We start from the raw sequence: 142,426 nt of genomic DNA, 5'->3' as shown, positions 1-142,426 counted from the left end.
CAACGATTTTCTTGGAAAACCAAAACAGAACATTAGATATCCAATTCCGAAACGAAACAGAAACCGAACCGGAAAAACTAGGTAGTAGTAATCTGCAATAGTGAGAATACTGTTCCAAGAAACAAGCGCTCCGACTCCAAGAATACAACAAACAACCGTTGCTTGAAACTTCCCCTGTTTTTAATACATAAACAAGAATCTTAGTTCTAAATTCAGAGAAAAAACAATGTAAATTTATTGGATCTGACTTCTGGGTTTTGTAGAATTTAACCTGAAGCTTGTCAGGAGCTTGGTTCTCGTTTCTATCCGCCATTTTCAAGTAGATACAGAGAGCTCAAAAGATCCTAAGCCCTGTTTCAAGATTCAAGAACTGGATCGAACACAAGATGTTGTTTGCTTTTCTTTTTATAAGGGGGGAGCAAAAGCTACGTTACACTTACTTGGAACCTTAGCACATGTGGGTATTGGAGAGTCAACGGGCTTGTTGATTATATTACGACTAAAGCTTTCATGTAGATTCAAAACACGATTCTTAAATTATGGAGATGAGAGAGTACTTTTAAGGTTTGACAGCGAAAGTGAGAGGATAAAATAAAGACTCAGAAGAACAGAAAGAAAACAGGAATCAAAAAGATTAAAGAATCCAAAGTGTGAAAGCGTATTCGTTTACTATATTTGATCGACTGGAAGACGGTGTAGACTTTGTTGTCTGAAAGCAATCCCTGTGAAAATTCATTTATTGATAAATATCCACATATCTATGAAGAAAATTCATTTAATGATTAATATCCAATATCTTTGAGAAAAAATATTTTTGTTTTCGCTTACAAAATTATCAAATAGTAATGTGACCAAATTTTGTCTTTTTGGGGAATATTATTAAAGTATCCCCATGTTTATATTTTCAGAAATATATCACACCAACTTTAAAGCAATTATAAATATTTTGGAAAGTAATATTTTAATTTTGGAAAGTAATATTTTATTTTAGTACTTAGGATATCCCTCGTGCTTTTTTAATTTCTACTAGATTCTGATCCGCGCGCCAGCACGGATATGAATTTTCAGTTTTAATTATTTATTTTATTAAATGATGTATTTGTAAAATTCATTCATATTATATTCATTAAGTAAATATATTTTTTTGCATCTTAAACTATCTATTTTTTTACGAATGTGTGATATCATATAATAAAAATATATAAAAATGAGTATACATAGTTAATTAGATAATTGTGAAAACATAAATTTTTCTTTCGTTTGCGATATCATATAAATAATGATCCGCCCAGTTAACAAAAATCATGATTTTTTTTATGTGTAATTTTTTTTTATTTTGACCATTTCCTTAAAACTATATTAAATTTTACATATTTTAATTAGAATTTTTTTAATATCTTTACCTTTTTATTTGAAATGCAACTCAATATTTTTTTAAAAAATTATAACAAAATATTTAAAAAATATTTTTAGAATTTGTTTGAAAAATATGAAAATTACATTTTAAATTAAAATTATCCTAAAATATGATAAGTTTTGATGTAAACGAAAACTCAAATTATGTCAAAAATAATTGTATTCAATTATAATAACAATTTAAATTGATTATTTTTAAAAAAAAATACATTTACAAAAATATTGTTTGAAAGAAAATTTATTTCTCTTTCAAATATAAAATGAAAATATTATAATTAAATAATAAAAAATATAAATAAAAAACCATAAATTTTGCAAATGACAATTGAGTTATATTATGCTAAAATTTTATTTCTAACAATTTAGCAAATGACAAATGAGTTATAAGCAAATAATACTATATAATTTTTAAAAACATAGTCATTCTTAAATATTTTTTGAATAAATAAATATTTTTTTAATTTAATCAACTAAAAATAATATCCGTACAATTGTGTGAGTCAAATTCTAGTTTTATTGATGCATGCTATATATTAGTATTGTATGTTTTATGTAACATTTTAATGATGCACGTTTTTTTAAATCTCCTTTATTAAAATTATGCACGTAAGGATAACTCATGAGTTTTTTTTGTTGATTAAATGACATTATGTCCAAATTTATATAAGGATATTTCATTAAGGTAATTGAAAAAGACAAATAATAAAATAGGAAGTTTAAATTCATTTAAGCATATTTCATTAATGCAACTGAAAAGACAAGTAATAAATTAGGCAGTTTTATTCATTTTAGGATATTTCATAAATGCAACTGAAAAAGACAAAGAAAAAAATAGGAAGCTTAATTAACGAAGTAAAAACATTTTCAAATGGGTACTTCTCTTTTAATAATATAGATGAATGTTTTAGAATAGTAGTTGCTAGTAAATTATTATACAAGTATCGGTTGACTACAGATTTTAGAAATTGATTTTAGCGAAACCATCACATGTTAAATCATTTTTATAGATTTTAGAAATTGATAGTTAATGAACCGGCCCGATGGGTCTTAAAGTCCTAACTCATAGTGACAATCAAACAAAAACAAAAATAAAATGGATGGAACGAACATTGATGAATTTGCGTTTCTCAAAGAAAAAGAATATATTAATGAATTTGTACAAGTGATACACATTTTCGCCAAAAAAATTTTGAAAAAAGTTTTAATTAATATTTTCTTTTACATAAAAACAAATAAAAAACCCCAAATCGAAATCCCAAGTGGGTTTGATTAAGGACCGAACTCCATCTTCCCACTAAATTGCCATTGCTTAAGTTGTTGATCACTTCACCGGAGATGGACTATGCGGTGTATAAGCCGAGCCGGAGAATAGAAGAAAGAACCTAAGAAACGAAACCCATGCAGATTCGGCCAGAAGACTGTCGCTGTTAATCAGCCGCTACTGGGATCGACTTTCACGCCCCCTCCACCGCTTTCAAACAGAGAGCTTACTAGAGATTCAAGAGGTTTATGCAACCATATGGTGCCTCTGCGGAAAAACTCCCTCCTCTATGAAGCGACCACACCCCAACGCCTCCTAGACCCGAAACAACAAGCTCATACCCGATTTCTGGCGATGACCCGAAGAAACGAGATCCAACTCCGTTCTCATAAAATAGGGAACCGCAAAGAGCCTCTACATTTGATTGGACCTAAAACCACCTAATGCTTGAGTCAGAATCTTCCACCAAGCATCTACTAAATCTGTAACTATCAAAGAAAGAAAAAAATTATGACAAAAACCAAGAAAAAGTAATAGAGAAAAAAGAGAGAAAAGGAGACTAACGTATTGAGAAGAAGAGCCAACTCATCCACGGTAATGCATCCACGGCGACTGTTGAGAAGCCAACCCATCCACGAAAACGCATCCACGGCGCCATTTAGAAACTATATGAATTTGAATTAAAAGAGCTGTTAGGAACTTGTCACATCAGTCTTATTTGTTTAGTTTATTTATATGTGTAGTCTTCCATATATATTCAGTTGTAGATTACAAGAAATAAAACAAAGAAATTATCTCCTTCTTTTTCTTACACTTTGAAATCTCTATCTCTTTTATTCTATCTTTCTCTTTATCTCTTTTATGTTCTTCATGTTCTTCATTCTTCAGAAACTAAACTTCTACTACATCTCATATTCTTTCATGGTATGAGAGCTTTAAGCTTCTGAACCTCACAAAAGCTTCCGCAAATCTGTTTCTTTCTCAGATTATCTTCAAAATCTGTTGGATACATCCTTTTATCCACTGGTCCAAAGATCTTCCAATAGAGAAGAACCTCACCAGCACTCAAGATAGAGGAGTATACCTTATTCTCTGGACCTCAAGAAAGCTTCAGCCATATCCGGGAAAAGCTTCATTAAAGTCCAGTCTATCTCAAAACCAGTAGGAACAGTTTATTGTCCACTGGTCCATATCTCTCCATGAGGGATAACTTAAACATGGTGTTGGTTCCAGAGTACAAGAAGACTAAGGAACAACATAAGAAGTGCAGTATGCGAAGAAGAAGTTATTTGAATCTTGCCAGGAATGTAATCAAGGAGTTTGAGCATCCATCGATTCAAGGAAAAACCATGTATTCATCTGTCCTTGGTGGTTCAAACGAAGGAGGAAAGTGGAGAAGTATTGATAGTGCAGCCAACACTGATGGTCCAACGACCATGAGTGACCTACATGCCTTTATCGAAGCCTTTATCTCATCCAAGAAGGCTGGTACACACTCTCTTGACTCTAAACCTATCATTATAGATTCAGGAGCAAGCCATCACATGATTAGTGATAGGAACTTGATTAGTGATGTCCAGCCTGCCTCAGGTCATGTTCTTATAGCAAATGGTGATAAGGTTAAGATAAAAGGAATAGAGAACCATAGGTTGTTTGATATGGAATCAACCGCCTTGTATATGCCTCAGTTTACATCAAATATGCTATCAGTGAGGAAGGCTACAGTAGATCTTAGTTTTCAGGTTGTCTTCAGACCAGATGGGGTTGAATTTCAAGACTTAAAGACATGCCATGTGATTGGAAAAAGGCACATTCACAACAAACTCTATCATCTTCAGAAGACAGGGGTGTCTGGACCATCTACTTCTCGTTTTTTGGCCATTACCTCCAGCGGGGTTGATAGCACGTTATGGCATGCTAGGCTTGAATATCCTCATACCAAATCCATAAACCTGATGCTTCCAGGTGCGGTCTTCATGAATGATGATTGTGAAACTTGCATATTGGGGAAGCATTGTAGAACAGTCTTCCCACAGTCGAGCACCATCTATGAAAGATGTTTTGACCTAGTTCACTCTGATGTATGGACTGCTCTGTGTGTGTCCAGAAAGAACCACAAATACTTTATCACCTTCGTTGATGAGAAGTCTAATTACACTTGGGTGACACTGATTCAATCTAAAGACAGGGTGTTGGATGCTTTCAAGAATTTCTATACCCATATCTGCAACCATTTCAATGTCAAGCTGAAATTCTAAAGTCAGATAATGGTGGAGAGTATACAAGTCATGCATTCAAGCAATATCTTGCTCAACATGAGATTACTCAACAAACAAGTTGTCCTTACACTCCTCAAAAGAATGGAGTTGCCGAGAGGAAGAACAGACGCTTGATGGAGGTAGCAAGATCAATGATGTTCCACATAAATGTTCCAAAAAGATTTTAGAGTGATGTTGTGATGTCTGCTACTTATCTTATCAATAGGACTCCAACTAAAGTCCCCAATTACATGTCTCCATTTGAGGTCCTAAACAAGACCAAGCCATCTTTGGATCACTTGCGTGTATTTGGGTGCCTTTATTTTCTGTTGATACTAGGGGAGCAGAGGAGAAAGCTTGATGCTAAAAGCTCAAAGGCTATGTTCATTGGTTACTCTCCAATCATAAGAGATATAAGTGTTATGATTCAGAGTCAAGAAGGGTTCGTGTCTCAAGGGATGTGAAGTTTGTGGAATCAAAAGGGTACTATGATGAAAAAAGTTGGGAAAGCCTTCAAGATCTCTCACAAGGGCCTCCAGATAGGGCAAACAACTTGAGAATTATTCTGAAAATCTTAGGCATTAGCCAGCCTCAGACCAGTGGAGTACCAAGAACTTCTCCAACACCTCCAGTTGTTGATGAAGTTGCACCAAGTGTAGAAATAGTCAATCATGATCCTGAAGGGGGCAATGAACCTGAATCACAAGAACAAGAACAACAACAATAAGATGATTCAGCCGTAACACAAGATCAAGATGGAGCTGAATCTGATCAGTCTAGTGAAGATCAGTGTAGTGGAGAACAAGGGCAGGAAGATGCAGTGGTAGAAGAGCAACAAATTTAATCTTTGAGAAGAAGTACTAGAGTGAAGAAACCATCCAAGTGGGTCGACACAAAAGTATACTTCAACAGCAATGCAGTGGCTCATCCTATCCAAACAACCTGTTCTTTGGCGAGTTACCCTCAAGAGCATGTAGTCTTCACCAGCAATCTAGATCAAGAGTACATTCCAAAAACTTATGTAGAGGTAATGGAACTGGATGAGTGGAGAGATTCAGTTAGAGATGAAATCAATGTCATGATGAAAAATGATACTTGGTATGAAACTGAGCTTCCCAAAAGAAAGAAAACAGTAACAAGTCGCCTTCTCTTCACCATTAAGTACTTAGCTAATGGGAAACCAGAAAGGAAGAAGACAAGGCTGGTTCCAAGAGGATATACTCAAGTCTATGGAGAAGACTATCTAGATGCCTTTGCACCAGTAGCTAAACTCCACACTATAAGGATTCTACTTTCCTTGGCAGTCAACTTGGAATGGGATTTGTTGCAGATGGATGTTAAGAATGCTTTTCTCCAAGGAGAATTGGAGGATGAGGTTTACATGAGGCCACCTCCTGGTATGGAAGACTTTGTTAAACCAGGGAATGTCCTTAGATTGAAGAAAACAATCTATGGATTAAAGCAGTCACCAAGAACATGTTATCAAAAATTAAGCAAAACTCTCAATGGAAGAGGGTTTGTGAAATCAAAAGCCGATCATACTCTCTTCACCCTCACAAGCAAACAAGAAATTGTGGTGATTCTGATCTATGTAGATGATATCATCATCACATGAAGTGACAAGGAAGGTATCACCTCAACCAAAGCTTTTCTTAAGTCTACGTTTGATATTACAGATTTGGGTGAGCTAAAATATTTTCTAGGGATATAAATATGCCGCTCCAAAGAGGGCATTTTCTTATCTCTAAGAGAGTACACACTTGATCTGTTAAATGAGGCAGGAGAACTTGGAAAAGGAGTAGCCAAAACACCATTTGAAGAAGGGTACAAAGTCTTACATGAGGGGGAGTTTGAGGATAATCCATTTGGAGGCTTCAAGCTCTATAGAAGAATGGTTGGGAAGCTGATTTATCTAACCATTACAAGACCAAACATCTAGTTTTCCGTAAACCAAGTCAGCCAGCATATGCAATCTCCCAAAATTCACCATTGGAATATAGTGGAAAGAATCTTGAGATACCTAAGAGAAGCTCATGGTCAAGGTGTATGGATGAGATGCAACAAGAGCACATAGATCGTGGGATATTGTGATGCAGATTAGGCTGATGATAGAGTAGACATGAGGTCTACTACAGGCTATTGCACCTTCACTGGAGGCAATCTAGTTACTTGGAAGAGCAAGAAGCAAAAGGTGGTATCATGTTCAAGTGTTTAAGCGGAGTATAGAGCAATGAGGAAGCTTATTAGTGAACTCATTTGGATCAGAAACTTGATGAGAGACTTGGGTATAGAGACTACAACAACAATCACAATGCACTGTGAAAAACAGGCGGCTATACACATAGCATCAAACTCAGTCTTCCATGAGAGAACAAAACACACTGAAGTGGATTGTCACAAAGTAAGGTAGGCTGTGGAGCAGAAGATCATCCTACCTTGCTACACAAGAAGTGAAGATCAACTAGCAGATATCTTCACCAAAGAAGCAAACACTAAAGTCTATGAGTTCATCCATCCAAGGTTAGGACTCATAGACTTGTCTAGATCATGATCCTCTTGGCTATGAAGCATCTACTCTTTTTTCTTAGTGTATTTTTGTCACATTGGGTTTTTCACACTAAAGTTTTAATGAGGGATGTGTTCATGGCTTCCCAAGCTTGACCATACCGTATGCTCAAGCTTGAGGGGGAGTATTGAGAAGAAGAGCCAACCCATCCACGGTAACACATCCACGGCGACGTTGAGGAGCCAACCCATCCTCAGGCACGCATCCATGGTGACCGTTGAGAAGCCAACCCATCCACGGCAACGCATCCACAGCGCCATTTAGAGACTATTTGAATTTGAATTAAAAGAGCCGTTGGGAACTTGTCACATCAGTCTTATTTGTTTAGTTTATTTTTATGTGTAGTCCTCCATATATATTCAATTGTAGACTGCAAGAAATAAAAAATATATATATACATATATTCTCTCCTTCTCTCTCTAACACTTTCAAATCTCTATATCTCTCATTCTATCTTTCTCTTTATCTCTTTCATGTTCTTCATTCTTCAGAAACTAAACTTCTACTACATCTCATATTATTTCATAACGATTGTTGACCTTCAGCTATTGAAATGTGAAGCGTCTGAAAATCCACCTTGAGCTATTGAAATGCTTTTGTGTTAGCATTTTCTCATGTTACCAATAAATTTCATTTAATGGTTAACTAGGTGATTTTATGCACCATGTTGAGAAATAAAAAAATTCAATTTAAATTACATTTAAAATTATTTTTATTTATTTTAGAATTTATTATTTTTTACCAATATTTAATATAAATTTTTATTAACTGAACATAAAATTAAGATAAAATAAACAAAATTGTTTATTTAAAATTATATTTAAGAATATATATGTATATATATTTATAATTAAAATCTTAGATAGATTTGTATATATTTATTTTGGATAAAATATATTAAATCAACTTGTATAAAAGTAATAAAAATTGAAATAAAATTGTATAATTATCAAAAAGTAAAACTAAACAGTATTTCTAAAATGTGTAGATATATAAAATAGACTAATAATATTATGATCAAAAATTATATTTTTTACAAGATTGTAAAAATTTATGAAAATAGTTTTTTAGTAATAAAACTGTATAATTATAAAAAATAGAAACAAATAATATTTAAAATTTTGTAAAATATGGTTATATTTCTATTATTATATTATTTAATATTATATTTGAATAGATTTATTTTAATGATTATGTATAATTTACTACCATTTTCTAAAAATATTTACTTAAAATATAAATAAGCATTAAATGTAATTTTCAATGTCTTTTAATCATAAACCATGTCATCATTTCTAGTATGACATGTTACATTTATTTAGTGAAAGTGATTGTATATAAAATATTCAAAATCACTTTGCAAATGATGTTTAGAGGATATCTACGAATCTTTGATGAAAATTCTTTTAATGATTAGTGCCCACTTATTTTTGAAGAAAAAAAGCACTATTTAAGTTTCATTTTTGATAGTTAAGATTTTTTACACATAGATTAAAAAATTAAAATTTTATACCATTTATCTTGGTTGCATAAAATATATTATTAATTAAAATTAATTTGATCATTAAAAATATATGCTACATTTTGTAATTGGCTACAAATGTCAAAGAACATTACACTTAATTATTATATAGATATATGAAAACTTCAATTATTTTAAAATAAAAAAGTTTTTCCTTAAATTCCAATTCATTATAGAACAGAAGGAGTATATTTTTGCTGGCAAACTGTAATGAAATCCAGTAATAAATAATAACTACGTTAAGAACTACACTTTGCGTTGAATAAATATTATATACTAGTATGCTACGCACAGGTATATTTTGGTTGTGATTGGGAATTTGACTTTGAAGGCTTTGAGGACTTTACAATTATCTAAAGTCTCTAAAGTCAATAATTTTATTGCTCAATTAGAAGATTTTTTGATGAAAATATGACATTTTAGTGTATCTATTTGTATTAATCAAAAAAATTATTTTGTAAAACAATAATAGTAAGAGAAATGTTGCATAATTTAGATATTTTTTTTCTTGGCAGACCATAATATAGGATAATATTCTAGATGTGAACAGATTAAAAAATTATTTATTTTATTTTATTTTCATTTTTACCAGTTTTTTATTTCACATGCTTATTTATGCTAAGACGATGATGATATGCATTACAGAAAATGATGATCAGAATTCGTCATTTAGGTGACGCACAATTTCGATATTTAAGAATTTGTCAAGAGTAAATTGTTTCAACATTAATTGTGGTTAATGAGAAAAATAGAAGAGAATTAATTTGTTGGTCAACGCTTTGAGTCTATTGATCACAGCATGAGTGGGTTGAGAGTCTCTTGGTAAGTTGGAGTCCCGTCTTCTCTTCTATCCTTCATTAACCCATGTGGTCTTTAATCTAGAACAAAACTTGTCAATGTGTTACAAAAAAAGAAGAACAAAACTTGTCTTTTCCTCCACCTAAGAAGAGAATCTGTTTTACCAAAAAAGACGAAGAAAAGATTCTTTGTGAAAGTTGAAATCGATCTCTTCTTCACTTTTCATATATCTTCTTCAGTTTACTTCGATTTTTGTGATAATCATAGATTATTCATAGCTCTTTATTCACTCTTATTCTTTAGTTGAAATTGTGTTCCCAGCTTATTGCCCTTCGATTTTCAAAGGAGCCGCTTAATTCGAGGAAGAGTCATTCCTCTCTAAAAAAAAGGAAAACAAAGAAGTTCTATAAAAGAAGATAAATTAGTTCGGAGAGTTAAAAATTATCGCTTACTCATTTGTTAAGAAACACTATAATAACTCCACCAATTTTTTTTTTTGTCATCAACTTTTACAGATTCATACTGTAAACCAAACCGGGTGATCTGCATCCATGTGAATGACAAAAGACGGTTGCTTCCTAACACTGCGTGCTAGTCTATCCGCCGTTTAATTTTGCATCCTTAGTACATAGATGATCTCTGATCGAGTGAAGCTCTCTTTCAGAGTCTTGACATCGTCCAAATAATTTGCAAAAGCTGGTCATTCTTCTGGTTCTGAAACCATCTTCTTCAATTGAGAATAATCCGTTGCAAACGTAACATGAAACTGACATAAATTCCTCATACATTCCATTGCTCAGAGGAGCGCTTCCATCTCCGCATGAAGAGGAGAGAGACTAGCCCTAACATTCCTCGCCCCCAACAATCCATCAAATCCTTCTAAGGTGCTGAGCCAACCTTGTCCTGAAAAATATCACCCTTTTCATGAGCCATATGTGAAACACCATCTTCCTGGAATTGACGGCAAAATCGTATCCACTATTTGTGGTGTTGTCCTCTGTTCATTCAATATTTGTGTCTCAACCCACAGTGTTGATTCTGTTTCTGCTAATTTAAGCGTATACATGGGATCCATTTCCAAATTACCGAAAACTTTATTATTCCTAGCTTTCCAGATGTACCATAGTATCCATGCAAACTGATGATCTTCCAGCTGCGGAGAACTCTCCAGAATAGATGATCTATGTTTGTGAAGGGAGAACTTGTTGGAAAAATATCCAGATTTGATAGTATCTTCGAAATATCTCAAACCTGGAGTGCTGGAAGACATTCAAAAAACACATAGTTTATCGATTCCTCGTGGGCTCCACTTCTTGCACAACAAATATCCTCTTGAATCCCCCTCGTTTGTAAATTCTTCTTCACTGCTATACATCCTATCAACAAATATAACTCCACCACTAACCAGTGGATACCAGCATATTTTCCAAAGCCATGTGTAACTTTCGCTTAATCATTTTCAAAATCACTCTGTGCACACTATCGATCGTTCTTGCCACTTCAAAAACTTTACAGCCACCATCAAATTGAAGATTTGTCTTTCTTCAGAAAAAACAAATGAGAGCATCTGTTGTTCTACTTTGTGAAATAAAATAAACTGTTTGAATTTTGTAAATAAATTTGTTGTAGAATTCGATGCGTGAACTTGATATAATGTATGAGTAGGAGGTGGAGATCGTGGTTGAAACCGATAAAAGAACTTTTCTTTTTTTGCTATCTTTTCGATTTTTGTCTTCACTTTCTTTCTATTTTAATGGCATGATATTGTTTCAAATTATTTTTTAAAAATTGAAGAGTTAACACATGTCAAAATATGATTGATTGAGTGACTTGTGCTCTAGTATATAAAAGATATAAATTATTTTATGTATTATATATTTTTATATATTCTGAGATAATAAATATATATAGAAATAATTAAAAACTGACTAACTATTACGTTTATAATTAATTGGTGCGAACATAGAAATAAATTTTATTAATCCAAACAATATTTTTTTTCTATCTGATATGGTATATAATTAAATTTAAATGATATTAACATAGATATATAGTATATTTTTATATTAATATCTATTAAATGATGCTTTCTACTCGTATAATTTTTTGATCATTTGTACTTTTTATAGCAAAAAAAATCAATTACAAATAACAAAATGTTCATTGTGGGATTAATAGTTTGAGTAATTTATAAAAAAAATTAAGTAAGTTTCTAAATTAAAATATATATGTATTTTTATATGGCATATAGATAATATATATATATATATATATCTCTTTTAATCTTAATACTTATTAAATGAGACTTTCTACTTATGATTTTGTAATCATTTTGTATCTTGTCATAACAACAAATTTAAATCATGAATCACAAAATTTGAATGTGAGATTTTTAATAGTTGTATTAATTTATAGTCATTTTAAAAAAAAATTCAAAATATAAGATATACAGAAAAAACTAAATTTTTATTATATCGTTAATATTCTTGTTTAATTTATTTCAATAGTTTTAAATTAAACAAATATGAGAGAAGTATCCTAATTTTTATCAAATAATTATTATTCATAATAATTAATTGTCATATATATTTTATTTACATTAGGAAATTCCGTAATTTTTATTTAAGGAAATAATGAAGAACATTAATATTTATTATAGATAGTTTAATAAAAAATTTATTATATATTTAGATGGACCAACCTATTTTTTTAAGGATTTTAAAAATAATTTTAGTGATGACATGTGTCTACAAAAAATATTGTAATGCTTTCAAATTAATATATAAGGGATACTCAGTTTTGTCATTCTGGGAAGATATTGTTAAAGTATCTCTTGTTTATATTTTTTTTACAGAAAAATATTACTTTAACTTTAAAGCCATTAGATAGTTTTGGAAAAACAATATTTTATATTTGTATTTAGGATAGTCCTCGTGCTTTTTAATTTATATGAAAAATTATAGAACAAAAATTGCCTGTAAATTATTATACAAGCATCATGTTGGCTATGTTTTTTAATCAAAATCTTACGTGTTAACAAATTTTTAATGATTTTAGAAAATGGTAATTAGTGAGCTAGCCAGATAGGTTTAAAGAGGTCGTAAGTGACAAAGAAAAAGAAAGGACAGAGTACTGATGAAGATTCAAGTTGGACATAAGAAATTTTTTTTTTTTTGCATATTCGGGAAAGCATTGAAACAAGAATTTACCTTTAGTTATTGTAATTCTTTCGCGTTATTATTCTCCTCTTGATTTTATCGTGACAGTTCGGTTGGATGGAGCCACCAACCCTCTCATTTGCCGACATAACAGGGTTGGGTTCATTGTAATATCACACGAGGGGGATATCAGATCGATCTGTTTTCGAAATAACATGTGTCGGTTTGTTCAAAATTAATTATTAACTTTTAACAATCTGTAGTATAAGGTTCACAAATAAACCACCAGAAAACAAAAGAATAAACTAACAAAATAAACGATATACTAGAAATTTAAACCGTTTAATGTGATGGTTTTCATGCACCCATTCGTGTTCAGTTTGGATTTTTGGAATTAAAGATTTAAGTTTTGTCAATATAGTTATAAATTTGGTATATATTTAGTTCGGATTCAGTTACCTGTTTAAATTATGTAAAATTCAAAAAATACAAATATACTTTACGGTTTTCAAAATAAAAATAAGATACCTATAAATGTGAATAATTTATGACCAAATACATAAAATAAACATAAAAAATGATTTATTTTGGATATTTTCATGGACAACCAGTAGATATTTCGGATATTTCTAGTGTTTTGGCTATTTTAAAATATTAACTATTGAATATTTTAGATAATTTTCAGACATTTCAATGTATTTTAAATAATTTTGAATATTTTTGGGTCATTTTGACCTTCTTTGGTTCTTGCTTTTTAGATATTAAAATTTTGGATATGCTTGAATACGTGACCAGTTACGGTTCGAGCTCGGCACAACCTTTTTAAATCAAATTTGGTTAGGTGGTTCGAATCCAGATATTTAGTACATTCCTAGGTTTAACAATTGAATACCTCCACCAACCAAAATAGATCTTTAATTAAAAGCTGAATATATATTTTCGAATATATTAGGATATAAAAACACTAAATTTTTCATACTATGTTTAAAGCATATCAAGATATTCTAAATATAAAGATATATAAAATCATTTAGAAAGCAAGATGTTATCTTGGGGGCAAACTACTATTCATTATTAAAGTTTGTCTACAAATTGAAGTGGGTGAAGCCAAATACGTTCACATGTGAATATAATTGTCGATAAAAATTCATAAAGCATTTTTCTTACCAACAAGCCATAGCCAACCTAATGAAATTCCTGTAAATGCCCCTCCTAGTATAAAAGTCACCAGCAAATTCCCCAACGCATTCTTCTCCGGACCCTTCAAAAAAATACAAAATCCGAATAAAAATGGAGCTTTAATTTTGAATCTTTATAAGAAATGCAATCACAAAAATACAATCAAACCCGTAGCAAGGCTGGATAAATACCATGTATCCTTTGGGAGCTATAGTGATGATGCAAACAGTGAGATGTCCAGTAGTTAATCCCAAAACAGAAATGAGCATTATCATCCATCCTTTATCACCATATTTCGCGGTGAAGTAGAAAGCCGGAACGAGAAAATAACGGGACAAAACCACAATGGTTAGAGCTTTTCTATTCTCAAGGTTCAGCCATTTCACCAGCGGCAAGTATCTCCCGACCAAGTCCCAAAAATTGTACACTGCGACTAGGATAAGCGCATACCAAGTGCCTAACCCGTGTTGTCCCGTGTTCTCGTATAAGAACCCGGGAAAAATGGATAATGTCAAAACATAGATGAGAAATAGATTCACTGCATGGTCTATGTTTTGAAGCAATAGCTCTTTTTTGCTTAGCCTTTGATTCTTGGAATAATCATTAGTCTACGCAGAAAAATAGAGAAAATAAACAATGCAAAAGAAAAAGATCAAGAAAGATATTGTAAAATAAACGAAGAGGTAGTATTTTTGATGCTACCAAAAGTTACCAAATCTGATTGATTCTGGATACCAGCAGCAGCAAGATCAGCAGCAACAGTTTTGGATCCTTCTGAAGCGGCTTTGCTGCGGTAATACTTAACAATGGGTAGTTTTGGGAATATGTAAGCGTACAGTATCACACAGAGCAACTCTATGAACGTTGAAATCGCTAAGAATATCACTACAAAAGAAGAAAAATGCAATAAATGAAACTTTAAACACGCATACTTACTCCCAAAAGATAATGGATATTTTTTTTTTGGAATTTGAGATCTACCAAAAATGTTAAACTTACTTGCTCCTTTTCTTAGACTGCCGTTTGATTTCTCGAAGACTGCTTTAGTTATAAGCCTAAGCGCTGTGGTTAGACCTCCGGCTAGAGCCGAGCCGGCCATGAGAGACTACAAAGAAGCAAGAAGATTTATATCTAGCTGAAACGTAATATCTAAACAAATTTTCTAAACGAGAGAACTCGAATATGGTAGAACTTTTTGCTTTAAAAAAAAAAAAAAAAAAAAGAATATGGTAGAACTGATTAAATTAACCTGCATGATTTCAGGGCACATCAAAGATAAATCACCGACCAGTCCACCTTTAACAGTAGCGTCCGCGATGCCAAATGAAGCAACGATTGTACATAAACCGATATAAGGACCGATTCCACCGTGTCCTTTTGTGGTCAAATCCAACTGTTTTTTGAGTTTATTAGAGTCTTGAGTCCATAATCAAAGTTCAGTTCTATTAAAAATATTAATGTAATATTACGGCTTTAAATATAAACTTACGACTATGAGCAAGAACGTGGATATTGTGAATAAGGTGTAACCAATTAGGATTCGTTTTCGAGTATTGATCTTTGATTCGTGGTATGCGAGAATGGCGATTGTTGCAACCGCAAATGGTTGGTATATAAGTGGTAGAACTCTTGATGGATGATAGGCCTACAAAATACATGTCTCTGACTAATTGTGAGTCTGTGACTACCAGAAGGATAATTTATAAGGATCCCCTAATATAAGTGATTGCTTAAAATCTATATTTTATTCGATAACCAAAACAAAACAAAAACTAAATTTGAGTATGGGAATTAACCGAACCGGGAAAACTTGGTAGTAGTAATCTGCAATAGTGAGCATACTGTTCCAAGAGACAAGACCTCCGATTCCAAGAATACAGCAAACTACCATTGCTTGATACTTCCCCTGTTTTGTGAAGTCAGGATATAAACAAGAATCTGAGGGAAAAACATTGAAAGGTCTTGGTTTAGGATATATCTGAGATTTGGGTTCTGGAAACTTACCTGAAGCTTCTCAGGAGCTTGGTTCTTGTATCCATCCACCATTTCTAATAGTTCAGGAGCTCAAAAGAACATAATCCTGTTTCAAGACTCAAGAACCGGATCTAACCCAAGATGTTGTATTTTTTTTTATGGTGCTAAAGACACAGATACTTACTTAATACATGTGAGGGATTGCAGAGTCAACGACTTGCTGATTTTAAGCATTCGTGTCTATTCAAAACAAGATTCTTGAAACATGGAGATCAGTGTGTAAATTATAGGGGTTTAAGACTTTAAGGTTTGACAGCAAATTTGAGAGGTTAAAATAAGACTCGGAGCCCCGCCCTTTTTTTACAAAAATAAATAAACAAGACTCAAAAACTGGCATACCCTAAGGTCTATAATGTTTGTTTTGGCAACTTTTCTTCCACTTCCATTAAATGTAATCGCCTTTTACGTCGATTAACACAACTAGAAACTTTTTTAAAAAAAGGAAAAAGTTAAGAGATATAAAATAAATCTCAATAGAAAAGAAAAAATAAAATAATTTAAAGATTAAATAATTTAAAGTTTGAACGCTCTAATAGAGAAGCCAAACACATTATTTTCAATAACAGTATGCCACCCATTAGCAACAGCTTCGTCTCCCACCAATACATATCGACGTCATACTTTTTCTTTTAATAAAGGGCTATTGATGTCATACTTGTCAAGCCAATTTCAGAGTTAAGTATTATTATTTCTGTTATAAGATAATCATCGAAATAATCATCCACTTCTTTAGCAAATTCAAGCACTATGATCATCCACTCCTTTACCAATTCAAGCACTATGATCATCTACTCATCAAACACTATGATCACCCACTCATTTACCAAATTAAACACCATCTTTGTTATTTTATGTATTGTTGTTCACTATAAATACCATTACTCATCTCACTCTTTTGTACACCATAAACAAGAACAAGAGTTTATAATCAAAGAACCATTACATCTTCTTCTTTTTCCTTATAATAAACTCTCTCCCTTATACTAGTGTTATTTGCTTCCTACGGGTATCAAATTCTACTCTTATTTAAATTTTTCGATACTATAAATTATAAGTTATTTCATAACATGTTATCAGCACGATCGTTCTGCAATTCGGTAAAATTTATTGTATCATATATACTCTGCTATAATGGTCGGTATACCGCCTGTACTATTATTTATATTATGTTATAATGGCCGGAATACCGCCTATATTATTTATTAATATTTTAATTAATTTATTGGTCGGCCGAACCGCCTTATATTCTATTTATTGTTAACTGGACGGCCGAGCCACCTTTATTTTCTGTTTGTTGTTAACTGGATAGTCGAGCCGCCTTTATTTTCTGTTTGTTGTTAACTGGTCGGCTGAGCCACCTTATATTTTGTTTATTGCTAATTGGTCGGCCGAGCCGCCGTATAATTTATTTATTATTCTGCATTGACCGGCTGAGCCGTCGCATAATTTATTATCATAACAAAAAATATTTATTCACCATAATTTTTATTTTTATCAAAATTTTATGAAATTTAATAGATTTGATTGATCGTTTAATACGATATTTTCAGACTGATTTTTAGTGCACTCGATTTAACCCCAACGGTCACAAAGAATTTTTTAAAAAAAATTTCTCTTTTTCAAACAGCTATGAACAGTATTTTCATCTATAAATACAACTCATTCTTCACTTCATTCACTCATCCAAAAACATTTCATCTTCTCTCAAAATTTTCAAATCGCCATATTTCGGTTTTTCAATCGCAATGAAAATGAGTCGCTTAGCTTTAATTTTATGTGCGATTTATATTTTTTCGGCTATGTATTTTATTTTTGTTGGAGGAACCACTGATGAATATTTTGGCATTAACATCGCCTTATGTTTGTTTACATTATATTTACTTGTTATTGCTTGTATGATTAATGTAAACGGTTTTTAAATTATGAAGTTCATAATAAATGGTTCATTTTTAAATTGCGAAATTCTAAAAAAAAAAAATATATATATATAATCATTTTAGACGATATATATATATATATATATATATATATCATCGCTTGTCTATATGTAAGAATAATAGTTATTTGATGAATTAAATTTTGCTTATTATACTTTAATATGCTTCATGGTTTAATGGTATTAAGGAAACATACTTTATGATTCATGGTCTAACATCATAAAAGAAATTATTTGTAATCGGTTAGTTTTGTAGTCGATTAGTCTTTGGTCTAATATCATAAAAGAATTTGGATTATATGTTGATATTTACTAATGTAATGGCCATGTTTATATGAGCAAAATTTAAAGTTTTCAGGATTGTGTATTCTCTCGGAAAGATATGTACAAGCTATCAGCCAATTCAGAAACGTGAACAGTTGAAACTTTCATCGCCGATATACTTCTGTTTATAAGATAAGTATTTTTATGCTTTATAGTTAACAAACTTGATTAGATAAATCAATTTGCATGAAGTTGGCAGTGATATAAATTTGTTCATTAAATTGATTGATAGGTTGAACTTTGTTAAAAAGCATGAGAGTAATAATATAGTCTATATAATAATTACTATGAAAGTTTTATTTATTTTCTGATATAATAAGACACCTTTGTTAATACATATTTATATATATTTGAAATATTTTGATTTTATTACCATTTATATTGAGGATTTTAAGTTTAAAGCTTGACTCTAAAAGATCCATAAGTTTTGGAGAATAATATATATAAAAAATGTATTATCACCTGAAGTGATTACCTAAAGCTCATTTTGTATTTTGCATTTAAAGATTACAAGACCTGAAGTCTGTAAATAAAGTCAACTATGTTGGATGTTAAGTTTAAAAGTAAAATTTCTTCAAGAAATTTTTTTATGATGCATATATATTGAAAAATATCTATTGATAAATCACGTCTAGTTGATTATGATTCATTCTCCTGAAGAGAATATGACATTTAAAAAAACTCATAAATAGTGGTTTTAGACGTGAGCATAAATGAGGTCAAGGTCCAAAGAGTTTCTTTATAGAACTCATACTCTCACTTAAAGTTGAGAAAATAAACATGGTAATAAAGAAAAGAAATTATGAATTCATCTGAAGATGAAAGAAAATTTATTGTGTGTACAATACAAGGTAGTAAAAACTTATAGAATGCTTAAAAAGAGGATATATATGATGCTCCAGAAGTATACATAGTATTACTGCACATAAAAATTTAATTTAAAGTTCTTAAGAATGCAATTTAAAGTTCTTAAGGTATTGTATTTTTATAAGTATCAAAAGTTAAAAGGATCTACGAAAAATACATAACCCATGTAGGATATGTTGTTGATTAAGAAAATGAGATACATTCGAGATTGATAAACCTGTAGTATTATAATCTCGAGGGGAAGAGTTAAAGAATCTCACTTTTTATGATAAGTCAAACATCCAGAAGATTATGTTTACACTAAAACTAAGATTGATGAATTTTTCTCAAAGTAAATCCGTAAGATTTTGAGACACTTATGTTGAGACAATAAGCAAACGAAATGATATATACATTTCAATCAGAAATATTTCTCAAAGCAGTATAAGTATTTTAGAGAAAATATCTACAGCCTCTTATATATTGTACTACACAAAAATTAGTATAATGAAGATAAATGTATAGTAAACTAGAAGTTTACATTTGGCATGAATCAGTTAGACCATTTTGGTTCATTAATAATGCGAATATATACTTAAAGGTCATATGCATAGTCATATAAGAACCAGAAGATTCTTCCGAATGATTTGACATATGTTGCTTACCCATAAGATAAAAGGGTAATATGGCTTTCACCAGCCAAAATAAGATATTGGCATAAATAACGAAGATGTTAGTGGACTGATCACCCACTATGCATTTTTATAATATTGGTGAATTCACTTCTTAAAGTCTTTAACGACTATAGCACATTCACTGAGATAAGTGCTAAACATTTTGAGCAACACTGGTTCGCATCAAGCCAATAAATATTCACTAGTTCTCCCCATCATTGGTATAGGATCAGAAACAAATCATTTTCATCTTAGAATGTTGGATGTTGCTCCGCCACAGAGCTTCAAATGAAGATGTGTTTTCAAATGAGGTTGGAAATATATGTTGGATATAAATCTCTATTGACACTTAAGAATCCAGAGCTATCCCGAAAAATATAAGTAAGGCTATACATGAATTCTAAAAGTGAGTTAGTACTTCCAACATAAGGGGGAGAAAATAAACAGCTGGAAAAGAAAATAAGTTGAAATGAATTATCATTGATCCTCGGGCTAAACACAATGTGAAATAGAAGTCCAAAAGATAATTCATTTCAAAACTTACTAAAGCAGTTGCCAGACACGACCCATATAAATATAGTGATCAAGTCACATATACCAGCTGTAAATGCTCCAATAAGAATAAATGTTCTACAAGAACAATATCAAACTGCTAGTCACGCCTGCAGCGTGGTAGACAGATTGGTTCCCAAGATAAATCCTCGTAAATGAAAAGGAGCATATATTGATAATGGTCAAAACGAGGCAATATAGTTTTGTATGATCTCCAGAAGAGAAATTAAACATGACTGATGAAAATTCAGGTACCTGAGACAAATGAAGAGATCTCAATAAGTTATGTCATGTATGAAACAAAATGGAACCGATAAGAAAATTGACGTCGATGATATTATACATGCAAAGTAGCAGTTGATATAATAAATGAGAAAGAGGATCATGAAAGAAAGTCTATTGAAAAGTGTACACAAAGAAATGATTGGCCAAATCAGAAAGATGCAATAGACAAAGATATAAACTTCTTGTGAAATAGAGAAGTATTTGGACCAGTAGTCCATACACTAAAAGGTGTAAAACAAGTGAGATGTAAATGAACCGTTGCACACAAAGAAGGATCAATAAGAAATTAATTGTGAAGAGACATAATTTCATGTGGTAGATGCAACTAGTTTCAAGTTCCTTATAGTCTGGTAATAAAGGAAGAACTTGAATGAAACAATCCACTTGAAAAATGTTAATCCCTGAAAGTATAATCAATGAAGGATTGATGATATCAAAATCATGTTCCCGGAAACTCTGCATATTCGATCAAATTGAAACAAACTATTTTATGGGATATCTTTATATATAAAGTTGGCTTTTTCCCTTCTTATGACATGTGGAAGGGGGGTTTGTTGACATGTGTCCTCATGTTTTTTTTTGTATTTAAATTCTTTTTCTTTTAAATTATTGCAATTTTCTCCATCAATTTCTAATTGTGTATTATCTAATCCTTCTCACACTTATTGGTCTCTAAAATTCAAGAAATAAATAAAATAATATAAATATATTTTAAATATTTAATTTATTCACACCTAAAAATAGCAAGACTTTTCATCATTTTATTATTTTTACTAATTTTTATTATTTCATTTACAAATTATATTTATTTCAATATTAGTATCATAAGATAATCAAATTAAGAATAAGAAACTAGACAACCAACACATAAACTAAAAAAGCGGGTCAAAGGAAGAATAATAATCGAAAGGCCAAAGCCACCAAAAAGCAGGAAAATATATGCCTAAAACACCGGAATCACAACCAGTAGCTAAAAAGAAAGAAACACCTCACAGACTAAAAAAGAACATACAATACGGCATGCACCTGAAAAACCACAAAGCTCTGGATATAAGGGACCAAAGCTCCAAGAGACTAACTCCGCACACCTATACCAAGGAAAACATGGAAAGAAAAGAAACAACTTGAGAGAGGGAGAATGGAAGACAACCACCAAAAAATCAGAGACTAAACTTGAGACCAGAAATAACTTTCCAAGCCCACATAGCATACACGAACGAAAACATTATCCAAATCTCGACTGGCAAACATGGTGAAAGGGAAAGCCACCAGAGATGCGATGAAAGCTGCAAAGAGATGCAAGAATAGAGAGGGAAAGGGAGACGGAGCAAAATCAGAAAACTATGGAGCCGTCCTCGAGCTATATATGAAAGAGAGCCTAGAAGTCAGAACACCAAAAACTGGATCTTGAAAACCAAAAGGAGCAGAGACTATTGACGGTAAGCCAACGACGAGGAATACAAAATCAAAGACGAATAAACTCTGACCCAACCAAGGAGATGCAGTTTCTAACATCAGCTGAAATCTAAGGAAGAAGAGGAGCAATCAATATTGACTGGAACAGCCTATAATGCCGTGGGAAGCAACCGAACAACTGAAAACTCATAAACCCGTTCTGCAACAAATACCATATAATCTCATTGGTGAAGAAGGCAAGAAGAACAAGAGAAAAATGTGAGTCTTTTTCCTGTGATGGTGAGAAGCACCGCACACCAGATTTGTAACGAAATACATAGACGGTGAGGGCTCAAGTTTAAAATATGGGGAGAGGACAAAAAACATCTTAAAAATTATAATTTTCAAAAGTATGAAAAAAATATAATACAATTTTGACGATGAAACCGTTAATCTTAGAATCAACAAATGCGTAGATGCAAAGTTATTGAAATTCAATATTAGTTTACGTTAGAGGCTCATTTGACTACTAACAAGTACTATATACACAACAACACATTATTCAAAAAAAAAAACGCAAAATATATTAACTTATCACCTACTACATAACAAACTAAAAACATCAAATAATGATCTTAACAAATAAAAACGATAACATAATTACATTATCCAAAAAAAAATCATGCTTTTAGCAATAATAAAACAATATTCCGCGCGAAGCGCGGACACCCCCCTAGTATGAAATATTATAAGGTTAACAAATGTATCCATTTGTATTTATCAAGAGATTATAAATCAATAGAATCATGATTTGAATATAATCAAAACTTCTGAAGAGTTATAGAAAAATTATATTTTGGAAGAAAACTCTTGACAATACTATATTGTTTTTATGTATTCTAAACTGGAGATCTAAAACTGAGATGTTATCATAAAGATCCTTAAAGTATTTTATTTAAGACGCTCGTATATGTTTGGTCCTGAAATACCATACGTAAGAGTGTTATTTAAGAAAATTATTAATCTTTTTCATTACTGAAAGATGTAATTTCATATGAAAAGAAAGAAAATCATAATAGTAACTTCTATAGTTACAAATGAATAATTCGTATGTACGAGACGAATTTCTATACGATTATATGTAAGAAATTTGGTTTGAAATCCAAATAGACCAATAAACTATTGTCTAAGTCAAAAGAGAATTATGGACAAGAAGTCTAAAGGCTCTAGATATCATAATAGAAATGAATAGAGTTTATTCTCTTAAGCTTAATTCTCTGAAGAGAGTTGATTGGAATGCATATCCTGAATATATTATTTCCAGAGAAAGAAATATGATAGTAAGTGTGGTTGTACTCTTTTTCCTTATCATGGTTTTTTTTTTTATCCCATTGGGTTTTTCCATAACAAGGTTTTAACGAGGCAACAAAGAACATACAAAAGATAGACACCCAAAGAGAATGTTACAATGTGAGAGATGAAAATCTATCATTGTTCTAAAGGTTCTATGACTACTCATTCGAGGGGGAGCTTACGTAGTTGTACTCTTTTTACTTTTACTACGGTTTTTCCCATTGGGTTTTCCATGACTAGGTTTTTAACGAGGCATCACGTAATACAAGATGGATGATCAAGGGGGAGTGTTATAAGATAAGCATTGAAATGATCATCCACTTCTTTACCAAACTCAAGCACTATGATCATCCACTCCTTTACCAACTCAAGCACTATGATCATCTACTCATCAAACACTATGATCACCCACTCATTTACCAAATTAAGCATCATCTTTGTTATTTTATGTATTGTTGTTCACTATAAATACCATCACTCATCTCACTCTTTTGTACACCATAAACAAGAACAAGAGTTTATAATCAAAGAACCATTACATCTTTTTCTTCTTCCTTATAATAAACTCTCTCCCTTATACTAGTGTTATTTGCTTCCTACGGGTATCAAATTCTACTCTTATTTAAATTTCTCGATACTATAAATTATAAGTTATTTCTTAACAATTTCTATATTTTAATTTATTAAATTAATCTGAGAAAGTATAAACCTTTATGGGTAATTCTTTGCGTGGCCATCCAATTATTGCTTAAGATTTACAAACAATATTGTGACACCCGTCACCTCCTATATGGAGGACAGCGTGTCACCCCCGATGCGTCATCATACAACAATGTGACACCCGTCTCCCTGACACTAAGGACGACGGGTCACCAACAATATCCCGTAATATAAAAGCCCATAAACCCGAAAACTCTCACCCATGCCCAAATAAAATCCGAAAGAAAAGTCCAGTAGCACCAAGTCCGTCCAAATATCACATACTTGTTTGTCTCACCTGAAAAGGGAAAGAGTGAGGGGTGAGCGACAGGGGAATCGCTCAGTGAGGTATGGGATGCCACCCCGAAGTCCATGGACCCGGACATAGCACTCCGAATAAATATAATTTAATTATAATGCATGTCAAACACAGTACCTAAAGTACCCAAACAACAAACAATGGTCCTAGCGAGGTGCACACTCGCCGTCTACTAATAGGCCAAAAACACTACCGAAAAGGTGCTCGGTTCATACACACACCGAAAAAGTGCTCGGTAACACACGCCCGTAGACGATTTATTGACACTTCCAGGATACAGCTCAACCGGTCGACTAAAGTTGGCCGTAACCTCCATACAATCCGGCATACAAAAGTCCGTCTCTGTATCCGTCTCCAAACAAAAACAATCCTAGCTAAGAATTTACATTAAGTGAAACAATCAGTGTTGAATCCTCTAACCCCCTAGTTCCGGTTTATGCAAAGAACCTAAAACTAAACAAGCAATGACAGACTCGATTTCACACAGACGGAACACATTAGAAATAAATTATATTTATTCGAGGTCCTAAGCCGTGTACAAGAAGTTCGGGAATAGACCCTCACCTTAGCAATAGAAAAGTGTTGTCTATGAACTCTAGCTGCTCAAATAGACTCCATATCTGAAATCAGATCTAAATTCTGAGTCAGAGAACGCCTTTCGAACGGTCGAAAACGGAACTGGTCAAGGTTTGCGGAAAAGTCAACCTGCTGGTCAAAGTCAACCCGGTCAAGCTTTGACCAGAAATCGATTTGACTAAACCGACCGGTTTACCCTAACCGAACCGAAATCAATTTAAACCGGTCAAACCAGTCAATCCACCGGTTTACCGAGTCAACCGAGTTGACTCACCGGGTTGACTCGGCCGAGTTGACCGCGTCGCCGGCGAGTCACCGGTGTCGGTCACCGGCGGCGATGGCGGAGCTTACCGGCGGCGAAGGCGGAGCTTACCGGCGGCGAAGGCGGCGGCGACAATTTCCGGCAGCGGCGCGTGAACGACACGCGCGAAGTCGACGAAACTTGCGGGGGCGCGTACGGCTTTGTCCGGACTCCGATTGAGGCGCGGTCGGCGGTTACGGCTTCGTCTCATCAAGGGGAACACGATGATGGTCTTGGATGCACAAGATTCGCAACGGTTAAAGAGTTATCGGCGAATTACTAAACGGACGAAACTAAGCTTAACAGCATGGCGAAATCCGGCGATTCTCTGCAGCGAACGGTGGTGACGAGCTCAACGTGGTCTCGAGGCGCGGTGGCTCCGGTGGCAACTCAGGTAAGCTTTCTCCCTTCCTCTTCTCTCTCTCTCTCTCTCTCTCTCTCTATCTCTCTCTCTCTCTCTCTCTCTCTCTCTCTCTCTCTCTCTCTCTCTCTCTCTCTCTCTCTCTCTCTCTCTCTCTCTCTCTCTTTCTTTCTTTTTAAAAAAAAAACAAGTTGGTCTTTGGAGATACCTTGGGGTTGGGGTCATTACAATTCTCCCCCACTTACAAGGAATTCGTCCCCGAATTCAAGTCATAAGCTGACATACACAATGTCAGCATAACAAAACCTCGAATACTAATCCTCGCTCGGCCTTTCAGGTCTCCTCCTGAGTCTTATCTCCCTCTCAACGAACTCTGACAAACACGGTCGACATTCCCGGAACTGTTTTCTCTTGATGATCCAAAATCTTCAATAGATGATAAGGTCCATAAAATCTTTATGAACTCACTTGACGTCTACTGCAAAATAATTATAGCGCCTTCTCAACTTTTGCAATGCTGTCATATGAACCAAGTCCTAGAAGGCTGATATACTGCTGATAAAGTAACTGCAAGCAACTAATCCAATCCACTCCAGTGCAGGATACAATTCCATGTGTCTCGGTTTAAGCTCCTTTATCTTCTGAGTCTTAGGCCCCTCTTGAAATGTCCTTAATTTCAGGTATATTAGGTGCCCATATGTAGCTCCAAATCCTTACGGCGCTTAGCTGCATAAATCTTTTGACGTCATGGGCTTCCGAAAGCCAATCCTTGAGCATGTCTTTTGCTCTACTGTCTCTTGAACTATTAATAGTTCTAACTCATATTGCTCCCCCACTTTGGTCCAACAAAGTGGTATACTATAAGGTCTACCATAAATAACTCTCATATAATAATTTTTTAATACTCAAAAGATAGCTGTCGATGTAGGCAAACTCTGGTATGGGTAGATGCTTTCCAAAATTCCATCCCACACAATCTCTGAACATATCCTTTAAGTTCTGAGTAGTCCTCTCTGACTGACAATATGTCAACGGGTGATAAGATGTACCCATATGATCTTTGTCCCAAGTGCCTTCCGAAAGGCTCTCTGAAATGTAGATGTGAACTTCGATTCCCAATCCGATACAATGTTGACATCCATGAAACTTCCCAAACTCAATAATGTAGGTCTGCTCCAATTGATTAGCCCTGATTATCTTCTTAATTACTTAGGAAATGGGCTGACTTGGTAAGTCTATCCATGACTACCCATGTGGCATCCTTTCCACATATGGTGATTTAAAATCCAATAACAATGTCCATAATCACCATGCCTCATTTCCACTCCGGCAAAAACAAGCTCAAAAATAACATAATAGATAACTGATCCTCTGCCATTGCCATATAACATGTCTGGCACCGCGACGTAATGTAGTTACAAACATCTTCATACTACACCAATTATAGTTAACTCTTCATATCTTTGTACCCTTTGGTCTTCCCGATGGGTAGAGAAAAACGAGTGATATGTTTGTTGTATGATTCCTTTTCTTAACAACTTATCGTCCAACACACAAACTCGGTTTCGGTACAAGTATATCCTGCTCAGAACTGTATGATATCCAATACTCTCAATCTCGATCTGTTCAACCAATCCAGAATGCTAACTTGTGCTTGTGTATCCTCCATAGCAAAACTGCCTGCTCCAAAGTCCCAAGGACATCTGTCTCTCCATTGATAGTAATGGCACCCAACCTGAGACTAGCAAATCTCCAACTCATGAACCTTCTTGGTTCCTGAGATACAGCTCATACGCCTACCCAAGGCATTTATCACCTGGTTGTCCTTACCATATAGTATGCGATATCCAAACTATAGTCTGCTACAAACTCAATCCAACTACACTATCCAAGTACAAGTTTTTAATAAATGAAGATAAATTTCACATTCTAATAATCCCAGAGAATCTGAACTTCCTTCCCGTACAATTATGATTTCCAAAACTATAACGCAAATACCACTACAGCCTCTCTGGCGTGATGCATATGAATGACTTAATCCTCATACCTTAATTTAAATCCAATCCAGTATCTGACACATCACAGTAAGCCTCAGCCTCAGTAGAACCCAAAACTGGTATCTTCATTAGTTGTGCTTCAATTCAGTGAAACTCCTCGAACAAAAATCTATCCAACCACACTTAACGTCTTTACATGTAGACCGCGTCTTTAACATTACTATACCGGTGAAACCCTTGATGAACTTCCAGTAGACACTATTAACCCAAAAAGAACGGCAGATCTTTGTAGCGCTCTTAGGTTTCGACCTTCCCGAAACGGTATTAATCTTCTTTGAATCCATCAAAATTCTGCTTCCAAAACCATGTTATCCAAAAATACAACATTCCTCTGCCAGAAGCTACACTTCCTCAACTTAGCGAACAACTGATGCTCTCCAGGCTTATCCAACGCAATCCGCGAAATGCTCACAAATCTCCTTTCTACTCCAAAATAAATCAGGATGTCATCGATGAATACAATCGCACACCTATCCAAATGTTCACAAAAACGTCATTCATATCTTCATGAATGCAACAGTGCCTTTGTCGAGCCAAATGGTATCACTGCGTCCCATAATATCCATAATGTATACAAAAATTCACATTCAGTAGATACTCTTCAAATATAGTAATCTGATGGTGTTCTGATGCCATGTCAACCTTCAAGAACTATAAACTTCCTATAAATAATCCAATAATTCATCAACGCGCGGAAGCGATACTTATCTTTAATGGTCACTTTGTTCAGACCTTTGTAGTCGATACAAAATTGAAACTCCCACCTTTCTTCTTTACAACAACAATGATGATATTCCCCACGGTAAAGTACCCGGTCTGATAAAACCCTTGTCTGATGAATCTTCAACATGCTCTTTCAGCTTTGTCATCTCTGTTGGTGCTAATCGGTATAAAACTTGTGAAACTGGTGCTGTTTGCTCCAAACAAATCGCAAGAGTTTCTCACGTGTCATGTGGTGACCGTTCCAAAGGTCACAAATATATCCTCATACTCTGCAATAACCGGAAGATCCTGCAGCTCATGTTGTCCATCAGCCTTAACCATCGAGATGGTAGTCAAAAATCTCTATGTCCTTGTATCCCATAACTCCTCAGTATGTAGCATGCATGCACTAACAACTTCCATCTGCTCCAGCAATCGAAACTCTTGCCCTCAGGTAATCCAACACTACTTGATGCCGTGACAGTCAATCCATCCCAAGGATAACATCGTAAAAACGTAGCTCCATCTCTGATGAATATCCGAACAAATCGGCCCTCCAAGCATAACTGGTACACTGCGATGGATATAAATAGCTCCCAATGTCCTATGTCAGTTGTCCAAACCGACACATCTCTGAAACGATCAACACTGCCAAAATTGGTAAACATACCAAAGTGTAACTCCAATACCCGCACAACGCAAGCTGCTGCACCCCAATTCAAAAGCGATCTCCACAAGTTCACAAAACAAATATATCTCCAAAATAGTCAATATACTCGTACACACAACAACACATGCCAACCAATGGCTCATACCACACACCACATAATCTCCAGTAACAAAACTCGTGGAACAATTGCTTGAAGTGGGCTGGTGGCAGAAACGTCACATATCCACTCCTGGATAGCCTCGTAATCATGACCGAAGAAACTGATAACTCCCGAGAAAACTGACGAACTTGGACTTCACGCAACTGCTGAACATCTGTCGAGAACCTTGTTAGTCGAAGGACGAATGACGATGATTTTACTCATCGTCATAGAAAGAGACATTTGAGTTAGTAATTACTGGACAGAATGGTGCTAAAAGAATTTTTCCAAATATATAAATAAATATATATTTTTTTTTAAAACAAAAAGAACGTTGAAAACCGATGAAAACCGAATCCCCTGACCGCCATCCCGGGACGGAACCGGGATGGAACCCGCTCTGATACCAAATTGTGAAAACCCGTCACCTCCTATATGGAGGACAGCGTGTCACCCCCGACGCGTCATCATACAACAATGTGACACCCGTCTCCCTGACACTAAGGACGACGGGCCACTAACAATATCCCGTAATATAAAAGCCCATAAACCCGACAACTCTCACCCATGCCCAAATAAAATACGAAAGAAAAGTCCAGTAGCACCAAGTACGTCCAAATATCACATACTTGTTTGTCTCACCTGAAAAGGGGAAGAGTGAGTGGTGAGCGACAGGGGAATCGCTCAGTGAGGTATGAGATGCCACCCCGAAGTCCATGGACCCGGACATAGCACTCCGAATAAATATAATTTAATTATAATGCATGTCAAACACAGTACCTAAAGTACCCAAACAACAAACAATGGTCCTAGCGAGGTGCACACTCGCCGCCCACTAATAGGCCAAAAACACTACCGAAAAGGTGCTCGGTTCATACACACACCGAAAAAGTGCTCGGTAACACACGCCCGTAGACGATTTATCGACACTTCCAGGCTACAGCTCAACCGGTCGACTAAAGTTGGCCGTAACCTCCATACAATCCGGCATACAGAAGTCCGTCTCTGTATCCGTCTCCAAACAAAAACAATCCTAGCTAAGAATTTACATTAAGTGAAACAATCAGTGTTGAATCCTCTAACCCCCTAGTTCCGGTTTATGCAAAGAACCTAAAAATAAACAAGCAATGACAGACTCGATTTCACACAGACGGAACACATTAGAAATAAATTATATTTATTCGAGGTCCTAAGCCGTGTACGAGAAGTTCGGGAATAGACCCTCACCTTAGCAATAGAAAAGTGTTGTCTATGAACTCTAGCTGCTCAAATAGACTCCATATCTGAAATCAGATCGAAATTCTGAGTCAGAGAACGCCTTTCGAACGGTCGAAAACGGAACTAGTCAAGGTTTGCGAAAAAGTCAACCTGCTGGTCAAAGTCAACCCGGTCAATCTTTGACCAAAAATCGATTTGACTAAACCGACCGGTTTACCCTAACCGAACCGAAATCAATTTAAACCGGTCAAACCAGTCAATCCACCGGTTTACCGAGTCAACCGAGTTGACTCACCGGGTTGACTCGGCCGAGTTGACCGAGTCGCCGGCGAGCCACCGGTGTTGGTCACCGGCGGCGACGGCGGAGCCTACCGGCGGCGACGATTTCCGGCAGCGGCGCGTGAACGACACGCGCGAAGTCTCTCTCTCTCTCTCTCTCTCTCTCCTCTCCTCTCTCTCTCTCTCTCTCTCTCTCTCTCTCTCTCTCTCTCTCTCTCTCTCTCTCTCTCTCTCTCTCTCTCTCTCTCTCTCTCTCTCTCTCTCTCTCTCTCTCTCTCTCTCTCTCTCTCTCTCTCTCTCTCTCCCTCTCCCAGTGAGTTCGTGTTGTATGCAGGGGCGGACGTACGTGAGCGGCAACAGGATCACGTGCCCCCGACTGTTTTTTAATTTTCCTTAAATTATATATGTTAGTTTGGTTAAATTGTTCCTAATTTAGTGAGTAAACATGAAAAGTGCCCCCAGTTCAATATGATTTTTGTTCTTTTTAGTGGTGTGCCCCCAGTTAAAGTTCTTACTGGATCCTCCACTGTATGTTCCAAAGTGGATTGTATAATTATATTATTTTTGTGTAAGGAATGTTATTTATGTATTTGGAATTGATATACCAAGTTTCTTTTTTTTTCCTGGGTGTAGGTGTAGCAAATATGAAAACAAAACAATCAGCTGTAGTAGAATTAGGGATATCAATTATAAAATAAAAATAATAATTCTAAAATCAACTCTGTTCAACTTTTAGATTGGAATACTTAATAAAATCTTTTTTAAAAAATTTCTAAATGATGGATTGTATTATTAAGACATGTAATCAAAGAGTTGTAAACAAGGTGAACTACAAAAACTAATAGAATTTATAAATAATTGTTTGCAAATGGTTATAAATATATTTATAATTGAATAAATGTATATTTATAATTGAATAAATGTATATTTATAATTGAATAAATGTATATTTATAAAAATTATATCATACTTATATTTAAAAAATAATTATTAAAATGATTTTTGGTTACACGTTCGTAGGTGAAATCTTAAGAAATTGTTACAATTTCAATAGTTGATGATTTTAGAATTTTTTTAGCAAAATAATTTTAGAATTTATTAATTTTTACTAGTGCTAAAATAAAAAATAATTCCACAATCAATTATCTGCAATTTTTAGATTTGAATATTATTATTCATATCTAAAAATAAAATGCAATTATTTATTTTTACCCAAACCTTTTGTTTTCCAAAATCTTTTGAAAGAAACACATAAAACAACTACTTTTTTTTTGTTAAATTTAAAATAAACTAAAAAATCAAACAAATCAAAGAAACATACCTGAAACAAATTAGCAACGTCGATGTCAGAACTATAGAAGCTTCTAACCGTCATCTTGGAGCTTCACAAAAAAAAAAAAACTTTCTTTTTTTTTCTTGAAAGGTACGGTATTTTCGTATTTTCACGTGTTAAAATAAAATAGAAAGTAATTCTAAAATCAATCATCTGAAATAATTATGATATTTTTTTCTATGAAAGAGAAACCTTTTTAATGCTTAGACTTATGTTGTTGAACAATCATAAATCTCACGGCTCTTCTAAAATATATAATGAAATTTTGAGGGTTGACTACGTATTTACCCACGAGAAGTATCATATAGCATCAAATGTCTCCCAAACTATGATTTCATTTTATATATCTCTGAATTAAAAGTTTGAAACCTATTTCTCTACTAAACAAAAGTTAAATATTTATTTGTCCATAAACTTTAAATTCAAAACCTCCAAACCCATACAAATTGATTGTCCTGGTTTACTTTACCTAAACTAAACCGGAAATTTATAAACCCCACTTTAACCCAATAGAAAACCTGATTAAAATCCAATTATATCTATTAAACCATGAATTAATAACACATACCCAAGAAAAATAATTCTCCTCGATTTGAATCCAACGTTCCGTCATTCTCATCGGACTCGCTAGATTTCATAGATATACAATCAGGTGCTCTAGCTCCTCTCTTTTTTCGCCGAACGCGTAAGAGCAATCTTCGTCTTTGTCTCCGTCAACAACGTTGCCGAAATGGAGATCGGAGATGTGGCAACAAATTTACTTGAAGAAGCTTCCATAGAACCAAAGCTGTCAAACTCAAATTCATAAACATAGAGCGGTGGTTTTAAAAGAGCCTACTGATTATATATCTGTCTTTAGGTGTTTCATGTTTGGTGATTTAATTGATATGAATGGAGGTATATGAGTCATATGTTCGAGTCAAAATTCGTTGAAATTTGAGACAGATGTCATTTCTCGGTGCAAAAATTAACATTTCATCTTGTCATCAAGTGCTTGTCAATCTTATCTTTCTCACTGGTTTTCTGATTTCCAGAGATAAATTAACATTTCAGCTTGGGATATAATTCATTATGCTTCACTTTAGTGGGTCTTTAATTATTAGTCTTTATTTCTCAGATTTTTTAATGTTCTGTTGTATTTCAATTTTAGGTATGTGTTATAAAAATGTCCCTTTCACGAAGATGAAATGGGAAAGAAGTATTCAGAAAAAAAAAATGGGTGGGTTATGGTTTGGTTAATTATGTATTGTTGATTTATTTTTGGTCTGGTCTAAGTAATAAACCGCATTTACATCATAAACCGTTTAAATCAAAATTTGTGGGAAAATACATTTTGAACTTTTAATTCGGGGATATATAGAATGAGGTCATATTTTGGGAGACATTTGATGCTATACAATACTTCTCGTGGAGAAATAGCTCGTCGACCCAAATTTTGATTATCAAACTATAGGGGTGTCAAAATGGGTCATGACCCATGGGTTGACCCAACCCAAGTTGAATCATTAACCCAAATGAACTGTTTATTTTTGATCCAACAGGTTAATGGGTTAACAGGTTAAATAAGTCGATTGGGTTGGGTCAACTCTGACCCATTTAGTTTTCAATTAAAAAAAACCATCGGTAAACCCAATTCTCTTCCAAACCCACAATTCAATTTCACTTTCTCTATCGCTGCATTGATCTGATTTCGTTCAATCATTAGCTTTCTAGGGTTTGATAGAATTGGGGAATCATGGGTTTCTCTAGAGTTTAATCCTTTGTTCGGTGATTAGGGAAAAACGTGTTTTCCCGCCAAAACCGCAAAAACGCATTTTTTCGCCAAAACCGTAAAAATGCATTTTCCAACCAAAACCAAAAAGCACATTTTTCCGCCAAAAACCAAAAAGCACATTTTTCCACCAAAAACACATTTTCCCGCCAAAACCGCAAAACACGTTTGCCCGCCAAAACTGTAAAACGCGTTTTTCTGCCAAAACCACAAAATGTGTTTTTTCCGCCAAAACCACAAAATGGGTTTCTCAATTCGATTAACTTGGTCTTAACTTAAAAATGGTTCATTATAAAGATATTGGGTTGATGGGTCAACCATTAACCCATCTAACCCATTTAATTTAGTGGGTCATGGATCAACCCAAAGCATTTAATAAATGGATTGGGTCAATAAATGGGTTGGGTTGACCCATTTGACTCATTTTTACACCCCTATCAAACTATTTGAAGTTAAAATTTTTAATTTTGTAATTATTATTCATAAAATTATAACATTGTAAACATAATATATATTTCTTCGTATAATATTATTATCTCCACAATTGAAGACAAACACCTTGTTAAGATAATTAATTGGAGAGTTCTTTTATTTATTTGATTTTATTTTTAAACTGAAATAAATAAATAATCATTAATCAATCAAATTGATATAATTAATTAGAGAGTTCTCTTATGAATAATACATACGCAAAAAAAATATTAAAGGGATCTTTCTTTTAATATATATTAGGATTAGATCTTTTCTTTCAGGAATTGATGTTCTAAATGATATATCGCTTTTGGGCAACCAATGTGTGATGGGTGTGTCCTCTTCGACCAAAGGACATTGCCTTCTCCATGCAATATATATATATATAATGTTTTAATTAAATCATAAATACCAAATTTTCTGTTTAAATATTTAATATACTATCATGTAAACATAAAGAATCCAATATTGAAAGAGATTATAGAATACAACCGGCCACAAAGTATTAAACAATATTAAAGCATCCATGGATATATGAAAAAAAAAAATTCAAAACTAATGAAAATTTATTAAACAATATGTATTTAAAACAAAAAAATATATACCTATAAAAAGTTTCTCGAAAAACCTTGAAGTTGCCCTAGAGGAATGTAAAGTAAAAGAGAAGTTGATCTACACTTCTGCCAAATTTATTTATGTATTATATATATGAAATAGTTGTAAGTGACGGAAAAAGCACTATGCAAAGGAGAAATAGATAAAGCATTAGTGAAGTCGAACACTTCTGAATTACACAATTTGCTAAATTGGTGAAGCACATAATACTTTTTATTTTTAAAGTGTTTTCTTCAAATAATTGCATGAACTTTTCACCTTAAGTTGATAGGTGTACTAAAATTGTTACGTGTAGGTATTCTCATCCATCTTTATTCATGACTATTGCCCAAAAGGTTTTTTTTTTTAAATATTGCCCAAAACTTCAATGTTTAGTTGTAGTTTTTGTCTCAAGTTCGAAGAACCAAACTTCTCATTTGCCGCCATGTTATTAAGATGACTTTTTTTGCTAAAATGTTGTTATTAAGAAAGTTGCGATGGAATTTTCAGATCGGTCTAGTTTTCAAGGAGTATGTCATTAAGGTTTGTTTCAAAACTATTTAAAATTATGGATTCAGTTTTGCAGTATAAACTGGATTTTTTAAAGTACTATTTCCTCCATTCTACGAATATAATTTTTTGGTATTTTCACATATATTAAAAAAAATATCAAAACTAGATATTTTTACCAGAAAACATAACTATAATAAATGCATCGTTTTATGCAATTTTTTATTTTCAATAAATTTTAATAATAGTAATTCAATAAAGTAAAGTATTTTTTTTTAAGTTCACAAATTATTCATAGAAAACACAAAAAATCTATTTTTATGAAACCTTTTTTTTTCTAAAACATATATCTTAATGGAACGGAAAAAGTATATATTTTTTGGAAAATATATAGTATTTAATAATACCTACATGTATATCACACCGTTCTTATTTGCCAGTCCTACATAAAATTTCTTTCTTAGTTTTTCGAGTAGCAGCCGCTTCCAAGATACTGCATCTTGCTCAGTTACAGAGACGAAACCAGCTCTCCTCCGGTTGGAGAGTGCTAAATCGACGGTGAAACCACTGTCTTGCCATGTGGTGGTGGGCTACGGGCTGTTACGGGTAGCTAGGGTTCGAGTTCACTGTTCTGTATTGGCAGTGTCGTCTTAGGATGTGATGGGGTCTCCTCTTTTCTCCGGTGTCTCTGCGTCCACCGCTCCGTGTCAGCAGGCCTGGTCCTTGTCTAAAGCCCGTAAAACCAGAGTTTTAGGCGCCAAAAATATGTATTTTCTAGGGGCGTTAAACTCTAAAGGTTCTCTTAGGTCCAGTGGCTTGTGCTCTTCTATTTTTTCTCATGCGCCCGGGTTCGAAAGCTATGTTTTTTTTTTTTTTTTTTTCTTTTTGATAATAATTAAATGAATCTGATCGATTTTGATTCTTTTTTACTAATCTTAGTTTCCATTTTTATATATTGTATATTAAATAATTTTGATCTAAAGTAGAACAAATCAACTAATTTTCTTTTCCAAATCGATGTCATTTGATTTACCAAAAATTTTCATCTTTCCTCCTCTTTCATTCTTCATGGTTACAAATAAGTAAAAAAATTTGTCTGTATTTCTAAAACTAAGAACAAACATGAAACATCTTGTTAATACTCATCTCCCACTCTCTCCTACCTACAACTGAAGGATTCAGTAAAATTTACAAACTAAACTAAATTCAAAGGGATCGTTATCTTAGGTTGTATTTACCAGTTTATGCATTTCTCTGTTTTCAGTTACAGTAAAATAAAGTTATTCTAATTACTCATGCATTTTGTAAAAGTGTTGCTGGCAACAAAACAAGAAATCAACTAAGTAGTAGATACAAGAAAAAGTGGCATAATCTGAAATTGGTATTCTCAAGTAACCTCATGTTAAATGCATATAAACGTTTTAGAGTCATCATTTTATCAGTATGGTAGATCAATCTATTAGGGTTCTTGATGAAATTTCAGCATTAACAAAATAGTTTGAGATTGTTGTTCAGTTTAAAAAACTAAATTTTTTAAAAATTGTTTGGGGACATAATCTTTCTATTGTGCTTTAGGCGCCACAGGACTACGGACCAGCACTACGTGTCGGTCAAGTACACAGCTGCTTTAGGACTGGATTTCAACTAAACGTCATCCAAAGTAAAAAGTAAACCTAATTAATAACTTTTTTTTTGTAACTTGGCTACCTAATTAATAACTTAATCAAAACAAAACGTCGTCCAAAGTTGAATTGCCCGTATACCTACAGCGACATAAAATTGAATATTACAGAACAAATGATTATGGCTAATAATATTTGTCGTATGTCGTTTTAACCAACTCAGCTCGATGTCATTTGCTTGTTGAACATTTCAGTCACTCTTTTTTTTTATCAATAGGTACGTGTATGTTTTATTTGTTTGGAGTCAACGACTATATTACGAATGACTAGGAGCATCTTATTTATTGCTGAAAACCATTTGAAGGCTGCGATGCGTCTGTCATATAAAAACAGAATCACGGCCATTAGTTTTCATGCATCGGTTTAGCCATTTTGTGTTTATAATTTGATAGTAAAATAAATTAATGGTAATTTTCTTAAATAGCTAATTTTAAGTTTTTGTCACCAAAATAAACTTAAAAAAAAACCATAGTAGCCTTTTTTTATTTTAAAATTTTAATTTTAATTTTTAATTTTTTAAAATTTGAAATCCTACTCTCAAAACTTCACCCCGTAAATATAAATCTTAAGTGTATATTAGTTAATCTTAGAGTATAAATATATATTTACTTTTTGATAAACTTTTTTGGTCATTTTCCTTCTTAATGACTGTTTTTGTGAAAATAAACTAAAAATGACTATCATAGGAATTTTTTGTAAACTAATTGTATACAATGTTGAAGAAAAGATCTTTGATGAATGTTTTTAATTAAGAATATAATTTTGTTATTGAAAGAGCAGAGGACCACCTAAGTTATTATGAACCTGAACTAATCTCATGAGTCCCATAGTGAAATCATACGACCTTGATGTCGATTTGGTACCTCGTAGTTTAAAGATGACGAGTTTTATGGATGCAGTTTGGTGAACGAAACAGATGATGGGGAAGAAGATATCTTTGGTTCAACTATAAGTAATCGGGTCTTGTCTCACTTGTCCATGCAGAATTTTACAACTTGCTTTGGGCTATGAGATCAATTATTCAGTTAGGATAATACTAGGGTTACTTTGTGTTAGTGGTTATTCTTGATTCAATTCGATGAAATTGTTGGATATTGATCTCGATTTGCTCGTTTGTTTGCAGATTATACTAATACGAAAAAATGTAATCAATACAAGGTTTTGCTCACTAGATCATCATAATCAATACACAAAGTCTTGGTATCTATACTACAATCAATCGAGGATCACACCAAGTAGATCGTATAGAGACTACCTCTGAAATACACCACCGGTAATCAGATATTCCTGTGGCTCAATCACGATCAGCTCTTTGCCGTCCCCGTTGCAATCTTCGCCGAGATAAGACTCTCTCTTGTGATTATCTCTCTATTCTGTTAGCGTAACAGAATGTGATGATCATCCTTTGTTTCACGAGGGAGATGAAGATATAAATATCTCCATTAATCAATACTGCATCGTATCACTCATGGGCTTCGTCTTCTTTTCAGATGCAAAAGACGGCCCAGCTCAAGTGCAGTCTGCTTTTGCTCGAGTCAATAACGCCTTCAGCTAATGGGCTTAACTGAATCAGCCCAGCTCCAGCCCAAACCCAATGAAACACGACAAACACTCACAATCTCCACCTTTGTCGGTTCATTTGTCTGAAACCCTTCTCTTTCTTCCGCATGACGCGAAACCCTAGCTCTCTGAAGAAACCATCTCCGCCGTGAGCTCCACCTAACCCAGTCAGCTCTGACGGTTCTTCAATGATTAAGCTTCAGCTCCATCACTCCGACCTTTAACAGTCAAACCACTCAGCTTCACCACCGAGTTAAGGTAACTATAGATCATGATCCCTATCTACTCTCTCTTTTCTATTTCTCACTTAGATCCGTGAGTGACCATTCGTATTATCCTCTCAGGATGCTGACGAAACTAGAACGACCAAAGATCTTCCCAAATCTTTTACATGCGTCAAATCGATTTACCTGATCCTCCACATAAAGTAAACTTCTACTCTTCCTTCCATCGTATTCAACCACACGATTTAAAACAGTCAGTTTCCTTCTCATGTACTGACCCTTTGCTTCTTCTGTTTTTGCGAGGTAACCAAACCGACAAAGCCACCTCGAGCTCCACCGCACCTTATCAGGCGAGGATCTTGGCCATCTCAAGGCATCTTTGAAATGTCGGACAAGGTAAACACTTTGTTAAGAAATCTGCATCATTTAGAGTAATGTGCACCTTGATTAGGTTTACGAAACCCTCGTTCACTTTATCTCTGATAAAATGGTATTTAAAATCCATATGCTTTGTTCTGCCATGATGAACTGCATTATTAACTAGGCATATTGCACTCTGCGCTTTACAGTACAACTTGTAGCTCTTGAAATTGAAACCAAATTCACCGCAAATCATCATTAACCATTTACCCTCCTTAGCTGCCTCACTGAGAGCCATATACTCAGCTTCTGTTGTTGACAATGCAACTACAGACTGCAGTGTGGCTCGCCAACTGACAGTGAACCCCAACTTGAAAAATATAAGCTTAAACTGATCTTCTGCGATCCAAATCTGAATTGTAATCTGAATCATTGTAACCAACTATTTCAAACTCACTCAAACTCACCCTGCTTCTTGAACGTTAAACAAACATCCAATGCTCTTGTTGGATATTTGAAAACTCATCTGACAGCATCCCAGTGAGCTCTTTTTGGTTGAGACATGTATCTGCTGATCAGACAAATAGAAAATCCTAAATCAGGTCGAGATCCAATCATAGCATACATTAGACTTCCAACTGAACTAGCATAGGGAATTATGTCCATGTAGTTAGCTTCCTCCTTGATCTCTGCTTTAGTTAATCTTCTCAATTTATGCTGAGAGCTAACTAGGGTAACAACTGGTTTAGCTCCTTCCATATTAGAGTTCTTCAATACTTGTCTCAAGTATTTCTCCTGTGAGAGCTTTAAAATTCATGTCTTTTGTCACATATGATATCCATTCCTAAGATGCGAGTAGCCTTTCCCAAGTCTTTCATCTCAAATTCTGACTTCAAGCTTTCTTTCAATTTATGAATCTTTCTCATATCTTTAAAAGCTACTAGCATATCATCCACGTAGAGCAGCAATAAAACTTTTCCTCCAACGTTTTTCCTTTAAAATACACTATGACTATAGCCATGTCCTTTCATGAATTCATCAAACCATTGATTCCACTGCCTTGGAGACTGCTTCAGACCGTACAACAATTTCTTAACTAGACACACTTTAGACTCGTCTCCTTTCTCAATAAATCCTTCAGGCTGATTCATGTAAATTTCCTCATCTAGAATACCATGAAGGAAAGTTGTCTTTACGTTTAACTGTTCAAGTTCCAGGTCGAAGTTAACCACCACAGATAACAAAAGACGAATCAAGACATGTTTAACCACTGGAGAGAAGATTTCGTTGTAGTCAATACCCTCTATCTAAGTGAATCCTTTAGCAACAAGCAATGCTTTAAACCTTGGTGGTTCCACTCCTGAAATGCCTTCTTTGTACTTGAAAATTCACTTACAACCAACAATCTTCTTCCTTCCTGGTTTATCAACAACTAGCCACTTATTGTTCTTAGCCAAAGAATCAATCTCTTCCTTCATAGCTAGCTTCCAGTATTTCCAATACTTGCTTATCATCGCTTCTGCCACAGTCTTTGGTTCTTCTATTTCCACATCTTGAGCACACAGCAACACATAAGCAACAACATAATCACCTCCTTCCTCATACATTGACGGTTTTTTATAACTCTTTTAGCTCTATCTCGAGACAAGACATAGTCACTTAGGCTTTCTGTAGACGGTCCTTCTTAAGCTTCTTCTGTGTCATTCTATTCACCCACTTTAGACTCAGAGCTATATGATTCCTATGATCATGAGTTTGAAGATTCATTCTGTTCATCAGATAACACTCCACCTAATCCTGAATCCTCAAAAGTCTTATCAAAACTGAATGGAACTCTCTTTCTCTTCTTAGTCTTTTTAGATTCCTTAAGATCCTTTTCCACAGTATCTTTAAACATTTTGTCCTCGTGGAACACAACATTTCTGCTGATAGTATATTTTTCATCCTCGGAAATCCAAACTCTGTAACCTTTTACAACCTGAGGATATCCTAAGAAGTAGCCTTTAGCAGCTCTAGGACTCACTTGTTCTTGTACAACATGAACAAGCGCTTCACATCCAAACCTTCGAAGATGATCAAGTGTGACATTTCTTCCAGACCAGACTTCTTCTGTAATCTTGAAACCCAATGACAACGTAGGAGAATGGTTGATCAGATACACTGCAGTTGAAGTTTTCTATGCCCAAAACAGTTTTCTGAACCCTGTCTCAGCTAACATGCTTCGAACCTTGCTCATAATCGTTATATTCATTCTCTCAGCCACTTCGTTCTGCTGAGGAGTGTAAGCACATGTCTTTTGTCTTTTGATCCGAGAACTCTTGCATAAATTATCAAACGCCTTGTTACAGAATTCCAAACCATTATCAGTTCTAAGACACTTCACACGCTTCCCGGTTTGATTCTCAACAAGTTGTTTCCATTCCTTGAAACTCTGAAATGCTTCATCTTTAGACTTTAGGAATTTAATCCATACTTTTCTTGAATAATCATCAATGAACATGATGAAGTATTAACTTCCTGCAAGACTCTCCTCCACACCAGGAGATCTCCATAAATCCGAATGAATGTAGTCTAAAGCCTCTTTGGAAGTGTGTTTTCCTTCTTGAAAACTTTGTTTATGTGCTTTCCCGAGAACACAATCCTCAAAAAATTCAAGTGTGTGAACTTCTTTACCATCAAGATAACCTTCTTTGACTAACTCATTCATGCACTTAAGTCCCATGTGTCCCAATCTTGAATGCCATCTTTTTGTTGTATACTTCTGGTTTAGCAACAGCAACAACTCCTTTCTGAACACTTCCATTTAAGAAATAGAAACCTTCTTTATAAGTTCCTGGGATCACACGCTTTCCTTCTTTAGAGAATGTAACATTGAATCCAGATCCTTCATAACTACACCCACTCTTCTCCAACTGTCCAAAGGAGATTAGATTTCTGCCCATTGATGGCATGTAGCAAACGCCAGCCAAGATCACTTCCGTTCTGTCTCGATTCATAATCCTTAGCTTCCCAATTCCCTTCACTTCATTGTAGGTATTGTTTCCCATTAACACCTTTCCTCCATCAACTCCTTTAAAGTCAAATAGAACTTCTTTATCCGGTGTTATGTGAAAGGTACAACCAGAATCAAGAACTCATTGATCACGTGTATCATGTACGCTTGCTATTAAGATCATAGGTTCCTTGTTCTCAACAACATTGGCCGTTTGCTGTTTGTTTCCTTCCTTTCTCTCGGGACAATCCCTTTTGAAATGACATTTTCTTCCACAGAACAAGCACTCTCTTGGTTTGGCTGGTGTTTGTGATTTAGAGTTCTTCTTGAATCTGTTGTCTCTGCTCTTACTTATGCCTCTTCCCTGGTTACAATTTTGACGCTTATAATTTCTTCCTCTAGAAACAACAAGTCCTTCAGCTCCTGACCTTGATTTCCCTATAAGTCCCTTCTCTTTTAACTCAGCTTCCTTAGAGTAAGCAGACATAGTAACTTCTTTTAGAGTCAAGGTCTTTTTACCGTTTCCACACTTCAACGTCTGTACCAGAGAATCATACTAAGGTGGTAAACTAGATAGCACTTGAATAGCTTGATCTTCATCAGACACCATGATGTTAAGACTCACCAAATCATCAACTAGCTTTAGAAAAACATCCAAGTTCTCTTCAATCGTTTTTTGCTCAGACATTTTGAAACTCGCGAAGCTTTGCTTTAGATAGATTCTGTTTGGCAATGTCTTTGTTTGATAGTCAGCTTCTAAGGCTTTCCAGACTCCCATTGCAGTATGTTCCTTCATTACTTTCTTCAACACGATATTAGTAAGACTTAGGCATATCAGATTCATTGCTCTAGTGTCTTTCTCTTTAGCTTTAGGATCTGGATCTTCCTTAGCTCGCAGCTTCGAATCATCATCATCTTTCAGCGATGATACTTTACCTGATTCATCTTGCAGTACTTTTCGCAGTCCATGCAATTCAAGTTGCATCAGCATTTTGAATTTCCACATCCCAAAGTCTCCTTTACCATCGAACTTCTCCATCTCAAACCTCGTAACCGACTCCATCAAGATCCGAGCTCGATCCAACACACAGATCCACAAAACATATAGGATCTTTAGCGCCTTAGATCATGATCACTCGCAATCAGCTCCTGCACAATAACCTTGTGCTCTGATACCACTTGTTAGTGTTTATTCATGATTTAATTCGATGAGATTGCTTGATATTGATCTTGGCTTCCTCTTGTTTGTTTGCAGATTATACGAAAACGAAAAACGTAATCAACACAAAGTTTTGTTAATCCCGACTTCGTTTCCTACTGTCCGGGAAGAGATCAGTGCTCTCAAATGCTCACTAGATCATCAGAATCAATACACAGATTCTTGGTACCTCTACTACAATCAATCGAGGATCACACCAAGTAGGTCGTATAGAGACTACCTCTGAAATACACCACCAGTAATCAGATTCTCATGTGGCTCAATTACGATCAGCTCTCCGCCCTCTCCGTCGCGATCTTCGCCGAGATAAGACTCTCTCTCTCTTGATTCTCTCTCTATTCTGTTAGCGTAACAAAATGTGATGATCATCCTCTGTTTCGCGAGGGAGATGAAGATATAAATATCTTCATTAATCGATACTGCGCCGTATCGCTCATGGGTCCGTCTTCTTTTCAGATCCCAAAAAGGCCCAGCTCAAGTCCAGCCTGCTTCTGCTCGAGTCAACGACGCCTTCGGCTAATGAGCTTAACAAAATCAGCCTAGTTCCAACCTAGACCCAATGAAACACGACAAACACTAACACTTTTGTAATCTGATTGTCAACGATTGGCTAAGATACTTGAAAAAGAAAAGTAGCGTCGCTTAATGTTCTTTACACATTCATTACAATTTTATTTCTTGTTATCTATCCTATTTTCTAGTTTTTTAAATATTTAATTGTTTTTCATCTTACTAAACTCTTTTAATTAAATAGATATAAGCAAAAGAAAAATTAAAAATCAAAAAAAATTTAGAAGATGTGTATAATCCTTATTACACACTTCACACCAAAACTGTTGTTCTATGCTAATTGTTCATTCACCAAAAAAAATCTATATTTTCAAAGCTTCAATATATACTGCACACTTATAACAAGATTGTTTTTGTCAACCATCAAAATATTAAGAGGGAGATTGGACAAAGATGTGAGCACTGTACGATAAACAGTTTTAATTCTCTCCATATCACTAATTAAAAACAATCAAGCTTTGGTTAATTTTTAAAATTTCACAATCATGTCTATTTTTTCTTTTATTTCTGGCTGTGGAAAGCTAATTTTCTAGAACATATTTTTAACTGCTTTGGAAAATGTTTTTTTTTCTCTGTACGCCTCATTTTCTCTATAGTAATATAAATTCACTAACATAAATATAATAGTATATTTCTTACATATATAATCCACAAAAATGTTACAAATGGGTATATGTTACAAATACTATTAAAAATAGGTATACATATATATGGTATATAAATAAAAAAAATTCACTAACATTAAAAATGTGTATATGTTACAAATACTATTAAAAATAGGTATACATATATATGGTATATAAATAAAAAAGTTTCACATACATATATAGATAAAAATTACATATATTAATTTACATCATAATCATTTTGTAATTTCTACAATAACTAATTAACTTCTAAATTTTATTTTAATTTTCAAATATTACTATTTTAAATATTAATTATAATATTAATAATAGAGTTTAATTTTAGTATAAATATATAATGTTAATTAATCATGCTTTTTTTCGAAAATTTGCAACTAAAATTTTACAGCTACAACATAAAATTATGCCGCTGCAACCAATCAGACCTTAATATACATTTTCCTAATTTGGGATTCTCAAAATCTTAATAATAAGAATATATGATTTTTACCGATCATGGAAATTAGTTTGGATTCTTATAGATGTTTTGAATGACAAGAATATATAATTCTTACCGATCATGGAAATTAGTTTGGATCTCGAACCAGATCCGGTATCTATATAAAAGATGGTAACAGTGATCTTAACCATCCGAAATAGTCGTGCTGTGATTATGCGGTCCATGACGGTCCCGTCTCTCTAACCTACATTATTCCCGACCAATCACCTTTTAATAATTGTACGAATCCAAAATAAAGTCTCAAAACTAACAAAATCCCCGGCGACAAAGAGAAGAAAGAGAGAGCAGAAAAATGGCTTCGGTCCTTCCGCCGGAGATGGACAACGACTCAATGGCGTCATCGCCGAGATCGGAGTACGATAACCAGCCACGTGTACGGTTCATGTGCACTTTTGGAGGAAGGATCTTGCCTCGTCCGCCGGATAACCAGCTCTGTTACGTCGGGGGTGACAATCGTATGGTTGCCGTTCATCGTCACACTACTTTCACCTCTCTTCTCACTAAACTTGCTAAACTCTCCGGTAAGCAAATGATTCGTTCGCGATTAAATCGGAACCGGTTCAGATTGATTTTCGAGACCGGTTAAGGATTTTGAGTTTTTCGGTTTTAAATTTTAGGTAAAGGCAACGTGAGCGTGAAGTACCAGCTACCAAACGAGGATCTTGACGCGTTGATCTCCGTATCAACGGACGAGGATGTAGAGAACATGATGGAAGAATACGACCGCGTCGCACTGAATCAAAACCCACGCTCCTCTCGTCTCCGTCTCTTCCTCTTCGCCAAAACCATCGCCGGAGAAGAAGATGATAACGATAGTCGAGCAAGTAGCATCAGCTCTCTCCTCGATAGCTCCGTCAATCGAGAGCAATGGTTCCTCGACGCTCTCAATCACGGCTCCTCCGCCGCATCTAACGGTGGTTCCGCCAAAGGTTTCGAGCGCGTCAGGTCTGAAGTATCCTCGATCGTCTCCGAAGTTCCTGATTACCTCTTCGGGTTGGATCATTTCGACGAGACTGCTCCGCCGCACGATCGTGATCCGAGAGCTAAAATCCGACGAGAAGTCTCGACGCTTTCGGATCCTGGTTCGCCTCGTCGTGATGTTCCTTCGCCGTATGGTTCTACCTCTTCGGCTCCTGTGATCACGTCATCTACTCCGGAACTTCCACCGGTTAAAATTAACCCGGAAAGTCCAGAACCGGTTTTGACTCCAAAAGCCGATCCTCAACCGGAGCAAGTAATTCAACAGAGTAATCTTCCGGTCAACTCGCAATGGCAATACGCCGCCCCTGGCCCACAGTTTCATTACCAGTCACCGGTTTATATGGTTCAACCGGGCAATCATATGGTTCAGGGTAATCATATGGTTCAACCGGTTCTAATGCAGGGTCAATATCTTCCACAATACCAGCATGTACCGATGGGATACCATCACCAACCTCAGCCTCATCAGATTCCTGGTCCTGGTCTGGGTCAAGCATATGGTGAAACGGGTAGGCCGGTTATGATGGCAACTGATGGAGTTAACCGGACGGCTTATTATGGTATGAAAACACCCGATCCGGTTCAGATGTACTATCAACACCCAGGTATGGTTGTTCCTGGTGTAGAAGAACAATACAGAACCAAAACAGATACGGGTCCGGGTCAAGCTTCTTAGCTGGTTTAAGAGAAATGTGAAAGTCATCTTCGTCGTTGGAGGCGTGTCTCTGCGTGAACTGTGTAATACATTTTTCTACTTTATTTAAATCTTTTTGTCTAATTTTGTCAATTTTGTATCACAAGCTACGATGAACAATGAATCCCACTATCAACAGTATTATTAATAAATAATGAAAGTACGTGGAAAAAAATTTGCCAGGGTACACGAAGCTTACTATAATATGGTTGATGTCTATGTTAATGCATACCACATATACGAAGTAACAATTAATACGGGACAATATCATAAATGGATTAAATTGATTTTAACAAAAGATAATGGGGTCGATTCGTGATTATCAAAAAATCAATTTTAAACCGATTAAATCAAACCTGACCCGACCCGACCCAACCTTTATATACACCCGTGTTCGACTGAAGTAAACGTTCTTCTCTAGGAATCGAAAACTTTAGGGTTCATAAGAGAAAATTTGATTTGTAACAGGGAAATCTAAACCGAGAAAGAGTAATGAAACTGGGTGGAGGAAACAACAATAAGCAATGGGCAAGGCAATTCAAGCCAATGTGCTTTGTTATTATCAAACAAAGGCGTTTTCTCCGAAATGTCTTTATAAGGTAACTTGTACCTCATCTTCCCCGTGATACCTTTATAAACCATCTCCTTCGTTACACATTCAAAGACTCCTATACCGTCAACCTCAAACTGCTCCAAAATACCATCCACAAAATTCAACTCTCCATCATCTTCAAGTTTGAATACTCCCGAATGAAAACAATTAATTTTCACTGATATAGAATCACTGACATAAAAAAAATCATAAGTTCATGACAGCATAATCAGAAACAAACCAAAAAAAAATAAAATAGAAAATAGAAAACCAATCCAATAATTTACCTCATCGTGATTCCTCAAATCTTTGTCGTTCTCTTTCTCTCGATATATCTCTCTCTCACGGTCTCTCACTCCGTCGCTTTCTCTCTCGCTCTCTCGATCTCTCACTCCGTTGCTCTCTCTCTCTCTCTCTCTCTCTCTCTCTCTCTCTCTTTCTCTCTCTCTTTCTCTCTTGTTCTCTCAATCTCTCAATCCATCTCTTCTTCTCTGTTTCTCTTAGAAAAATCCCCAAATTAGATTTCGGGTTATTACATAGGATGGGTCGGGTTATTACATAGGCTGGCTCGGATTTTGGTTTAAATTTGATTTTTTGATTAATCACGAATTGACCCTATTATCTTTTGTTAAAATCAATTTAATCCGTGTACGATGTTGTCACCATATTAATTGTTCTTTCGTATATGTGGCATGCATTAACATAAACATCGTGTAGGTTTTGACACATTCTTGTACTCTAGATGGTTTTCACCATATTATAGTAAACCTTGTGTAGCTGGCAAACTTTTTTCCAAAGTACATATGTGATTTGCTACACAATTTGCTGTTTTTACTCTTTCAACTAGTTATTAGCTTTTTGAGAAACACACGCTTTAGAAAAGCCATATATGTTTTACCTATAATATTCGTCTAGTATTTATAAACCATGTGGTCTTGCCCTAGCAGTAAAAAGGTTCCAGCTGGAGCTTCTGCCATGGTTTTGATTTCTCTTAGTCATCCATAAACTGCTTAAGTAGCAAGAAAACCCGAATTTATGTGGGCCAAAGCTTTTGGGATCACACAAAGGTTATCAAAAAAAAAATTCTAAATTAATATTTTAGAAATTTATCTAATTTACATAACTAAATAAATTAAAATATAAATCCCTATAAAAAAAAGCTAGTTATTAGCTTTTTAATCATATTTTTATAAATAAAAAATGTTATTTAGAAAAGAAATTACAGAATGATTGAATACACCAAATTAATATTGACAAAACAATTCTCAATTTTCAAATTAATCTAAAGAGCCTCAATTCATAAACACTTTCACAAAAATCTCCCATTTGACGAACTCCAAAAAATAGTGAAAGACTCTCATGCTACTTGTCATCTTATTTATAGAATTCTTTCTTTTCCACCGTCAAATTTTAATTACATTATCAAACTCTTTTAAATGCTAATATTTTAATGTTGAAATTTTTACTTTAAGTAATTCACTGATTTTAATTCTCTTAACCCTTAAAATCCTTTAAATTTCTCTCTTCAGAAGAGATGGAAAAAATATTTTCAAGGATTTAACCAAAGTAAAAATGCAGCTCACAATCAATAAGGCGAGACGGGTCAGCTCAGACTCAACAGCATGCCCTGCATTTCATGACCATTCACACAATTGTAGATTTCAATTTTTTCTTCTCTAACTGTATATGTGTTAAGTAATATTTTAATGGAGTTAGATTATGTTAAGTTTGTTAGAGTCGTAACAGGTTTTAGTTTGTTTAGGCATTTTGAGTTCACATCATCCTGGTGCAAATCGTGAATGTAGGAGCTAACTTTCATTTTTGGTATCCGAACAAACTGATCCTAGAAAAGAAAATATGAGTGACACAAAAACTCACAAACATCATTATCATTAAAGTAAACTGATCCAAAATCTTCTGCGAGCCAAATCTTAATGAAGCATGGTGGCTGAAGGCTACACTGAATCCGCAGAAAGAGTTGAAATATATAGCTGCTATCTAATAAAAAACTATCATGATGAGAGATCATTAAGGTGAAACACTACCAATTTCAACTAATTTGATTGTCTTGGATCGCATAACATCTAAGTTACTTGAGTTTAAATAAAGAAAAGTTTTGAAAAGGTGAAGCAATTTCTTCTCAACACTTTCATTAATACCACTCTGTTAGCATAATAAATCAATTAGTCAAAATTTTGATAATTATTCTGTCTTCCATCGCATAAAATTAAAAAAATATTCTCATTCGATCTCTATTCCGCTTTTTTTGGGGACTAATTGTGTTTATTTTGTTTGATCCATTTGTTGAACACGGCAGTACGGCAGAGTCTGATATCATTTTACTATATAAACAAGGTTAAAACCCGCGCAAAAACACGGAGTGAAATTATTAAATTGATGAAAAATACATAATTTTATGTGAAATATATTTTATTTTGTAACCTATATTACATAATAAGTTGAAATTTTTTAAAATCTACATTTCATTAAAAATAAATTATTGGGATTAACTAAATAGACTATACTTAATCTTGACCCACTCTTACGCAGTTTCCAAATAGACTTGGATAATATTTAGTTAAAAGACCTCCTAATTGTAAAATACATTATGTATGAGTCACTTACATTTTATGATATTGAGTTATAATACAATCTAAACTCTGTAAATTATAATCGAAAAATTAATAACACAATAAATTAAGATAATAATTTTTTAAAAATCTATGTAAAATAATAGTTGGTTCATAATACACAAAGTGTATACATATAAATTATTCAAGCTAATATAGGTTTGTGCTAACCCGTAAATGAATGTTTTGGGTTAATGCTGGTATAACAATTTAAAAAATATTGATGAGTAGGTCCAGAATTGAAAAGTTAATATACTGTCTTAGCAATATGTTTGCCGATATTATAAAACCTTCTAGTAAATAATAACACTAATGGCATATTATGTAATTTGTCTAGTAATTAAAAGATGTTTTTAATTAAGGGTTGAGAAGACTTACGGTTGCGGAGCTGACATATAAACAAACTGTCAATGGTATAAATAAAATACCAAAGCAACGTTATTATTTCAAATTGCTTCTCTAATAAAAAAATAAAAGAATTAGGTATCAGCAATAACCATAATTATATATTTGATTTAGATTTATTATTTTGTTGTATTGAAAATAAAAAAAATAACCATAATTATAGTTTTAATATTTTGTTGTATTGAGTCAATTTTATTTGTGTAAAATATTTTTTATCAAAAAGGTAAGCTAAATTCTATTGAATCAGTAGACCGTAAAAATCAATATGTCTATAAGCTTTATTCATGACTATTTAATATTGAATATTTAAAGTTGAATTAATGGAACAAACAGTTTTTAAAGTTCAATTGAAATATTTTCACATGGATTTGAGAGGTTTTTACTCTAAAATCGAATAAAAATCGGCCATCGAAATAAGAGTGCAAGTAAATTATCCCTGTAAGTTTTGCTTGAAAGACTTGTGAAATGAAAAGATGAGATAATAAATAGCCGTATATAGCACACAGAATGATGGGCACGGTTATTAATAGCAAATATTGAATTGACTCAAAAAAAATATTTCAAGGTTGGTAAAAATTGGAAAACATTAACTCGGACACAATATATTCAAAGTGTGTAAGAGATAAGTTTCTTTCTTTAATCCTTGATATGTGCCTTCTCAATCAAGGCTTCATTACTCCTCCAATTAGTCTTACACGCAAATTTATTGTAGAATATAAACTTACCTTATTTCCCTAACAAAAAATCCCGACGTAATGCAAAACATTAATTGGATGCATCTTTCTTATATACATGATAATTACATATATGCATCCCTACAAAAAGTACACTTTCAATATGAATATATGTTGAATACGAATATACTTTAAATACAAATATATAGAAAATTTAGAATAAAAAATAAATTTGACGGTCTATACACGAACAAAACCAAGTTTACAGTATGATAGATTCAAAATGATATGTTAATGTTTGTATTTGACAATTAAATTTTAGTAAACCTAAAAGGAACTTGGAACATATATTGTCATTTTCTCAAAAAAAAAACAAAACATATATTGTCATTAATTTACGATGTTTGTGAGTGATCATCTTATGTCTAACAATCATTTGGAAATGATATTCAACATGTTTCATAGTTGTATATTTGTCTACGTAGTTCGTGAATCAATACCTTAAATAGGGATTGTTTGTGATAATCGTTAACATTGATACTACCAATTGCCCATAGTCTTAAGTTAGGTCAAGAAAATAAATGTTTGTCAAGTTATCATAAGCATAGACTGTGGGTAAAGTTTTTTTTATGGAAAAGGTATATAATCCGTCAACATGTACTTAGGTAAACCGCAGCAGTGAATACTTTTGGTGGAGACCCACCCATTCTCAAATACTGAAGCAGTGAATAAAGATTATACAATACACCACGTTTTATATTACGTTTAAATGAAACATAAAGGTATTCATGTTATGTGGTCGGGATTTTCATTTTCTACCAGTGGCATGGTTTTGTAAATTGTCTAGTAATTAAAGAGTCTTTCTAAAGCATGTCTCAGAGTGAATGTAAGCATGACACCTCAGCAGGTTTGTATGTAATTAACTTACAAAATCAAGGTTACTATTTCAAATTGTTTCTCTATTAATAAGAAAGGGATCTTAACCATGTTAAAGTCATACTTCCATAATAATTATATGGTAATAGTATATATGGGTGTAAATATTATGCAAAAGGTAGAGAAAAATAAGAAGATCAACCCAACTGTATGCATTTCATTAGTCATGAAATATGAAATGGTCTTTTTTACATATTTCTAGTTAACATATGAAAATTAGTAATGGTTGACAAATAAAGAAATAAAAGAAAGACTATCATTCATCAGTCGTGAGAATAACATTTTTATGACTGACTAGGGGTTTTCCCAGGCTATACCTGGATTCGGAAAAATATATTTACATATAATATATAAAATACATAAATTATGGTTAATTTTAAAAAAAATTATATTTTATAACGAATTTAAAATGCTTGAAATTTAAATTTAACGTGGCTATCTTTTGATTATAATATATATATATATATAGGATGATGAAGATGCAGATCAATAAAAGTTAATTAAAACTGTAATCTAAATACTTATTTATCTGACATATTTGTTGGATTCTCATGGAAATATGTTATTAATCACTATTGATCCAAACTTATGCACAACTTGTAGTTTCAATAGAAAAATCAACAAATAATCAATAGTCATATATATATATATATATTTGTAAACTGATGGATAATATTTAAGATATGTGACTCATTTTATCAAATTGTGTCATTAATTTATGCATATCAAGTCGAATGGTCGAAAATACCTTGATAACTGGGAGCAATGACTGGAGTGCAAGAGTGTGGTCTATCTCTAGTCTTCAGAGGCTCATTCGATTCTGTTTTAGCATGCCATGCAGAAAAATACATAAATTATGGTTAATTTATAAAAAAAAATATTTTATAACGAATTTAAAATGCTTGAAATTTAAATTTAAAGTGGTTATCTTTAGATTATAATATATAAATATTAAAGTGGTTATCTTTTATATTCTCGTCCTGTTACATTATCTATTTGGAACTTGGAATAAGCTAATTTATCCTCCCGTAAGTAATTTTACTAATAAAATGGTAATAATTTTTTTGCGAGGAGACTTATGGGAGGAGAAATTAACTTCTGGGATAGATCCTAAAGCCGGAACCGAGAAAAAAAATAGAGAATTATTAATGACTTGGCTCGAACCTGTGTTGATTAGAATCATGTTATCAAATTTAAACTCAATGATCAAGTATTTTGCTGTTATTGAAATTTGACCAAAAGAATATGGGATCAGGATGTTAAAATAGATCATTGGTTCGTTTATAGAATTGTTTATGATTTTAAAGCTTTCAAAATACACATTTTTAGAAGAAAAGAACAGCAGCAACGTACTACCTTTAAGCCTTGATGTTTCTTTTCGAAATCAAAGATTTACAATATTTTCAGAACTGGCTGCTGATATTATCATGGATCTGTGATTATTCCTTTGTGGAGTGTAGAGTAGTCAACATATTGTACTGCCCCAGCATGGCATGCTAAAACAGAATCGAATGAGCCTCTGGAGACTGGAGATAGACCACACTCTTGCACTCCAGTCATTGCTCCCAGTTATCAAGGTATTTTCGACCATTCAAATGCCAGAAAATGAAAACATATTAGAGTTATAGTCACCTATACGAAGAACTACAATTTTCATAAAAGCTGAAATCTTGTTTCTAGGCATATATTGTTATTCCGCCTTGCTTCATTTTTTTAGATGCGGTTAAATCACCCGTTCAAACTTTAATAATTTAGATGACCAAAAAGAAATCCCATCTCATATCTTTCCCTCAAATTTATCATAAAACAAACACTCATCAAACCAAACATATTAACTATCTCAAAATCTTTCTACATATAAGAGAACTGTAACGACCCAGTTTTAACAAACCATACTTAAAATTTGGTTTGATTATTTATTTAAACTAAACCAATCTGAAAAATAATTTCTCCTTAATGGTTTAGTAAACCAGACATGCTTATATATTAATTATAAGTATTTCTTTATTCTTAAAACCTAAAACGTGAACTGTAGCGCAGCCATCTTTTATCACCATCATCTTCTTCATTAGCCACCTCAAGCCATCTTCACGTTTCTCCCTCCATTAGTTGGTCCAACGACCATCATTGACCATCATCTTCTGGGAGTAAGTAGCCAACTCTTTTCTCTACGTGTTACAGAAAGCGGATCTCCAATCGGATTTGTATTCTAGAAGTTATGTGTGTTTTACCAAGGGATATTTCTGCATAACACATCTGAGGCCAGTATTGGGGAAAGTCAGCAACGGATTATCAAATCATAGAATTTTGAAGTCAAATTTTCATGGTAAATTCTAAACTCACAGATCTACTTATAACAGAAAGCAGATCATCATTTGGAATTTCGGTTTAAATGTTATAATGTTATGGTTGTTTATTTGAGACTGATCTCTGTAGAGCGAGTCCACGAACAGTCAACTTCATAAGCGTTTTGCTGTTTATCCCGACTGACTTAGAAAACGAGCGAGATACCTTTGGAAAGGTCTCGTTGTCAGCTTTCCAGATCATTCTTCAGATCGACAAACTGAGGTACGGTTAGGAAGTTATGGCCATTTTAATTTCGGGTATCAACTCTGTTCAAATCCGAAAATCATAAACCTAGTCTTCTAATTTGGAAAACCTAAATCTATTGTTTTAGGAAAGTTTCTTATGGACCTAAGCCATTAAATTCTCGTGTCGCAGTTGACCGTATCCTCCGTTGTCTATTTCATCCAGTGGCTAAGGTGAAGGTTATTCCGTTTAATCCCGTGCTAGTTTAGTACTACCATTATGGAAAGTTTAGTTTCGAAACATATTCCGTCTCTGTGAATCGAGTCTAACTGGAGTCTTGTTTGTTTTTATTTTATTCTTTTTCTAAACCGGAGATCGGAAATTAGATGATTCAACTGTTGATCGATTTGGGTGATGTTTAAAGACGGTTATATATAAATATACATATAGTATGGATTGGTTAGCCGGATACAGGGAAGTACTTCTGTATCGGCCTATTTGTGTGGAGATTACGGGGTGTACAGGGAAGCACTTCTGTACTACGTATGAGCTGCGGGAGTACAGGGAAGAACTTCTGTACTACGTGGCAATTGTTTGTGTGGAGATTGTGGGGCGTACAGGGAAGCACTTCTGTACCACGCATGAGCTGCGGGAGTATGGGGAAGCACTTCTATACTACGTAGCATTGTGTATGAGGAGAATGTGGGAGTACAGGGAAGCACTTCTGTACTACACATACTTTTGGTATACATAAAAATTTATATATCTATATCCGTAAAAGGAGAATGCGGGGTGCAACGAATAGCTATGTACTATAAGCGCATTGGTTGTTATGTGTGGCGCATTAGGTGCCGTGTTTGTTTCATGTTAGAGCTAGGCCTACATAGTCGTAGTGTTATGTACTGAGTCAGTGGTTTGCGGTTTAGCATCACATATCTCACTGAGTGACTCCCCTGTTGCTCACCCCTCTTTTCGAGCATGAGTGATTGCTATCGGATTGGTGCTTTTGGACGTTTACTTCTTTCCATTTCAGACTTGCGGGTTTTATGGTTTTATCGTATTTTTCTGGATTTATTACATTATTTGAATTTATGACTATTTGTCGGATTTATGATATGTGCAGACGATTTATGAGGATTAATAAATAGAGATTTTACGATTATTATTTATTATTTTATTTTGGAGAGTACGGGTATTACAAGAACCTCAAGCTTAACTATGCCTAAAGAAAATGCCTGAAGGGAATTAAATATACGTCAAATATAAACCTGCAATCATGCTGTAGATTGCAAACCAAAACGCTTGTCATGAAGTTTCTTCTACGACCTCAATATCTACTCATTTAGGGCTTGGCTTTGATCCCTCCTCCCATAACTCCTCACCAGAGGGAAGCTTCAATCTCTCTATCAGTCGATCAACAAAAACTGGGTCATAAAGTCTGCCATGAATGTTTGTACTTCAAAAAAATACATTAAGACACAACAAACACAAGAGTTATTAGCATCAGCGTCTAAGAGACCTTCAAAGAAGCATTCAAACTGGTCGGGAATCATAAGATTCTGAAGCCCTGCAATCTGCCAAATCACATCAGTCAGGATCAATATATGAAATTACTTACTGCAAATCATACGACAAATACCACTTTTCGAATTACTTACTACAGAGATCATACGTACGTATATCACTTTTTCAATTCTTTTATTATAAAGACTTAAAAAGTGAGACGGATTGAGATCTTAAATTACATGATTTCAAGCTTTGACAACGACAGAGCTGGATGATTTAATACACAAAACCTCGGCGAAATTGTAATCGTGAATATTGGGCTTACCTGTCAATACGGAGCCGCACAACCCAAACATCTAAGACGAAGATCATCGAACGTGGTGTGATTAACCACAGCTGGGGAAGCGAGAGCATCGCTGGCAAACACTGTTGGATGGAGGGGTAATAACTTGCAGGGAGGAGAAAGTCAGAATGAGGGTGAGGCGGCCAACAACCAAGGCGGAGAAAGTCGAAGGTGGCATGAAGAACGGCTGACTGAGAAGCAACAGCAGTTGAGGAGAGCGGTATGCTATTTAAGATGTTCCATTCCTGGCTTGACATCCACTATATATAGTGATGGGAGTGGTATCGGTTTTGAAACGTTGGGTATCATTAAAGAGGGGAAAATGGAGAGGTAGAGGGAGATTAAGAGTGCCATAGATACTCGTTGGAGAATCATAGCGTGTAACTTAAATTAGATGAAGGGAGGAGAAACCCAGATTCTTTTTCTCGTCGTCTCAGAGCTGATCGGGGTGGCAGACAGTTTGCTGGTGTTTTGGCCCATTATCAGTGATGTAAAAATGGGCTTCCGTTTACCATAACATTAATCATCTTACTTATGGGCAATCTCGTTAGCTATTGGCCCAATGACTACACTAAACATATTCGTGAGCAAAACATATTCGTAGCTTACGTGCCAAAACCTTATAACATGATTCGGCAATTTTTCCATCTGACGTAGACAGTCTATCTGAGGTTCTTAGAGCATCATTAATCCTGAAAACGTTCACGGTTTCTTAGGCAAAATTTTTTTATTTTTTTTTTAATTTGTCTGAAGAAAAAAAAAATTTAAAAGCGAACCAATCGCGGACCGCCATGTACCGGTGAGATCCGCGAACAGTGCAAAAAACCCTTCACAATCGATCCTTATTTTGTTGTTTCTACCACCGGTTTTAAAAATTATGCTGGGATCCACGCACTAATTTGTTTTAAGAAACCCCATTAACTACCGCGATAATCATTGTCTTATTCCCCTTTTATTATTTGTTTGATTACGAAACAAATACTATAAAATACTATCTCCGTTTTTTAATATAAGTCGTTTTAGAGAATTTTTTATGTTCTAAATTATATGACGTTTTCGGTTTTCTATGTAAAATTTATTAACACTTAATGTTATATGACCCAATGATAATAAACCTTCTATTTTATTATTGGTTGATTTGTGATTAGGTAAATAATTAATGATGTTTTTGTGTACAAACTATAAAAATTTAATGATTTTCTAATCTATGTGCACAATTTTAAAACGACTGATATTTAAAAATGGAGAGAGTACTAGAGAAGAAAAGTCTTTTTCTTTCCTTTTTTTGGACAACAGGAAAAGTCTTTTCTTTATATTATGATTTCTCAACGTAAACGTCGTTTATCTTGGAAGAGCCTTTTCCACAAACTTTGTTTATTTTGTTTGATCCATTTATTTAACACCCCACGATCTGCTATTCTTTCACTATACACAATTCTAACCCCTGTTCAAAAACGCAGCCGCCTAGCCGCTTAATCGTCCGCCTAGGCGGTAGTCGCAGACTGAACGTGGCGAAGAGGACCAACTCGGTGACTCTACGCGGGGTTGCAATTTTTTCATTACTCGCCCGCGTAATACTAAAACGCGGCGGAAAATAATAAAATCGGTTGATAAATGTCAGTTCAAACTCAATTAAAATCAAAGCCGAAGAAGGCCAGACACACACTTAACACGTCGTTGCTTTAATTGAGATTGATCTTCGATACCTGAAACCCTAATCGAAAAAGTGGAGACAAAATCAAGCGTTGAACTGAAGCGTGGAGATAAAATCAAACGTGGATTGAGAGTTAGAGACGAACTGATGCTGAATCAACTTCATCAACAGCCAACCTTCCTCTGTTTCACGAACTGGAGGTAATTTCGTTTCTATTCTTCGTAATAACCAATGTCACAATCGTTCAGTCATGTTGTAGGAGTTCTTAAAGATGAAAAAAGACCCATTTAGATTGTTGAGTTTTTATATTTTATGAGTTTTGTAAAACTGTTGTTGAGTTCTGAAAATTTTATGAGTATTACTGATTCTTACATGTGTTATCTCTTGTTTTAGGAGTTCTACAAGATGGAGGAAGAATCAGCTTAGGTTGTTTTACAAGTTTTGTTTGTATGGATAACTCACTTTAGGTTGTTAGTGAAGCTTTTTAACTTAGTTCTTAAACACTAGTTAAGGATCTGAAACTTTTTTAACTAATTTGATGTCTTTCTCTTCCTAGGTCACGGATTTTTAATGTTTTTGAACCTTAGTTTCACGTTTGATTGTATATTCATATGTAAAAAATTGATGTTTTTTTGTTTGTCGTTGCAGGGGTAAGTTACAATATCTAACACATCTTCCCATTCATGGTGATTACTTGATCTTCGACAACAAAGGATGAAAACCTTTTCTGTATGTTCTCAAGATCAAGAGAATCTATTTTTGTTTATTCCATGAATTGGATGTAATGGATTACTATGTTTATCTATGAACGTTATATATATATATATAATATGTCTTAAAACTAGGCCCCGCGTATGCCCCGCTTAATCTCCGATTTTTCGGTAACTCGCTAGGCCCGGGGTTACCGCCCGACTAGCGCCTAGCGTAGTTCCTAACAGGGATTCTAACCATGTTAAAGTCAAACTTTCATGATAATTACGTACATGTTATTATGAACAACTAGGGGTAGCGCCGGATTTGGACGTTTTATTTTTTCATTTAATTCAATTTGTTTATTTGTTCCAATTGTTAGTTGTTAGTCTTGTATTCTAATCTGTAATTATTGTTTGATTTAATTACAAATAGGATAAGCATGTGATAGTTGCATCAAAGTTAATATACTTGAACAATATAAAGTAAAGTAAAGTTGATGTTCCGAAAGTAAAATAATGTAAATGCATGTGTTTGTTTTGTGAGTATCTTCGCTTTGGACGACATGTTAATGCATTTTTGTGTCCTGCTAAATGATAATGGAAGAGATGCAATGTTTTTTTTTACTACTAACTGTTTTACGGTTCGTATTGATGAATATATTACTTTGCCTTTTATGGTTTTATCTTCAACACAAACTTGATAGCAGGAGTCAATACATAAGGGAGTAAGGGCATTTCCAACAATACTCTATTTTTTTTTCTAAAATGAAGTAAAGATAAATATGTAATTAAAAATGTTCCGATCTTACTTTATTTTACACTCCATAATGAAGTTTACTCCATAAATGGAGTAAGTAAGCTATTTTTTATTTGTTCTTTACTCCATTATGGAGTGAGAAATGAAGTTGAGTTAGAGCATTTTTACTCCATAACAATTCTACTCTATTTTGGAAAAAAAAAATAGAGTTTTACATTACTATATAATCACTTTTACCCCATAATTATTTTTTTAAAATTAAAGTAAACAATAAATAAACTTTTAAATTTTTTTCTTGATAGAAGTAATGTAATTTCCTTTTGGTCTTTAAAAAGTAAACTAAACAATAACATAATTTTCTATCTATGAGTAATGTAATCTACAAATTTCTCAACTCTTTAAAAAGTAGTAAAAATTCTTATGAGGGTTTGAGTCTGGCCATGTTGTTTAGATATTTGTGGTTCTATCAGAATCTTTGTGCAATTTAATTTGTAAATGTTGTGAACGAAGGGTTTGAGACTGAATATTTTCGTGTGTCTCTGTATATTATTACTCAATCAAAGTGTTCCCTTATATAGGGGTTACAAGGAATAGGAAAAAGGAAAGTATCCAAAACCTAATACAACATGAAATAGGAAAAGATCTAAAACAGATAAATGGAAACTTCCTAGATCTAAGGTCGGCCAAAGGATAGGCCGACTCTCTCTCCTCAGCCGCCGACTCTCTCTCCTCTTGGACACGGCTGTGGTTGGGCCTGGTCGTGGCTGGGCCTGGTCGTGGCTGGGCTTGGTCGTGGCCTGAGAAGCCATCTCTTCTTGTCTTGGTTAATGGCAATCCACATTGTTCATAACACTCCCCCTTGGATGCCATAACCATACAGGATTTGTAGTACGCTTAATGTTGCCTCATTAAAACCTTATCAGGAAAACCCAGTGGGACAAAACCATGATGAAGGAAAAAGAGTACAACACGCACTACTCCCCCTGATGTGAACCTCGGTGTAGGTTCTACATACTACGCATCTTGATGCGTGATCTATCCTGTCTGTGTAGGAAGGGAGTAATCGGCCAGTTTCATTACTGCACCGTAATTAAGACCACTTAGACCTCTTAGGTCGTTTCTCATGTCCTTTGACATTGAATGTCCCGTTTGAAGCATGTGTGCTAAGCAATGTGAACCACATTGTCCTCGGGAATCACATGTTGGTCTTTGCAAAAACGTGTTTGCATCTGTCCATAGTGTAGACGTGACTGTCTACTTATCAAACTCCTTTACTTAGGTCGGACAGACCAAGTATTTATGGACAGCATACTAAATATGGTTTATCATTCGACCATGTTTCAATCTGGTCGATCTATGTCCAGGTCATAGACCTTGTCTATACAAGTCCACTGCTTGTCTCATGAGTGTCCAATGATTATTGCTGTGAGGTTTTTATAATCTCTTATCATGGCTCTTCGGCCGAACACACTCTCATGTATGTGGACATCAATTTCTTTGCTTTAAGTAATGTCTTATTCCTTGCGTTCATATCTTAATGACGCCTAATGACCTTAGGTCATAGATCTCATAAGCTTTATGGACTACAATACTTCTTTGGTATCCGACAGATTAGATGTCTCCTTTTAATCTTATGACAAAGCTTTATGGAGTTCATACAGCAGCAGACCATTCTGCTATGCTGGATCCTTAAGGGATCTAATGTCGGATTGCAACCTGATGGTTGATCTTTAGTTTCTATTAGACCGTGACCAAGAAGAAGGGTCAGACGCCTTTTAGGTCTAAAGCCGGACGTGTCTAGAAAATCTGGACGCTCTTTGCTGAAGAGCTGGATGCCCTTGGACGGACAGAGTCAGACGTCTCTAATTTGAAGGACCGGACGCTCTCAGCCAATGTGCTGGACGCCTACATATATGTTTTGTATCATTCTTCTAACCTCTTTTAGGTTTAGTATAAGCACAAGGAATTTCTTTATAAATTCTCATATGTATATGGACTGTTATTGGATTGTCTTTTACACAACTCCAAGATCAATGATCATGTGTGATCAATTTCTTTTATATACTTTATGCAGCTGCTTTTGCTTCAGTCCATGAATCAGCTTAGGAACAAAGCTGTTCTCTTATCTTATCTTATCTTATCCAGTGATCTATATGCTGCTTACTACATTTAGTGTATCTATTTTCTTTCTTATGACCAGACTTGGTTTAATATCGAAAATCTGTAGCAGTAATCACCACATAGGAGTTCATCTCCTTATAATCTGTTCCTTTGATCTTTGTGAGTACCTTGTGTAAACAAGCTATGATCTAATGCTGTTAATATGAAGACATAGACACTCTAGGCCACGTGATCATGTGTCCTCTCTCACGGTTTCTTTATCTCACAAGATCCATCTATTTCACTGGTTTATCAGATGGCGTTTCTGTATATGTACATGGCCAATACGCTCATCTCTCTTTAGATACTTTGAACCTCCACGTTTATCTTTCTATTCTTTTATAATCTTTATGATTCTATGATTGTATGATGAGTACTCATTCGTGGGTATATGATCCTCGCTTATGTTCAAGTGCTATTCTCTTATGTATCTTTATACAAATGTGTGTGTCGACACTTTCATGTGATTCCACTATGTTCCAGACATGATCTGATCACTTTGAGATTTCATTATCCAGGACCTTTGTTACCTAGCAGCTTGGCGTCCCAAGACTACTTGGCTTGGTACCTTAGATGTGTAGCTGGCCAGCCTTTATCTCTATGTCTGGTATGGTTTCTCTTATCATGACTTCGGATCTGTCTATGCACCTTTTCTTTCCATCCGAGTTTCTTTATTCTTATGGAACACTTGGTCTATCTTGCATAGACTCTATAGCAACTTGATTATGTCTCTTCTAGGACTTTAAATTTCGTTTGGTGCTAAGCTGGTTAGTCATTCTTTTTCGGGTCAGTGTCTGGCATTTCGATTAGCTTCTCAATTGGCTACCTTATTATTATCTTTCTTTGGACGTCTTATATCATAATGTATAGTCCGAGGATCTTGCCAAGACAATGATGGTTAAAACCATTCTTATCATTCATTTACTCTTTCTTTATCCAGCTTATAATCTTTCTCCTTTAATGTTTGGATAGTCGGATCCATTTGATCATGCAATCCGTGCTTGGCCACTATTTTAATCACCCATGTTTTGGCTCAAGCTTTCTTTGAATTCGTGGGAGAAAGTATTACTCCTATCCAACATATATTCCCAATCCTCTTCTGAGGTTCCATCTTAGACGGCACATATATGTATGTGGTGGTTTTATCTCAGAATCTCCTAAGATGGTTTGTCTGGTTTTAATGACCCGTATTCATTCTTTAGATGGGAATATCTATGCTCACTTATATGGCCTGATGCTTATAATCATTCTGTACATGTATATTCATAATGTCCCCAAGCATATAGGTAATGGCCGAACCTTTTATAGGTAATGATCTTTCCAGCCGGTTATGGCCTTTGCGGCCAGACCGTTGTCTCTCATTGTCTCTTCGGCTTCTATGACCGAGTCATGGACTGTGTGCGGACAAGCCTGCACTATTCAGACAAGTCACGGCCAAGTCATGGCCAAGTCGTGTAATGGACAAGTCACATGCCTCTTTGGTTTGGCCGTTTGTATCATGGCCTCTTTGGCCGGGTAATGGCCCTTTATGGTCTAGTAATGGCCAAGCCATATATCATGGTGTTTAGACCATAGTACACGAACTTGTAGTATTGATCATGGGTTTATCCTCTCTCCCCCTCATGACCATACTATAAGGTCGTGGTGCTTTGGGATAATTAAGCCTAATGAGTTTCCCTATGTGTACATGTTTCACAACGTGAGATCTTTACGGGATAACTCTGTGCCTTTTCAATATTAATCTTTTGCATCAAGTTCTATACTAGGATGGCTAATCCTATCATGCCATATAGTGTAAAATTTCGTGGTGTTTCTCAATATGATCACCACATCTCTTGCCTCTTATCATACTGATCCTTAGCATAGTATAAATCAGTAGAGATCATCGGTATAGTCTCGACCACTTTCTTTCAAAGGTCTTAGGCGTTTTTATTCTTAAAGATCTGAAGGAACTTTGTTACCTTTCTTGCCCATTGTTTCTTAGTTGGAAACCATTCATTATAACTTCAATGGACCATATTTCTTTGGGTGTATATAATGCCTTATAGGCAAATGCCTTAGCCATAGTTTCCTACTAGGCTTTCTATACCATTCATGATTTCTTACTTGGTTTTATGCCCTTTAGGCAACTCTTTAAAACATTCACATGTTTAAGTAAGATCAGGCAAGATTTAATAAACTTAAAACCAATTCCATATAAATCGTGAATGATCCTTAGGTTAAAGTAAACACGAATGCAATCATAAAGCAATAAGACTAGTCGTATCGAAATTTGGTCCTTTTTGAAAATCAGATCAGTATAAGTGGCGAAGCCTTTCATTCTATACTGTTGTTACAGTATGACTTTCGACACATGGAATGTGGAATAAGACTTCTCTAGTAACTTTTGCTTGGTTACTACTTCACCACAAAGTCTCAGCATCGAGACTGTCTTAAACAAGACTGAGTTGTACTCATCCATGACTTTGTAATCCAAGAATCTTAGATTCTTTTAGTCATTTCTAGCCTTTGGAAGCAACACCGTTTTCTGGTGGTAATTTCTATGCTGTAAAGCATCCCCAAAGTCTAGTGGATTTTCCATATTGATGTACTGATCTTTTAGACCTTCAATGAGATGATGGAATACTGTACCAATTCATTCTCATTGTTGTCCTTGGTGATTGTATCACCAAGTCCCTTTTCGATATCTGAGTCACATTGTCATTTAAAATTTAGGTTCACAATGTGGTCATGTAGCCGCATGATATTTAACAAGCTCGGCCACAAACAAGTCTTACGCATCTATGAAAACAATCGATCATGGTGTGATTCAGGTCACACGGCCATGTTAGTGTGATACAACAATCCTAGAGATTGGTTCATAATATGATCCGGTTTCTATATCAATCCGGATATAAGGTCATACGGCTTTTGCCTTAGACTTTCACGATTATTATGTGATACAACGATCTTAAGGATCGGATCATGATGCAGTCCGGGTCATATGACTCTCCGGATGCTAGGCCACTCGGCCTCTTAGATGTACACTAAGCCACACGGCTTTTAATCAATCAAGGGCACAAGGCCGCAAGTGTGTACAATGTATTAGGCCTTACGGTCGTCCAATATGATTCATGACAAAACACAATGCCATACAATACATATCAAGTTTACCAATTTCAAGGTTGGTAATGTTTCAACTAGATTTTAGAATCAATCAATCTAGCAACCTAACTCTCATTCAAAAACCATTTTTAAACTTTCAATCTTTTAAAACTTTTATTAGATTTAAGATTTCAAAACCTTTAGGAAATCAAAACGAGATTTAGGATCTTAAAACTTTCAAGCAACCGATTAAGGGTTTCAAGGCCTTAAGGATTTTGAATTTAGAGATTTAGATCTATCAATCATTCTATCAAACAATCCTAATATCTCAGATCATCAATCAATAAATAAATTTAGAAACCTCAATGATCAATAGATCAGATGAAGTCAAAACCGATTTTAGGGTTTTAGGGTTTCTAGGATTACGATTCCAAATTTAGGGTTTCTTTAATTCAACTCAGAAACAATCAAACAATCAAACATGTTCTAGGGAATCGATTTTAATCTAGTGATTTATGAGATGATCAATTCTAGGTTATATCAATTTAGGGTTTCATCAAGAACAAAAGGAGTCCATAATCATGAATTAGGAATTTAGGGTTTGTTCTTTCTAGGTTCTCAGATCACGGTATACCTCTGTTTGAAGGGTTGAACCGGACCACCAAGAGAGAGATCAGGAACGGATGAACCTCCATGCTGAAGTGGACGGACGTTTGCTGTCTCCACTCGGGTCGCGGAACGGATGCAGGCGCGAGCTGAGGACGATCGCGGGCCGTCTCAGGTGTGAGCTGTTTCAGACACTGCCTCCTATCGGGTCGCGAGTTGCTTCCTTTGCGAGCGCAAGCTGATCTGGATTGCGAGCTGTCTCACTTGAAACGTGGGCTGGCCTTGTTTTGAACGGGGAGCTGAGGACGTCTGGGATCAGGAACACCTTAGGGTTGGATCTGATCAGATGTATGTAAGCCAGAACTCAAGCAGGAACAAGTTAGGGTTCTTCGCACTAACTCCTCTTCAGCTCATGAAACAATTAAACAAAGGGGTATTAGATTACATGAAACACCATCTTCTAAACAAGGTATCATCAAATAACTGAGGTATGATAAACTTATCTTTCAACATGATTTGAAATTGGCTAGAAAACTTGTAGGTTCGGATTAGGGTTCCAAAGAACTAAGTCGGCGCCGTCTGTTGTTTCTGCAAGTGTGGGCGCGTCTGAGATCGGATTGACGAACGGTTTTCGCAGATAGATTCTTCTCGTCCAGAGCTTCAATTTGATATGTGGCTCGTCTTCTGGTTCCTCGGGGTTGGAGAGATAGATCGATTTGAAGTTCCGCCTGATTTAGGGTTTATGTGTGACGGATTTTAGGTTAGGGTTTTGTCTCAGGGTCTAGAGACTATCGTGCTGATAACGTGTTGTGAACGAAGGGTTTGAGACTGAATATTTTCGTGTGTCTCTGTATATTATTACTCAATCAAAGTGTTCCCTTATATAGGGGTTACAAGGAATAGGAAAAAGGAAAATATCCAAAACCTAATACAACATGAAATAGGAAAAGATCTAAAACAGATAAATGGAAACTTCCTAGATCTAAGGTCGGCCAAAGGATAGGCCGACTCTCTCTCCTCAGCCGCCGACTCTCTCTCCTCTTGGACACGGCTGTGGTTGGGCCTGGTCGTGGCTGGGCCTGGTCGTGGCTGGGCTTGGTCGTGGCCTGAGAAGCCATCTCTTCTTGTCTTGGTTAATGGCAATCCACATTGTTCATAACAGTAAATATATTATAGATATATCGGTTTATTTGTAACGTATTTGCACCTATAATGTCGAAAGGAACTAATTTTTCAGATTGAATCTATCAAGAAAGCTTAACTCAATAGTTACTAAAAAAAAATTCATTGTGTCATTACAGTGAACTGGTTACGTCTCCTTTTGTCATTTGCAAGAAACTGAAGCATGCTATATTCTAATACTCTCTTTTCAGCATTAAGCATGTCCAGAAGGTGATTGCATAAGCCATACACAGATGCACCCAAAATCTATAGGAAAATGAATAACCATTACACTAATGGAACAAAGAAGAAAAAGAACCAAACTCTGGGAAATGTATAGCTCACATGTCTGATCCATTTGGTATATTTGAAAATGAAAGCTTATCAATATCACTGTAGCTTATATTAGAGTGTTTTAATCCATCCAATCCCTTGTTTTTCCAATTAACATGCACCATTGTTGTAAAAGCAACGCAAGCTATGGAGAAAAATTCTTGAACCTGCAAGTTAAAACCATGGTGTCAAGTAAAGGGCTTTGGAGAAAAGAGAAGAGCTTTTTGAGGTTTTATTTATATATGTACCCGAGTACATAGATCCTCAAGTAGACAACATAATCGAGATCTGACGAGCTCTGGTTCTGGCATTTGAAGTGCTTCAGGCATCCAGTTGAGGAATCAAACATAGGACATGAAGTCCAAGTTGATGAACTTGCTTCCAAAGCCACCGGTTTGTATGGAGCTAGTTCTTAGGCCCTTGAGATACCATTTAGGGAAGTAGGCTATGTCGTTTACTGGTTGAATCTTGAGTATAGCAAAAGCTATCAAGAAAGCAATTGATGTGACTATATTTATTGCTTCTGCTACTCCAATCTCGTTTATGGAAGCTATGGGAGTGTGAAGATAATATTTTGTCTTTACCTTCCTGGGAAAAAGCGAACTAAGAAAGGACAAATTCAGACAAAACTGGGGAGTTAAATGCTTTGAGAGTTGATGATGTAAAGAAGAAATAAAACAGATTCAGACAAGAATCACAGTCACAGCCACTATGAACACTGAAGAAACATGATTTGCTTAAAAGTTAAGTGAAGAAACCTGCTTTGGTTAAAACAAAACAGATTCTCTCTTTCATTACCTTCCCAAAAGAGGTAAATACAAAGCTTTCTTGTATATATATGCAACCTTGGGTTTCGCCACTAAGATGCTTACAGGGGCCACTAAGATGCCTTTTTCTGGTTGTTCCTGCCTCCGTAGACGATAATCCGTGCAAACTGACATCGGAACCACGTTCAACCCTTTGATAACGATTAACTAATCCCGGCATCGAGCCAAGAGGATAGCTAGTTGCTATTGAAATGGATGCTATTGTCCTCTCAAATCGGCAAGAAACATTTGGAGATTCGCCATTGTATTCTTCTGGTTGTTGTCGAAGCTGTAATCTTCATTTCTGGATGAAGGGGATATTTATACCCCAAGCTCAAGTAAGTTACTCGAGGAATGCAATGAGTTGCATTGAATGCTGAAATCACGAATAAACGGGGAATAAAGAAGACCCAAACGAAACGTTGCAACGTTCCTCAGAGCTTCTCATCGTTTCTCATCGAAAAAAATCTGCGGGAAGTAAAATTCTCACACCTTAGGTGACGGAGAAACCTATGGGGAGCAGCCCACAAAATTAAACTAAACTCACGAAGGCCCAACTAATTAATTAACTAAAACTCTACGGACAAAATGGCTTTAAAACTCAATAGCCCAATACACAATTTAAGTGCCAGGCGTCATTATTCCCCCAAGGAGAGATAAAAAACTTTATTATATAAGATCATCAACGCAGAAACGTGGGCACAGTTTCATAGGAAACAATTTTTTTGATTTTTATTATATAAAAAAAAAACCAATCGCGAACCGCCACGTGTTAGTGGGGTTCGCGAACAGTTTAAAAAACCAGGCAAGATCGATCCTTATTTCACAATTTATGTAACCGATTTTCTCCCTTTTATGGGGCCCACACCGGTAAAAGCCACTAAAAACCCTTTTAAAAAACCCTGATAATCGTGGCCTAAGAGCATGTTTATTGTTGAGACCCTTAATGTTTCTTAAATTGTCCTTAATGAATTTTTAATTATTAAAATCAAGAGAAGGGACATCGTTAAGAGACCTTTAATTTTAGTGGTTTATTGCTTGTCTCTTAATTAGAGGTTCTTTTTAAAAATAAATTATTAAACATAATTTTATTGAAGATAAAACTTAAACATAGCATTTTAAACATAACATTTTAAACATAGAATAAAAAAAACATAAAAACATAAAAAGTACAAAAACAAACGATAATAATTTCAAAGATGCATCGAAGCTCAATTGTTGTTTTAATCAGTTCCAAATTTAGCCCATATATGTTCGACCAAATCCCGTTTTAGTTGTGCATGCACATTTGTATCACGAATTTCAGTTCGAACACCCATCTGATTGGCAATATTTGTAGGCATTCTCCTTGTTCGACGATCGACATGTGAACTTCTGCTGGCTTCTCCTTCTTCGAAATCTGAAAGATTAAATTGAGTACCTTCATCTCGTTCGTTTTCTACTATCATATTATGGAGTATAATACATGCTCTCATAATCTTCCCGATCTTGACTTTATCCCAAGAAAGTGCCGGATTTCTAACAATGGCAAATCGAGCTTGTAAAACTCCGAAAGCACGATCAACATCTTTTCTGACAGCTTTTTGACGTTGCGCAAATAAGACTGCTTTCGGCACTTGTGGAAGTCGAATAGATTGGATGAAAGTTGCCCAATTTGGATAAATTCCATCGGTGAGATAATAACCCATATGGTACTCATTTCCATTTACCGAGAAATTCACTTGTGGGGCTTCACCATTTATTATGTCATCAAAAACAGGTGACCGATCAAGAACATTAATATCATTTAAGGTACCTGGAGCTCCAAAAAATGCATGCCAGATCCAGAGATCGTATGAAGCAACCGCCTCTAAAACGATAGTTGGTTTTCCCGAACCCCGAGCAAATTGCCCTTTCCAAGCGGTGGGACAATTCTTCCACTCCCAATGCATACAATCGATGCTTCCTATCATCCCGGGAAATCCACGATTCTCTGCATCATTAAGTAGACGTTGCAGATCATATGGTGTTGGTCTTCTTAGATATTCATTGCCGAACACATTTATTATTGACTCTACAAAATTTTCCACACATAACTGTGCCGTGGTTGCACCGAGCCTGAGGTATTCGTCGACCGCATCAAGGGCAGAACCATACGCCAACACACGTATAGCTGCTGTACACTTTTGAAGTGTTGAGAGACCAAGCCTTCCGAGACCGTCTTTTTTTTGTTGAAAGAGAGTCTGCTGAGTTGTGAATGAGAGAATACTCGTCAATTTATAAAGAAAATATACACTTGTGTTACAAGAGGCAAATTAATAATACAACTACGCATGCGATCCACTCTCGTGACTTCAAATAATACAACTACAAGACAAGATAACACTACAAGACAAGACTAGATACAACACTTGCGTGACAACTACAAGACAAGCCAGGACTCTCCACTCCACTCTCCACTCCCGTGACAACTACAAGACAAGCCAGGACTCTCCACTCCACTCTCCACTCCCGTGACAACTACAAGACAAGACAGGACTCTCCACTCGTGACTCCACTCCACTCTCCACTCCCGTGACAACTAGCAACATGATTTCCAAACGTGTACTGTCTCACCTGCATTGACAACAACATCATTTTAGCATTTTTATACAATGACGCTTTGAAAATACATAACAAAACAAATAAAAAGAACTTGAAAGAAACAGAGACTAAACATCAACATCAACATCATTTTAGCATTGCAGATCATGAACAGAAACAGAGAGTAACATAAACTTAACAACAAGAACAAGTACATAAACGACATTAAACAAGAACAAGCAACAAACAGAAATAGAAACAGAACTAGAATCAGAACTAGAAACATAACAAGACACAGAACCAGAAACACAACTAACTAGACATAACGTCAGTGATGAGCTTCTTCTTGAGAAGTTTTTCCTCCTCATCTAGACCCTCTGTTCTCCCAATGAGACCTGTGAGAGACAAGGTTTCACTTCTTAGATTTAGGTTAGGTCAAGAGAGATGAACGAGAATCGTGGGCTGAATCCCGTAAATAAACTTGAAGAATGAATATGATTTTATTGATGAGTTGAAAGATGATGAATACAAAGGAATGTATCTTGAGATGACTGCTAAAGAATACGTAATGCTTTTAATCTAGTACAAAAGTTGATATATGGAAAAGAGATCCCCTTTGTCTTTTATCTTCTCCATCTTTATATAGTCTAGGTTTCGTTGGCAACCCTTCAACTATTCTCCTAGATATTTGGCTTCAATTACGGAGCTCGCTTTAGGCTCCTCTTGACCGAGTCTCTTATGGTGTTAGCTCACTTTCTGTCGTGACCTCTGCTATGATGTCTCCCAGGTCCAGTCGTCAGCTCGGCTTTCAGCTCCCTTTGTTATGATGGGCTTATCGCAACCCACATGCTAGCTCACGCTTATCGGTACCTCACCTGAGGGTCATATTCGGGTCCAACAGTTGCCCCCAGCTTCCGAATAAAATCCTTTGTCTCGGAAGCTAGAATCTAGCTATCGATCTTATCTTTTCGTTAAGATAATGATTAGTTCTTATCCTATTTAGATTCAGCTTACTCGATCTAACGGTCTTTATTACGTTTGGCAGAATCTATGGTTCAGATGGAGAGGGTTTGAAATGACTTTTCCGAATCTCGAGAGGTGATGGGATATAAAGCGGTGAACATTAACTGCTAGCCTTCCACTTTCTCCACGCCTCCGTTCGGTTTTCAAGGTAACTTCTCTCTCTTTATTTTACTGCGATTTTTTTATCTTCCTCGTTACTTTTCTCTGCAAATTCTCTCCCAAACCTTGCAATCGATTTTCTCCTTAACCTTCCCATACTATGGATCATCCGAAAGAAGGTTCCGGGGAATCCGGGATGCCTCCCTCTGCTTCTGGAGCTAAACTACTGAAAGTTAAGCAAGAAATCGGAGCCAAGATGAGGAAGGGGAAAAAGACAGCCAGGGAGGCAATCGCGACCAGAGTTTCTAAACGGAAGAAGAAAGACGATTCTAGCGGGAGCAGTCCTCACTCGCCTTCGTTGCTGAAAAATCAAGACGTGGTTAACCTCATGGTTCAAGCTCTCGCCCAAAAGGAGCTTGGCCGTGCCTGTAATTCTGACGAAACCCCCGAGACCGCTCCGGAGGGTTGGTTCTGTTGCCATGAGAAGTACATCTCCAAGTCTCACTTGAGATTTCCTCTTCCGACCCTACTGCTTGATCTACTAGATCATTATCAGTTAGCCCTTTCCCAACTCTGTCCCTCGGTTATCCGGGTGATAAACGGCTTTATCACTAGGTCCAAAGAGGAGGGGGTTAGCGTCGGTCTTACCGAACTTATGAGCCTCTTTTCCCTGAAGGAAAGCGCCTCTAAGGAGGGTGGTACCGGGACCTACTACCTCCCTAGTCGTCCCAATCATGTTATCTTCAGATTCTCTAGTAGTGATGATGACTGGAGGAAGAAGTATTTTTACGTTAAAGTTGATCCTTCGACGGTTCCTGTGGGTCGGAACCTTAGGGTCACTTGGACTAATCCATCTGGTTAGGAATTCTAGGGATATTTTTTTTTGTTTTATTCATTTATGGCCGAGTAACCTTTTGCTCTGATTTACTTGCAGAAATCGAAGATCCCCCGAAGCTCTCTACCAAGCTCACCAGGGCTCTATACCGCAAGTTGCAACAGAGTCCCTGTACCTGGGTGGCCTACACCACTTCTCGAATAAGTGCAGCCAGATTCCCAGATACCTACAACGCCTCTTTCCAAGATCCCATTCCTGCTGAGAACCTTGAGAGTGAGTTCTTGTCAGAACCTTTTCAATGATTTTATCGCTTTGAAGTTTTTAAACTTAAGGATTTCCATTGTTCCAGTTTCGGCAGGCGATTCGGTTGTATCGATCTCAACTGGTGCTAGTGCTTCGGGAACTGAAAAGTCTCAGCCAGGTGACATGACTCTGCGACCGTCATTCCGTTCTAGGGGTAACCCCTCTAAAGCTGCCAGTGCTTCTCGTGGAAGCGACAGGAACCAAGGAGGATCGTTCCTTATCTCAATGAAGGAAGTTTTGGACGACGGAGGATCCAAACCTGTTGTCGAGACTACTCCAACTGAGGTTGTAGCTCAGGATGCTGCTCCTCTCCCTGAGGTCCAGGTGCCGGAGGCTGACTACCAGGCTCCGAAGGGTACCTCTGAGATCGAGCCGTCGAGACACAAGAGGCCCAGGATCGATCAGGGCGGAGCTTCCATCCGTTCTTCTTCCTCGTCCTCTAGAGGAGGGACTGTTGGGTGGAGCTTTACCCATTCGAAGCCTGGGTCGATCCTGGATGACTCTTGGGGCCTAGCTGCGATAATGAGGCACCTGAAGAGCGTGGGATGTCCCCTTCCAGCGCTCAAGGACCTGACTAACCGAGATGAGTATCTCGATATTGCCCACTGTATGGGTCAGGTACGTGATCTCTATCTGTTATTTGTTTACATTCTTTGGAGACGATGATATATATATATATTTTCTTTGGATTTATTGCAGTTGGCTGGGGCTGTTAACAGGGCCCAGCTCAGGTTTGAGAATGCTCTGTGTGCTGCCCCCAATGCTGGTGAACTTGCTGAGGTTACCGAGATGGTTAAGGCAGCCAAAACCGATCTTGACCAAGCCCGGGTTCGAATTTCTGAACTCGAAGCCGAAGTGACGAGGCTAGGCTCGAAGGCCGATGCTCAGCAAGGAGAGATCGAGAGTCAAAAGCTCGATATCCAGGTGAAGAGCAGGAGGATCAATGATTTAGAGGCTGCTCGAAAGATAGCTGAGCATCAAGTACGTGAGCTCATTGCCTCATCCCGGGATAGCCAGAAGAACAAGGAAGCTGAAGTCAAGCTGGCTGTCAGGGAAGGGAAGAAAGAAGTCGCCGAAGCTTACGGCAAGATCCTGGTCTGTGTTAAGGAGAAGTTTGCTAGGAAGAAAGATGAGGTCGACGCTTTGGTGTACGCTCAGGAGCTCCAAGCTAATGCCGACCTCTTGAAGGATATGCTGAACAACAAGATCCAAAGCGTTGAAGAGGAGTACAACCAATTGGTGGCCTTATTACCAGAAGCGACAACTGCGTATGAGAAGGCTCAAGTCTCTGACTTCTCGGTCAGCAAGCTTCCTCTTCCCCAGATCTCGGAGAGTTCAGGTACTTTCGAGATTAACATGTTTAATCCATCCTTTTCTGGGGAGTATGGCTCTAATTTGGGTTTGATGGCTCCTGACTTAGCTCCAGTCGAGGCAGCAATAGGAGGTGACGGCAATGTGGTCGATGAGGGAGTTCCTGCCGGTGCTGGTGATCCGATTCAGGAAGAGAAGGAAGATTGAGAGCTACGGCTCTTTTAACTTTATGTTTTGTGTTTTTAAGACTTCGGCCTAAGGGCTTTGTTTCGTTATGTTTTGTGACTTAGTGCCTGAGGAGGCCTTTAAACCTTAACGCTTGCTGGATTTCAATAGCCTGGGGAGGTTTTTAAACCCTTTCTTATGTTTAAATCGTGGCTATTATTTCTGTTTTAAGTTTTTGAACTTAACCTCGTTTCATTTAATCATAGTGATTGCGAATCTCAGATGAGTTGTGTGCCGTCATCGTTGAGTCGGATTAGGACCTTTAGTCTTTATTTATGATAAGCATTTAGCTTAATGGATATTCGGTCGTGATAACCTTAAAGAGAAGTTCTTGATTTTAGCTCGGGGACCTGAGTCCGATTCGAAAGGTTCTGGGACCTGGTTGTTCAGGTTCGTAGGAACCTGGATTTAGATTCATAGGGACCTGAGTTAATTCGAAGGACTTCGAGGCCTTTGAAGTTTAACGGATGGAATTGAGGAATTTCGGGATTTTCCTGATTCTTTAGGATTTTAAGACCTTTCGATTTTGATAAGGGTTTCAAGACCTTTTGGTTTTGATTAGGATTTTAGGACCTTGCTGATTGTTAAGGATTTTAAGACCTTAGTTTATGTTAAGGATTTTAGGACCTGATTGTTAAGGATTTTAAGACCTTGGTTTATGTTAAGGATTTTAAGACCTTTGGGTGTATTAAGGATTTTAAGACCTTTGGGTGTATTAAGGATTTTAAGACCTTAGGTTCAGGTTTTAGGGACCTGAATGTATTCGAGATTGTTGAGCTTAGGTCCCGATTTAGGGGGACCTAAATTTTCTTGGAGGGTTTTAAGACCTTTGATGTTTATGAAACTGAATCAATCGTTTTATTAATATCAGATATCAGAGAATACATGATTCAGATTATTTACACAGTAACTATTTTTAGGCTAAGTGTTCTTGGTAACACCTGCCCCTTTGGCTTAGGTGAGGAGGTTGGTGAGAAGAGGTTGGGGCTGCACTCATGACGGAGTTGCCTACGTACCCAGTCAAGGGATCAAGCCAAACGTAGTTCAGGGGTTTTAGGTACCTAATGATAGTATCTTTTGAGGTTCGTGGCATTCCACGATCGGATTTCAGGTACCCCGGTTCGTACCTTCTGGAGTTTGTAAACTCCGGGTCGTACTATGTGGATAATTCGGTAGGGTCCTTCCCAGTTGGTTCCTAACTTTCCAGCTCCCGGTTCCTTTGTTCCTTCGAACACTTTCCTAAGCACTAGGTCCCCTACGGCGAACTGTCGGGGCCTTACTTTGGAATTGTAGTGTCGTGCCATTGCTTGCTGATAATTTTGAATGCGAAGCAAGGCTTGGTCTCGTCTTTCCTCGATCAAGTCGAGGCTATCCATCAGGAGCTGGTTATTAGCTGCGGGATTTGAGGTGCAGAGCTCCCGTCTGAGGCTACCTGCGGTGGTTTCTGCTGGGACGACAGCTTCCATCCCGTAAGCTAAGGAGAAGGGAGTTTCCTCTGTAGCTTTTCGTGGGGTGGTTCGGCAGGCCCATAGTACTTCGGGTAGTTTTTCCGACCAAAGCTCCTTTTGGGCTCCTAGGCGTTTCTTGAGGTTTGCTAAAACTGATTTGTTGGCAGCCTCCGCCTGTCCGTTCCCTTGAGGTCGCCGAGGTGATGAGAAGGTGAGGCGGATGTTCCATTTATCGCAGAAACTTTTGAAGTCGTGGGATATGAACTGTCCTCCATTGTCGGTTACGATTTCGTATGGGACGCCATGCCTGCATACGATGTTTTTCCAAACAAATCCTTCGACCTCGAATCTGTTTATTTGTTGGAAAGCTTCAGCTTCAATCCATTTCGTGAAGTAGTCGGTTAGGACCAGGAGGTTTAGTAACTTCTTTCCTTTCCCTGAAGGTACTAATGGACCTATAATGTCCATAGACCACCTCATGAATGGGTAGGGAGCTGATATGTTAGACAGCTTTTCCGCTGGTTGGTGTATGATCGGTGCATGCCTTTGGCATTTGTCGCACGATGAGGAGTAGACCTCACAATCTGCGATAATGGTAGGCCAGAAGTAGCCTTGTCTTTTTATTCGGATGGCTAAGGCTCTGCCTCCGGAATGGTTTCCACAGGAACCGTCGTGCATTTCCTTCATGAGTTTCATAGCTACTAGGCCGTGAACGCATTTTAGGTAAGGTCCGGAGACACTTCGTTTGTGGAGGGCTGACTCGATTATACAGTATCTTGCTGCTAAAGCTTTGAGTTTTCGAGCCTCCCACTTGTTGGGTGGAATTTTTCCCTCTAGGATGTAATCCATGATCGGTATTCTCCAGTCTTCTCTCCCTACAACTTTGTTGTGAAGAGAGGAGGGAGATTCCTGTTCGGGACCTGGTGCCGTGGTGCCCCCGGAGATATTCGTTGGAGTAGGTTCTGGGTTCTGAGGAATATCTCCAATTTCCTCGTTATCCCCTGTGGTTTGTGTAGCGTTCCTAGATGCGTTTTTAAGAGCGGTGCGGCTTCTTGTTTGGACTTTATAGACAAGTGGCTCCGAGGTCTGGATGGTGCCCCCGGAGGTACTCGTAGAGTTAGGCTCTAGGGAGTCTGAACTTCGGTGAGTACCTTCACTTTTGTCGTTGTTTTCCGGGTTCTGGGTTGCTTTCCTGGAGGTGTGCTTTCTAAAGCTGCGTGTTCTAGTTTTCGGGAACCAGAATGTCGTGAAAACTTGGGTAGCTACCGTCGGGAGGCTGTTATCCTCTATTTTTTCCTTTGGTTTGCTATCCATCTCAGCCTTGGTAGCTATGTCGATACTTGGCTTCTCGATTCCTTCCACGGGTATAATTCGTTTTACGAGAGGGTCGGATGTGGAAGCTAATGCGGCGAGCGCGTCTGCTGAGGAGTTCTCCCCTCGTGGGATCCTCGTTAGCTCGAACTTGTCAAACTGCTTTGTGAGGTTTAGGACGACCTCGAGGTATGCCCCCATTCTTTCGTCCCTTGTTTCGTATTCCCCGTGAAACTGGCTAGCTACCAGCTGCGAGTCGCTGTAGGCGTTTAGCTCCCGAATTCCGAGGCTCAGGGCGAGCTTTAATCCAGCGATTAGTGCTTCGTACTCGGCCTCGTTGTTGGAAGCGTTAAATCCAAGTCTATAGGATTGTTCGATGGTTTCTCCGGCTGAGGAGGTTAGTCTTAAACCGACACCGGAGCCTTGCCTTGACGAGGCTCCGTCCACGTATAGGCTCCATTTCGGAACCTCTGTTTCCTGGTCTAGATGTTCGGATGCTAGCTCAATAACGAAATCGGCGAGGACCTGAGCTTTTGCTGCTGCTCGGGGTCTGTACTCGATGTCGTACTCGCTGAGCTCTATAGCCCATTTTGCTAATCGTCCGGATTGGCTAGGGCTATGCAGAATCGTCCGTAATGGTTGTGAGGTCATTACGATGATCGAGTGCGATTGGAAATAAGGTCGCAGCTTCCTGGCAGCTGTCACGACTGCTAGGGCTAGTTTTTCCATGGTGGGATATCTCGTCTCGGCGTCTATTAAGCTTTTGCTAGTATAATAGACAGGTCTCTGTTCGTTTTGTTCCTCTCGTACTAGCACTCCGCTGACTGCAGCTGCCGACACGGCGAGGTACAGGTACAGTGGTTCTCCTACTACAGGTTTGGATAGTATCGGAGGTTCCGAGAGGTAAGCCTTCAGCTGTTTGAAGGCTTCTTCGCACTTTTCATCCCATAAGAACTTCTTATTATTTTTCAGAAGTTTATAGAATGGAAGGCATTTATCGGTGGACCTGGAGATGAATCGATTTAGTGCTGCGATCCGTCCGGTCAATCTTTGTACCTCTCTGGTCGTTTTAGGTGATGGCATTTCCAGGAATGTCGCTATTTGTTTCGGGTTGGCTTCGATGCCTCTTTCGGTTACGAGGTAACCTAGGAATTCGCCGGAAGGTACTCCGAAGGTACACTTAGCTGGGTTTAGCTTCATGTCGTATTTGTTGAGGATTTCGAAACATTCTCTTAGATGGGAGATGTGGTCCTCCCCCTTTGAGGATTTGACTAACATGTCGTCGATGTAGACTTCCATGGTTTTTCCGAGTTGTCCAGCGAACATTTTATTTACTAACCTTTGATAGGTAGCTCCCGCGTTTTTCAAACCAAACGGCATGACCTTGTAACAATAGGTTCCTCGTTCAGTTATGAATGCGGTTTTCTCTTGATCCTCAGGATCCATCATAATCTGGTTATATCCTGAAAAGGCATCCATAAAGGACAAGAGCTGGTGTCCAGCCGTTGCTTCGACCAAACGATCGATATGAGGTAACGGGAAGCTGTCCTTAGGACAGGCTTTGTTTAAATCGGTGAAGTCTACACAGATTCTCCATTTCCCATTCTTCTTTTTTACTACCACTGGGTTAGCTAGCCAATCGGGGTATTGTACCTCTCGGATGGACCCGGCCTTTGTTAGTCGATCGACCTCGTCGTTGACAGCTTGGGCTTTTTCTAGACCTAGCTTACGACGTTTCTGTTTGATCGGTTTAAAAGTAGGGTCTACATTGAGCTTATGAGTGGTGACATTTGCATCTATGCCTTTCATGTCGCTGGTGGTCCATGCAAAGGTTTTGATATTCTGTTTTAGGAATTCGACGAGCTCCTTTTTGGTTTCGAGAGGTAGCTCGGATCCGATGCTCACCTGTTTCTCAGGATTTGAGTCGTCGATGCTAACTTTTTCGGTGAGGTTCTTAGGGGGACCTCGGATATTTCGTTGCATTTCGCGACTCTCCTGGATCTGTAATTGCTATTGGGGGGATTCTTTTATGATCTCGAATCCTCCCAGGTAACAGATCCTTGAAATCTTTTGGCTACCGTGTATGGTAGCTATTCCGTTGGTTGTTGGAAATTTCACGCATTGGTGATAAGTTGAAGCTACTGCTTTCATCTTATGAATCCAAGGCCTTCCGAGGATTGCGTGGAAAGGGGATGGTTTGTCGACAACTATGAAGTTGGTCATTTTCATGACTCCGCCAGCTATAATTGGGAGCTTAATTGTTCCCAATGAGGTGGCTGTTTCACCTGAGAAACCTACGAGGTTGGATTTCTGGTCGACAATTTCGTAGTCGTCTATTTCCATTCCCTTTAGTGCGTTGTAGAAAATAAGATCGACGGAGCTTCCGGTGTCGATCATGAGCTTAGGTACCTCGTACCCTGCTATATTTAATGTTATGACAAGGGCATCGTCGTGAGGTCTATCGAGGTCTAATGTCTCACTCTCCCAGAAAGAGATCTTAGTGTTAGACTCAGGCTTGGTCGGTTTGGACTGAGTGTTTGACACAGCTTTCCGTACGTGACTTTTAATAGAGTTAACGGAGTCTTGACACACATCGGACCCTCCAAGGATGTAATCGATCCTTGAGCCAGGGCTCGATTGGGGAGGTGGTTTACTCAAGAGGGCCTCGATTTGTAGGCTTTTTCCTTGTGGAAACTTTCCAAGGATCATATCGACTCTCTTTTTGGGAGCTGGGGGTGGTGAGTCTGTTTCTTTTTCAGGTGACCTCTCGCGTTTTGGAGAGCTATCTCTGGGACCTCTCTTCTGATAAGGTTGTGGCTTTTTGAGGTCCACATCTTTTATTTCTCCGGCTGCGAATTTAGCAGCCAGTTGTCGTTGGAGGTCCCAACATTCTTCGGTTGAATGTCCCTTTCGATCGTGGTAAGAGCAATGTTTGCTCTCGTCATAACCTTTGGACCAGGGGGCTTTAGCTGTCGCGGCGACAGGTTTTTCTTCCTTGTCTTCCTCGACTACGTAAGAATGTTCTCCCTGGGTCTGATTATTTCGGGAGCTACCTCTTTTGTGAGGTCCCTTTCCATCGGAGGCTTCGCCTTTCGGGTGACTCTGGGGTTTTCTGTGGAGCTTATCTAATGCTGCCATTTTCCCTCCAAGGTAATGTATCTAGAGGCCTTATGGAGGGCGTCATCGATAGTTGGAGGGGGATTTAGCGTTAGCTCCGAGAAGAAACCTGATTTATACCAGAGACCTCTCCTAAGAGCCTCAATGGCTACCTGATCGTTGGGATTCGAGAGTTTAGTTCTTACTGCTCTGAACTTTTCGATGTAGACTCGCAGTGAGTCTCCCAGTCCTTGTCTGATCTTCCAGAGGTCAGCCTCAGACGCTTGTTTCAGGATGTGAGTTGAATATTGCTTCATAAAGGCGTTAGCCAATTGATCGAAACTGTCTATAGAGTTCGGCTCGAGGCTGGAGAACCATTCGAGAGCTGTTCCGATCAGGTTTTCGGCAAATGTTCTGCAATATCCTGCATCACACTCTTCCTTTGTGAAGTGAGCTTTAACGATAGCTAATCGGAAGGCTCTTAAATAGGCCTTTGGGTCTGCGTTCCCATCGTATTCAGGAATCTTAATTTTTCGAGTATCTCTTATGTAAGAGTTGGCAATTCTATCGGTGAACGGAGTTCCACGAGTCTCCTCAATTAAGCTCTCGATTTCGGGAGCTGAGCTCGTTACCTTGTGAACTTGAGCTCCCAATTTCTGGAGAGCTGCGTGGGTTCGCTCCATGTACCTGCGAATTGCGTCAGGTCCCTCGAAGGGAGGACATTTGGGTCATTATCAGATACTCGGCGAGCAGGTTCCTGGTGAGACCGAGCTCGGTCGTCTTCCCAGCTAGCTGGCGAAATAGGTCGCTCATTGGTCCTTAGGCTCCGAGCGAGGTTAGTGCGGAGAGCTGCAGGATCAGCATCCGTCCTTTGGTATTCGTCTGTGCTTGGGGTTGAAACCCTAGCTTGAAACACCGAAGCTGATGTTCTGCCCCCGGACGGTATGTTGGTTCCTGCTCCAGACCCGGAAGGAGGTGGCGGTGGAGGCAAACGGGTGCTCCCACCGGTGTTTCGATCAGGCATGGAGCTAGTTGTAGCTACATTGCTCCCCATGGTGCTGGTGATAGGAGGGGTAAACGCAGGAGCTGTCCTAGCGCGAGGCGTTTGGAAAGCAGGTTCCTGCCCTTCTGCACCTGGGCTATCAGGGGAGAAGTTCAGGCGCTCTCTAGGGAAGGAAGGGTCAGCTAACCGTTCATGGAAAGTGACTCCTCTTCCCTGGTGGACGGACGGTTGGGTCGTTGCGGATTGAGATCTGGTTATCTCTTCGAACTGTTGCTGCCGTTCGGCTAACTGTTGCACCGTTCGCTCGGTCTCTTGAGCTTTGTCCACTAACTGGAGCATCATCCGACGGATCTCAGAAAGCTGATCTTCCGTTTGGTTCGGAGCGGATTGATGCGATGGGTTATTGAGGGCTGAGGACCCAGAGTTGGTCCCTCCGGAGGCTCTCGGGTTATTTGCCCCCGGAGCAGTGCGATTCGGTGAGCTATTGCTCTGGTTCGATTGATCGGGGTTAGATGGATTCGTTCCGTCTAATGGATTCATCCTTTAAGCTTTAGAGAAAGGGATTCGATTATTTGTCCCCACAGACGGCGCCAATTGTGAGAGACAAGGTTTCACTTCTTAGATTTAGGTTAGGTCAAGAGAGATGAATGAGAATCGTGGGCTGAATCCCGTAAATAAACTTGAAGAATGAATATGATTTTATTGATGAGTTGAAAGATGATGAATACAAAGGAATGTATCTTGAGATGACTGCTAAAGAATACGTAATGCTTTTAATCTAGTACAAAAGTTGATATATGGAAAAGAGATCCCCTTTGTCTTTTATCTTCTCCATCTTTATATAGTCTAGGTTTCGTTGGCAACCCTTCAACTATTCTCCTAGATATTTGGCTTCAATTACGGAGCTCGCTTTAGGCTCCTCTTGACCGAGTCTCTTATGGTGTTAGCTCACTTTCTGTCGTGACCTCTGCTATGATGTCTCCCAGGTCCAGTCGTCAGCTCGGCTTTCAGCTCCCTTTGTTATGATGGGCTTATCGCAACCCACATGCTAGCTCACGCTTATCGGTACCTCACCTGAGGGTCATATTCGGGTCCAACAAGACCCTCAAGCAGACTCATCTTAGCCATACGTTCTTTCACTGCCATATCCTTCTCTCTGATTGTCCACATATTCTGAAACTCATTCATAGTATGCTGCTGTACTTCTTTGTTCTTACCAGTCGCCTTTGCGGCCTTAACACCAAGGGGACGCTTGCTATCAGTGGCTTCATGGGTTGATGAATCTGCAGGATCCTCACACTTCCTCTTCTTTGAACTCCCATCGTTTTTAGCAGAAGTAAGGTCACACCACTTCTGGTCGTTTCTTAGCTCCTTCCATGCGTGTTCTAGAGTGAATCTCTTCTGATGATTGTTGTAGAATATTTGATGAGCTAATTTGACAACATCATTCTCATTTTGCCCACTACTTTTCTCTCTAGTAGCAGCATCATACGCTCCAGAGAACTTTGACACAAGGTCATTGATCCTGTGCCAACGCTGCTTGCAGTGGCTTGGCTCTCTCTGTGCATTATGACTTGCCTCAAAGTAGGCAGAAACTCTAGCCCAAAACCTCCCTGCTTTTTGGTCGTTGCCAACCACAGCATCTTTGCTCGTGTTTAACCACGAGCTGATGAGGACAATATCATCTTGTGGTGTCCATTTCTGTCGTTCTTTTGCCGCTGCATGACTTGAGGCTTCGTTTAGTTTACTGCCTAGGAAAGGAACTTGCGATGAAGATAGTTCAACACTATCTTCATTGTTACCAAAGGAAACAGTTTGTTGACTATTAAGTAGATCAACAAACTTTGAGGTTCCAGTAGATGGATTGGAATCCATAGATGAGAAGGGAATGAAAGCAAGAAAGATGAGAAGGAATGAAAACAAGAAAGATGAGAAGGAGAAGAACACGGTTTGCAATGAATTCAAGAAAGAGGAGAAGTTCATATTTTTATAGACTGAAGAGAAGATAAACGCATTGATCACAAGCATTCAACACAGACTTGACATTTATCTAACACCTCCTTCACACAAGACCATTCATTTCTATCTAACTATAATCTATTTAAGACAAGCATTATCTATGCCTAACCACTTTATTAAACATCTATTTATTACCAACAATTGAAATAAAATTCAACAACAATTCGCAACCCAGCAACGAATATAAACTATGGTCTTTCCTATTCAACAGAGCAAAGAGATTGATTTTATACAATTGAAAAGACCAAAGAGAAAGGTTTTACCTTATGAACAATCGTGGGGGTTTGTCAGACAAAGCCCAAGCTTGAGCTTCGATCATGCCTCTTCATCACTCCATATGAAGACACAAACACAGAAAAAAAACAAAAATTAGTGGATCGAACTTATCTAGATTCACGATGAAATAACATAATCTAAGCCCAGTTTTATTAGATTCCCCGACATGCACAAGCTAAGACGTGCACAAACAAACTCATCCTTACCTTTCCAGCCACCGAGAAGAAGAAGAGCCACGACGAAGAAGAGAGATCTCGCCATTATCCTTCGCCGATGAGACCAACCGATAGAGGGGATTCCGTTTTCCTTCGTCAACAAGACCCGCCTAGAGAGCCACCGAGAAGAAGAACAGCCACGGCGAAGAAGATATATTGCCTTCTCGATCGCCTGGAGAGGAGAGAAGGAAGAGAGAAACAGAGAGATAGAGAAATGAAGAATCGAGACGAAACAACGCGTTCCATTTTTCCTCTCCCCAATTAACTTCAGACACGTGTCTATCAAGAGGCGCCCCTTCGCGTCCGTAATTAAGCTGCGTGTCTTCTTGGCTGTGATTTGAATATTTTTAATCTATTTAATACTAAGGGAAGCTATTAAGAGCTTGCAATAAATATGCCCTAAGATCTGCAAAAAGAAGAGAAGAAGCAAAAAGATCACCCAACTATCTCCATTATACCAATGGTGCATTCTAGTGTTTTACTATTATTTGGAGTCGGTTCTATTATGCTTTTAGTTTAATTTTCGTTGGGAAAGCAGGTTTACACCATTTCTCGGTATCACCAAATTAATGTTGCGCCCGATTTGGAGAGTTTAGTCGGGTAAAAAACCCGGATCACCTCCCAGTTATAAAAAAAACTGCTAGTTTAAGTAAAAAAAAAAACTGGTGGGTACTCGAGATATTCATTTTACTAAGAATTTAGTAACCGTTGACAAATGAAGAAATAAAAGAAAGACTAAAGCTAGCAATCATGAGAAAATGATTATGACTGATTCTAAAACAAATATTAAAAATACTAACGTAACATGTTAGACATTCGTTTCTCAAAAAAAAACATGTTAGACATTCGACTTCTACGTCGAGAAATCATAATATAAAGAAAAGACTTTCCATCTAATCTTCCTCATTCCTCTTCGATCTGAAAAAATGGAGAACTCCGGCTATGGCAGAGACGGCATTTACCGATCACTTCGTCCTACCCTTGTCCTTCCCAAAGATCCCAACACATCTTTAGTCTCTTTCCTGTTCGGTAACACCTCTTCTTACCCGACAAAGCCTGCACTCGTTGACTCCGACACCGGCGACTCCTTGTCCTTCTCTCAGCTCAAAGCCGCCGTGTCTAGACTCGCACACGGGCTTCTCCGTCTAGGCATCCGCAAAAACGACGTCGTGATGATCTTCGCACCAAACTCTCACCGGTTCCCTCTCTGTTTCCTCGCCGTAACAGCCATCGGCGGCGTTTTCACCACCGTGAATCCTTCTTACACTGTCAACGAGGTTTCGAAGCAGGTCAAGGACTGTAACCCGAAGATCATCTTCTCCGTTCAAGAACTGCTCGACAAGGTCAAGACTTTTGATCTCCCCATTGTCCTACTCGGTCAGAGTGATCTTGACTCGAGTTCCAAGATCCTCCCTTTGAACAACGTGATGGAGCTGTCCGAGCCAGTTTCGGATCTCCCTTGCGTGGACGTCAAGCAATCGGACACAGCTGCACTGTTGTACTCCTCCGGAACTACGGGAATGAGCAAAGGCGTGGAACTGACTCATGGGAACTTCATAGCAACGGCTTTGATGGTGACGATGGATCAAGATCTTATGGGAGAGTACCACGGTGTGTTCTTGTGTTTTCTTCCCATGTTCCATGTATTTGGGTTGAGTGTGGTTACTTATGCTCAGCTTCAGAGAGGGAACGCTGTGGTCTCCATGGCGAAATTCGATCTCGAGAGGCTTCTTAAGAATATTGAGAAGTATAGAGTCACTCAGCTTTGGGTTGTTCCTCCTGTGTTCCTTGCTCTCGCCAAGCAAAGTATTGTGAAGAAGTATGATCTTTCTTCGCTTAAGTACATTGGATCAGGAGCTGCTCCTCTTGGGAAAGATTCGATGGAGGAGTGTGCAAGAAACATCCCTAATGTTGTGCTTATGCAGGTAAAAAAAACTTACTCTCTCTGTTGAGAAAATCCGCAAATTTCTGTTGAGAAAATCTACAAAATAAATTCGAAGAAAGCAAAAAAAAAAAAGAAGACTAGTAGGTACCAAAAATTGATTGAAAATATCAGTTGTAGGGTTGTTTATTGATTGTGTGAATGAATAAATCTCAACCTGTAAGATTCTTATTTGTACTTGTCGAGACCCGGCAAACTATTTTCATTTAGAAATTCTATATTTTCTACTTGATCCGGTTTTCTTAATCCTATTTTTACTGGTGCATTGAGATTTTCATATCTTGAATCTAATAACACTTTCATATAAGTTCTGAGTTTCAAATAGACTAAGTTAGATGTTTAGCTAACCCAATGATGTTTTTTGCACGTAGAGAACCAAGCCAAAATGTATAACTGAAGATAACATAGTGAATTTCTCTGGGATGATTATTTGAATCATTGACAAAGAGATGTTTTGTGATTACTTTAGGGTTACGCAATGACTGAAACGTGTGGAATAGTCTCTATGGAAGACCCTAGACGCGGTAAAAGGAACTCTGGTTCAGCTGGGATGCTTGCTTCAGGTATTGAAGCTCAGGTGGTCAGTGTAGAATCTGGAAAGCCTCAACCTCCAAATCAACAAGGCGAGATATGGGTTCGAGGCCCTAACATGATGAAAGGTTTGAAAACATTTTATACCTACACATATATATCCGTACACTTGAAAATCATGTAAAGCCAAATTATGTTTCAGGTTATCTCAACAACCCTGAGGCTAATAAAGAAACTATAGATGAGAATGGTTGGGTACATACCGGAGATCTTGGATACATTAACGAGGATGGTAACCTCTTCATTGTTGAACGACTCAAAGAACTTATCAAATGCAACGGCTTCCAGGTTTTACTTTCATTTCCCAACCCTCTCTTCTAAATTTCTTCTCACTTATGAAATTTTTACGAATGGTTTGATATGTATATATATCTAGGTTGCACCAGCTGAGCTAGAAGGTCTTCTTGTATCACATCCTGAATTACTAGACGCTATCGTTATCCCGTGAGTCATTGATTACAGTTCAATACCAAGTTTGTTCAGTTTACTAAACATGTTTATATATGTATATGTTAACGTTGAAGGTTCCCTGATGTGTATGCTGGTGAAGTTCCTATTGCATTTGTTGTACGGTCACCGAATACCACGATAACAGAGGAAGATATTCAAAAGTTCATAGCCGAACAGGTTTAATAACTTAAACTCAAGTCTTTAGAAATCAATTTGTATCCATGTGTTTGTTTCTTTCTTCTCCAAAGCTAAATCAACTCTCTTTGTTTGCTTGCATTAAGGTTGCTCCTTATAAAAGACTACGAAGAGTGAGCTTCGTTAGCAGTGTTCCAAAATCTCTAGCTGGTAAACTCTTGAGAAGAGAACTTCGGGAGCAAGTAAGATCCAAGATGTGAAGAAGAATCTTCTGTACCGAAGAACACATATCAGAATCGCTGCCTTGTCTTCCTCTTTTCTCTACTATTTCAAATTAAACACACAACTCACTATAAAGTGAAATAATAATCCAAGAATCAACGCATGCATTTATCTTTTTCCATATTACTTATTTCCAGTTATTTCATTGTCAACTCTTGTTTTTTAATAAAACCACTTTGATGTTAAATTTCTTAAAGTTAGCCCATGATAAAAGGTCTAATTATAGATTAGGATGTCCATTCGGATTCAGCTCAGGATTTGTTTTAAAAAGAAAAAAATTGATACATCATTCATAAGTTTTAATTTATTATTTTCTAAATCAGATTCGGTTCTTGTTCGATTCTATTCAGATTAATTTCTTCTGATATATGGAATCACCCAAAAAGAAAAAAAAAAACTGTTTACATGGTTGGTTAAGAGATTAGACATGTACTAGTTGCCATTTTAGAAGGATTAACAACAATTTTCTTCATCTACCAGTACCACTAGCAACACCATGCAGTACATCCAAACTTATTTGCCATTAAACTATTCAATTTTTCACAATTTTTTTCAAACTAACCAAATTACATTTTGTTTAGCAAAATTGATTGTCCATCCAAGAAAAAATTTAATTTGACCCTTATTCCTTATATGTGGTCATATATCTCACAACAGCACCTTGTCAGAATTCAACCGATTGATTTTTTGGACTCGATATGTCGTCCTAAAAGGGAACCGCAAGTACTCATCTTAGAAAACTTCCTCAGATCGATTTGTCGTATTGAAAGCGAACCATGACTCACTTTCTATGAACACTAATTTTAGAAAAAGAGAGATGCATCGTTGTGGTTTTAGGAAAAATGTGTTTCATGGTTTACGTGTAAGGAATAAGGATCGGATTTAGGTTATAATTGGGTGGACAATCAGTTTTACTAAATGTGATTATGTTAATTAAAAAAAAAATTAGCTAGGTCTGAGTTATCTTAATCCTATTTTTACAGGTGCATTGAGATTTTCATTTCTTGAATCTAATAACAATTTCATATAAGTTCCTTTTAGCTTGGTCTGAGTTTCAAATAGGATTTTCAAATAGACTAAGGTTAGATGTTTAGCTAACCCAATGATGTTTTGCACGTAGGGACCCAAGCCAAAATGTATTACTGAAGATAGCATAGTGAATTTCTCTGGGATGGTTATTTGAATTATTGACAAAGAGATGTTTTGTGATTACTTTAGGGCTACGCAATGACTGAAACGTGTGGAATAGTCTCTATGGAAGACCCAAGACGCGGGAAAAGAAACTCTGGTTCAGCTGGGACGCTTGCTTCAGGTATCAAAGCTCAGGTGGTCAGTGTCAAATCTGGACAACCTCAACCTCCGAATCAACAAGGCGAGATATGGGTTCGAGGCCCTAACATGATGAACGGTGCGAAAACATTTATTATTTTGAAACTTAAGGTGTGAAAACATTTCATAACTATATATATCCTTGCATTAGAAAATCATGTAAACGAAATTATGTTTCAGGTTATCTCAATAACCCTGAGGCAACTAAAGAAACTATAGATCGAAATGGTTGGGTACATACCGAAGATCTTGGATACATTAACGAGGATGGTAATTAACCTTTTTATCGTTGAACGAATCAAAGAGCTTATAAAATGCAACGGCTTCCAGGTTTCACTTTCATCTCCTAACGCTCTCTTTTTAATTTCTTCTCACTTGTGGAATCATTAACGAATGGTTTGGTATGTATCTAGGTTGCACCAGCTGAGCTAGAAGGTCTTCTTGTATCCCATCCTGAATTACTAGCGCAATTGTTATCCCGTGAATCACTATTCAATACCAAGTTTTTTCACTGTCCCAAACATGTTTATATATGTATATGTTAACGCTGAAGGTTCCCTGATGTGTACGCTGGTGAAGTTCCAATTGCATTTGTTGTCCGGTCACCAAAGAGCTTGATAACAGAGGAAGATATTCAAAAGGTCATAGCCAAACAGGTAGACTCAAGTCTTTAGAATCAATTTGTATCCATGTGTTTGTTTTCTTTCTTCTCCAAAGCTCAAAATCAACTATTTTTGGCTTTCGTTAGGTTGCTCCTTATAAAAGACTACGAAGAGTGAGCTTTGTTAGCAGTGTTCCAAAAACTGCTGCTGGTAAACTCTTGAGAAGAGAACTTGTTCAGCAAGTTAGATCCAAGATGTGAAGAAGAAGATTCTTCTATTCAGCCGTTCTTTGAGAAAGGTTTTTTACCAAAGGGTATAAACACAACGATTCTGGCTTTAATTCCAAAAACTCTAGAGGCGCGGCATATGAAAGACTACCGGCCTATTTCTTGCTGCAATGTTATCTATAAAGTAATCTCAAAGATTATTGCTAATCGACTCAAAGGAACCTTACCGGAGTTCATAAGTCTGAATCAGTCCGCATTTGTCATGGACCGATTGCTCCTAGAGAACTTTCTTCTGGCAACTGAGCTTGTCAAGGACTATCACAAAGATTCAATATCTCGCCGATGCGCAATCAAGATTGACATATCGAAAGCTTTTGACTCTATTCAGTGGCAGTTCCTACTCAATACATTGGCGGCGATGAATTTCCCTCAGAAATTTATTCATTGGATTACTCTCTGTATAACGACAGCCTCTTTCTCGGTTCAGTTGAATGGAGAATTAGCTGGATATTTTCAGAGTAAGAGGGGGCTCAGACAAGGTTGCGCTTTGTCGCCATACCTTTTCGTCATTAGCATAAATGTCCTCGCAAAGCTTCTGGATAAAGCAGCTGTCGAGGAAAATATTGGATACCACCCGAAATGTAAAAACCTTGGTCTCACTCATTTGAGTTTTACTGATGATATACTGGTGTTCACTAATGGGACAGTACGATCTATAGACAGCATAGTTGGGGTCTTTGATCGTTTTGCAGAGATATCGAGACTCAAGATCAGTATGAAAAAATCAGCGATCTACTATGCTGGTCACCAAGATACAACAGTGCAAAGCGTTCAAGCGCAGTATCAATTTGCTTCAGGACAACTTCCGGTCCGTTACCTTGGGCTTCCGTTGTTGACCAAGAGAATGGGAAGTCAAGATTACAAGCTCCTTATAGAGCAAATCAGGAGACGGATTAGTCATTGGACCAATCGTTTCTTGTCAATGGCTGGTCGTTTTCAGTTAATAGTCTCTGTTCTTATGAGCATCGCCAACTTCTGGATGTCTTCTTTCATTCTTCCGGAAGAATGCATAAAAGAAACCAACGGCATATGCTCTGCTTTCTTATGGTCAGGGCCTGTTTTGAGTTCGAAAAAAGCAAAAATTTCGTGGGATATAGTATGCTTACCGAAGGAAGAAGGAGGTTTGGGGTTTAGGACTCTGAAAGAAGCAAACATGGTAAGCAGTCTGAAGCTTATATGGCGACTAACCTCGCAGCACAACTCCTTATGGGTCAGATGGGTTCATACGTATTTGATACGGCAAGGTACTTTCTGGTCAGTAAAAGAAAACACTTCCCTGGGATCCTGGATGTGGCGCAAATTGTTAAAGTATAGAGATAAAGCCAAGACTTTCCATGGAATGGAAGTTAAGAATGGTAGATCAACTTCCTTTTGGCATGATACATGGTCGGATATGGGGCGCCTCTACGACTCAGATTGAAGTAATCATGGAAAACCAGAGATTGAAGTTTGTCGATACAGAGGACATTCCTTTGTGGAAGCAAAAAGAAGGAGTTTATAAGCATATGTTCAGTACAAAGAGAACATGGCACCTAATTCGCCAAGCTGCCCCAACAGTTTACTGGTATGCAGGGGTTTGGTTCCAATACGCAACGCCGAAGGATGCATTCTTCACATGGCTAGCTCTGCTGCACAACATATTAACAACCGGGGATCGTATGGTTGCTTGGAATTTGAACATCGATCCAGCCTGTATCTTTTGTCAACATGGGATTGAATCTCATAATCATCTCTTCTTCGAGTGTCCGTACACAGCGGTAGTGTGGACCAAGCTAACAAGAGGACTTCTACAACAACACTTCACAAGGATTGGGATGGAATCATTCATCTGCTTGTGAGCAATACTTTGGAATGTCGGGCTCGTTTTCTTGTGCGCTATGTTTTACAAACGTCTCTGCACTCGATTTGGAGGGAAAGGAACGAGAGACGTCATGGCTCATCTCCTACGCCTTCTGCATCTTTGATCAGATTTATTGAACGTCAAGTGAGGAACAAATGTTCTTTAGTCTTTGCGCAGAGGAACCAAAAGTTTGAAGGTTTACTGCAGCTCTAGTTTGCATCACAAACTTAAAGGACGTGCTTGTTTTGTTATGAGTTCCATAGCTCTTTTATATCTTTAAAACAGAAACGTTACACATAGGATGTACAAAAGTATTTTCTTTGAATAAATTTAATATTATATTCAAAAAAAAAATAATCTTCTATTACCGAAGAACACATCAGAATTTCTGTGTTGTCTTCCTTTTTTCTCTACTGTTTCAAATTAAACACACAACTCACAGAAAGTGAAATAATAATACAAGACTCAATGCATACACTTTTTTTTTTTTTTCTTTGTTCATATTACTTATTCCAGTTATTTCATTGTCAACTTTTATCTATTAATATTTAATGATACCAAGAAAACCTTTGATACATTAAAATTTTTAAAGTTAGCCACGAGAAAAGGTGTATAATCGTAGGCTAGAATGTGTATTCGGATATCCGTTCATGTTCAAATTAGATTTTGTTAAAAGTTTCCAAGATAACATTGGCAAATTTCATTCCACTATATTTTTTAATTTTTGAGTCAGGCTTGGTTCGGTCATTTCTGATTTTGTTGAGACTGAATTTTATCTGATATCCAAAACCATTGGGGATTTCAAAAATTTATCCAAAAATATTCAAAAAATATCTACTTGAAAACTCCATTAAGAATCTACTAAAATCTATACTATTATTTGCGAAGTAAATTTTCGCAACGGAGCTCTCACGTTAAAAGTTAGAGCGGTTAATATCGTTTATACCCTTAATAAATTTATATATATATAATCTATTATATAATTAAAAACGAATTTAAAGTTAATAATATTAGATTTATATGTTATATTAGATTATGAATTAATAGTGTCAAAATCAAAAGATAAATCTTATATATATTGTGTTGTTATCTGGAAATAATATTTTTAATTATAAAATTTAATAATTAAGATATAATTTTTTTTTACAATTACATATTAATCAATCAAAAACATTTGTATACATATATTTTCTAAAATATTTCAAATATGCGAGTGCTTTTAAAATTTCAACACAATAATAAGCATATATATTTTGTATGAAATTTTTTACCATATATAAAAATTTGATGTTTTTAAAACTTTTAAGAACATACTAATAATTTATTATGATTATTTTCAAATTAATAAAATATAACCAATACATGTTCAAAAGAAAATTATGCCCGCATATGCGGGCAAACCACCTAGTTATCTAAATATTAGAAGTTAACCAAAAAATTGTGGTATAAAAAACGACTCAAACTATTTAAAAATGTTTTACAATATCCATTTTACCCTATATTAGACAACCTAAAAAAAAAAAGATAATAGATTTTTGGAATAATGATTCAGTTTCTGTGCGGATTGAGATTACTGGATTTACTTAAAATATCCCAACATTAAATTTCATTCATGTGTTTTGAACAAAAAAAAAATTCATGTGATTGTTGAAAAAAAAAAAATTTCAGTCATGTGTTTTGAACAAAAATAAATAAATTCATGTGTTCCAAAAAAAAAAAAATCCATTCCTTTATAACCTTTTAGAACCAACTCGATCTGGTCAGCCTTGGGATTTGAATTCTCGGTCCACTTATTAACTCTCAGTCTCAGCCCCACTACAAAAGTTTATCCCAAAAGAAAAAGATAGTGGTTGGCTTAAACACGAACTAGTTGCCATTTTAGGACGTAAACTACATAAACAACATTTTGACCAGTTGGACGGTTACGTGGACGAGTCAGAATCATATTGACTTTTTGTTTTAATCTTGAAACATCATCATTCATCCCTTATCCTCTCTCTTATTAGATCTGAACAAGAAATGGAGAAATCCGGGTACGGCAGAGACGGCATTTACCGATCACTCCGTCCTCCCCTCGTCCTCCCCAAAGACCCCAACACCTCCTTAGTCTCTTTCCTCTTCCGCAACTCCTCCTCCTCTTACCCTTCGAAACCAGCCATCATCGACTCCGACTCCGGCGACTCCTTATCCTTCTCCGACCTCAAATCCTCCGTCGCTAGACTCGCGCACGGGTTTCTCCGTCTGGGCATCCGCCAAAACGACGTCGTTTTAATCTTCGCCCCGAACTCGTACCAGTTCCCTCTCTGCTTCCTCGCCGTCTCCGCCATCGGCGCCGTTTTCACCACCGCGAATCCTCTCTACACCACCAACGAGGTCTCAAAGCAGATCAAGGACTCGAACCCGAAGCTCATCATCTCCGTCGAGCAGCTCTTCGATAAAGTCAAGGACTTTAACCTCCCCGTGGTTCTCCTCGGAACATGTAACGAGAGTCTTGATTCAAACTCAAAGATCCTCACTTTCAAGAACGTGATGGAGCTCTCCGACCAAGTTTCAGATCTCCCCGTCGCCGCGATCAAGCAAACGGACACAGCTGCACTCTTGTATTCGTCGGGGACCACGGGGATAAGCAAAGGCGTCGAGTTGACTCACGGGAACTTCATTGCGGCGTCTCTGATGGTGACGATGGATCAGGATCTTATGGGAGAGTACCACGGCGTGTTCTTGTGTTTTCTTCCCCTGTTTCATGTGTTTGGTCTCGCTGTGATTGCTTACTCGCAGCTTCAGAGAGGGAACGCTTTGGTCTCTATGGCGAGGTTCGAGCTTGAGTTGCTTCTTAAGAATATTGAGAGGTATAGAGTCACTCAGCTTTGGGTTGTTCCTCCTGTGTTTCTTGCTCTTGCTAAGCAGAGTGTTGTGAAAAAGTATGATCTTTCTTCGCTTAAGTATATTGGATCGGGAGCTGCTCCTCTTGGGAAAGATTTGATGGAAGAGTGTGGAAAAAACATCCCTAGTGTTGTCCTCATGCAGGTAAAATAAACTAGCTCTCTGTGTTTCTAATACACTTAGAAGTTAGCATTAGGCATGGAGGTTCGGTTAGTTCGGGTTTTGGTTAGTTCTGAATTCAGTTAGTTTGATTTGGATGAAAACTCTCCGAATGGAACCGGAAATTTTTGATTCGGTTTTTGGTTAGTTCAGTTTCAAACATTTCTACCGAAGTTTTCGAATTCGGTTAAACTTCGGTTTAAATTGGTTAAAATTTTCAAAAAAAAAAAATCAGTTAAGTTCGGTTTCGTTATTTTGGTTCGGATTTTAGTTAATTTGGTTTGGTTCGGTTACCGCAGGCCTGGTTAGCATAGTTCTTAAATCCCTTGTCATTGATGATTGTTTGAGTGATGCATAAGAGGTGTTTTGTGGTTTCTTCAGGGCTATGGAATGACGGAAACGTGTGGGATAGTCTCTGTGGAGGACCCGAGGCTCGGGAAAAGGAACTCTGGTTCAGCTGGAATGCTTGCTCCTGGTATTGAAGCTCAGATAGTGAGTGTAGAATCTGGAAAGCCTCAACCTCCTAATCAACAAGGGGAGATATGGGTTCGAGGCCCTAACATGATGAAAGGTTAGTGTTTCTTTATATTCTTTGTTTTGTGTGAAAATCTTGTGAACCAACTTTCTCTCTTTTCAGGTTATTTCAATAACCCTCAGGCAACTAAAGAAACAATAGATAGGAAAGGTTGGGTACATACAGGAGATCTTGGTTACTTCAATGAAGATGGTAACCTTTTCGTTGTTGATAGACTCAAAGAGCTTATCAAATACAAAGGCTTCCAGGTTGCTCCAGCTGAACTAGAAGGTCTACTTGTATCTCATCCTGAGATACTCGATGCTGTCGTTATCCCGTGAGTCATTTATTCACATCTCAATAATCTTTTGCTCGAAAACATTTATTAACATGTGTGTATATATGTTGCAGGTTACCTGATGAAGAGGCAGGTGAAGTTCCAATAGCATTTGTTGTACGGTCACCAAATAGCTCAATAACAGAGGAAGATATTCAAAAGTTCATAGCCAAACAGGTTAAGACTCAAGTCTTTAGAATCAATTTGTATCCATGTGTTTGCTCTTAACCATTTTTGTTTGCTTTCATTAGGTTGCTCCTTACAAAAGATTAAGGAGAGTGAGCTTCATTAGCACCGTCCCAAAATCTGCTGCTGGTAAAATCTTGAGAAGGGAACTTGTTCAGCAAGTAAGATCCAAGATGTGAAGCATTATTTACCAAGGAGGCGGAGATAGAGATCAGAATCATCTCTGTGTCGTCTTGTTCTTTTCACGTTTTTATGTACTATTTCAAATTAAACAGTAGCCCAACTGCACAAATTGAACAAAAATAGTCGAAGAAAAAACGTCATATACATGCACAATGTTCTTTCTTTCTACTTTTAGCACTAAACAAGCACATGTTTCTTCACAATAAACTCTCTTTATTATCATTGTTGATATGCCTTTATAAATCTTTTATGACTCTGCTATAAATAGTATAGAGTTTGTTTTATATGCAATGTGGTTTTCAGTTTAGTCACTTTAATTGTACTTTGACCCTTGTGTCCGTTAGTGTTAAGATTTTCAAATTTTGATATTTTTATTTATATATTGTGTCTTTCTTCTCCTAATGTCCGAAAATATAATTTCAGCCTCCAACTAAAAAATTTTTTTTTTTGGTTTGTGGATTGTTTACTTTTTTGAATTGTTTACTTTTTTGTATACTTTTTTGTCTATTCATTCGTTTTTACACTATTTTCTCGCATATGCAATAACATAATAATAATAATAATTATTATTATTATTATTATTATTTTGTGAGAGCTTGATTTGAGGAAGAAAAATAGATAAGCAGGTGTGTTAATTTAAGAGGGTTTCTCTCTAGTCATGGGTTTCTCCCTTTTAGTTTTGGTTAATTTAGGAGTGTTTCTCTCTAGCTAGTTATCGTTTATTAATTAAGAGTTGTTGTATCAACGAACATGTTTAAGCATTTCTTCATAAATAAACCAGATCATCTCCTTTATAATAACTTTTGAGTTTCTAACTGGAATCGCGCAAAACATACAACATTAATTTGCAGGTCGTCGCTCAGTATCTAACAACCGCAAACGAAACGGTTGGAACTGAATGTTTTCAACGCAATTTATGTGTTCACATCATTTGCATGCATATGAAAGAGAGAAGAAAAAAAAAATCACTCTATTGAAATTTAAACATGTTCAGCTATTCATTAGTTATAGAGATGTGGAAAAAGTCAAACGCAAAATAGACTTCTAGCGTTAACGTTCAGTTATAACTACTTTGCTTAAAATACTTACGCTTTTGTATTCATTTGGAAAAAGTATAAACTAAAAGTATCTGTAAAATGCATACAAACAATATAGGCCTTGCAGTATTACAGGACATTTACACTGCATAAAAGAAACATTAAACTTTACAAGATATATCCCAAAGAGAGCTTTAATTTTTGTTTATGTATCTGTCTAATTTACAAGTTCATCGCGAATGTAAGATTCCAGAAGTCAGATGTGTTCATCTCTGCAGCAGAAGCCGCGGCTGCAGCCACTGGATATGAAGCTGAGATCGGCATCAGACATAGGCCACGGCTCGCTAGGTCTAGGTGTCTTCTTGAACTACATTCTTCTTCTTCTTGAGAACTGCTGATAGATTTCTTGTCTGAACACTATTAATTAATCAATGAAAAATCATTAGTTGGTATAATGATTAGTTCTTGAAAAGATTCTTGATATCACAAGCAAAATGACAAAGAAAGAGTTGTTAAGTTGTAAACAGTTTAAAGTACCTGCTGTTGTTGAACAGATCCTCTGGTGTTCTGGTCTGGATTACTCAACACCTATTAAATACATGTAATATTTTTATAAAAATTTATTGATTTTATTATGACAGCACATGAAAATCAAGAATCTGAAACTTACAGTGACTTGTTCTTGAAGAAACTTGATGTACTCAACAGCTTCGTTGAGGACCGAAGCCGTATCTGTCTGTACATATACACAATCTTCTGAGTTTTTTTTGGGTAAAATGTTAAAATCTTTTGAGTTTAGAAGAAATAATATGTCAAAATTAAATAAATTCATATAATTTAACTACCTTGCCAAATGGTGAAACCAGTTGCTGAAGCGCAGTGACTCGATCACCAAGTTTTTCTTTACGAACTTTGAAGCTTGGCAATGGAGATAATGTATCAATTCTTGACCTTTTTAATAATCGTTGTGAATTTTCATCGTTGTTCTCTTTTAACTCTTCAGTCCTTTCACTCCTCTGAAAGATTAGTTTTTTGTTAATTGGCAACTCTAATATTAGTCAAAAAAATTACGTAGGTTTTTATTCCTGTTAGTATAGTTACGTGCCTTTGAAGTAAGATTCATGCAATCTTGTGTAGTTTGCTCCAAAGACTTATGATCTTTGATCTGATCATGAGCTTCTGAATCAATCAGGAATATGTTATCTAAGAATGGAAAGCTTTCGAGTAGCTCTGATTTCGCGGAAATTGTAGTTTTAGGCCAAGAATCTGACAATAATTGCTCATTAGGATCGAATAATCCTTCGAAGAAACTGTTATGCCTTCAAACAAGAAAAAAGGATCAAAGAAAGTCCAATGGCAATATGTAAATTAACATCGATACGTATACATGTGGACTTACATGTTCATAAAATCATCATTGTGATCGTTGGTTTTGTTGTCGAAGTTTTGCCACCCGAAATCTGTGATGTCGAGGCTACTCTCAGTGGGACGTGGCAGCGAGTAGCCGGAGAATACGGAGGTGGCGGTGTTTATTGGCGAACTCCACCAAGTGCCGGCCATCTCAAACTCTCCCGTCATGTTCTTAATTGTAGTTGGTCTTGCTTACTTTGGAAATGATAGAAGTTGCATTAGATATGATGTGGGTTACATCTTCTATTTATATATGTAGGTATGACGCATGAATACATTTCAAACTATAGTTTAAAGGAAATATAATCATGATCAACTAATTAGCTAGTAGCTACCCCCTTAACCATATCTTAAACTATTGATGATAATGGAAAAGCACGTATCTTATTGGACTTATTATAAATGTTTTTTTGGGTTAAAATGTTAAGATTATTCTTATCTATGTTTGTGTTTACGTTTAGTTATATGATTAAAAAAGGCATTTTCCATTACAACAACAATAAAAAATTGGTTTTGTAAAATATGCCTAATAAGGTTGTATTTAAAATCTAAGCGTATTGAAACACATATATACACACCCAGAAATGCAAATCATTCTCTTTTTAAAAAAAAAGACAGATTTTTTGCATATTTTGATCCCCTAATGTATAGACTAAACTAAAGTCCACGTTGAACAAGTTTTATTATTTAATAAATACACAAATAGCTACCCTTTTGGAAGGATTTGAAAAAAAAAACTGATATTTGAAAGGAATTGGATAAAGAAACATAAAAGAGGATATATTTGGATTTTTATAAAATTGGTTAGGTAGCTTACTTCATGCTTTTTTAAAAAAAAAAACGTACTTCATGCATGGGGATTTATTTGGTTTTGTCCTAATTTATAAAAAGTGCACAAAATAATTACAATCATGAACAAGAGAAAATTACCGATTTGAATCTATTTATAGTTTTTTTAGGAGATGATTCGTAAAGACTGTAGCTTTATTTTTTTTGCTTTAGAATTTAATCTGTAGATTTATTTGTTGTATTTTTCATTGCTGTAACTTTTTAAATCACTAATTTTTTGTTCTAAAATAAAGCTATTTACAGCTATATTTTGATTTTGCAAAGATTTTTTTGCTGTAACTTCTTAAAAAAAAGAAAAACTCGATTGGTTGACATATATAGTTCTAAACTAAATTTTGGCTGTCATGAGTAACTACGACCCAAACCAATCCCCTCGATATATGTTGATTTGAATACTGGACATAATCATTTGAAAAAACCTTTTTGTGCGAAAGAAAAAGGATTTTGTTAAACAAAAAAAAAAAGGATTTTAAAAGTAATTCACAAACCTGTCGAGAACATAGTTTGGTCTGGTGTTAACAAATGAAGCAAAAGGGGAAAGAGATCGAAATAAATATTAATAAAGTCAAATGTTGACATTCAAATACGATTAATTAATAGATAACGTACGTTTTGTGCGGATTAAGTCATACCACCCAATCGAATTATCTTGGGATTTAGGCCTTGTCTTCATTTTACTTTTGAAATGTTCCCAAATCTTCTTTAGTAAATTAATATGAATGCTTATGTCATCTTTGACTCCTTAACCATATACTCCATTATTATTTAATTGACGTATTTGGTTAAGTTGTCTAATCTCATACTAAATCAATATAGTATTATAAGACATGACCATGGTCTAATCTCCTCGTCGCCCCCCCCCCCCCCCCCCCCCCAAAACTTGTTTTGAAAAACATTGTTTTTAATTCAAAATCTTATTTTCAGTTTAGAATATTTCGTGGAGTAGGAAGAAAACTAAGATAAAAAAGTGAACGATTACCAAGTATATATATACAAAAACTTGCTTAATGGTTTAAGTGTCAACCATTTGACCTAATCACACTTACCTTGACTATATAGTATTTCAAATTATATTGTTCGTTGTCGTTATTTTTTCGTTGATAAATTCAATTGGTCTAATTCAATTGTAAAATAAAACAGACCAAGAATTGATTCTATGTTTACTTTGCTAAAACTGAAATTAGATATAAGCAATTTGATTAGAAAGAAAGAGCAGGAGAAAGACAATAGTACTTGGATAGTAATAAAAACAACAATACATTACGGAGCAAATCTTTCTTCCTTAACCAATCTTGGCAAGAACATTGTTCAAACTCGAGACAGTCTCTGAGTAATACTTCTCAGCATCCGGGCTGCTCTTTGACCTCGCCGCATAGTCCAGCTTCCACAAACACAAAAATCACGAAAACAGCAATCTCAGATCAATCCAAACATAAGAAACAACTATTACTTCTTAACCAAGAAACGAGTAGAAAACAAAACCCTAGAAAAATAACTTACGTTGTCGATGGTTTGGAAGAGCTTGCCGGTGAGTTCTTTGAGGCTTTGTTTCTCTTCCTTAGGCTTAGCGGAGATAACGGTGTTAAGATCGTAACGGAGGTACGATGCTCTTAAACGGAGATCGTTTTGAACGTACGGCCAAGCTTTTTTGTCGATCAAAGTCTTAACGTTGATGATCTCTTTAGCAGATTCTTTGGCCCTAGCTGCAGCTTCTGTTGGTGACAATGGCTGTATGTAAAACCTGTCTTTCAACTTCAGTGAAAAGTCTCTGGCTTGGTCTGAGTTATCTGTTCCAGCTGCTCTCTCGCACACACATGTCAAAGTCGCAATCAATTAAAGAACCGATAAATGAACCGAAATTGCATTTGAATCAAACCGAAATATAGTAAAACGAACCAAAACTCAGATCCTTTTTAATTAAAAATCACAGATACATTTTGATACAACCCAAAACCGAAGCAAACCGAAACCTTACCAAATAGATCTGTACGTATTTTTACAACTAAGGGTGTTAGAGACGAAGAAACCAAATCGACTAATATATAAACCGGCTATTAACCGGACTTTTATTTGGTTTAAATGGTTTGACTCTTTTTCGGTAAACCTAAAACCAACAATTGTTTGGTTAAACCAATCAGAAAATATCAGGATTATTAAGTATTTCGACGATAATGTGAAATATCCTTTTTAACACAATTAAGGAACTGAGACACCAAGATACCAAATCAATTTTAAACCAAAATCGCCGATTGAACCGGACATTTATTTGGTTTAAGTGTGAAACTTAATTCGATTAGAGTTTTACTTACGTAGACCACCGGAAGGAGGTGGAGGAGGACCAACTTTAATAGCAAGAGCTTCAGCGGCGACGGCAGACTTAACGAACGAGCCACCTACTAAACCAGCCGCAACGAGCCCAATCACTGACCGGCGACTACTTTCCGGCACCGACTCGTTCTGCTGAGCCCTGATCACAAGCCCGGTTCTCTTAGACCCAACCGTGACTCTAGAGATGCTCAGACGGTTTGAGTCATTGGTCTGGAGAGCCTGAGACGCACCACGTAAACCAGCCATCGAAGTCATTGCTTGAGCCATTTTTGTCTGCTGCTTGGAATAATTGTTAGAAGAGATTTGTTTGGAGTTATAATAATATCTAGTGGTCATTTGGTTATGTGACAAGGAACACCTTATCTGATGCATCTTGTCCTTAAGATAACTAGGATATGGTTTTAACCACTATTATACTGACACGTGTCTTTCTGATTCTCAGTATCGCCACGTAGGATTGAGATAGATTGCACCAGGAGTGTGATTTGCACGTGGAATAGCCTTGATTAAAATACCAATTTAACTAAACTAATTCAAATTAAGGAGCGCGCAAGTTTTTAAAAAACCAAGAAAATTACGGATTAGTTTAACATAGATGGGCCGAGATTATAGTCCATATAAAGCCCATACCTTTTAAAGTATTAGTGGAATAAATAAATAAGCATATAGAGGACCAAGAGTAACGTTACAATTATTCTCAAGATCTATTTTCAAACTTTCAAAATAACAAAGGCTCCTCCTCCTCTCTCTCTCTCTCATCCTTCTCCAAATCACAAAAAGGGCCGAAACCTAATATCGGCTCTCTAACTGAGAAGAAACAACTTCTGTCGAGATTCTTGTTACTCAATCGGAGGTTTCCGGAAGAAATCTTCTTTCATTTGGCTTCAATCGCGTAGCTCGGATCCAGAGTCGGAAGATGCCGATCCGTAATCAGAATCGCGCTCCTCGCAGCCCAATCGCCGTAAGCCTTTTCTTTTGTGTTTTCCTTAGATTGAGATTTAAATATTACATCTTTTGTTCGTAGATGGAGAGATCTTTACCCCTAATTGTTTGAAAATAGGGTTTAGCTCTATGGCATATCAAATCAAGTCAACGTCTTTTTGAAATTCCACACTGATACTTTGTTGAGGATAGTTGGGTCCTTGCGATTGATTTGTTTTTCTGAACCATTTTTTGCAGAGAAGGGAGCCGCTCTCTAGTATACCTATTGATAGACGAAGGAAAGTGGAGACGCAAGGTGGTACTGCTAGAAGACAGGCTCCTTCCACAGTGAACAGACAAGATGTTACGGCCAACAGCGATGTGGGAAGCGTGGAGGAGTGCAGTAAAGTCGAGTTTACTAAAGATGAAGTCTTGGCTTTGCTTAACGAGAGAGCTAAAGCTGGGAAGTTTGATACTAAGGTTGGTTTTGTTAAAGATAGAGGAGTTTATTCTTTTGCTGTTTTTTTCACTGAAAATAACGTTCCTTTGGGGGTATCTGTAGGGTAAAATTGAGCAGATGACTGATATTATCAGAAGGCTTAAGGTTTGTGTTAAATGGTTCCAACAAGTGGACGAAACCCATGTTCAGGAGAAGGAGAATCTTCGTTCTTCTCTGGAATCAGCAGAGAAAAGATTCTGTGAGAAAGGTGACTTAGTTTCCTGCGTTATCCTTGTCTGTACATCATTTTTCTTGTCGCTGAATGCTGATGTTGTTCCTAAATTACTTGTAGAGTTGGATGCAAAGACCAAAGAAGAAGAACTACAAGCAACTATAGCGGAGATGAAGGAGAAGATAGCGTCACTACAGGAGAAGTTCTCAAAGGAGGAGCTGAGCAAATTGGTAAGGATTATTCATTGGTGCAGCTTATCTCCCCAAAGAGTCTCTTATTAAGTTTGGTTTCTCCTTATTGATTATGATCACTAGGATGCAATTGAGAACCACAAAAGAGAAAAGGAAAGTAGAGTTGCAGCTGAAAAGCTTGGAGATTCTCTCAGAGGAGAGCTTGACAAAGCGAAAGAAGAGATAACGGCTGGCAAGCATAAGGTACATCATCTATGTAACTCAGAGGATTAGCTCTTTGCATAATCTTCGAGCTGTTGTGCTAAATGAATTGTTCTGATGTCTAGGAGATGACCCTTAAAGATATCAACACAAGGCTGCAAGAGTACAACACAAGTTTGCAACAATATAACTCCAAACTTCAGACTGATCTTGAAGCAGTTCGAGAGGCACAGACTCGTGCTGAAAAAGAAAAGTCGAGTATACTGGAGAACCTTACTACACTAAGGGGTCACAGTAAATCACTACAAGATCAACTAGCATCGAGCCGAGTAAATATCCTTCATCTACTGCATGCCTTAAATTGTTAGTGATTTAATTGTTTCTTAGTTTGTTTCTCTTTCCCTCTGTGATAAAGGTTACTCAAGATGAAGCAGTTAAACAAAAGGAGTCATTGCTGACTGAAGTCAAGAACCTTCGGAGTGAGCTTCAACAAGTCCGAGATGATCGTGATCGCCAGGTTGCACAATCACAGAAGCTGGCTGATGAGATACTCAAGTATAAAGAGAGTGTTGGAAAGTCATCTCATGAACTGGACATTTTGATTGCAAAATCAGGATCGTTGGAGGTTAGTTCAGAAGTAGAAATTTTGCCTCTCTGTCTTATATACAGTTGTCTGAATATGCCAATCTTATGGTGCAGGAAACATGTGCGTTGCAAAAAGAGCGTATAAAAATGTTGGAGCAGGAATTAACTTTTGCTAAAGAAAAGCTAAAGGTAATGGTGTGGTCAACTTTGGATGGGTGATATGCCAATTTTCAGACACTGACATTTCTTATTTCCTTTCGACAGATGGTAGATGCATCTATGTCTCTTACTATGACAGAATTTGAGGATCAAAAACAACGTATGCGTGAGCTGCAAGACCGCCTTGCAGACACGGAACGTCAACTTCTTGAAGGAGAGGTGTTGAGGAAGAAGCTTCACAACACCATTCTTGTAAGTAAATATAATTAGCAACATGCATGTTAAGTTCCAGCAGCTTTCTCTATATGCGCTAAGCAAAGCTTTTATTTTAGGAACTGAAAGGAAACATACGTGTGTTCTGCCGAGTGCGCCCGTTGCTACCCGATGATGGAGGACGCCAAGAGGCCAGCGTCATTGCTTACCCTACATCATCTGAATCTCTTGGCAGAGGCATTGATGTTGTCCAAAGTGGTAAATTCAGCGACTCACCTAATTTTCGGTTGCTCAAGTAGGATAATATATGCCCGTCCTAAACATTAATTCGTTTGCCATGCCTTGTGCTCTATTTGTGTTCTCAGGTAACAAACATCCATTCACATTTGACAAGGTCTTCGACCATGGAGCTTCTCAGGAGGAAGTATTCTTTGAAATTTCTCAACTTGTACAAAGCGCATTGGATGGCTACAAGGTTTGTTTTCTCTTTATTCTGACTATCTTGTTGAATCATGGTTATTGTGCGTATGTAGTTGTAGCTGACAACACTTTTACTGATCTTCTGACATATGCCTTTCTTAAATCTTTGTGGACATAGGTATGTATTTTTGCATACGGCCAAACAGGTTCTGGCAAAACCTATACCATGATGGGAAGGCCTGAAGCGCCAGAGCAGAAGGGACTGATCCCTCGATCACTTGAACAAATATTCAAAACGAGTCAGGCTCTTAGTGCACAAGGCTGGAAATACAAGATGCAGGTACAGGTTTCTCCCAGAATGGTTTAACATTTGTTTAATGCTTTCATTGCTAGCATTGTTTCTTATTTTAAGTTCATTTGTAGGTCTCGATGTTAGAGATCTACAATGAGTCCATAAGGGACTTGCTTACTACAAACCGAACAATTGCGATAGAGTCTGTGCGAGGAGACAGTAACACCACTGGGAGACAGTATGCAATCACGCATGATGTTAATGGAAACACTCATGTCAGTGACCTGACTATAATAGATGTATGCAGCATTGGTCAAATTTCCTCACTCTTGCAGCAAGCTGCTCAGAGCAGGTTTGTCTTCAGTTTTAAGACCTGTTTTTATCATTTGCCGTATCCGACATTCAAGTGTTACATTAGTAGGTAGTAGTATACAATGATGTGGCTTTCTGAGAACAATGTTACACTGTATTCTTCTGTCACCACATTTTACAAAGCTGAATGTAACACTGAGGAGTCATTTGTAGGTCCGTTGGAAAGACCCACATGAATGAGCAGTCCTCGAGGAGTCATTTCGTGTTTACTCTTCGGATTTCTGGTGTGAATGAGGTTAATATCTGTCTCTCTAGTTGTTTTTATTTCTCACTTTGAAACTCTTCTTTAACATCAATGCTCTCTCGTATTTCAGAGCACTGAACAGCAGGTACAAGGTGTTCTTAACTTGATTGATCTTGCTGGAAGTGAGCGACTCTCAAAGAGTGGAGCAACAGGAGAGCGGTTAAAGGAGACACAGGTTTTTGCTTTTTCATGATTCAAAGTTACAGTCTTTCAGGCTATTCATGTGGAGTATATGCACTAACGCTCTAATCTTTGGTTCACCAGGCAATAAACAAAAGCTTGTCTGCTTTGAGTGATGTTATATTTGCTTTGGCAAAGAAAGAGGACCATGTTCCTTTCAGAAACTCGAAGTTGACATATCTGCTGCAGGTTAGATTACATTAGTACTCTTGAATCATTCTGCACATATATTGAGTCTATCTGGATCATTCTAATAAAGGAGATTCATTTTCTTAACAGCCATGTTTAGGAGGTGACTCAAAGACGTTAATGTTTGTTAACATATCACCGGATCCAACTTCTACTGGAGAGTCCCTTTGTTCTCTTAGGTTTGCTGCTAGAGTCAACGCATGTGAGATTGGGATACCTCGAAGACAAACTTCCTCAAAACTTATCGACAATCGCCTCAGTTACGGTTAAAGACTAGTGCTTTTGAGAGTTTCTCTGAGATGTATAACACAAAAGCAATTGCTTTAGAGGTTTGTAATAACTGATTGTGGTTTGGACTTAGTGTCTTGCTGTATGAAGCTCTTGAGTTCATATGCAGATTTGTTTCTGCATCTTTTGCTTTCCATTTGAATGTGGAAACTACTACTTGCTATCTTATTATTGTTGTATGAGAAATTGATTGATCTACAGTATCGTTCTTATTCAGAGCTTTATCAGTTATGTTACCAGATGCAGGTTGTCTTATAGGACATAAGTAAACACTTATTGTTCTGTTACACATAATTTGAAACACAACACTGTTGGAACTACATGGAAAAAGTCAACGAGGATAAACAATAGTGATTGAAGAATCATCAACAGACTTGCTTGTCAAAGATTGATCAGATGGAGAGGCTCCTGACCGTTGAACTCTGGAGTGTCTCATGGTTCGGAGAAGAAGCCCAGACCGTTTTGGAATCGGTAAAGTAACAGTGAAGCTGTTCATCATTACAAGAATGTTATCCATTGAAGGTCTCTCGGAAGAATCATCTTGAACACATAAGAGAGCAATGTGAATGCATCTGATCACTTCATTTGTCTGAAAACTCCCTCTCATTGCTTCATCTACTAACTCCAATGGTGAATTCTCTACCCATAGCTTCCACACCTGCAAAGTTACTTTTTCATTGCTCCTGATAACAGTAATAAGAAACATTCTTTTATTGGTATATATATCCACTCACACATGTGACTAAATCTCCAAGACCATCCTCTTCATAGAAGCTACTGTTTTTCTTGCCGGTTATAAGTTCAAGAACCAAGACTCCGAAGCTATAAACATCTGACTTCAGAGAGTACTGCCCGTGGATTGCATATTCTGGTGACATGTATCCACTAGAGAGAGTACTTGTTAGAATCAAAAGATTTGGATTTACAAAAAGAAGAAGAAACAACTCTTACTATGTACCGACGATTCTTTGAGTATTGGCTTGAGTTTGATCAGCACCAAAGATCCTTGCCATACCAAAATCTGAGATCTTTGGACTCATGTCTGCATCTAAGAGTATGTTACTCGCTTTAAGATCACGGTGAATGATTGTAAGCCGTGAATCTCGATGTAAATACAGTATTCCTCGAGCTATCCCTTCAATGATCTTGTATCTTCTTTGCCAATCCAAAAGTCTGCTCTTCTCAGTATCTACATACAAGGAAACAATCATACAAACGCAAAAGAACTGAAATGAATGATAATTTGGTTATTATTACCGAACAGAAAGTAGTCAAGGCTTTTGTTTGGTACAAACTCATAGACAAGTATCTTCTCATCTCCATCTAAACAATATCCCAAAAGCTTAGCAAGGTTTCTGTGTTGTAGCTTGGCGACTACATCAACTTCGTTTTTGAATTCTTCTGCTCCTTGTGTCGAGCCTCGAGATAGTCTCTTTATGGCTACTGTTTCTCCGGTAATAAGCTGTCCCTGAATGGTTTTTACTGTGAACTTTTACACAAAAGTATCTTTTTGGGTTTGTTGAGTTATTATGATCACAAAGATTTAGTTACCTTGTACACTTCACCAAACCCGCCATGACCAAGCTTGTTACTCTCTGAAAACTTATCTGTTGCTGCTTCGATTTCGCTGAACTGGAAGTGTAGTGTTTCTGTTGATGTAATACCATCTTCATCTGCATTCAAAAATGACGAAAATCTCAAAGAAAAAACTTTCAGTAAACTAGACTAGTCTTCTGCATATTATCCGGAATCTGAAAACCGGCTGAAAAAAACGGAAACCAAAACAGGACCGAAATTTAGAAAAAAACCTTAATGGTTTCTATTTCTCTAAACTTAGAAAACCAAAACCAAACCGGGACCGAACCGAACTGTATCCAAATATTCAAAATATAAAAAAATAAAAAAATGTTTATAATTTATATATATCTAATGTAATTTATAAATAAAAATATCCAAAACCCCTAATTATCTGAATTTTTTCGGTTTTTTCAGGTTTAACTTAGGTTTTCGGGATTTCTTTCGGTTTTTGGCTTTGAACACGAACTATTTCTAATTTGGTTTTCCACTTTGGTTTTATAAAAAAATAGAAACCCGATCCGAACCCGACACTACCCAAACCAATCTGATCCGGAAAATCTTCGGTTTCTAAACAGGTCCTAAACACGCTAATCCGAATAACCCGAGCTTGACCCAAACCAAAATCCTTAATGCCCAACACTAAACTAGACTAGCAAATGACAAGATTGGCTCAAACTTTACCTAGATCCTCTCCTTCACCACTGAGCTTATTCCTTCTTCTTCTTCTTGCCAGTAAACAACATGCAGCACCAAGAAGTAACACGCAGACAGAGACCGGTACAGCCACCGCGGTTACTATCACTGTCGAGCTCTTGCCTTTCCCTAAACACAATATCAAAAACTATGTTTCTATGTTCATACAGTATCAAGATTTGTGTTCTAAACGTTTCAAGATTTCACCTGGAGGCTGGGAAGAAAGCTGCGGCGGTGGGGCAGACACATTAGGTGGCGGCGTAGCCGCAGTAATAGTTTCATTGTAAAACGGATAAAGCTCATATCTAAAGCTACAACTCGAAGCGATTACTCTCCCGCCAATTCGTCGATCACAACATAAAGGCAACCAGTTAATCGTTTGTCTCAAACAGCTTTCGCAATCAAGATTAGTCAAGTCCGGCGTGCACTGCACAAGGCTATAAATGGTCTGAAAAACCGTGAAGTTCGCTCTCTCCGTAGCAAACTTTATCGAGCTCGAAGCCGCCTTCACCGAGACATCGATCAACAAAGCAGCCAAAGACTCGTTGAAACGGCTAAGTTGGCTCTCTGTAATGTTTTGCGTGTTGGACAAGAAAGCAGCAGGCATAACCCTCATTTTACCTACGATACTTTGATTAGAGTATCTTACCATACACTCGTCGTACCAGATCACCGTCTCCTTCTCTCTTGGACACCTTTGGAGCGTTTCGTTGGCCGCGAACGTGACGCAATCACGGCAAATTTCGGCTGAGACGTCTCCGCGGCAGAGGAAAACGCCGTAGACTCTGTTGTTATCATCACCAGCGGTTGCGTTATCAAAACGGGAGGCGTAAGCTGCGTTTGGAGAGGAGAGAGATGAGAGAACGGTTCGGAGATTGGTTAAGTAAGTGCTGTTTCTTGTGAATGTTGTTGTGTTTGGACATATGTGGAAGAGATAAGTTGGATCTGTTGCAGAAGAAACAGTGTTAAAGATTATAAAGAAGAACACTGAGATCAGAGAAACAGAGGATTTGAAACAAGAAGACATGTGTATTATTCTGTTTTTCGCTCTGTTTCTTTGAGATTATTACAAAATGATAGATAATGGGTTTGAGTTTCCTGATATTAATCATGGAAGTTTCTTGGAATTGAGGTTAAGGTCTAATTTCTATGATTATAAGTTCTTGAGTCGTTGATAATTAAGATTGTTTAATCAGATTTTTCTTTTGAAGCTTCGATATCCATTGGTAAGACTTGTTCAGAAAATGAAACTAAAAATGTTCTGTCAGAGATTTGCAAGATGTGTCGTAATCAATAATCATTGACATAATGATGTTGGTTAAATAATCTTGTTTGGTCAAAGGTTGCGGGAATCTTACAAATTAATAATGTTCTAAAACGCGGTCGGCTTGGCGAGTACGCGTCCGACTATATGGTGATCGGAGACTCACCGCCGCGAAGAGGGGCAAATCGGAGGCTTGAGGTGGTGCAACGAGTTTTTTCCGCCTTTACCGTAGAATAGGAAAAAAGTGCCGAGTAATAGCTCCGAACCGAGTCTAACCCAATCTCAAAAATCTAGCATATCAGATCTTAAGCTCCGACCACCGTAATACCGGATTACGGTGTTCACACTGCGTTTGGGCAATAGAGAGAGGATAGGTAGAAGAAATTTACAGATGCATAGAAACTGTAATAAATATTTGAGGAAGAAGAAGACTTATTTACAAGTCTACCATTCATTAAAGACAAAAAAAATAAATAAAAAGAACAAAAATGAACATAACACTATTCAAAGTCGGGATGAATTGAAACCAAATCTCTTTAGTGTCCACTACGCCACGTTTACAAATTAGTTATCTAACCAAATTTAAATTGATTAATTATATAAGGGCTAATCTCCAAAATAGCACATTTCTAAGTTTATATCACAAAAATAGCACTCAAAAACTAAAATGACCAAAATAGCACCTTTCTAAGTTTATCCTTTGAAAATTTTAATTTTTTTATTTTTCAAAATTTGAAATCTTATCCCCAAAACCTCATTTCTCAACTCTAAACCCTAAACTCTAAACCCTAAACCCTAAATCCTAAACCCTAAACTCTAAACCCTAAACTGTAAACCCTAAACTCTAAACCCTAAACTCTAAATCCTAAACCCTAAACTCTAAACCCTAAACCCTAAACTCTAAATCCTAAATCCTAAATCCTAAACTCCACCCTTTAACTCTAAACCCTAAGTTTGTGACTTTTGATAAAACATTAAGTGCTATTTTTGTGACTTTTGACCGTGAGTGCTAGTTTGGGAACAAAAACTTGATTTAGTGTTATTTTTGTCTTTTTCTCATTATATAATTATACATTTATATCGAAATGCACCCGTAAAAAGTTTAAAAACTAGGGCCTTGTGTATAACCAGCTTAATCTCCAGTTTTTTAGTAACAAGCTGGACCCAGAATTGCCGAACGCCTCGTATATTCATTAGGGCAAATCTCCAAAATAGCATCTTTCTAAGTTTACATCACAAAAATAGCACTCAAAAACTAAAATGACCAAAATAGCACCTTTCTAAGTTTATCCTTTGAAAATTTTAATTTTTTTATTTTTCAAAATTTGAAATCTTATCCCCAAAACCTCATTTCTCAACTTTAAACCCTAAACTCTAAACCCTAGACCCTAAACTCTAAACCCTAGACCCTAAACTCTAAACCCTAAACCCTAAATCCTAAACCCCACCCTTTAACTCTAAGCCCTAAGTTTGTGACTTTTGATAAAACATTGCTATTTTTGTGACTTTTGATTTTAAGTGCTAGTTTGGAAACAAAAACTCGATTTAGTGCTATTTTTGTCTTTTTCTCTATTCATTATCCCAACTATATTTTTTGCGAGTATAGTCTTGAGATTAACATTTAAGTCCCTATAGTTTTAGTGTTATTAAAATAGACCCCTATAACGTTTTAGACATCCACAATTTTGCCGTTATAGTGGACAGAACCGTCGCCAATTATCTGAACCAAGATCTTCCGAACAAGCTTCTTCTTTTTTCTTTTCTTCTGGTCGTGTCGCAAGCATTCTTCAGTTTCTTCTATGGCGACAAACTTGCGGAGACTTTTCTCAGTTTCCGCTCAAGGCGTCCTTTTGAAGAAGAAGCTACCAGGCTCTTTCTCTAGTTGCCGAAATTTATGCGTTTGCTCCGGTCAAACAACTGAGTCCATCACTGTTACTTCTTCTCCATATGACGGGTGAGTCTCACTGCGAACTTATCCCTTTCTAAAACACGAGTTCTGCTGTGTTTGCATTGATCTCATCTAGTTGCTGTGCGCACCACGTGTTTGTGGTAATGTCGCTTTGAGAATATGTGTCGAAATTTTCATCTGAGACCTCTCTTTATCAGTTTTGTGTGTAAGTAAGATAGATCTGAAATGCTGTGTTCTGATGCTTGAAGAATTGCAAGATGAACATATTTGTGAAGAGAAGTCTTGAATATGGCATTTAGATGGCGAATCATTTTTATGTCATAAAGATTGATGGTGAATTTTTGTTTGTATGCTTATGTAGTTAGCTGTTGATGATACAGATACTTCTTGCGGTGGGTCTCAAATGCCTCTTTATTAAGTTTCAGAAAAGATGCTGTGTTATGATGCTTGAGGAGAAGGTGTTCGATATAGTTTTACAGCATGATCATGAGGAATACAGTTAGTTAAAAAGCCCAGATGAACAGATTTTTGAAGAAAAGTAATTCATGATTTTGAAGAACATACCATATTAAGAGTCTATGTAATTCATGATTTCCAAAGATGGTGAATTTTTGTTTGTATTCTATGTAATTAATTAGTTGTTGATGATACTTCTTTTCTTGTGTGTGTGAGTGTTTTTTCTTTTCTTTTGTAACTGTAAAAGATTAGAGACAAGTCTCGGAGGTGATGCTGACAAAGGGTTTCTAAGATGGGGAAATGGAGGAGGAACATACCATAGCTCGGCCGTAATTGATTCCTCGGCTCTGGTTGAGTTTGGAGCAGTAGTTCACGAAAAAGCTATATTGGGTGCCGAGGTTCATGTAGGATCTAACACTGTTGTTGGACCATCAGTCAAAATCGGTCCTTCTACTAAGATAGGGTAAACGTTTTGCTGGCTTTACACATCTTGCACATGTTATTAGTAAAAATGTTGTAAGAATTTTTACTTGCTGGGTTTTGTCTACAGGTATAATGTTTCAGTTAGCAACTGTAGTATTGGCGAGTTATGTGTCATCCATAATGGAGTCTGCGTTGGCCAAGATGGTATGGACCAGAGCATTTAACTTCTGAGTGTAACTCAATATGCTTTTCCTCCTTTATCTTCTGAGAATTGGGATTGCTCTTTGACTGTTCAGGATTTGGGTTTTACGTGGATGATCAGGGAAACATGGTGAAGAAGCCTCAAGTAAGATTGCTTTCTTGAATCTGAATACACTAGTATTTGTAGCACTTTTTCTCTTTAGTAATCCCTTGTTTCTTGTTCTCCTTAGGCTTTAAATGTGAAGATAGGGAATCGTGTGGAAATTGGAGCAAACACATGCATTGACCGGGGCAGGTAAGCAGACTATTTCCTTGAAAAAAAACTCGATATAACATTGTTCACTATCTCCATAATTTTTACAAATCTATGCAGCTGGAGAGAAACAGTGATTGGGGATGATACTAAGATAGACAATTTAGTTCAGGTGCGTCTTAGATTTCTGTATCTTGTAACTCACCATAGATCCGGTGCAAAATGAGAATAAACATTATTTTTTCTTCTTCTTGTGATGCAGATAGGCCACAATGTGGTTATTGGCAAGTCTTGCTTGCTCTGTGGCCAAGTAGGCATAGCTGGTTCAGCAGAGTAAATGCTTCTAGCCCTGGAATCTGAATACCCTTTATAATTCTATTGCATGACATTTTAGCTTTTGGACAATGTTTGTTGTAGGATCGGTGACTATGTAGTTTTAGGAGGACGTGTTGCAGTTCGAGACCATGTCTCAATTGTATCCAAGGTTAGTCTTCCTCTCAAGTTGATTAATTTTGTCCGCTCTTCATCTAATATCCGGTTTGGTTTTTGGTTAATAGGTTCGACTAGCTGCAAATAGTTGTGTTACCAAAAGCATTACCGAACCAGGGGACTTCGGTGGCTTTCCTGCTGTAAGCATCTCTCTGTGTCTGACTAAAACAAAAGCTAAAACAGAGCCAGACTCTGTTTTTTGCTTCTAAAAAACATTGTTTCTTCTTACAAAATCTGTTTTTATTGCAGGTACCAATTCATCAATGGAGAAGGCAGATTGTAGAAGCTAAGATTTTGAGCAAGAGGAAACCATAACTTATTACATTAACCAAACTCTTACTTTCTGTAACCAAACATTATCTTATGTTTTCATACACTCTCAAATCCAAATTACAAGAATTTAAAATCAATCAAAAGGAAAAGTAAAATACAAAAGATAAAACAACAAATAACAAATCAATCAATCTAAGTGAAGTAGACAGGACACCGTTTATGGTTAAACTTGGGCATGATCAAACCGTCCGGTCCAACCACTATATTGCAATTAGCATGCATCCTGTGGTGCCTACTAATCCACCTAGACAGTTTAAACCGAATAACTGAAACTATATCAAGCCTAAACGTCACCGTGCCTAGAGCTCGATCGTTACTAAACTCAGTCCAACGGTTACTATTCACCGTTAAAGAAGCTCCTGTAAGAGTCCCACTCACTATCGTTGTGTTAGTCGGCTGCTGGAAAAACGGGCTTAGCAATGGGCTTGACCCGACCCGCTGATCTTTGTAGTAGATGAAACCGTCCATGGAATCAAAGAATACGCCCATGTGTTGGTTAGGGTTATATATGGTTACGTTGAAAGCAACTCTCGCGTTCTCGAATCCTGTAGGCTGGTCGAGACCTTGGACCACGAAGTCTTGGATGTGGAACCGTGGTCGGTGAGGGCGTAAGCTGAGCCAGAGGATGAAACCAATGATGCCTATGAAGAATAGGACCAAGAGGAACATTGCGCAGATGAATTTGGATACTCGGGTTGAGAGACTTTCTTTGACCCGGTGAGCATAGTAGCTAGCTGAATGGTGACGCTTCATGGGTTGAGTTTGAGACCGGGGAGTTTGAGACCCGGGACTGGACCGGATCGGGATAGTTGTCCGGTCTGGTGTCATTTCGTGCTTTGAGTATACTAGGATGTTTTTTTTTTGTATGGGAGGAAAGTTTGGAGTGTTTGGGGGTTATGTATGAAAAAGAAAAGTAAATAGTTCTTGAAGTGTATGGAGAAGAAAAGAATCAGGTTACGTAAAGTGAACACAATGCATGTAAACTTTTTTTTTGTTAGTTTTTGTTAATTATTGAGAATAATCGTATAAAGCCTCTGAAATACAACTTGTTAAAGCTGTTATATTTTAGTCATATACCTATGAGTTCATGGTCCCATATGTTAATTTTTTTTTGCTAAAGTGTAACATTCGAGAATAGAAAATAATGAACCAAAATTTTGTGGTGTACCTTAATTTAAAAAAAAAAATAAATAACAAAGTATTCAAAATGGGAGAATCAGTTGGGATTTGTTTCTTGTTCGTAGCCTCGTATGTCTATTTCTATAAAGCTAAGAAGCTCTTATATAGAAATAATAAAAAGAGTGAAGACCACCATCATTACGTTATGTTACAAATAATGATGTTATGATATATAATTTTTTTTGCAATACCACAGGTCCACAACAAACATAAATAGGTGTAATTATGGAGTTCTTAATTTGTGTTGAATGTCTTGAATCAGAGTAAAGCTGAGTCAAACACCATCACTACTCAAGATTCCATCCATCACATAACTAATTTGACAATATTATTTTTGACCAAATTCACAACAATAATAATGTGCTATTTTGTGTAAATTAAATCCGCCACAAATAATTAATATAAATTTGGTACAAAATAATAAATATTAATGGATAAAATTAGCCCTGCGATTTAAATTTTTCGAAACCGAACCGTCGGTTTTCGGTTAACCGAAATTTTGAAAACCAATTCCGAAATTAACCGAATAAATTTCGGTTCGGTTGTCGGTTAATTTCAGCTTTCAATTTTATTTCTGAAATTAACTGATTTTTTTTTTGGTTTTTGGTTCATTACGATCTAATTTTCTAAAAATATTAGACATTTTTGGTTAATTACGGTCTAATTTTCTAAAAATATTAGACATTTTCGGTTAAATTTGGTTATTTCGGTTAAATTAAGTTATTTTTGGGGTTTTCGGTTAACTTCAGTTCAATTTGTCGGTTATTTTTGGGTTTTTTTTTTAATTTTTGTTAAAAATCGAAAACCGAACCGAATCAAAAACTAAATTATTTTTCAAGATCCTACCAAACTTAAAACCGAAACCGAACCAAAAACTGAAAATTTTGGTTCAGTCTGGTTCCGTTTGGAAAAAAAATCGCAAGGGTAGATAAATGTTCCAACTAACAAATTCATACTCAAAATCCAAATTCATAAACTAATATCCAAAGTAGTTATTTACTTCTTTTTACATTTAGCCAAATTTTTGAAATTTTACAAGTTTTTTAAGTCACCTACTTTATATTTTCATGTCTCATTTAAACGAATTTTTTTTGACATATATATGAAGATATTATCTTATAGTGCTCATAATAAGGAATCTGATGCTTCCAAAATCCGGTTATTTCGATAATCGAGTTGCCCCAAAAATAGTTCCAACGATCTCATCCATAAATATAAATGATTCTAGAAATTAAACAACTCGACAAACTTGACTTTTTAGATAAGCCGGACAAAAACAAGTTTTAAAAGTACAAACGAGAAATTTATTATATGATGAGGGGGTAGATTTTTAGTTTGGAACCAATTATTGTTAATAAATCAGATTTACCACTTGTTCGGGAACGCGCTAGGCGTTAGTCGGGAGGTCGGGTTAGACCTAGCACCTAAAGAGAAAATCGGGGATTAATCAGAAATTATGCGGAGCGGAATTTTTAGATTGTTTACTATGTTATAAAACATGTTAATCTTTAATTGTGTATAACATTAATACATTTTCATGTTTAAGATTGTATAAAATACATAAATAGAATATATAAACTTAATATAGTGTAATTTTCATCAAAATTATGAATATAAATGATATTTATAAAATTTTAGATCAAATAAATAAATAAAATTATTATTAAAAAAATTAAAAAAAATAAAAAAAAAGATTAGGCGGCTAGGCGGTCATTTGGACGGTCTAGGTGGAGAAAATCAGATATCCGATTTTTAAAACGATTTGGTATAAATCGGGACAGAAGAGTGACGCCGATTTTTAGAACATGGGATTTACCTAACCATGAAGTGGAATGATGATTCGAACCATCCAAAAACCACAATACTTTAATGTAAACCAAGACAATAACTATAACAGAATTTTATTGTTTCGTATAATTAGTTTTTCTAGTGATGTTGCTGTCAAGAAAAAAAACAATGAAAATAAACTGAAAGATAATAGCATTTTCGATATTAAGAAAGAAAAAGAAAAAAGCGAAAAGAACAAAAAAAAAAAAAAATGAAACCAAGAATCCATGAAAATAGGTCAGTCCAGTAGTTAACACATAATGAGGAAATTATCGTTACAAAAAATCCGAAGATGACGTTACGTTACTTTCCTCTTCATCCTCAGTCTCCATTAATCTTGAAACACCTGTTGATATATCACAATATGGATGTGTTCTTCGAGGTACAAAGAGGCCCAACGTTCTGCATTGAACTAGGTTACTGGGACACAGTGCTAGAGATCAAACAAAAGATCGAAAAGTATCAACGTATCCCTGTCTCCAAACAAACCCTTTTCTTCCAAGGCAAGGTCCTCCAAGACGATCACGACATCGAACAATGTGCCATCCTCAACAACTCTCATCTACAGATTATCAGCTCTTCACCAGGCACCGACCAACACCGCAACAACAATCAAGTGCTCAAAACCGAGCAATCTCCACCGTCAAACTCAACAGAACCGATCATTAACGGTCAAGATTTGCCTGTCATGATGGCTAGGACCAACAACAACAACAACCCTAAGAAGCTGAGAGTGATGGTGCTGCCGAAAAGCGGGACAATGAAGATTCCGGTGGAGGTGAACGCGAGTGACAACGTGGGAGAGCTGAGGAAGGAGTTGGTTAAGATTCAACAGAGGTTTCAGATAAGTCTGCCTCAAGAAGGTTATTTCTTTATATACAAACAAAATGTGATGGAGGATGACCGGTCATTCCGGTGGCACCGTGTTGATCATGGTGATACGATTGAGATTTTCAACGGAAGTGTTTCTGGTGGTTCTTAGATCTGAACAACCTTCTCCTTCCTCCTCATAGCTTTGTTATTCAAGTTAATTTTTTGCTATCTTCCAAAATTGTCTTTTGTTTTCACAGCTTTCTGCAACTAAAAGACATTACTAATAAGATAACATTTGATCTGAAAAAGAGGAACTTGTTGTTATTGACCAACTTCTTGGTAACATTTGAGCTTTGAGTAGTGTTTGAAAAGGCTTTTCTATCGGATGATCTAATTGACAAACATTAATTGTTTTATATAAAAAAAGTTAATGATAATCTTTAATTAAGAGGTATAAGATGAAAAGATTTTCAATCAAATGTAAAATATTGGTTGAACAAAAAGGAAAAAGCTTGTTCATGTCAAGGGAACTCGCTTCCACAGATATTGGGATACTTTTTGTATCCACAAGCTAAAAAGGCTGGAACTTTGCGTGTACTACAAAAAACAAATAGGTGCTGAACCTTTAAGGTTATTTTTCCAGAGTGAAGAAGAAAGAATCTTCGCGAGGAGTGATAGTATTGGTCAAAAGATTATCTGTAGAACAAGGAATACAATCGCTGTTTTGAATGACAATCCATGGACTAATAATGTGTTTCGAATTCATGATGAGCAATCCAGGTGATGGAGGCACATGAAATGTAACGGAGCTATAGGTGATCATCATCTGGAAATTGAATCTAATGACTCCTCACAGTAATAATCTGCCAAATTCACAAGCTGTTGTAGACAAGAACATAGGACACATATGTAACCAGATTACAAACTGAGCTATCTATTTAATAGAAACTGCTACACTGGCCTACACTTCTTGCCACTAACAATCTCAAGAACCAATACATCTTGTCCAGTCTAGCTTCCTCTTTCAGACGCATCTTTCGTACTTCTGTTAGGAAAAACAACATAAAGCCCCCTCCAGTAAGTAGAACTATCAACAAATAAAATCATTCGACAAGGCTTTCATTGACTGAATAAACCCGATATCTTAAATACGAGCCAGGCCCAGACAAGGTCCGTTTTGATGTGTAAATTAACTTAAACTATATTTTGATCCGCGCATATGTATTTTTTAAAAATATATATGATGCTATTTATTTTTTATGTCACTATTTAGAGTTGCGCCAAAAACTCGAATTCGAAGAACCGAACCGATCCCGATCCGAATAAGTAGTACCAAATCCAAACCAAATAAATTAAATATCCGAATTATTCAAAATTTTAGTATTTGAAGAACTGAAACCTAATCCGAACCGAAACCTAATCCGAACCGAAGTGTTTTGGGTATCCAAAATAGATTTATATACTTAATTATTTTTAGATTTAATATATATAAAAACAACATGAATATATATGATACTTTTAAGTTTGTTTAAATACTTGAAAATATATACAAATAATCAAACGAAAATATATAAAATAGTTAAAATATACTCAAAATTCCAAAATACTTAAATAATTTGTAATTCTCTATCCAAATATTTAAACCAAGCCAATTTATATGTTAACTTAGGTACTTTGACATATGTTATTCAAATGTATATGTAATATATTCTATTGTTTATAGATTTTTAAACAATTAAAGAATATAATAAATTTTTATTTTTTTAAATAATTTAAATTGGTTATCCAAATCTGAACCGACTCCTCAAATATCTGAATCGAACACGAAATCCCAAACAGACCAGAAAACGAATCCGAACGCCCACCCCTAATCACTATTATATATCCTATATGTGTCATCATCGTAGGTTACAAAAATATGTGTTATCATATAATTAATCGTATTTTATACGTACAATCAAATAAGTAATCTTATAATTAATAATATTTTATACGTACAATCATATAAATAATCACATATATTATATTTTTAATTTCAATGTGAAATATAAAAACCATAATTTAAGTTGGTATTTGAAATTGGGCTTTGTATTGTATTTTTCTTATATATATCGAAAACATTTTTATAAATGGTTATTGGAAAATATGTTAGTAAAAATCAACTTTTGAATATATGTATATTTTTGAATGAATTTTTAATATAAATCAATTTTAAATTATTATTTTGATTTGGATATGTATATCAAGTAACATAAACTCATTACTTTTTAATATAATGTAATGGATTTTCAATTTTTTTAATAGCACAAGCCTATTAATTTTCTTTTTAAGTTACTGTTATCTATGTTTCCAAACAGCACTATATTTTTTTAACTGTTATCTATGTTGCCAAACAAAAATTTAAAGTAGATAGCACGCCCATTGCCTTTAGACCCATTTGCTAATTTGATACCAAAATCATGCAAATATGCTTGACCACTAAAAATGAAAACATTTATTTTCAGGAAAATTTCTTAATTTTAAAATTCAAAACTAAAAACCCCATTTACCAACTTGATACCACAATCATGCAAAAATATCCAAAACCACTAAAAAATAAAAAACATTATGTTATTTTCAGGAAGATTCTATTTTTTTAAAATTAATTGAAAACTCCAATTGCATTAAAAAGGAAAAAGAAAGAAAAGAAAGAAAATAGGGTAGACAGAGTCGGACCCATGGTTCAATTATTGGCATTTTTAGCTGACAAAATGACTAGAATAGCATTAAAAAGTTTTTGTCACAAATATAGCCTATAAAAATAAAAATGATCAAAATAGTATTAATATTTTATTAAAAGAGATAAATATACACTTATACCCCAATGGTAAACTAATTTAGACATTAGAGTTTAGAGTTAAGGGGTGGGGTTTAAGATTTAGGATTTAGGGTTTAGGGTTTATGGTTTAGGGTTTAGAATTTAGGGGTGAGTTTAGGGTTTAGAGTTAAGGGGTGGGGTTTACGATTTAGGGTTTAGGGTTTATGATTTAGGGTTTAGGGTTTAGAGTTTAGGTTTTAGGGTTTAGAGTTGGAGAGTGAGTTTTTGGGAAAAGATTTCTTTTGAAAAATAAAAAAAAAAATTAAATTTTTCAAAACATAAAATGCTATTTTGGTCATTTTAGTTTTTGAGAACTATTTTTGTGACATAAACTTATAAATGTGATATTTTAGATTTGCCCTTTTTAGCTCCACCGTTGATTAAAAATAAAAGAATGATAATAATAGCATCGATCATAACGATACGTTAAATCACAGCGTCGGCTTCTGTTACGGCCGGTTAGAAACTGTGGTTGTTGTGGAGTTAGTAAAGAAACGGCGTTAAAATAGAATGCAGCCAAGCCAAGACACTAGTCGTGGGGTTATCAACTCAAATATACTTTTCCTAAACCTAAAATCAAGGCAAAGAAAAGAAAAGATTATCTTCCATTAAAAAGGTTGCGTGTAACTAACGCTTAATACGTGTCAAACTCTTATTCGGTATTGCTTCACAGCCATAGCTTTCTCGTGACCGAGTCTTGCTCATCCTCTTGTATAAATCAAACCCTAAACACCTCTTCTCATTCACAAATCGATAAACAAATTTTTCAACTCTCTCTCTCTTTCTCTCTCGCGAATTACGATCAAGGTTAGATTCGTGTTTCTTCGAATAGCTGTTTCGTTCGATCGCAATTGCTCATCTGTTATTTGAATTTGATTCGGTTATAGAACTTGTTGATTTTGATTATTACGATTAAGGTTATATTATCGTTTCTTCTTCTTTGATTATCTGTTTCATTGGATCGTTATTGATCCTCTGTTCTTCGAATTTGAATCGGTTACAGCAGTCAAATAATTGAGATTAGACGAGTAGATCTCGTCGTGATTTTGATTTTAGGGTTGGTTGTGTTGCGATTCTTCCTGTTCTGTGAATGATTTCTTTGTTGTTTTCGCAATTGATCTGAGTTAAAGAGTATTGATCTTCATCTTTTGGTGAATTACAGATGCAGATCTTCGTGAAGACTCTCACCGGAAAGACCATCACCCTTGAGGTGGAGAGCTCGGACACCATCGACAACGTCAAGGCCAAGATTCAGGACAAGGAGGGAATCCCACCGGACCAGCAAAGGCTTATCTTCGCCGGGAAGCAACTCGAGGATGGACGTACTCTCGCTGATTACAACATCCAGAAGGAGTCGACCCTTCATCTCGTCCTCAGGCTCCGCGGTGGTATGCAGATCTTCGTTAAGACTCTCACCGGAAAGACTATCACACTCGAGGTGGAGAGCTCCGACACCATCGACAACGTCAAAGCTAAGATCCAAGACAAGGAGGGTATTCCTCCCGACCAGCAGCGTTTGATCTTCGCCGGCAAGCAGCTCGAGGACGGCAGAACTCTCGCTGATTACAACATCCAGAAGGAGTCGACCCTTCACTTGGTGTTGCGTCTCCGTGGTGGCATGCAGATCTTTGTGAAGACTCTTACCGGAAAGACGATCACCCTCGAAGTTGAGAGCTCCGACACCATTGACAACGTCAAGGCTAAGATTCAGGACAAGGAGGGAATCCCTCCAGACCAACAGCGTCTCATCTTCGCTGGCAAGCAGCTTGAGGATGGTCGCACCCTTGCCGACTACAACATTCAGAAGGAGTCAACCCTTCACTTGGTGTTGCGTCTCCGTGGTGGCTTTTAAGTCTCTTGTCCTGTGTCGTATCATGAAACAACAATGTCTGCGTTTCTTTAAAACTTATCATGGTTTGTGTGTTGGAGGCGTTAAAAGCCTCTATTAAATAATTGATGAACTCTGTTTCCTATCTCTTTTAAGACCATTCGAATGTTTCCATCTCGACTCTATTCATAAATGTTTTGCTGTTACTTCTGAAAGCATACGGTAATGGGGGGTTTTTGTAGCTTGAAGTTGTCTTCAGCGATAGGTGAAGTCTTAGGGCTATCACACTCTGCACTTACTGGTCATCTCTTCAAGTTCAAGTGTAACGTGCCTGCTTATATTCAATAGCTTAATAAGAAGGTTAGTAATTTGGAAGACTGTCATTCCGAAAGATGTTATCAATGGTGTCTTAGGTCTCGTCTCAGGTCTTTATTCGCAAAATTGAAATTGGTTAATAACAGAGGTTGGTCGAGTTTGCATGTTAATGGGGTCGGGTCATAATTTTTGATCGACCCTAACTGTTTTAGGCTGGATTATCGTACAAGTAATAAAAAGAGGATATAATCCTTGATAGAGTGTACACATAGGCGAAAATAATCAGCCAATGAAAAATTATATTTTTGCCTTGTCACCTCTTCTATTTGTTTTTACAAAATAATCCTTTAACTTTTTACTTAAACAATTATAACCGAAAATGTTTTTTAGTGAAATATATTATTTATATAAATAGAATTATATTTTTATTTACATAATAGTTTGTAAATAAATATTTAGTGTAAATAATATCATAATTTTATAAAATACTAAAATAAATTGGGTTGGTTTTCAATGTTCACAAACTTATAAAAGAATATATCAAGAATATTCTTTTCAGGAGAGAAAATAGAAAAATACATCGGAGACAAATCCATCTCTACTATAAAATTTCTCTATTTGAGAGAAAAAAAATAGAGAAATACATTGGAAATGGTCTAAGGCATGGCCGACGTAAATGATCGACGTTGAGATTTCAGCTTTTCTGATTCTTACTATTCTAATGTTTCAATATAATTTGAATATTCTCTTTGTTTTATAATATAATGGTTTAAAAGTATTTTTTTGTTTCAATTTTCCTTTGTTTTATAATATAATGGTTTAAAAGTATTTTTTGTTTCACTATATAAATTGTTTTTATATTTCAATGTAACTTTATATTTATTGGATATTGTGTGGCCAATTAAATTATGTAAATTATTGTGTAATTGATTAAATTTATATATTAAATGACAGTTTTCTAAAGTAATAACTCTTAAATATTACAGATTTTAATTAAAATTGATTACATTTTGAAACAGATAGAGTAATGTATAAACTAACTCTATATAGATACAAGGACAAAATTGTAAAGTGGTACCACCTTGAATTTCTCTCATTCTGTGCATTCCTAATTGGAAGGAGATAATCAACATCTAATATTCTGTTACTCTCAGTATATTAGAAATGGTCGAACCGTAAACCAATTAAGGATCATGCAAGAAAGACATAAAGATGTATTCCCAGTTATCACAAATATAGAACCAATTCACAACAACAACTTAATTATGTCAAGTGTAGGACAACAGAGAAGAGTTTCCATACCTTCTAATATTATAATATCTCACTATACTAGTGGCTAAATCAGTTTTTTCTAATACAAATACTCACTCCATTCTTGGAGTTAAGTTTTTTTATCTGATGATATTAGTAGTTTGATCCCAAAAAAAGAGAAACGGCCGAACTGTACATTGTAATTGGAGAAAGAAAACAAACAAAAATCAACTAAAGACTTTTAAGATATATGAAACAAAAATTGGAAATAGCAATTCTCTGCAATTAAAGAATAAAGAAATAAAATTGTAAAAATACAAAATAAAACAAAAAATATACACAGAAAGAAAGATTTAGTAAAATAAAATCATAATATAATTTCCATAATTTATAGTGCTCAGTTACACTAAAAAGTCTAAATTTACAATATACACAATTTTATTTACATCTTTAAACCTATTGTCTAATTAAAATGATTCTAAAAAAAATGCCAGCATGAACAGTTAGAAAATATACGATAAAATATAATGCATAACGTTAAAAATACATTATTGATCACTAAAAAATTATTTTAGTAGTAATAAAAATGAAATGACAACACATTTATTAAAAGTATTTAAAACCATAAAACGACACGCAACAAGGTGTTATTAAATATACAAACTACAAATTAAATATGCTCAACGCAAACACACATAAAAATGAGACATCATATTTGGATATATTTAAATAAATAATTTCAAATATATTATATTTTTGATAATTTTAAAACTACTTAAAAAGAAACTAAATTATTAAAAAATTAATATACAAATAAAATTAAAGCAATATTTTGTAACATCAAACTAATAAATGAATAAAAAATATATTATGTTAATAAAATAGAATTTAGATTTTAAAACTTCTAATTCATGTAATATTACAAAATTCAAAATTTTTGTATTACAATTAATATTTTACCATTAGATATATTAAAATAATATTCTAGATCGATATTCAATTGTCAGTTTTTAACTATTACACGTAAAAAAATATTATTAAGTACTTTTTTTAAAAAAAGATGTTTTATATTTTAAGTAGGTTATTGGAGTAATTTTTCTTTTCGTGAATTTATTCGAAAAGAAATTCCGATCTTTTAAACTAAGATAATTTATGTTCTATACATAATTTTTTTTTATATAACTCTAAAATTTCGGACTTGTTTTTTCATATTTTATTAGTTAATTGTGTTAAATATAATAGAAATACTTACTTCAAACTAAAAATATAAAAAAAAATCAAATTTAAAAATTAATTATATATAATTTAGTATACAAAAATTCACATACAAATAAAAATGATAAATATAAAAAATTTAAATATATTTTCTGTGCGTAAAGGATCTAGTTTCAGTAAAGAAAAACTATCAAAGAATTCAGTGAGGTCTTAATTGACTGACGAAAGCAAAACCAAAACAAGGTTAAACCGAGGACCAGGCCCAACCGATATGTGAATTAAATATAGTTCAACTTCTAAAATCAAATTTATTATAGATTAATACATACTATAGAACAAAAAGATTCCCTAGTTTTAATTATAAACTAGATTTTGATGTTTATTTTTACTTTTGTATATATTGATATTTATTTTACATAATTAATGGTTTATTTTTTTGAATATTAATCGTATAAATTCGTATTATTTTTCCAAATACAATAGTTTTATAATTTACATATAGTAATCTAATTTATTGCTTGAAACCTTTAAACTTTTTATTATATTTTCATCCATTTCATTTTATATGTCATCTGGTTTCTTTACACATATTAAATATAATTAAATTTTCTACTATACGTTTAACTAATAAATTATTTTATTTTATTAGTTAACGAGTTAAAAATCAAAAATAAAAAATATAAAAATATAAAAATATATATTAAAAATATTAAATGACACTTATAATGAATTATATTTTAAATTTACAGTTCTTTTAAAAAAATTAAATTTTACAAAGGTAATTAAAATGGAACGAGTGAATTTTTTTTATATTTGATTTGTGTTTGATTGTTGTATGAATTAATATATGTGTTAAACAACGTATTTCAAGATCATTTATATCACTAAAACAGAAACTTTCATTTTTTTTTCCTTTTTTTTCCTTAAATGAAAATGTCAATTTTACAGTTATACTCCTAAATTAATTTTAAGAAAATTCATTAATATCACTTTTGTCTTCTAGTTTTGGGGCTTCAGACTATATATATATTATTTAATTCATTTCATTTATGACCCGTTGAAAAAGTATATTCAAGCAATCATAAATTTAGTTTCATTAATAGATTTAATCACATTGTATGCTTTTAAACAACGGAAATAAATTATCTACATTAAAATTATAATAATATTGATCACTAAAACCTATAATTTAAATGCATAACATAAATCAATTCATTTACTTTATATGACAAGTCAAACAGTTTATTCAGTTTTATGTACCATTATAAAGTATATGAAAAAACTAACCAATTTTTTTAAAAAATATTATATGATTTTTTGGATTTTTTTGGGTCAACCATGTCGGTTAACATATTTTTGACGGGTTTTGGGTTTTATCAGATTTTTAATAGGTTTTCATTAAATTTGAGTTTTGTGAAAACATAGCGGTTGGTAAAACTTATGGTAAAATGCTACACGAAGAACGTAAGCGAGTCCGGATAATATACGATCAGAAGGAGAGGGGCTTTATACCTGAAGGGCACGAGACACACGCAAATCCACTGGACGAAAAACATGCGTTAAGATGAAAGAGACAACATCTGGTATGTTGTTTCTACGAGTGAATCAACTTTACCTGCCAAGGGCAATCAAATGAGGCACCAAGACACTGGGATGATACATCCTTAATCGCGCCGTCGAGGAGAAGCTGGTATGTTGCTTCTACGAGTGAATCAACTTTACCTAAATATGGCGTCCAATTTTAAACAATTTTACATTCTCTAGTATGGTAGCACTCTTGTTTGAAAATATAGTTTGTGTGGTTTATTTATACACTGGGACTAGGATAAGCTTGCGCTGGGTAAAATTATATGAAAATTATTTAAGAAATATCGTATAGAAAAAATTTGGGTGAATGATCTATTTCCCCATGAGAACTATCGTATAGCATCAGATCTCCATCAAACTATGATTTCGTGTTAAAACTCCATGAATTAAAGTTGTCAACTTATTTCTCTCCAAATTATAAGTTGTAAATTGATTTCTCCCCAAATCTATAGTTCGGAACTTAATTGTCCATAGACCATGGTTTTAATCAGTTTACTATTAACCCACTAATTTTAAACTAATTAAACCCAAGAAAACCTTATTTTTTTTTTTTTTTTTTAAACTGATTCATCAAAAAATTGAATCAAAATTGCCAAAAAATTGTTCGTCTGATAAAAAATTCTGGGAATGACTTTTTTTTTGTGTGTGAATCAGTTTTTTTAAATAAAAAATTAGTTTGAGATTTTTTTTGGTTTAATTAGTCGGTTTAATTCGGAGAGAAATAAGTTTACAACTTTAAATTCATGGAGTTTTAGCACGCGGTCATAGTTTGGTGGAGATCTGATGCTATACGATAGTTCTCGTGGAGAAATAGATCGTTTACCCAAAAAAAATTAATTTTTTTTGTCAATTACATAATTTGTTTACTAATGAACTGATCTCATTTTAAAAAATATTTTAGGTCAAAAAATATTTATCGCATAAAAACCTAACGTTTAAGCCGAAGAATCTCATACCTACTAATTGGTTACAATGAAACTATGCCAGCTCGGTTTTATATCATGATTTAGCAATTTAAAAGTTAATTATGGTTATGAGAAGTTTACGTTCACGTGCCAATCCTATCTATCTTCGATATTTTTCTCATTTTTGTGTCGTTTTGGTTATTGCTCGATATAAATATTGATTTTTGAGTTTATTCTCATTTCTTTCTTTTATTTTGGCATGAGATTTAGAAAATGTTTAAGATTCAAAATTATTAAAGAGATACATACTTAGGTTAAGATCTGCGCCTTGTGCACAATAAATACTTACTTTATATTTTTCTGCATATTATGAAATAATAAAATAATAATTATATATTAAATAACTAAGAAATCAGTTACTATTATGTAATAAATTGGCTTGCACATATAAATCAAATGACCGCTCTTGTTTATTCGCAATCATTTTAGAATAAATAAATCAAAACAATCAATCTTATCTATCGTATATGATATATAATTAAATTTAAATGGTATGAAGTATATATATAAACACCTATTAAAATAAAATGATTTATTTATATGATTTTATTATCATTGTATCTTATTATAGAAAAAAATTTAAACATTGATCACAAAAGTTTATGTGAGACTTTTAACAGTTTTATTAATTTATACTCATTTTGAAAAATTCAAAATACAACATATACAAAAAAATCTAAATTTTTAATATATGATCAATGTAATTGTGTAATTTATTTTAATAGTAAAGAATTAAATAAAAATGATAGAAAACATACCGATTATAAGCAAATCTTCATTATTTAAAATCATTTATTATTGTATATATCATAATCACATTAGGTAATTTCGAAGGTTTTATATATGGAAAAAATATATAATAAATAGCCACCTTGCTTTAGTTAATATCATATGATATCATATAGTTGGTATTAAATGTTTCCAGTGAGATATAAAAATCAAATTGGACCAACATGTTTTTTAATTTCAATGTGAGGCTGACACATAGGACTACTTAACTACCTAATTAATTGACACATAAGGATCTTTTTTAATTATTACAAAATTGAGGTTACATCTTCTCAAATGTTCCTCAATTAATATATAGGGGATAAGATCTGCGCCTTGCGCAGGGTAAATTTATATGAAAAATATTTAAGAATTATCGTATGGAAAAAACATTTATATTATTGATCGAATTAATATATTTGGCCCTTAAACAATTTTTTAAAATTTTTTTTGTTAATTACATAATTTGTTTACTAATGAACATATACAAAAAAATATAAATTTTTAATATATGATTAATGTAATTGTGTAATTTATTTTAATAGTAAAGAATTAAACATAAATGATAGAAAACATACAGATTATTAGCAAATCTTCATTATTTTAAATCATTAATTACTATATATATCATAATCACATTAGGTAATTCCGTAGGTTTTATTTAAAAAAATAATATATAATAATAGTCATCTTGTTTTAGTTAATATCATATGATATCATATAGTTGATATTAAATGTTTCTAGTGAGATATAAAAATCGAATTGGACCAACATGTTTTTTAATTTCAATGTGAGGCTGACACGTATGACTAATTATTAATTAACTACCTAATTGATTGACACATAAGCAAGTGGTCTTTTTTAATTATTAAAAAATTTAGGTTACATCTTTTCAAATGTTCCTCAATTAATATTAAGGTATTTAGAAAGAATATATGTTTGGTATAACAAACTGAAATATTTTTAGATATATTTATAATAAAGGAAATTAAATATTATGGGAATTGTGTTTACAATTATATCATAAATTTAATTGATCTTAATCAATATTGGAGATTTTGATAAGTTTGGTTTAATAATTTGTTATTTACATTACGGCTACAATTAAATATGGAAATGGTTGTAGCCTATGATGAGAATAAAAACAGACAACTCAACTATTCAATCTTACGAAAACTACTATAGTGGCTGGTTTATGTTGTTTATGAGTATTTCTATAAACCACGTGTGTAGTCGAAGTACATAAAATGCTATAATTTTGTGAATAAATATGAGTATAAAATTTATGTTTAAATAAAATTTTATTGTTCGGATATTATTACGATGATAAAAACTAAAATAAGAATATTTTTAAAAACTAACTTGTTCTCTTTGTATAGTTTACAAAAAAGATAAATATCATTCATATTAAAACTGCTTTTAGACTTTTCATTAAGGACGACTAGATTTTAGTCCGCACGTCCGTGCGGATATTTTTATATTTCATAAATGGATTTGATATTATTACAAATGTTTTAAGTATATAATTTTCATTTAGTGTTATATATTGTGTAACTCTATAATATTACTGTTTATATTTTTTATTCGGCATTATTAATATGTAGTGATTTGTTTAATATATTTTACTTTGTTATTATTTTTATTACTTATGAATATATTTTTGAGTTATATAAAATAAAATAACAATCTGAAATAATCAAATAAATAACCTCTTCCATGATATATTTTTCTCTTTAATTAATATATTTTGCATATAATACATTTTTAAAATTTATTTATTTATATTATAGAAAATATAATTGTTTAAGATAATTTATAGTTAAATGTTGTGTTTAAAAAATACTCTAATATATAGATTATTTTAGTATTTTACGGAATTTATAAGTAAAAATATTGTTTTGTTTAAATAATATAACCATATTATTTTAGTAAATTTTATACGTAGTAGTATGTATCATATTATTTTCGTAAATTTTATTGATATAGGATATTTTTTGGATTTTATGATATTAAGTTTTTTTTTTAAATTAAGATTTCAAAATATTAGATTCCTTTAATTCTTACAACATATATAGTTTATTTTTTCGTGGTACAATTAAAAATTATTCTTTATTATCTATTATTTTATCTTTTGTAAAATTAGAAATATTATATTTTGAGTTTAATATTTATTTTCAAAATTGTATATTTTATTAAGAAAACTTTGGAAAATTACACAACTATTATGAGTTTGGAAGATTACATGAATATTGAATTTGTTTTTGTTATTACACTAATACATTATTGGAGAAATTTTATGTTTACCACTTTCATGGTACCACTTTTCATCATTACCACCACTAAATGGACATTTTCAAAAATACATTTTTCATTAAGTGGCAAAAGACTCTTATATCCTTGTTACCGTACCGGAGAAAGGTTTCAACCGAGTGTGGTGTTTTGTGTTTTTAACGGAATGTGGTTTTTGTAAGTTGTATTATTGGTGGCAAATCTGTTTATTATGGGAAACAAGCGTTTTTTTTAAATATTGTGTGGGACCATATTTTGGTTATATGGATTCAGAGAAGGCTACTTAATTTTTTAAATGAGAGCTCTTTTATTCATAAACGTTGGAAGGTCAGGGATTACCTCACAATTGTTTTAGTATATAAACGCTATGGGCAACTGGAATATTTGAGGGAATGGTCGGGGATGATAAATACAAGGAAAATCATAAGGATGAATGGATTTTGGCGTATGGTTGGAAAGGGAAACAATGAGACTAAGAATTTCATTAAATTAGAAGTCTCTAGCTTCACGGAGCAACCAGATTTTCTTTTTAAATCGAGAGTTCTAAGTTGGAATTGCAGAGGAGTGGAAAGCAAGTGGACCATCAAGTATCTCAGGGAAATATGACATAAGCATAAACCGGATTTTTTATTTTTATATGAAACAAAACAACATACAAATTTTGTTTAGTATTTTCAATCTCATTTTGGCTATGATAATATGGTTACAGTGGACCCAATTGGACGAAGTGGTGGTCTGGTGCTTTTTTATAATAATGAGTTTCAAATTAACATTTTATATACAAGCAATAGAATGATAGACGTGGAAGCGGTGATACTGGGTAAAATTTTTTTCTTAATCTTTGTATATGGAGATCTGGTACAGAAGATGCGGGAGCATGTGTGGGAAAGGTTAACTAGATATGGGCTCGCACGTACCGAACCTTGGTTCATTATTGGCGATCTAAATGAGATTACCAGTAATCACGAAAAAGATGGGGGAGCTATCAGGAGTGCCGACTCTTTTGTTCCTTTTAATAACATGATCAGAAACAGTGGTTTAATAGATTTTCCAGCGAAGGGTAATAAAATTTCCTGGCAAGGCCGTCGAGGTAAAGGGAAAGGGGCAGTGACGGTTCGATGCCGGTTAGATCGGGCTCTGGCGAATGAAGAATAGCACACCTTATTCCCATGTTCGTATACAAAATATCTAGGACTGGTTGGGTCTGATCACCGGCCTGTGGTGGCCTACCTTGAGGATAAAGTAACAAGGAAAAAAGGACAATTTCGGTTTGACAAAAGATGGCTTGGCCAGGAGGGACTCATTGAATCAATCACTTTAGGCTGGTCTAAGGATGGCAATGGGGAAACAAGGGATTTTGTCAGTAAAATTACTAATTGCCGTCACGAGATTTCAAAATGGCGGAAAGCCAATCCACCATATGGAAAGGATAAGATAAAAGATCTTCAACAAGCCTTGGAAGAGGTGCATACTGATGATAATAGATCTCAGGAGGAAATATTGGAAGTTTCCAGGAAACTACATGATGCATATAAGGATGAAGAGGAATACTGGTATCAGAAAAGCAGGAATATGTGGTACACATCCGGTGATCTGAATACACAATTTTATCATGCATTAACGAAACAACGACGAGCCCGCAATAGGATAGTGGGTCTCCATGATGAGGCGGGTAATTGGATCACAGAAGACAATGGGGTTGAAAAAGTGGCAGTAGACTATTTTGACAAACTATTTAGTACTACAAACCCAACGGAGTTCGATAGTTTTCTGGCAGAGGTACCACCAGGTATTACGACACAAATGAATCAAAGGCTTTTGAGGTTAGCAACGGAGGATTAGGTAAGACAAACTTTGTTTATGATGCATCCAGAGAAGGCACCAGGACCAGACGGAATGACGGCTCTCTTCTTCCAATATTCATGGCATATAATTAAAGACGATTTAGTGGAGATGGTAAACAACTTTCTGGTTACAGGGGAACTGGACCCAAGGTTAAATATAACGAATATATGTATGATTCCAAAAACGGAGAGACCCACGAGGATGACGGAGCTAAGACCTATAAGTTTATGCAATGTAGGATACAAGATTATCTCAAAGGTTTTGTGCCAACGCCTGAAATCTTGTCTTTCCTCTCTTATTTCGGAAACTCAATCGGCATTTGTGGTAGGAAGATTAATTTCTGATAATATTCTAATAGCACAGGAGATGTTTCATGGGCTGCGTACCAATAAGGCATGCAAAGGAAAATATATGGTAATCAAAACAGACATGAGTAAGGCGTATGATAGAGTGGAATGGAGTTTTATCTATGCTTTACTGCAGAAAATGGGTTTTGACTCCCATTGGATTAAACTAATGAGGGAATGCATATCGTCGGTGCAATATCGGATTCTACTTAATGGTCAACCGAGGGGGCTCATAATTCCAAACAGAGGTTTAAGGCAAGGGGATCCATTATCTCCATATCTTTTTATTATGTGTACTGAGGCATTAATAGCAAATATCAAAAATGCAGAGAGAGAGAAACAAATAACGGGTATCAAAAGTGGCAAGAGCATGCCCCCCGATCTCTCATCTGCTTTTTGCAGATGATAGTATTTTCTTCTGCAAGGCACAAAGAGAGGAGTGTCAAACAATACTACGGATTCTGAAGGAGTATGAGGAGGTTTCTGGCCAACTTATTAATTTCCAAAAATCTTCGATCCAATTTGGACACAAGATTGAGGAATCTAAGAGACAAGAGATGAGAGACATTTTGGGTATACAAAACCTAGGAGGAATGAGATCCTATCTGGGTCTGCCAGAGAATATTGGCGGGTCAAAGATACAGGTTTTCAGCTTTGTACAGGAACGACTGGCAAATAGGATAAATGGGTGGACTTTCAAATTCTTTTCAAAAGGAGGGAAGGAGGTAATCATCATATCAGTAGTTATGGCACTACCAGATCATGTTATGTCCTGTTACCGATTACCAAAGGCAACCGCGAAGAAATTAACCGCTGCAGTAGCTCAGTTTTGGTGGAGTCCAGGGGGGAGTACAAAAGGTATGCATTGGAAATCATGGGACAAAATTTGTCTCAGCAAGGAGGAGGGAGGGTTGGGTTTTAAGGACATAACAGATTTTAACACGGCAATGCTCGGCAAGCAGTTATGGCGCTTGATAGACAAGCCAAACACTTTATTTGCACGCGTTTTTAAAGGTCGGTATTACAGGAATGCATCACCCCTGGAGCCGATTCGCTCATATTCCCCATCATATGGTTGGCGGAGTATTATTTCAGCTAGATCTCTGGTAAGCAAATGACTCATCAAAAGGGTGGGACCAGGTTCATCCATCTCTGTATGGAATGATCTTTGGCTCCCAACCACCCGCCCGAGACCAGCAACTAAAAATCTGCACGATAACTATTCAGACCTTACAGTGGACTCTTTAATAGATCCTACTTCGCGAACTTGGAACTCACAGGCTCTTCGGGTTTTAGTTGATCCCCAGGATGTGAAAATAATTGAAAGTATACATTTGAGTAGGATTCAGGGTACAGATAAAGATGGATGGCACTTCACAAATAATGGGAGATACACAGTTAAACCGGACTACCAGGTGGAACGGGCTTATCCAGATAGGGAAAGACCATTGACTGTGTTTGGCCCCACAGTGGATGTTTTGAAAGCGCTTTGTTGGACTATACGATATCCACCAAAGTTAAAACATTTCTTGTGGCAGCTGGTTTCAGGGTGTATAGCGGTTAAAAAGAATCTGAATGCGAGAGGAATAAAAGGGGATGTGTGTTGTGCGAGATGTGGAGATCCCGATGAATCAATAAAACATGTGTTTTTTGAGTGTCCTCCAGCGATTCAGGTGTGGGCGCTCTCCAAAATATCATCAAATCCGGCTATCTTTCCAACAAGCTCGCTTTTCACAAATATGGATCACCTATTTTCGAGAGTTATCCCGGAAATGGATGATCACCAATTTGCATGGATTCTATGGTATATCTGGAAAGGCAAGAATAATAAAGTCTTTAGTAATATTGATATAGACCCCAGGGATACTCTTAATTTGGCAGATGTCGAATCCACTCTATGGGCGGAGGCACAAACTCTGCATACAAAGGTGGTACCAAACATAGAAGTGGGGAATTTACCATCAATTCCAGGACGATGGTGTTTTGTGGATGCATCCTGGAAAGAATGTGACCTAATGGCCGGACAAGGTTGGTATAGCACTTTAGAAGGTTTTGACGGTTTGATGGGTGCAAGGAATGTTAGGGCTCCTCTGTCTCCCCTTCACGCGGAGATGGAAACACTACTTTGGGCTATGGAATGTATGCGAAACTTACGTCAATTTCAGGTCACATTTGCAACGGATTGTTCCCAATTGGTGAAGATGGTTTCGGAACCATAGGAATGGTCAGCTTTTGAAGCTTACTTGGAAGATCTCAAGATTTTGAAGGATAGTTTTCACGGCTCACAGATCATTCATATCTCGCGGACGCAAAATAAAAAGGCGGATAACCTAGCACGGGGTGCCAGGAGACAGTTGTCTTTCGTTGTCCATATGGATGCGGAGCAACCTTTTTGGTTTTCAGAGGCTACATGAGTCTCTTTGTTGTTGTCAAAAAAAAAAAAAATTCTTGTTATCTATATATATAATAAATCATTATTTAAATAAAAAAATAGCTTTTCGAATTATAATTTTTCAACTTCGAACTTTTTTATAAATTTTTTTTTTGAAATTTTTTTCGATTTTTTTTTCAAAATTGCTCTTAGAAAATCGAATATTATGTTTGAAACTAATTTTTTAAATTTTTTTATATATTCTTAAGTATTTATTTATATATTTATTGGAATCATAAATTTCACATTCCAAAAACCCTACCCCACCTCTCAACTCTAAACCGTAAATCTAGATTAGTTAACCTTATGAGTATAAATTTACCCTCATTAAAAGTGGTACTATGAATGATTAGTGTAAACATGAAAAGTGGTACTATGAATGTGGTATTTGTGGCAATTTCCCTACATTATTTTATAACAACTTTTTTTGAACTTTTGGTAATGTTTTCTAAATTTTTCTCAACAGATTTTGTTATAATTAAAATAAAAATAAATTTATAATTAAAATTTGATTTTTTCATTAATATTTTAAATGAATTATTAATATTTTATAGTTTTCTAATAACATATTTTAAATAGTATATGAACTAAAGGTTATTATATACCATTATATTTTTGTATATAAAATTTTTTAACCAATATATTGCTCATAGTTTCAAAATAAATAAAAAAATAACATATAGTTGTACATATAAAAGTTTAACCTATGTTAATAAATTTATTTTTGTAATAAAATATTATATAATTTACGAATTTTAACTCATTTTAATGATGAGTGATAATTTATTTAGATGAAATAATGTTTTAAAAATAAATTTGTTAATTTACCTATTTAATATAATTTTCATATTTAATTCATAAATCATTTCTATTTTTATATAATAAAGAATATAATTATAAAATTTATAAAAAATTTACAATTTTTATTTTTTTTTTTTAGAATAAAAATTTAATTAACATTGATTTATAATAATATTATATTACTAATCACGAAATCAATTAAATGAGTTATTTTATAAAAATATTTAAAATTTTAGTAAGATTTTGTTAGATTTTTTCTCAAGAGATTTTTTATAATTAAAATATTGTTATAATTTAAAAAAATTAAAGTTATAGTTGTTTTATTATTAACGTAAATAATCAAATATGTAATATTAACTAATTTTTTAATTGGTTCTACTATAACTCGTTAATAATAGATAAAATAAATTAATAGTTTAGATATTTTCATCAGCAAAATGAGTCACACAATGACTTACAAGTGATATAACAAAATTCTTACCACTTATATGAAACTTTCGTACGATCGTAAGGGAACTAACCGATATGAACCAATTATAACTGATCTCATCCAAGAATCCTTCTGCACATTTCGATTCAAGCAACTTAGTTACGTGCACTGATTATTCAAATGATTCAATTGTTGGTTCCATCAACAAAGTCAGTTTTCATTCTGTATTATTAAAAGAGAAGTACTCATTTGAAAATGTTCTTACTTCATTAATTAAACTCTCTATTTTTTTGCTTGTCTTTTTCAGTTGCATTTATGAAATATCCTAAAACGAATAAAACTGCCTAATTTATTACTTATCTTTTCAGTTACATTAATGAAATATGTTTAAATGAATTTAAAATTCATATTTTATTGTTTGTCTTTTTCAGTTACCTTAATAAAATATTCTTAAATAAATTTGGACATAATGTCATTCAATCAACAAAAAAAACTCATGAATTATCCTTACGTGCATAATTTTAATAATGGAGATTTTAAAAAACGTGCATCATTAAAATGTTAACTAAAACATACAGCATTAATATATAACATGCATCAATAAAACTAGAATTTGACTCACACAATTGTACGGATATTATTTTCAGTTGATTAAATTAAAAAATATTTATTTATTCAAAAAATATTTAAGAATAGCTATATTTTTAAAAATTATAAGGTATTATTTGCTCATAACTCATTTGTCATTTGCTAAATTGCTAGAAATAAAATTTTAGCATAATATAACTCACTTGTCATTTGCTAAATTTATGCTTTTTATTTATATTTTTTATTATTTAATTATAATATTTTCATTTTATATTTGAAAGAGAAATGAATTTTCTTTCAAACAATATTTTTGTAAATGTATTTTTTAAAAAATAATCAATTTAAATTGTTATTATCATTGAATATAATTATTTTTGATATAATTTGAGTTTTCGTCTACATCAAAACTTATCATATTTTAGGATAACTTTAATTTAAAATGTAATTTTCATATTTTTCAAACAAATTCTAAAAATATTTTTTAAATATTTGTTATAATGTTTAAAAAAATATTGAGTTGCATTTCAAATAAAAATGTAAAGATATTAAAAATATTCTAATTAAAATATGTAAAATTTAATATAGTTTTAAGGAAATGGTCAAAAAAAAAAATTACACATAAAAAAAATCATGATTTTTGTTAACTGGGCGGATCATTATTTATATGATATCGCAAACGAAAAAAATATTTATGTTTTTACAATTATCTAATTAACTATGTATACTCATTTTTTTATATTTTTTTGATATGATATCACACATTCGTAAAAAAATAGATAGTTTAAGATGCAAAAAAAAAAATATTTGCTTAACGAATATAATATGAATTAATTTTACAAATACAACATTTAATAAAATAAATAATTAAAAACTGAAAATTCATATCCGCGCTGGCGTGCGGGTCAGGATCTAGTATCAATTAATAGAATTGAAACATTCGAATTATCACCGGTTTACGTGCACTCTCTTGTATTCTTGGCTTAAGTTTGAGTAATTTCTGTTCTAGAAAACCTGTGATACTCCCTGTAATACTTCCTTGTCTTTCCTTTTTTTGCTTTGGAAGTGTTGTCTTTATGATTACAACTTTGTAAGATCCTTTTTTCATATTATATGATATTAACGTTTTAGAAAAAAAAAACTCGACATATTCTCTTCCGTATTTTTTCCAACATCTCTCTAGAAGTTTTCTTCGTCAAAGATTAATGCCAAAAATTTCACCTTTTTAAATAAAATAATGCATTAATTTAGTAACAAAAAATCAAAACTCCTATAATTTTCCAAGCTTAAAAATAGTTGTGCAATTTTCCAAATTTCTTTTGACCAAATATACAGTTTTGAAAATAAATATTCCAAACTCAAATGATAATATTTCAAAGTTTACAAATAAAATAAAATTATAGTTGCTAAAGTATAATTTTTTTGAAATGCAACACAAGAAAGAAATATTTGTTGCAAAATAATATTTTGAAAATTTAAGTTAATAACAAACAATAAAAAGTAAAATTAATATCATAGCATCTAAAAATATCATATAGCAATAAAATATACTAAAATAATATGATAGTGCTCTATGTATAAAATATACAAAAATATAAGACTAAATTACTTAAACTGAACAATGTATTTACTTATAAAATTCTACAATATACTAACATATTAGATGTTTGAATATATTTTAAACACAATATGGAAATACAAATTATCCTAAACAAATATCATTTCTATAATATAACTAAATAAAATTTAAAAAAATATTGTATGCAAACTGTAGAAATTAAAAAAAAAAAATATTAGTATGATTCTCTATTTGATTATTTTATATTATGAATTTATTGTACCGAACTTGAAAATATATTAGTATGTAATAATAATTAATAACAAATTAAAATGTATAAAACAAATTATTATATATCAATAATGTCAAATAAGAAACCTAACCAATAAGAACTAAAATGTAAATTATAAATTTAAAACATTGACGATAATATCAAAGTTATATATTTATAAAATAAAAATTTATCCGTACGGACGTGCGGGTCAAAGTCTAGTTTCTATTAAAATACATCTTAAAGTTTTATGATAGTCTTTTGAAATCACAGAAATTGTGACCAAAGCGTTAAGTGGTCTATAGCTCGTGTGTAGGAGATGGATTACATCCCTCCACAAGGCCCATCGAATAACAGGCCCTAGCCCGGCAAGCTTGATCAGTTTAGTCGGTTTAAGCGGCTAAAGGTGTCGGCTCGACCCAGAGTACTTTTAGCCGATCAGCTAAGCCGACTAAATACGCTCGGCTTATAAAGAACAGTACCAAGACCCGCATACTCGGCCTTTGACGACAGGGCCCAAAGGACGACACGATTAGGGCATCACAGACGGTTACACTATAAGAGGGGGATGAGGAGACAACGAAAGAGGACTTTTGGACAACACATACAGAAGCGGCTAGATCTAGGGTTTCCTAATCATCTCTTTGATCCTGTTGCTTAAACCTTTGATCTTGTCTCCTTATTTCCTGTCAATCTTGTAACCTCTTGTTTGATTCTAATAAAAGCGTCTTTAGTCACCCCATTCCTATGTTCATTATTCTAATCAACCGAATCCTGCATAAACAATTGGCGCCCACCGTGGGACCGACTAAAGTAACGTTCTAGATCTACATGGTTCAAAACGACGCCACCCTCGGCGCTCCAGGCGGCGAACCAACCCCAACGCCCGAAGCCGCGCCGCCCATCACCATAGATTTCATGAGCTCTATCATGGCTCGACTTGCTCATCAAGACGAAGTCCAAAAGACGACCAACGACCAGTTAGCTGCTCTGGTGGCGGCCCTCACAGCTCCCGACGGCCAAACAAGTCGTCCCCAGCAGATACGCCGTCGCCTCTTTAACACCAACCCGACGGCGACCGGAGGCGAACATCTCTCAGACGACTCCGAGCCTAACGAAACCCTTCTCCCCGACCACCCCCCGGTAGGTTCTGATCTGGCAACCATACGCGAGCTCGCCGAGCTCAAACTCAGTTTCCAACAAATGAGCGAGAAGATCCATCAAGTAACCAGCGCGGCCCCGCAAATCGAGAGCGTCCTCGCCGCAACCTCACGCACTCCGTTTACTAGTGCTCTGACCAGCGTCCAACTCAGAAAAATAGAAAAACTGCACCTGCCCGAGTACAAACCCGGCGGAGACCCGGTGGAACACATGACAGCTTTCAACATTGCGATGGCGCGGGCTCGACTCCCAGAAGATGAAAAGGACACATGCTGCTGCCAACTGTTCGTCGAAACTCTCCACGAGCAAGCCCTAACCTGGTTTTCTCAGTTAGAAGAAAACTCCATCGGAAGTTTCCGCGACTTGTCGGCAGCTTTTCTCAAGACTTACATTATGTTCACCAAGCGCAGCGCTACTGCCTCTAGCTTGTGGAACCTCAACCAAACCAAAGACCAGAGTCTTCGCGACTACATGGAGAAGTTCAAAACCGTAGTCTCAAGGATTGACATTCCAGACGGTATCGCCATTGACGCCTTGCGGAACACGTTGTGGGTTCGTTCTAAATTCCGGGAGGATTTATACCAAAACCCAACTACGTCGCTCCAGGACGCTATCGCGCGATCTGACAACTTCATCCGAATGGAAGAAGATACTAACGCCATTCTCAGCAAGAAGAACACACCCAAAGCGCCAGCGGCTAAAAACGCCAACACGCGACAAGAACCGCGCCAGCATGCTCCAACCGACAAAAACGGCCGTAAAGACGGATACATGTATGTCGTCAACGAGAACAACGTGCCGGTTTCAACTCTCGTAGTCCACGGCGAGGGATGGAACAAGTGGGTAAGGGAGCTCGATTCGCCCGACAAAACAGTCGATACTGTTTGCACCACACAACCAACAGCCGGAGCCGGGTCAGCAGCGGGGTCTTCCAGGACCGTCGATCTCACCAAGCATTGCAAATATCACGACGTCAAGGGACATGATACCACAGAATGCAAATCACTCTACGCTCATTATCTCTCGTCACTTGCGAGCGGTGAATTTAAGTTCGAACCCTTGAAAGCTAAACCAAAAAAAAGGCAAGAGCTGGAGCAAGAACAAGGAAAGAAGAGCCCAGCGCAAAGCCACCAGCAAAGGTCGGCAAAACGACGCTCAACGACAAGAAAACGAGGGGGAAACCCCGAAGGATAACGGTGGGGGAGACTCCTCCGCCGACGAAGAGCATCCTGCTAATCGCAGACACATCGAGGTTATACTCTCTCAGCAATCTTTGTCGTCCGACGACGATAACGACGATGCGCCTGTACTCGGAGATCTGAGAGACGTCCTGAAGCGGAAGTTCGAGTCCAAAAATGATAGCAGTCCCAAGCACAAAGATCTACAGACGATGCTGGACACACGGAAGTCTCGTCGTATCTCGACAAGCGACACTAACAACAACAAAGGGCCAATTACAGACCTCCGAGATAAACTCAACGCTGGCGCCTGCGACCTTCGCATACAGCTCAACCGTTCAAAACCAACAGACTTAGGACGACAGTTGGAGCAAGCTAAAGGTCATTTTCAACCCCCAGCGCATGACACCAACATATCCACAGACCTCCGCACCTTGCTAGACTCTAAGCGAGTACAAAAGGGACAGTCGTTGAATGTCATCATGGGAGGCTCCCCTCCTAGCGGAGACACTGTCCATTCTGTAAAAGACTATCGTCGACAGGTCGCGACTTCCTAGAAGTGGCCGACTAAACCGACAAGTCATCTTCCGATAACCTTCTCACCGGACGACGCTGAAGGAGTTCACGCTCCGCATAATGATCCTCTTCTCGTCGTCCTTGGAATTGGAGAGTATGATGTCACCAAGATCCTCATTGACACCGGAAGTTCCGTCGACCTCATCTTCCGAGGAACTCTACAGAAGATGGGAGTTGATCTTGACGACATAAAAGCGTCTTCCAGGACATTAACCGGATTCAATGGATCCTCCGAAACTATCTTGGGAACGATCCGCCTCCCGGTACGCGCGTGTGGCATTACTCGAATGGTTAAGTTTGCCGTTGTAAGCACAAAAGCTCCTTATCACGCTATACTCGGCACCCCTTGGCTACACTCGATGCAAGCCGTTCCTTCCACCTACCACCAGTGCGTCAAGTTCCCTGGTACGGACAGAAGGATAAAAACGCTACGAGGGGATCAAAAGGCCGCTAGGGATCTCCTAGTCGCCACAGTCAAACTCCAACGGTCATCTCTACCCGTTAATTCTGTGTCTCCCCCAGCCTCAAAAGTCCGTTCCCAGGAAAGCGAGATTCTCGAGTTACCTATTGACGACGCCGATCAAAGTCGAAGCGTAAGGGTTGGTGCATACCTTTCTGAGGAAATGCAGCAGTCAATTCTGAACTTCCTCAGGAAGAACGTGTCTACATTCGCTTGGTCTATGGCAGACATGAAAGGCATTGATCCGACTATAACGACTCACGAGCTAAACGTCGACCCGACATTCAAACCTATCCGCCAGAAGCGACGTAAGCTCGGCCCTGACAGGTCGAAGGCCGTAAACGAAGAAGTTGACAAGCTACTCGGCGCAGGTTCGATCGCTGAGGTCCGCTAGCCCGAATGGTTGGCAAATCCGGTAGTCGTCAAAAACAAAAATGGCAA

The 142,426-nt window shown here is 35.9% G+C and overlaps 15 protein-coding genes, 1 long non-coding RNA gene and 1 pseudogene across 32 annotated transcripts in view; 8 read left to right on the top strand and 9 right to left on the bottom strand.

Annotated features, from left to right (window-relative positions):
• LOC106346874 (equilibrative nucleotide transporter 3) overlaps positions 1–713 on the bottom strand; it is a 2,531-nt gene extending 1,818 nt beyond the window's left edge. The window contains exons 1-3 of the mRNA XM_013786333.3: positions 441–713; positions 272–351; positions 70–174 (exon numbers count right to left, since the gene is read on the bottom strand). Of these exons, the coding sequence (XP_013641787.1) occupies positions 70–174; positions 272–313 (147 nt within the window). The 5' untranslated portion in view covers positions 314–351; positions 441–713. The remainder of the gene's footprint in view (positions 1–69; positions 175–271; positions 352–440) is intronic.
• A 12,240-nt stretch (positions 714–12,953) lies between these two features.
• Positions 12,954–16,574, bottom strand: LOC106346875 (equilibrative nucleotide transporter 4). 3 transcript variants are annotated; one of them, XM_022699997.2, is made up of 10 exons: positions 16,317–16,574; positions 16,163–16,238; positions 15,960–16,064; positions 15,648–15,803; positions 15,408–15,551; positions 15,158–15,263; positions 14,871–15,043; positions 14,350–14,766; positions 14,147–14,240; positions 12,954–13,178 (listed from the first exon to the last, which is right to left on the bottom strand). In XM_022699997.2, exons 2-10 carry the CDS (start codon positions 16,202–16,204, stop codon positions 13,153–13,155), a joined length of 1,263 nt encoding a protein of 420 aa, XP_022555718.1. In that variant the 5' UTR covers positions 16,205–16,238; positions 16,317–16,574; the 3' UTR covers positions 12,954–13,152. The 3 variants fall into 3 exon arrangements, with proteins under 3 accessions (XP_022555718.1, XP_022555719.1, XP_013641788.1); XM_022699998.2 differs by having other exon boundaries at positions 16,163–16,574; XM_013786334.3 differs by lacking the exon at positions 12,954–13,178 and having other exon boundaries at positions 13,980–14,240.
• A 7,617-nt stretch (positions 16,575–24,191) lies between these two features.
• LOC111212561 lies at positions 24,192–31,032 on the bottom strand. Its single transcript, XR_002663030.2, has 3 exons — positions 30,609–31,032; positions 25,140–25,195; positions 24,192–24,554 (listed from the first exon to the last, which is right to left on the bottom strand). It is a non-coding gene; the product is annotated as an uncharacterized LOC111212561 (long non-coding RNA).
• A 14,427-nt stretch (positions 31,033–45,459) lies between these two features.
• On the top strand, positions 45,460–47,160 carry LOC111212563. The gene is made up of 2 exons (XM_022714114.2): positions 45,460–45,831; positions 45,928–47,160. Exons 1-2 carry the CDS (start codon positions 45,603–45,605, stop codon positions 46,965–46,967), a joined length of 1,269 nt encoding a protein of 422 aa, XP_022569835.1. The 5' UTR covers positions 45,460–45,602; the 3' UTR covers positions 46,968–47,160.
• Positions 47,161–70,481: 23,321 nt separating this feature from the next.
• On the top strand, positions 70,482–74,432 carry LOC125592824. Of its 5 annotated transcripts, XM_048768271.1 has the most exons (4): positions 70,482–71,586; positions 72,472–72,645; positions 72,722–73,293; positions 73,375–74,432. In XM_048768271.1, exons 3-4 carry the CDS (start codon positions 72,799–72,801, stop codon positions 74,191–74,193), a joined length of 1,314 nt encoding a protein of 437 aa, XP_048624228.1. In that variant the 5' UTR covers positions 70,482–71,586; positions 72,472–72,645; positions 72,722–72,798; the 3' UTR covers positions 74,194–74,432. The 5 variants fall into 5 exon arrangements, with proteins under 5 accessions (XP_048624228.1, XP_048624226.1, XP_048624230.1 ...); XM_048768269.1 differs by lacking the exon at positions 70,482–71,586 and having other exon boundaries at positions 71,983–72,645; XM_048768273.1 differs by lacking the exon at positions 70,482–71,586 and having other exon boundaries at positions 71,983–73,293; positions 73,375–74,014; positions 74,102–74,432.
• Positions 74,433–74,962: 530 nt separating this feature from the next.
• On the bottom strand, positions 74,963–78,966 carry LOC125592823. Its single transcript, XM_048768266.1, has one exon. It carries the CDS (start codon positions 78,951–78,953, stop codon positions 75,273–75,275), a length of 3,681 nt encoding a protein of 1,226 aa, XP_048624223.1. The 5' UTR covers positions 78,954–78,966; the 3' UTR covers positions 74,963–75,272.
• A 2,305-nt stretch (positions 78,967–81,271) lies between these two features.
• LOC111201708 (glutathione S-transferase T3-like) lies at positions 81,272–83,826 on the bottom strand. Of its 2 annotated transcripts, none has more exons than XM_048768274.1 (2): positions 83,571–83,826; positions 81,272–83,411 (listed from the first exon to the last, which is right to left on the bottom strand). In XM_048768274.1, exon 2 carries the CDS (start codon positions 83,095–83,097, stop codon positions 82,129–82,131), a length of 969 nt encoding a protein of 322 aa, XP_048624231.1. In that variant the 5' UTR covers positions 83,098–83,411; positions 83,571–83,826; the 3' UTR covers positions 81,272–82,128. The 2 variants fall into 2 exon arrangements, with proteins under 2 accessions (XP_048624231.1, XP_022549717.1); XM_022693996.2 differs by having other exon boundaries at positions 81,272–83,419; positions 83,571–83,818.
• Positions 83,827–84,252: 426 nt separating this feature from the next.
• Positions 84,253–89,185, top strand: LOC106349075 (4-coumarate--CoA ligase-like 7). Of its 2 annotated transcripts, none has more exons than XM_048768267.1 (6): positions 84,253–85,504; positions 85,991–86,180; positions 86,255–86,400; positions 86,489–86,556; positions 86,637–86,739; positions 89,057–89,185. In XM_048768267.1, exons 1-6 carry the CDS (start codon positions 84,506–84,508, stop codon positions 89,168–89,170), a joined length of 1,620 nt encoding a protein of 539 aa, XP_048624224.1. In that variant the 5' UTR covers positions 84,253–84,505; the 3' UTR covers positions 89,171–89,185. The 2 variants fall into 2 exon arrangements, with proteins under 2 accessions (XP_048624224.1, XP_013644423.1); XM_013788969.3 differs by lacking the exon at positions 89,057–89,185 and adding an exon at positions 86,844–87,186.
• A 3,774-nt stretch (positions 89,186–92,959) lies between these two features.
• LOC106349076 (4-coumarate--CoA ligase-like 7) lies at positions 92,960–95,583 on the top strand. The gene is made up of 5 exons (XM_013788971.3): positions 92,960–94,064; positions 94,461–94,650; positions 94,717–94,930; positions 95,005–95,107; positions 95,182–95,583. Exons 1-5 carry the CDS (start codon positions 93,057–93,059, stop codon positions 95,293–95,295), a joined length of 1,629 nt encoding a protein of 542 aa, XP_013644425.2. The 5' UTR covers positions 92,960–93,056; the 3' UTR covers positions 95,296–95,583.
• LOC106350822 lies at positions 95,347–97,933 on the bottom strand (annotated as a pseudogene).
• Positions 97,934–99,775: 1,842 nt separating this feature from the next.
• On the bottom strand, positions 99,776–101,304 carry LOC106349077 (oxygen-evolving enhancer protein 3-2, chloroplastic-like). The gene is made up of 3 exons (XM_013788972.2): positions 100,905–101,304; positions 100,096–100,391; positions 99,776–99,976 (listed from the first exon to the last, which is right to left on the bottom strand). Exons 1-3 carry the CDS (start codon positions 101,293–101,295, stop codon positions 99,878–99,880), a joined length of 786 nt encoding a protein of 261 aa, XP_013644426.2. The 5' UTR covers positions 101,296–101,304; the 3' UTR covers positions 99,776–99,877.
• Positions 101,305–101,603: 299 nt separating this feature from the next.
• LOC106349078 (kinesin-like protein KIN-14D) lies at positions 101,604–106,047 on the top strand. Its single transcript, XM_013788973.3, has 17 exons — positions 101,604–101,884; positions 102,103–102,324; positions 102,407–102,551; positions 102,636–102,745; positions 102,830–102,949; positions 103,033–103,236; positions 103,323–103,532; positions 103,607–103,681; positions 103,757–103,903; positions 103,984–104,122; positions 104,230–104,339; positions 104,463–104,624; positions 104,708–104,928; positions 105,102–105,183; positions 105,263–105,367; positions 105,457–105,561; positions 105,652–106,047. The coding sequence occupies exons 1-17, from the start codon at positions 101,840–101,842 to the stop codon at positions 105,829–105,831; spliced, it is 2,382 nt and encodes a 793-aa protein (XP_013644427.1). The 5' UTR covers positions 101,604–101,839; the 3' UTR covers positions 105,832–106,047.
• A 133-nt stretch (positions 106,048–106,180) lies between these two features.
• On the bottom strand, positions 106,181–110,154 carry LOC106349080 (cysteine-rich receptor-like protein kinase 25). The gene is made up of 7 exons (XM_013788975.3): positions 108,328–110,154; positions 108,109–108,249; positions 107,401–107,522; positions 107,107–107,317; positions 106,801–107,038; positions 106,584–106,734; positions 106,181–106,507 (listed from the first exon to the last, which is right to left on the bottom strand). The coding sequence occupies exons 1-7, from the start codon at positions 109,145–109,147 to the stop codon at positions 106,181–106,183; spliced, it is 2,010 nt and encodes a 669-aa protein (XP_013644429.1). The 5' UTR covers positions 109,148–110,154.
• Positions 110,155–111,058: 904 nt separating this feature from the next.
• Positions 111,059–113,525, top strand: LOC106349081 (probable UDP-3-O-acylglucosamine N-acyltransferase 1, mitochondrial). Of its 9 annotated transcripts, none has more exons than XR_007328490.1 (10): positions 111,059–111,338; positions 111,997–112,212; positions 112,300–112,376; positions 112,469–112,518; positions 112,604–112,668; positions 112,747–112,798; positions 112,889–112,959; positions 113,021–113,110; positions 113,184–113,255; positions 113,365–113,525. XR_007328490.1 is itself a non-coding variant. In XM_013788980.3 (10 exons), exons 1-10 carry the CDS (start codon positions 111,184–111,186, stop codon positions 113,428–113,430), a joined length of 891 nt encoding a protein of 296 aa, XP_013644434.1. In that variant the 5' UTR covers positions 111,064–111,183; the 3' UTR covers positions 113,431–113,525. The 9 variants fall into 9 exon arrangements, 8 of the variants coding, with proteins under 8 accessions (XP_013644432.1, XP_013644434.1, XP_013644441.1 ...); XM_013788980.3 differs by having other exon boundaries at positions 111,064–111,338; positions 113,044–113,110; XM_048768265.1 differs by having other exon boundaries at positions 111,091–111,338; positions 112,002–112,212; positions 113,044–113,110.
• Positions 113,423–114,276, bottom strand: LOC106366850 (NDR1/HIN1-like protein 26). Its single transcript, XM_013806519.3, has one exon. The coding sequence runs from the start codon at positions 114,274–114,276 to the stop codon at positions 113,581–113,583; it is 696 nt and encodes a 231-aa protein (XP_013661973.2). The 3' UTR covers positions 113,423–113,580.
• A 2,373-nt stretch (positions 114,277–116,649) lies between these two features.
• On the top strand, positions 116,650–117,773 carry LOC106349085 (ubiquitin domain-containing protein 7SL RNA1-like). Its single transcript, XM_013788990.3, has one exon. It carries the CDS (start codon positions 116,747–116,749, stop codon positions 117,434–117,436), a length of 690 nt encoding a protein of 229 aa, XP_013644444.1. The 5' UTR covers positions 116,650–116,746; the 3' UTR covers positions 117,437–117,773.
• Positions 117,774–120,729: 2,956 nt separating this feature from the next.
• On the top strand, positions 120,730–122,100 carry LOC106349084 (polyubiquitin 11). The gene is made up of 2 exons (XM_013788989.3): positions 120,730–120,931; positions 121,287–122,100. Exon 2 carries the CDS (start codon positions 121,287–121,289, stop codon positions 121,974–121,976), a length of 690 nt encoding a protein of 229 aa, XP_013644443.2. The 5' UTR covers positions 120,730–120,931; the 3' UTR covers positions 121,977–122,100.
• Positions 122,101–142,426: the final 20,326 nt, after the last annotated feature.

This window comes from Brassica napus, chromosome C9 (genome assembly GCF_020379485.1).
Source record: "Brassica napus cultivar Da-Ae chromosome C9, Da-Ae, whole genome shotgun sequence".
In the NCBI taxonomy this organism is placed as follows: Eukaryota; Viridiplantae; Streptophyta; class Magnoliopsida; order Brassicales; family Brassicaceae; genus Brassica; species Brassica napus.
This window is presented reverse-complemented; position numbering and strand designations above follow the sequence as displayed.

Bases quoted from the DNA above. Each gene is read 5' to 3' on its own strand.
- LOC106346875 (XM_022699998.2), bottom strand. From the start codon at position 16,204: ATGGTGGATGGATACAAGAACCAAGCTCCTGAGAAGCTTCAG. The intron at 14,767-14,870 runs GTAACTTTTGGT...TTTTCTGCGTAG, and splicing joins TCCAGAATCAATCAGATTTG to ACTAATGATTATTCCAAGAA. The intron at 13,179-14,146 runs GTAAGAAAAATG...TTTCGAAAACAG, and splicing joins AGGTTGGCTATGGCTTGTTG to ATCGATCTGATATCCCCCTC.
- LOC111212563 (XM_022714114.2), top strand. From the start codon at position 45,603: ATGGCTTCGGTCCTTCCGCCGGAGATGGACAACGACTCAATGGCGTCA. The intron at 45,832-45,927 runs GTAAGCAAATGA...TTTAAATTTTAG, and splicing joins TAAACTTGCTAAACTCTCCG to GTAAAGGCAACGTGAGCGTG.
- LOC125592824 (XM_048768271.1), top strand. From the start codon at position 72,799: ATGACTCTGCGACCGTCATTCCGTTCTAGGGGTAACCCCTCTAAAGCT. The intron at 73,294-73,374 runs GTACGTGATCTC...GATTTATTGCAG, and splicing joins TTGCCCACTGTATGGGTCAG to TTGGCTGGGGCTGTTAACAG.
- LOC125592823 (XM_048768266.1), bottom strand. From the start codon at position 78,953: ATGCAACGAAATATCCGAGGTCCCCCTAAGAACCTCACCGAAAAAGTT.
- LOC111201708 (XM_048768274.1), bottom strand. From the start codon at position 83,097: ATGCTTGTGATCAATGCGTTTATCTTCTCTTCAGTCTATAAAAATATG.
- LOC106349075 (XM_048768267.1), top strand. From the start codon at position 84,506: ATGGAGAACTCCGGCTATGGCAGAGACGGCATTTACCGATCACTTCGT. The intron at 86,181-86,254 runs GTTTGAAAACAT...ATTATGTTTCAG, and splicing joins AGGCCCTAACATGATGAAAG to GTTATCTCAACAACCCTGAG. The intron at 86,557-86,636 runs GTGAGTCATTGA...TTAACGTTGAAG, and splicing joins CTAGACGCTATCGTTATCCC to GTTCCCTGATGTGTATGCTG.
- LOC106349076 (XM_013788971.3), top strand. From the start codon at position 93,057: ATGGAGAAATCCGGGTACGGCAGAGACGGCATTTACCGATCACTCCGT. The intron at 94,651-94,716 runs GTTAGTGTTTCT...CTCTCTTTTCAG, and splicing joins AGGCCCTAACATGATGAAAG to GTTATTTCAATAACCCTCAG. The intron at 94,931-95,004 runs GTGAGTCATTTA...TATATGTTGCAG, and splicing joins CTCGATGCTGTCGTTATCCC to GTTACCTGATGAAGAGGCAG.
- LOC106349077 (XM_013788972.2), bottom strand. From the start codon at position 101,295: ATGCATCAGATAAGGTGTTCCTTGTCACATAACCAAATGACCACTAGA. The intron at 100,392-100,904 runs GTAAGTAAAACT...GCGAGAGAGCAG, and splicing joins ACCTCCTTCCGGTGGTCTAC to CTGGAACAGATAACTCAGAC. The intron at 99,977-100,095 runs GTAAGTTATTTT...TGTTTGTGGAAG, and splicing joins TCTTCCAAACCATCGACAAC to CTGGACTATGCGGCGAGGTC.
- LOC106349078 (XM_013788973.3), top strand. From the start codon at position 101,840: ATGCCGATCCGTAATCAGAATCGCGCTCCTCGCAGCCCAATCGCC. The intron at 102,325-102,406 runs GTTGGTTTTGTT...GGGTATCTGTAG, and splicing joins CTGGGAAGTTTGATACTAAG to GGTAAAATTGAGCAGATGAC. The intron at 104,340-104,462 runs GTTTGTTTTCTC...TTGTGGACATAG, and splicing joins GCGCATTGGATGGCTACAAG to GTATGTATTTTTGCATACGG.
- LOC106349080 (XM_013788975.3), bottom strand. From the start codon at position 109,147: ATGTCTTCTTGTTTCAAATCCTCTGTTTCTCTGATCTCAGTGTTCTTC. The intron at 107,523-108,108 runs GTAAAGTTTGAG...TTTTGAATGCAG, and splicing joins TGGTGAAGGAGAGGATCTAG to ATGAAGATGGTATTACATCA. The intron at 107,039-107,106 runs GTAATAATAACC...CCTTGTATGTAG, and splicing joins CCTTGACTACTTTCTGTTCG to ATACTGAGAAGAGCAGACTT.
- LOC106349081 (XM_013788978.3), top strand. From the start codon at position 111,184: ATGGCGACAAACTTGCGGAGACTTTTCTCAGTTTCCGCTCAAGGCGTC. The intron at 111,339-111,996 runs GTGAGTCTCACT...TAACTGTAAAAG, and splicing joins ACTTCTTCTCCATATGACGG to ATTAGAGACAAGTCTCGGAG. The intron at 112,519-112,603 runs GTAAGATTGCTT...TGTTCTCCTTAG, and splicing joins ACATGGTGAAGAAGCCTCAA to GCTTTAAATGTGAAGATAGG.
- LOC106366850 (XM_013806519.3), bottom strand. From the start codon at position 114,276: ATGACACCAGACCGGACAACTATCCCGATCCGGTCCAGTCCCGGGTCT.
- LOC106349085 (XM_013788990.3), top strand. From the start codon at position 116,747: ATGACGTTACGTTACTTTCCTCTTCATCCTCAGTCTCCATTAATCTTG.
- LOC106349084 (XM_013788989.3), top strand. From the start codon at position 121,287: ATGCAGATCTTCGTGAAGACTCTCACCGGAAAGACCATCACCCTTGAG.